General features: G+C 42.7%; 1 protein-coding gene across 1 annotated transcript; it reads left to right on the top strand.

Annotated features, from left to right (window-relative positions):
- Positions 1 to 17,276: 17,276 nt before the first annotated feature.
- Positions 17,277 to 119,115, top strand: TECTA (tectorin alpha). The gene is made up of 23 exons (XM_064268940.1): positions 17,277 to 18,355; positions 21,837 to 21,970; positions 24,564 to 24,851; positions 28,949 to 29,086; positions 29,432 to 29,597; positions 33,353 to 33,765; positions 40,435 to 41,005; positions 43,127 to 43,719; positions 45,066 to 45,639; positions 70,915 to 71,516; positions 79,089 to 79,650; positions 85,310 to 85,509; positions 96,647 to 97,030; positions 99,922 to 100,208; positions 101,717 to 102,012; positions 104,716 to 104,826; positions 106,082 to 106,284; positions 107,584 to 107,747; positions 108,190 to 108,438; positions 114,387 to 114,549; positions 117,021 to 117,108; positions 118,057 to 118,173; positions 118,740 to 119,115. Exons 1-23 carry the CDS (start codon positions 18,292 to 18,294, stop codon positions 118,838 to 118,840), a joined length of 6,468 nt encoding a protein of 2,155 aa, XP_064125010.1. The 5' UTR covers positions 17,277 to 18,291; the 3' UTR covers positions 118,841 to 119,115.
- The last annotated feature ends 10,427 nt before the right edge of the window (positions 119,116 to 129,542 follow it).

Here is a 129,542-nt window from a genome sequence, read left to right as displayed (position 1 = left end):
GCAAACTATGGCCACCACGGCCATAAATACATAATAAAGCAGCAGATATAATAACCTCTTGTTTTTTTAAAGACCTTTTAGTGAAAATTAAGCCCCAAACATAACTTGAGTTATGTGTGACAGGGATGAATGCTATGATACTGTGTTTTAAAAGGTTTACTTTAAAAAAGTGAAAGTCTGTTTCTAAATAGATGTTTCCTCTATATTGCTGAAAAGCAGTGTTATGAACAGAGAACACTTGTTGAGCAGGTTGCTTGCTGATCACCACCTGAGGCACACAGCCAATAGCTTTTCCCAGTGCATGTGCGAGTTGCAGCTTGCCACATGGGAAGTGCTAGGCTCCAGGGCATGTAAAACATGAATACAGGTAACTAGATTGTTCTAAGCAATGTCATTTCTGTTTATGAATTTGATTTTTCCCTTCATTTCATGTTAGATTGAAAATGCAAACTGCTTTCAAGACCACCCAGAAGCTATCTGTGTTACCAGACGTGTTTTGAACGCTCTACTGTTTTCATAGGTGCTTCCTTAAAATATATGTCCATTGTAGTGACGGAGAGGGACTGGACTCTCTCAGGCTCTTTACTTGCCAGTTGTCTCCTGCAGGTAATGGAAATATATATATTTTATTTTAGAATATAATTTAAACATGAAGGTCTATTCTTTGCACTTTTTATTAATATATATATATAGATAATCTTTAAAAAAATTAAAGATCCAAGTCCATTTTCTCTTTGTGTTCTGCTTTTTTTCCTGGGGTGGGAGTCAAGGTTTTATGTTTATTTTTATATAGCTTACTCAGCTGAAAGAGTATGACCATTTTAATAGAAATATTGCCAAAGTTAGAAATGAAAACGGCCAAAGAAAGATTCATAGGAAATGTGTTACTGTTTTCGGTTGGCAAAATGTTATACTTCTAACCTGCTCTCTGTATTAGGGTTCTCCAGAGGAACAGAACCAACAGGATGTGTATTAAATAGATTTATTTTAAAGAATTGGCTCTCATGATTGTGAGGGCTAACAAGCCCAAAACCCCTCAGTTAGGTGGCAGGCTGGAAACTCCAGCAGGATGTCCGTGTTGCAGTCTTGAGAAAGAATCTTTCTCCCTTAGGAAACCTCAGTGTTTTGCTCTTAAGGCCTTCAATTGACTGGATGAGGTCCACCCACACTATGGAGGGTAGTCTGTTTTATGATCAACTGATTTAAATGTTAATCACATGTAAATACCTTCATAGCAACACCTAGACTAGTGTTTAACCAAACAACTAGGTACCACACCTAGCCAAAAAAACCAAAACCAAACCTGTTACTGCCGAGCCAATTCTGACTCATAGTGACCCTATAGAACACAGTAGAACTGTCCCCTCGGGTGTCTAAGGAGCAGCTGGTGGATTGCAACAGCTGACCTTTTGATGAGCAGATGAGCTCTTAACTACTACACCACCAGGGCTCCATATAGCTAGCCAAGCTGACACATAAAATTAACCATCACATTCTCTGTACTACGTTTTAACTTTATTTTGAGATATTTGGCATTCCCTTTTTTGAGTAAGATTGAAAATTCCATTTTGGTGAAATAAAAATTTTCCAACTCTTACTCAAAGGATACTTTTTTCCTTTGAACTATAATTTTCTTTCGTAATTAGAGTTTTGGACATTTGAACCATACCTGCTTATCAATAACTTCTTAGTAAACAGTTAGGAACCAAGAATTAAGGTACAAGGATGGTATTTTTCTCTGTATTTAGGAGACAGAATCCATTAATTTCTTTCTCAGTGTTGCAGAAGTGCCTACATGTCATGATCTGTTTAAATTTCAGATGATTTCTACCTCTTATATAAATTTCAAAGAATTATAATTTTAGCTTCTTTGCTAAAATTCTATTTAATCACTATTCATTGAGAGTTTCTCTGAGTACTTGGAAGGTAGACATACATCAAGACATCCCATACCCATTCAACTGGAAAATATTGCAGTATCCACCAGTTATTAGAATGAATGTAGAATAAGAAGCTTGACCTTTGAAGTCACATTTCTTTCTCCATCTCTTCTCTGGAAGAGAAATTACCTGTGTCATCTAACTTAGGGTTAAAAAAAAAAATTAGAGCTTCAGAATTCAGATGTAACCAGGTAACTTTTAAAATATAGGTCACTGTGGATATTAACATGAGTTATTCCATCTACTTTTAGGTTTTACTGTAACCATGGTTTAAGAATTGAGTTAATAAATGAAGGGAATAATATCATCTTGGATCTCCTTAAAAATATAATGAATTTCTAATGTTGATGTCTTTTCTTCAAAATTTTGAGACTAACATTAGAAGTGTTTAGCTTTTTTTAAAAAAAAAAAACAAACTGCTCTATTGAAATATTCCAATGGTGGCCTATATATGAATGTGATATACATAAACATATTCCTATACTAGCTTCCCACCTTACTCTGGACCAAAGAAAACAGTAACACCATATTTGAGGTTTTTACTAATAAAGTTTTGGATAATTCTGCAGAGTCAGTGGCATTTTTATAGCTTTACTTCAAAACACTGAAACAGTGACCTGAATAATAATTGAGCCTAATACATACAGAGCAAACTAGAATAAAGAAAAATAAATTCTTTACTCTTAAAATAGGTAAAGTGAGTATTGCTCACTGTCTAATACTATCAATATGGTTTAGGCACCCAAACGATTTTACTACATTCTGTTTTAAGGCCCAAATACTAAGGGGGTAACAAGCACACTCGTAACCCAGGAGGAAAGAAAGACATAGCAGGTAGAGTTGCTGGCTATGCTAAGCAGTGCCAGGGACCCAGGATTACAATTTTTGGCTCTTGAGTTGTTTTTAAACACTTTATCACAAGCATTTATAAAGCATTTATTATCAGCAGGGAGGCCCCATTCTAGATGCTTTACATATATTAAACCTATTTTATCTTCATAATGACCCTGTGGGGTTACCACTGTTGTAATAAGGAAATTGAGGCACAGATAGGTTAAGTCACGTTGGTAAATGGCAGCAGAGCCAGGATTCAAACCCAAGCAATTTGGCTGCAGAGTCTATGTACTTGACGGCTCTACTGTAATACTTGGTGCTAAAGTTCTCCATATCCCCCAGTCCCACTCTCCCACACTCACCTTTGTGGTTAGTCTTTATGTTTCATTAAAACACCAAGGTGTTCTTCAGTATTCGTTTGCTAAATTGATTTGCTCCATAACAAAATCGCTGATGTGGGTGATGACTAAAAATGCAAATTGGAATTCCTCCCCATCCTATTTCTAGAGTTGTGAAACTGCAGTTTGTATCCATGTGAAATTTTGGTTGGTATATATCTATTGCCTTCCCTGCTCCTCTGCAATGCGGTATCAGATACTTGTGATGGGTGCCATTGGCAAGAATAAATGAGCCACTAATATGCAAGAAAACGGATAATTTGGTTTTTAACCTGAGTACATTCTAGAGCCTTAAAACTTGATTTCAGTAGGCAGCCAAAGGTCACTCAGTTCCAGCTTAGACTTTATCAGTGAGGTACCAGTGTTCAAATGAACTTAAAATTGGTGTTTGTAGAGGGGAAAAAAAACAAGTGTATAATCCAACGGAGCCTCTGTCCAAGGTTTTGTTATGGGAAAGAATGAGGCTGTCATTGCTATTGTTCCTCCTCAAAATTCAACAGAGAGACTGTTAAGAATATAAATATTGCAGGAGACAGGCTATCTATTATGGCCTGCAAGACCTCGAACTATGAAAAAATTACACTGCAATATCAGTTTGTCGAGTCTTCCACAAATTCTTCATCCTTGAATGCTTCTTAGTCATTATAAGTAATACATTAAGTTGTTAAATAAATAAGAGTGGGAATAAGGGGATCAGACATTAAAGAATACAGGCTAAAGAGGAAAAGAAATTTCCAAAAGAATCTGATACTTTTGAGGACTCATACAAACTTTGCCCCATTGTTAGGGAATACAGTTGCCTTCTCTGTGTTAAAATTTTGTTTGATTTAAATTTCAATTTGCTTACAAAAAGAAAGCTTTTAATAATATCCTTTACATTTAATTTTTAAATAGATAACATTCACATGGTTCAAAAACCCAGCCATATAAAGAAGGTATTATTGAAAAGTCTCACGGAACACCTGTCCTCCATCTTTCTTTAGTTTATTGTGTATCCCTCCAGAATTTGCACAAATAACAAATAACATAGACCTCTCTTCCCCCTTTTTATACAGTGAAGTTAGCATATTATGTACTATCACATGCCTTTATTTTTTTACTCAAAATGTATTTTTGAGAACTCTCTATTGCAGTACACAGTGAAGCAATCACCTTATCCTGTTTTATAGTATGACAGCTAATATTCCATTTATAGGTGTACCTTACTGTAGTTAGTCAGTGCCCTATTGATGAGCATTTGAATTTTTCTCTTCTCTTGCTCTCTTTTTTTTTTTTTTTAGTTAAAATAAAAAGAATGACCCATTTCTTCGGTAAACAGCATGTGTGCTTTTACACATGCAGACATGTAACTGTAGCATACATTCCCAGAAGTGGGATGGCTGGATCAAAAGGTCCAAGTGTTTGCAATTCTGGTAGGTATTGCCAAATTATTCTCCATTGGGGTTATATAAAAAGAGCTTTATTTATTTATTTATTTACTGGTTTTATTGTTTGTCACATCTCTGCAAAGGCAAAGACTTTACTGATTTGGGGCTTGCTATGTGATTCCTGGCTAATGCAACCAAGATACCATTCTTCCCAATCAGGCAAGCCAGTCTAGGCACTTGAATTCAACACATTCCATGTTTGGTGACCCATGCATATCTTCTACGTTAGGAGCCATCATGCCTCTGGAACCCGTAATTTTTAATCATCAGTGAGTGAGATTTCACCTCTACAGCAGAAGGTACATACACGATTTATCCTTAACAATATCTGAGCACTTGTTTCAGCTGAGTGCCCTTGAAAAATGATGGATTAATAGCCATAAAATGCTGTTTATTGTCTAGGGTGAGCTTTACTCAGAGCATGCTCTTGCCTACCAGTGAAATCTCTCCTAGAGAAACTATTCGGTGCTATTTGGTGAATAGGAAATACAGTGTGTCTGGTCTCTCTTCCTTTTTTTTTTTTTTTTTAAGGAGCTCTTTTTTTTTTTTTTTTGTAGTGGCTCAGCGGTTAAAGCACCTGGCAGCTAACTGAAAGGTTTGCAGTTTAAACCCAGTAGCGGTTCCACAGGAGACAGATACAGCAGTCTGCTTCCCTAAAGATTTACAGCCTTGGAAACCCTATGCGGCAGTTCTACTCTGTCCTGCATGAGTCAGAACCGATTGACTCAATGGCAACGGGGTTTTTTTTTTTGGTCTTTTTAACTTTATTGCTAACGTGCTAGATGTTAGAATAAGACCAATTGCAGGTTTTTTGGTAATATCAGCCTACATAGAGTTAGCTAATATAAATTCCTTGCCTGGAAATACTTCAGGTGCTTTCAGAAAGTATCTTTTAGTCCTTGTTTAAGTATCAGGTATGAGCATCTTTTATTATTGATTTCTTAGATCTAACCAATCTAGCAGGCTGGTTAATAAGCATTAATGTGTCATGGATATGTCAGTGTGGTTTTCAAAGAGCCAATACCATCATTCTCATAATTAAGCCATGTCTTTTACAAGGTATGCAAAATGAAATACAATATGGAACTGTATCTCAAAGGAAAAAACTTCCTTGAATAAGAACTAGAACATTTTTATTTCATCAAAATGAATTTTCAATCTTACTCAAAAAAGGGGATGTCAGCTGTCTCAAGGATAAAAAGATATAGAGTACGATGGTTAGTTTTATGTGTCAGCTTGGTTAGCTGAAATCCAACATCTAGAATAAGGCCAGTACAAAAAGAAATATAACTTAAAGGCAGGTAATAAAAAAAAAGATGGCTTGCAGCTTGCAGTATCATGATTACGGTGATATTAATAAAAATGAAGAATGTTAGAAACATTACAGATATTTAAAGAATCTATTTTTAAGAAAGAACAGATAACACACTGTATGAGAAACTCATTTTATGAAAGTTAACCCAGATGTCCAAGAACAAAGGTTCCAAGGCAGTAACAGAAGCAGGTTTCTAGATGAGGTGCTCCTGAGAATCCTTCTGTTGTTAAATATATTTATTGATTAGGAAAGGTCTTCAGGACCATAATTGCATTTTCAACATCATCTCATCAATTTCAAAGATCCTTCTATTCTTCTACATTACCATTTTCAGGGAGAATTTAAGTACAGCCTTACATGCTATCACCTTAGTGAGTTAGATCTAGGAAGTGGGACAGCATTCAATCCGTGGTAGAAGTACTGGATCTAGGAGGTTGGACAACATTCAATCAATTCAAGCAATTAATTGCACTACATAGAAATATCTAGAATCTCCAAGGTAGATTATACAATGAAGCAAAATGGTCAGTGGTAGAAGGCTTGTAAAATCATCCTAAACACCAGTTGTTACAGGTTGAATTCCTTGGGAATCAGAGGTAAGATGGAGCTAGAGTGCAAAAGGTTTACTGGGAAGTAACGCCTATGAAAGGACAGGGGAGGAAGTAAGATGGGGCAGGAAGGGCCATCAAGCTATGATGGCCTGACAAGATCTCTACCAGCCCAATAGGACACTCCAGAGCAAAGATTTTCTGTTAGAAGGAGAGTGCCGTCTTGGGAAGAAATGGCTAGGCCCTTTACCAAAGCTTTTCTCAGTTTTTGGCTGGGGTTGCAAAAAGAAGAATGCGACTTCAGCTTGAACACTAATGAAAATAATGAAGAAACCACCAACTGGAAAATGTTAACCATACTCCTTGCAGCTGGAAAGCAAGTCTTTTCTTGAAGGTGGTTCTGAACAGTACATTTCCATGTCCGCCACAGTCCAACCATTGCAATGTGTGGATCCAATCCTCCATCTATAATCAGGGAGCAGCTCCTTTAGGGCCCTGGTGACCTCTCTTCCTGAGGAGAAAATTAGAATAAGGGGCTTAGGGGGATGAACTACAACACCTGTCACTACAGTTGATTTAGGCCACAACTGGTACCCATTGTCTCCCTCTTCGCCCATCCAATCTAAATTCCCCTCACCCTTAACTATCACTTCTGCTGGTCTCAGGGCCTTACCTGGTGGTTTTGCCCAAATCTTAATTCCCGAATAATATAAGTCCCTCGTAGCCATATTTATGCTTCTCAGGCTGGGGTTGCTACACTTGTCCGCCACAGTCACAATTGGGCAAGAGAGTACCTGAGTTCCACATACATTATCCCTTGCACCCAGCTCTGTCTCTTCCTGCTGATCAATTACTTCTAAAAAATGGTGGCTCTTCTTCTTGCCTGCTGGTTTTTGGATACAAAGAGCCTAAAGTACCCAGGCAGCATCACAGCCATAGCTTGTAGTTCATTGAGGCTCTTGCTTTGTCCCCTGGTGAGAGTGTGTCCTCTTGGGGGCCAGGACTTCAAGTTCTGCACAACCCAGAGATGAGAGTTGTGCAGAACTTGAAGTTAAAAAGGAAGCACAAAGTCCCCCAGTAATCATTGGGAGTGATGGTGTCATGGACTGAATTATGTCCCCCCAAAATATCTGTCAACTTGAGGGAACACAACAGAGAACCCCTGAGAGAGCAGAACAGTGGGATGCAGACCCCCAGATTCTCATAAAAAGACCAGACTTAATGGTCTGACTGAGACTGGAAGGACCCTGGTGATCATGGCCTCCAGACCTTCTGTTGACCCACTACAGGAACCATCCCCAAAGCCAGCTTGTCAGACATGGATTGGACTGGACAATGGGTTGGAGAGGGATGCTGGTGAGGCGTGAGCTACTTGGTTCGGGTAGACACTTCAGACAACGTTGGCATCTCCTGCTTGGAGGGGAGATGCAAGGGTAGAGGGGCTTAGAAGCTGGCAAAATGGTCACAAAAAGAGAGAGTAGAAGGAGGGAGGGGCTGTCTCATGGGGGGGCGGGAGAAGTAATTGGGAGTATGTAGCAGGTTGTGTATGGGTTTTTGTGTGAGACACTGACTTGATTTGTAAACTTTCACTTAAAGCACAATAAAAATTACTTTAAAAAAAAAATCTGTCAAGTCGGTTGGGCCATGATTCCCAGTATTGTGGGGTTGTCCTCCATTTTGTGGTTGTAATTTTACATTAAAGAGGATTAGGGTGGCATTGTAACACCCTTACTAAGGTTACATCCCTGATCCAATGTAAAAGGAGTTTCCCTGGGGTGTGGCCTGCACCAGCTTTTATCTTACAAGAGATGAAAGGGAAGCAAGCAGAGAGAGGGGACCGCATACCACCAAGAAAGCAGTGCCGGGAGCAGAGAGCATCCTTTGGACCCGGGGCCCCTGCATGGAGAAGCTCCTAGTCCAGGGGAAGATTGATGAGAAGGCCTTCCCCTGGTGCTGATGCCCTGAATTTGGACTTTTAGCCTACTTTACTGTTAAGAAATAAACTTCTCTTTGTTAAAGCCATCCACTTGTGGTATTTCTGTTAAAGCAGCACTAGATGACTAAGACAGATGGTAAGTGGAGTCACTCCTGCTTTCACACATTGGTTACCAGACCCATGTTTTCTTCCTCTTGGGGACACTGCACCATACAAAGTTCTATGATAAGTGCATATACAATATCCTGGAGGGTAGCACCCAAGCCTTGCAGGGTATTGCTTTCCAGGTGGTGCTTCGCCCACTCCCTCAGCGTGTCATTTCAATGCCCTATCAGGCTAGCATCTTCTGCATCGTATTATTTGTGCTCCAAACAGTGGACCTTTTTTTCTGTAAAGTGGATTCCCTAGTGAGATGCTATTTTACATGTAATTCTATGCCTATGGATCAGACATTCAGTAACCCTCCCCTTAATGGTATTGACTGAGGCCCTGTGGGCAGGAAAGATATATACAGAATATGGGTCTATTCCCATGAGAAAGAACTTCTGGTCCTTCCAGGATGAAAGGGGCCCAATATAGTCAGTTTGCTACTGATTGACTTGTTGGTCTCGCTGAGGAACAGTGACATACTGGGGGCTCAACTTTGGTCTCTGTTGTTGCCAGGTGAGGCATTTAGAGGCAGTGACAGCGAGATTAGCCCTGGTAAGTGGGAGTTCAATCTGTTGGACCCATGCATAGCCTTTATCCTTGCTGCTGTGGCCACTTCATTCATGTGCTGTTGTTCTAAAAAAGGCTGCCTTACATCAACAGGCCAAGTCATTTTTTCTACTTGGTTTAGTCCCTTTTCTGTAGTGGATGCATTCTGATGGATATTAACGTGTAATACAAATACCTTCACACTTCATGCCCATTCACATGTCTCTACTCTAGACCTCCTCATCGATTTTCTTTTTTTTTTTTTAACCTTCAAAGCCCCAGCCTAGCTGGCCGTCTGATTCACCACTGCCTGTGAACCCGTACTTGTTCTAACCTTAAGACACTTCTCCTTTGACACAAAGTGATGACCAGATGTATCACCCAAAGGTCCACCCATTGGAAAGATGTTCCCTTGCCACTGTCTTTTAAAACCACCCCTGAATGATGTCATAATTTAGCCACCACCTGCTTGAAGCTTGTACCCACATACCAAATCAATCCATCTGTATACCAAGATTAGGCTTTTTCCTCCTCCTTCAGCTAGTGATATGTATGACCTTCCCCAATATGGCAATAGGTGTGATATGGGGGAGGGGTACTGTTGCAGCTGTGGTTGGTGACATGGAGGTTGGGCTGCCTGCTCAGGCAGCTTGCTCATGGGCAATCCCAGGTATACCATTTCTATCTCACAACTGATTGCTGCTGGACCCACCTGACCTCATGAATTGGTGGTCCAACAGGCCCCAGCTCATGATAGGAAGTTCGGGACACATGCTCATTTGTTGTCTATTGGTCAAATGTTCTACCTCTAGCAGAGCCTTATAACATGCCAGGAACTACTTTTCAGAAAGTGTGTAATTCTTTGCTAGTGATAACATGACCTTGCTCCAGAACTCCAGAGGCTTACATTGTGGTTTCACACTGGTGTTTGCAATAATTGCCACACATCATCTTTTACCATTCCCGACACCTCCAGTATCAGTGGGTCTGCTGAATCATATAGCCCATATGCTGCTTGCATCATAGTTTGGACCTTCTACAGAGTAATTTCATGTTGTCAGCCCAACTCAAAGCTGGCTAAATCCCATGTCACCTGAGCTGAAACAATTTTCCTAGATATGGAATGTATGCCTCCATTAACGGAAGGAACCTAGCAAGTGCTGTGCTTCCCTCTGTAGTAAAAAAAGAGGACAAAAATTCATAAATTTATTTTTCACTTTGGAGAGGATGTCCCAGCATGTTCCTGACCACTGGACCCCTAAAAATTTTACTGAAGTATCAGGTCTCCAAATCTTCATAGGATTTATCTACCACCTTCTGGAATATATGTGTCTTATCAAGGCCTCCAGCATGCTAGCCACCTCTGGCTTTTTCTGCCCAGTCAGCATGATGTCATTGATGTGATGAATCAATGCAGTGTTCTGTGGGATGTCCAGATGGTCCAGATTTCTTTGCATTATATTACAAAAGATGGTGGGAGAGTTATCATAGCCCTGGGGCAAAACTATAAATGCATATCGCTGTCTGTTTCATGTGAATGTGGACTATTTCTGAAACTTGTTCTTGATTCACACAGAAATAAAATAAATTTGCCAAATGAGTGGCCACGTATAATGTGCCTGAAGCTATGTTAGTCTGCTTTAGCAAAGATACCACGTCAGCACAGTAGCTGAAATTGGAGCTACTACCTGGTTCACAGTCCACAGCCATTCTTCAGCACCCATCTTGACCAGTTAAATGGAGCAATGATAGAGATCATCATTCTTGCTCTTTAGGAGTAGCGCTAATCTTTACCACCCTTCCCCGCCCAAGAAAACTCTTTTTTATTTACTACCTTGGCTGGTAGTAAAAAGACAGGAAAGAATGAAAAGACCAAAATGGAAGTCAGAGGAGACTCTGAAACTTGTTCTTGGATGTAGAGCAGCTAAGGCAAATGGAAGAAATGATGAAGTAAAAGAGATGAAAAGAAGATTTCAAAGTGCAGTTCAAGAAGGCAAAGTATTGTAATGAAATGTTCTAAAACTTGGAGTTAAAAAACCAAAAAGGAAGAACGCACTCAGCATTTCTCAAGCTGAAGGAAATGAGCAAAAAATTCAAGAACTGAGCTGAAATTTTGAAGGATTCTATTGGCAAAAATTGAATGACGCAGAAAGAATCAAAAGACGATGGAAGGAATACGCAGAGTCAGTGTACCAAAAAGAATTGGTTGACACTCAACCATTTCACGAGGTAGAATATGATCAAGAGCTGATGGTACTCGAGGAAGCCGTCCAAGCTGCACTGATGTCATTGGATAAAAACAAGGCTCTAGGAATTGACAGAATACTAATTGAGATGCTCCAACAAATGGATGTAATGTTGGAAGCGCTAACTCATCTATGCCAAGAAATTTGGAAGACAGCTACCTGGCCAACTGACTGGAAAAGATCTGTATTTGTACCCATTCCATAAAAAGGTGATCTAATGGAATGCAGAAATTATCAAACAATAAATACCATTAATATCAAATGTAAGCAAAATTTTGCTGAAGATAATCCAAAAACAGCTGAAGATGTACATGGACAGGGAGCTGCCAGAAATTCAAGCCAGATTCAGAAGAGGGTGTGAAATGAGGGATATCATTGCTGATGTCAGATGGATCTTGGCTGAAAACAGAGAATACCAGAAAGATATTTAAAAAAAAAAATCTTTTACTGACTATGCAAAGGCATTCAACTGTGTGGACCGTAGCAAATTATGGATAACAGTGTGAAGAATGGGAATTCCAGAACACTTGATTGTGCTCATGTGGAACCTGTACATAGACCAAAAGGCAGTTGTTTGAACAGAACAAAGGAATACTGCATGGTTTAAAGTTGGAAAAGGTGTGGTTCAGGGTTGTAAGCTTTCACCATACTTACTCAATCTGTATGCTGAGCAAATAATCCAAAAAGCTGGACTACATGAAGAACGGGGCATCAGGATTGGAAGAAGACTCATTAACAACCTGCCATATGCAGAAGATGCCATCTTTCTTATTGAAAGCAAAGAGGACTTGAAGCACTTACTGATGAAGATCAAAGACATTCAGTATGGATTGCATCTCAATATAAAGAAAACAAAAATCCTCACAACTGGATCAATAAGCAACATCATGATAAATGGAGAAAATGTTGAAGTTGTCAAAGGATTTCATTTTACTTGGTCAACAACCAATGCCCTTGGAAGCCCCCATTCCACCCCCTGTTTGCCGTTGAGTTGATTCCAACTCATAGCGACTCTATAGGACAGAGCAGAACTGCCCCATAGAGTTTCCCAGGAGTGCCTGGTGGATTTGAACTGCTGACCTTTTGGTTAACAGCCATAGCTCTTAACCACTGTGCCACCAGGATTTCCCCCATGGAAACAGCAGTTAAAAAATCAAATGGCGTTTTGCATTGGGTGAATCTGCTGCAAAAGACCTCTTTAAACTATTAAAAAGCAAAGATGTCATTTTGATGTCTAAGGTATGTCTGACCCAAGCCATGGTCTTTTCAATCATCTTATATGCAGTGAAAGCTGGACAATGAATAAGGAAGACCAAAGAAGAATTGATGTATTTGAATTATGGTGTTGGCAAAGAATATTGAATATACCATGGACTACCAGAAAAACAAATACGTCTTGGAAGAACTACAGCTGGAATGCTCCTTAGAAGTGAGGCTAGTGAGAGTTTCTCTCACTTACTTTTAACATGGTATCTGCAGGGACCAATACCTGGAGAAGGACATCATGGATGGTACAGTAGAGGGTCAGCAAAAAAAAGGAAGACCCTCAACAAGATGGATTGACACAATGGCTGCGCCATTGGCCTCAAACATACCAACTATTGTGAGGATGGCACCAGACGGAGCAAAGTTTCGTTCTATTATACATAGGGTCACTATGGGTCAAACTGACTTGATGGTATATAACAACAACACTACCTTCGCTAGAGTTGAGGGAGCAGTTTCAGAGGTTTTCACGTGCCTTCCTTGCTATGATAGCTCTTATCTCACAAGCCAAGGACCCGATATGCCAAGTATGTCAATTCCAATTACGTGTTTAGGACTGGGACAATGACATCCAAGTGGATCTGAAGACCCTGACTTTGGCCAGGATTGCTTTCATTACCTGGCTGCTATATTTTCCCCTCTAGCAGGACCTTTGAGTATCAGGGTCAACTCAGACACCTTGTCCAACAATCCTCAAAATGTCTAGGTATTCTCAGTCTACCATTCAAGTAAATGGCCATAAATCTTTTTTAGGGAAGGACTGAGAGAATCGTTACCATATATACTTGCCATGGTGTTGCAGGATGCTTCCATTTGGGAACGTGACCCCCTCTTCAGTATACAGGTTCCAGATTTGACAACTGTCTCAGATACAGAAACTGAGAAAGGGATTATGACTTTTTATTGGCACAGCTGCCCTCAGGCTCTTGCTCAACCATTCTTGCCCTTGTTATTATATATATTAAGCAATGGCTTTGCAGGATACTCCTCTACTTTTCCCCTAAGGGTGCCATGCTCTTTAGCCATCTCCATAACTCTCTATAGGCTGTGGCTGCCACTCTAACCTTGCTGGTCATCATGAAAATTACGGCCACCACCACCCTTTCTGGCAGTAGAGTGTTACCACCTGTCCTCTATTGCTTCAGTGGCCTCATCATTCTCACTGTTATCAGGGAGGCCAGTTCTGTGATGGCTGTCCTGCCATCAATCCTGGCCTGCAGGGGAGAGCCACCACTGAACTTCTCAATGATGCTCGTACTCTCATTCCTGTTAACCGTGGTGAATGGTGTGTCCTCTGGGCTTCCCATGGAACACAATCCTCTGGTGCATCTTCTTGACTCACATAATATATCTAGTCCATCATATTCACTTCCCTGAGTATTTTAATCCCATATTCTACCTTCTGCCACAATAATTCAGACATTTCAGCCTCACTCAGTGTGGGCCAGCATTTCTTCCAGGCTTCTGGGAGCTGCCCTAGCAGTGAGTATGCACCATCCCCTGGGGCCTTTGCCGCAACATTAAAAGCTTATCTCCCTAAAGAATGGCTCCAAATCAATAATTTCTCTTATTTGGTGTTATGTCCCTCCATCCTTGATTGAGCCCAATCAGAATCTAATCCCGTGGGTCCTCCTTCTTCTCCCATCCTGTACCAGCATGTGCCTGGTAGGCCTTTCAGCTCCTGTGGGGTATATATAGTCCCTCTTCTTTTTATTACATATCCCAGTATGTCCCTGGCTGGGTTGTGCTGCAATCTAACCTTGATTATAAACCTAGCAGTGAGAGAAGAGGTGGGGGGCAGCTTCTGAGGGGGGCAGCTGTTGCCACAAGGGGGAAAGCCCTCCCTATTGTCTTCCTGCTCGATAAAAAAAGTTTATCTCTTAATGGCGTAGAGTAGAGCATGTCTGAAGACTCACTTCAAGAAGTCTGCGGAGTCAAAATCTTAGAATGCATTGACCAAGATACCACCAACCATGTGTTAGGGTCCTTGGTTTTCCCCACTGGTCCCTGATTTTGGAATAGCAAAGCTGCCTTAGTTGAGCACCTGACAAAGTCTGTCAGCTCAATAGAGCTCTCCAGAGCAAAAACTACTCGGTAGAGGAGTCCTGCTTTGGGTGAAGATTACTAGGCCATTATGCCACCATCTTGCTCAGTCACTGGCTGGGGCTGCCCAAAGAAGAGTGTAACCTTGGCTCAAACGCTGAGGCTGGTCCTGAAGCAGATGACAGCTGGAGACCGTGAGCCAACTGCCCTTCTCACATCTGTCCTGAAGGGGATCTGGGTAGTGCATCTCCCTGTCTGCCACCACCAGTAACTGCACCCCTTCAAACTAGCTCAGATCTGATGATCTCTGTCACAGAGAGGGTGGAAGAAGTTAAGAATAAAAAACTTCCAGCCTATAAAGTCCATTCTACTTGTTTTTAGGAAATTATATTTTTGTTCTGTTTGGGGAGGGAATGTCTTTCTTTCCTCCTACCTAAAAAGCACTGTCATCTATGCTATCTTCATAAAGCACAGATATCTTGGATTACTAGCTCCAGGCTACCTCCTACACACCCCTGTCTAAATCTTGTCAGTAACCTTTGCTCACCTCACACCTTTAACAAAATAAACCCTCCCACCAGCAAGGTAGGACGAGAGAGTTGTGTTATTTGCCCATCTGTGATCACTGCATGTGCACCCAGAAGACACACTCACACACCGACTTCACAGCCCAGTCAGTGATAAGCTAGACCGGCCCTCCTCCAGCTCCTCGCCTGCCCGCACATTCATGTATGTCGCCATCTTGTGAATCTCGTTGTGCCCAGGTGGCATTTACCCCAGGAGCAGTCCAGCTCTGAGAAAGTTGCAGCATTTAATATGGATCAAAGGGCTGAAATTATATACTTGAATGCATAAAGAATGAAGACCAAAGCAATTACTATGCCACTAGTAGTTTTTTAAAAATAGAACCAATTATTTTGCTTCAAGACATTTAGGTTGACTGCTGAACAAAAACCTTAATAGACTGGGCAAAGAGAATGCTTCTCTGGGTGAGGCATTTTATTTTCAGTAGGCACTCAAATCTAGATTCTCTGCTATGTGAATATGTGCCTCTTTGTGGAAAGCAGTCACCTAACACCTGTAAATAGGTATTCGGGGAGGATTCGCAGTGCTACTGAGTGAGTAAAAATAACATGCAAACCTATTGCATTATCATAGATTTTCAAAGGGAATGAAAATCCTGAGCAACATAGGCTAAAAAATTAATTCCACAACCCTCTTGTCTCTCTTCAAAAATGGACAACTTGCTCAAAATTGGAATTACGTTTTTTTGTACAGTCAGCATTTAAAGCCTGGTCAGAGTCATTTTTAAATTCCCATTGATTTACAGAAGAGTTTGATTTTTCTGTCTGCTGCATTCAAATGATTTCTTTTAAAATGGATTTCCTTTTAAACATTTTGAATAGGAGATTTAGCTTCTATGCCTTCACCAATTTTTCTCATTCCACATCCAACGGCTGCCTGGAAGCATGGAACATAACAGAGTTTTACCTTATTCCCAATGTCTTTTAAAGGATTTACTTACTGCAGACTTTAGTCAGGGTGGTTCTTTCCCCCCTCGCGCTCTGAAGACCCTCCCTGAGCACACGGGGAGGTTTACAGGGCAAGAGTTGGTTTGTCCCTGATGAAAGAATCACCTTGGACTGGCTGCCTCCCTTGGTTTTGCCTGGAAAGTGCCCTGGCCTCTCGCATGTATCAGAGAGAGAGGGGAAGAAATAAACCTTAGAAAAGTTTGGGAATGTTTCTTTAAATACTTCATGCATACCTGTGAAAAAACAGAGTGAAGCCTGTCTGTGGCAACTGTTCAAAACCAGAGAAACAAAAAAAGACTTTCGAGAAAATCAGCTTCATTTAAATGTTGGAGGCAGCAGCTTTGTTTGGAGTTTTAATCCCAGGTGGGGGGATGCTAATTCTGTAACCTTAGACAGTTGCCTTTTTTGGGGAACAAAGGTAGAAGGGGGGTTTTCTTTTGTGTTTTTCAGTGCAAAGTGATTCTGATCAGAAAGGACCAAGGTTTCAGCTCCAAGTACCTGACATTTCCATCTGAATCTACTTTTTTTTTTTTAGGGGGAGAAGAAGGGTCTAGTTTTTCAGGAAAAGAACCTCTCTCTGCAATCCTGAAACTAATCTTTAGATTTACTTTTCCTTAATCAATAGAAAAAAAAAAAAAACTTGATTGCAACTCAACCCTTACCTGACTCTAGCACAGAACTAACCGAAATTTTGGTTTTAAGAGCAGGAGATTCAGACGTCATTTCAGGAATCAGAAATAATTGGCAGCCAGTGGGGGAGAACTGACATGAATTCTTGTTTTACCTAGTTTACCAAGATTTTGCTTAACATTTCTGACTCACTTCCTCCCGTCTCTGCAGAACAGGTTAGTAGCATTTTTTGTAAATACAAATATTTAAACGCATCCTCCTTACTTACTGCTGTCTGAACTGTTTCCCTGGGGCTCAAGGCTTAAACGCGTTCGGCATCTCCCTTTGCTAAAGCCGAGTGTGATCTCTGCTATAAAGCCTTGGTACCGTTTTCAGCAAAACGGCCTAATATTTAACATGTGCTTGAAATTTCAATGTGCCTGCTTGAAAACTGAAGCTTACAAGAAAACCCTCACGGGGTGAACTCACCGCTCTTCCACGGACGTTTGGCTAAAGAATTGTGATAACTCCAAATAACAGGAGGGTTTTCGTTTTTAAAAATGCTGCCAGGAGCAAACTTCATGGTTGAGCCCCACACTCTGAAGCACGCACTTTGGCTCTTCTGCAGGTGTATGTGTAATTCAGATCTTACGTATTTTGCACCTCCGCTCTCAGGAAACTAAGCGTCTATGACCCTAACAGACGGTCAAGCCACCCGTTCAATTGAATGTAAACCAAGATGAAAACCAGAGGGCTTCAGTTCGAGTATCATTTCATTTGGGGGCTGTTTATTCTCTGTAATTAATTTGCTGGGACTAGTTAGTTGCTTGTGCGTTGGATTCTATTTTTATTATAATTCCAATGAGCAATTCTGGTGTGTGATTTTTATAACCAATGTCTCTGTCATTCATTTCACTGTGAAAAGACAGCGGACAGGGTCTCATGCCACCCGTGAACCTGGTCGAGACGTCAGGATAATGGGTTGGCTCCAGAATATAAGGAAGGGGAGGACAAATGAAATCCTCCTGCCAGCAGAAACACTTTAATCAACTTTTCTTTGGCCTGTGATGGAAAGCTGTTGTGAAAATTAGGAGAGCCCGGTCCCTCAGAGGACGCAGCTTCTGTCGTAGAGACCCAACATGGGACACGCATCTACCGAGCCAGGTCCTAGTTTTCCGGACTTTCATAGTTGCAGAGTAGAAGCCTTTGCTCTACTCACTGCCACTCTGGCTGATTATACATAATTACATGACAATTTGAATGATCTCATTACCCTTTCCAACTGGCTTCTTATGGGGGACTAATTTGTTCCCAAAGTGTTGAACTTCAGAGGACCTGCCGGCTTTGGGGGAATTCTCACCCAACTCAGAACTGTTGATGTTATATGAATTTGTCCTGTGATGGTTGCGGTGTGTCTTGGGATTTGCCACCAAACACACCTGGTGTTCTATTTACTCTGGCAAGCTGGGGATTTTTTTCTTTTTCTTTTTAAAATTCCAGGATGAATTATTCATCATTACTTAGAATTTGGGTCTCTTTCATCTTCGCACTTGTACGGCACCAAGGTGAGTACTATAGAATTCCATGCAGCTCTTGATTAGCATGCTCTTGAATTTATAAAGAGACACTTTTGTTGGAACTATGGTTGTAAGCGCAGGTGTACATGTGTCTACAGATACAACAAAAAAAAAAAGTAAATTAAATCCTGTTGTCAAGGGCAAAATGCGTTAACTTTGGATGACGTTCACTTACATTCCTACTTCTCCTAACTTAAGTTTGAATACAATTTGTATATACCAGTTTTCCCTATTTTAATGAAGTAGTTCTTTAAAATAATGCGATTTATTTTCATTAAACGTATATAGGGTAAGCGTGTGTGCACTCATGCCTGTTAATAGATTCTCATTAAGGCATTTAACCTGTGGAAAAGAATTTTAAAAATGAACTTGTTTTAGCCAAAACTCAGGAAGTTACAAAGGCATTGATGTTTGAGACTTGTGTATCAGTGACCTTTTACACAGCCAAAAATTTTAAACTCCAAGTGAAATAAAAAAATTATTCCCCTCAGTAATTGTGTCTTTTTATCCGTGTAGCATTGCCCTGGGTAGGTGAAAGGCCACGTACAATTCTTTCTACTGTTTGTTGTTTTTATACTCATCTTTCTTTGGATTTTAGACGAGATGGGACATTCTGCATAGATCTTCAACTTTTTAAACTTTTATGGCTAATATTCTAAAGCATTTTTCTTTGTTTTGTCTGTTTTTTTTTTTTAGCTTAGCTCGTACATGATTATAAATTTGAGATGAAGAGATGTATAAGACCCGTTCCTGTCGAGTCAACTCTGACTTGTGGCGACCCTATAGGACAGAGTAGAACTGCTCCACAGGGTTTCCAAGGAGCGGGTGGTGGATTTGAACTGCTGAACTTTTGGTTTGCAGCCGAGCTTGTAACCACCGTACCGCCAGGGTTCCAAGACATGTATAGCCCTAATATTTTCTCAGGGTTGGAGAAATTTAACCAGTTGTAGCATGTAAACTCCATGCGTGTGAAACTCCACAATAGCGGAAGAGCCCCACTGGCTTCATGCTCCTAATTGTGCCCCATCACAAGTACAATTTTATTTGGTGGAAGGAAACATAGTTGTCTATTGTGAAATCACCAGCCTAAAGCCAGCATGGATAGGAATATTCTTTCTTTCACTAACTCTAACACTATTGACAGGCCATGCTGTTAACAAGTTATATTTTTATAATAGTAATGGTTTCTGAGGTGGAAATTATACTACCTTTTATGAAGCACCGTTTTCTCATTCATTTATTCATTGAACAAGCATTTATTGAGTATTTACTATACTAGATATCCTTATTATTTGTATTCTGCCTAGAACGGATCATTTTTAGGTGTCCGTTCTTTCCTGTTCAAAATCACGAACTAATTAGGATCACTTAGGAACAGAAGAATCTTGCACATTTGCCTCACCTTTGGAGCAGAGACAGAAGTTAGGAGAGGTTTCCATGCTTCTTTTTTTGTCTCCTCCTTGAGGGGTTGTGGACGGGGTTTCCATTTCCTAAGCAGGTTAGCCAATGCTGCCCAAAATACCAATGAATATTTCCATGAGCATGATTACAACTCACTGAGAACTTGAACCCTTATTCACACTTGTGCATGACTCTCAAAAAATTCCACAGAAAGGATAAATCCTTGACATGGCTTGATCTTTTATTATTAATTTGAAGAACTGCATCATCATACAAAAGTTAATAAGTACCTGTATATAATGCAGTGGTAGGGATTATAAAGAGATTTTTTAATTTCTAAGAATTTGGAATAGGTTGCTTTTGTGTTTAAATACAAATGTGAGAAAGCCCTTTCTCACCTAATGACAGTCATAGGAGATAAAGCACATCGGCTGAGTGCTCCTGTAATTAAACTTGATACAGCGCTTCCTAAAGGTTAAAATATGGTCAGGGTCCAGAACCTTCTGAGGTTGGGAGCATAATGATGAGTGGATGATTTTTCTCTGCTCTCCTCTGAAGTTAGCCCTTAAAACAGACTAGCTCTCCAGCCCAGCAGGTTTCCTCCTGTTCCGGAACTAGGGAAGCTGTGGTTTGGCCAGGCGCTGCTCCGAACTCTGCTTTCTCTTTTACGTGAGCTGTTGTCTGCTCCCTAAAAGGCTCCCAAAGGAGCAGGACGGTCCTGGGCCAGAGGCTCACTAGCCTATCTGCTCCATCAACACAAAAAAAAAAAAATTTTTTTTTTTTTTAAAGCAGGGACTTTTCCAAGGAGAGGCCCCCACAACATGAGAATGGGTGTTAGCGTCTGGAGTGCAGCAAGCAGGTCCCTGGAGAACTGTGACCGGAAGTCCAAAAGGGATTGGCCAGGGCCCTTGAACACTTTTTTCCTTTTTTTGATATTCTATTTTCATTCAAGAGGACAGAGAAAAGAGAAAGTGCCACGAAAATGTAGATTATTTCATAGGTGCCCACTGGACCTGAAAATCAGTGAGGAAGACCCTGGGGAAGTTGTCTAATTTCTCTGTCCAAACTGGGCCACACTTTACAAGAGTTTGAATGGAAAACTTCTGAGAATCAGCTGCGTTGCCAGCAGAGGTGATGACGCTGTTACAAGAGGGTGCTGTGTTTGTTTGTGTGATGACTCTCACCTTTTGACTAGGATGATGAGTAAGAACCCTGTGCCTTCTCTCCAGAGAGTTCTCAAGGGCCCAGCCTCCCTCAGCCCCAGAGGATCCACCTCTGTCTTTGTAAACAAGAGTTGGGCAGAAAGCCTTCTTGAAGGGCCAGCGCTCAATCGAGGTCATTCTCCGGCCGGCTACTGCAAACCCTCTTCTCCCACTTTTGTCCTGGTTCCAAGTGTTATTTCCTTCTGTGATCTGGTGTCTTTTCCAATTGTGCAGCAGAAGGGAGGGGACTCTTTTCAGGAAAGGACAAGATAGACGAATTCTTGAGCTGGTAGGAACAGCCATTTTCTCTACCCCTTGCCTTCTGATCCAGCCTCCTAGGCCACTGCTGACTGACAGGCACTTCTCAGGGCCCTGATTGCTCCGGGCAGCGGTGATCTCATGACTTTCCAGCCAGTGTTCACCCCTGCTCTCCTCAAAAAGCATGGAAGCAGAGAAATTAAGCATGAACTGATTTTTCTTAAGAAGACATGGCATCACTCTTAACCCCCCTTTCCCGGAGGCAGGAAATAATGTGCTTGTGTGACTTAGGATTCCAAACTAAAACTAAACCCATTGCCGTCGAGTCGATTCTGACTCATAGTGACACTATAGTACAGGATAGAACTGCCCTATAGAGTTTCCAAGGAGTGTCTGGTGGATTCGAACTGCCAGCCTTTTGGTTAGCAGCCCTAGCTCTTAACTGCTATGCCACCAGGGCTTAGGGTTAGGATACATAAAAAGGCAATCTGATTTGCATTTAGTTTGCAAGACTTCCTGAAAGAAGCTGGCTTTAGAGGTGGGAGGGCGGTAGCTTGCCATGTGGAAGAGGGAGTTGCTGCCTATCTAACCACTCTCTCTCTTGACAGCCCAGCCCAGGGAGCTCATGTATCCATTCTGGCAGAATGACACCAAAACCCCCAAAGTAGACGATGGAAGCTCCTCGGAAATTAAGTTGGCCATCCCTGTTTTCTTCTTTGGCATTCCTTACCGAACTGTCTATGTAAGTGGGGGAGCAGCCCAGCTATTGCTCTGGGACTCTTTGTTTTGTTTGTCATTAAGGAAAAAAAAAAGCATCTTAAATACCCTCTTCCAAGGCTCTGGGAATGGAGGATTTATTGGCAGCCAAAACAAGAAGTTCTGAGATTTCATGAGCTGATGCGTTTTATGATTAAGAAAGTCAAAGGTATATTTAATGGCTAATGTTCATAGCAAAGGTATATAAAATATGGCTCTTGTGGATGATTAAACACTGAAGTGAGGCAGAGGCCCCAGTGCTATAGACATTATTTCTGCTACCCGACAAGATAAAAAGATAAAATGAACCACAATAGGAACAATTTTATTTTTCTTTTCCTTCCGTGAGTGTGAAAAGTTTAGGCATCTGCTGTTCACGGGCTTGCTACCAATTTGGTGCAGAGTCACGGCACAGTTGAGGGCTAAGCCACTATCGTACAAAAGTTGTTTGCAGAATTTGCCACTCTTATTGGGTCTGTAAAAATGCCAGAGGGTCTCATTATCAAGCGTGTGCTAAGAGATGATAACCATTTTCTGTCAAAGGCCTCCTGGGCAGCTGTGTTCTCAAATTATTTGTTTGGATCATCGGATTGGCAGCTCGTGAGACTGCTGCATGTGGAGAGGATGGTTCAGAGCAACTGAAGCTGTTTTCCTCTTTGGCCTTAAAGGATTGTGAGAGGCATGCATAGACTATACCCTATCTTATCCTGCCCTGTGCCCTGCACTGGAGAAAGAAACAGAACTCCAAGTCGCTCTACCTCTGGCTATCTCCATATCTGGGACCTCTATCTTCCCCAACTTTTGACTTATAGCTCAGGGCTGATTCCCATTAGAAAACTGTTCCCTCTTCCATTATCTAGGAGTTCCGGGTAGTGTGAATGGTTAACATGCTTGGCTGCTAACCAAAAGGTTGGAGGTTCAATTCCACCCAGTGGACCTTTAAAAAAAAAGAAAAAGACAGGCCTGGCGATCTACTTCCGAAAACTCAGCTATAGAGCACTGTTCTACTTGGATACACATGGGTTGCCGTAAGTCAGAACTGACTTGGCAGCGACTGATTTGGTTTGGTCCATTATCTAACTAGCGGTTCTCAAAGTGTTGTCCCTGAGCCTGGAGCATCAGCATCACCTGGGAACTGGGTATAAATGTAACTTCATAGGCCCCACCCCAGAATGACTGAATCAGAAAATCTCGGGGCGGGGGGGCGGTGGGAACCAGTAATCGGTGTCTACCAAAACCTCCAGGTGATTCCGGTGTCCATGAAAGTTTGAGAACCACTGATGTTATCTATAGAATGTAATTAAAACACCTGTGAGCCATTGCCATTCCCTTTGCTAGCCATGTGTTTTAATTACATCTATTACTTCCTAGGAAACACATGGCCCTGGTACCCTGAGCTTAATATACTCTACTCACGGAAGACCCTCTCTAGTCTGTACCTGCTGATTGTAAGTTTAGGAATGTGTCAACCTGACTTTAGGGAGGAGAGGGGAGTACGGGACTTCCATTCTAGAAGCTTTTGTCTCCTAGGCCTTTAGAATAAATGTATTTTGTTAAACTCCTCTTTCTCCCCTATCACCCAATGTGACATGGAGTCTAACAAGTTCTTGCCTTTGCAAAAAGAGGATCCTTAGTTTGAGGCAAACTTATTTGCCCTCAAATCAGCCTTATTTGCTGATGTATACAGCTACAGATGCTGGCAGAAACTTGATTGTTTACAGGTTCTATGTAATCCGAGTGTATATATTGACTTGGGATTTGCAGTAAGGTTTACTAATTTGATAAACTTACCAAGTTATTCACAAATCATGAAGAAACTGCCATTAGATTGTCATTTACATATACCATGTAAAGTATCCATGTCTCGATTTTTATGCAGTGATTGTACAAAGAGCTCATCAAACGGCAAGAGCAATAATGGAATTGGGCATCTGTAGGTCTTAACCTTGTCCTTGTTCTGAGTACAGAAGTGGTTGTGACATCAATACAAATCTTTTAAATACTTCATCCAGAGCAGGATTTGGTTTCCTGAGATTTGAGATTGATGATGGATGGAGTATTTGATTTATCTTAGGCATATAATAGGGATCAATCTTGAATGTAGAATTTCTCAATTTTTTTTTTTTAATTTAGCTTTATGCTTCCCTGTTGTTTTATTTCTGATGATTTTGCATCTGTGACACTGGGTCTGTCTTTATTACCCACTTTACTCCCTTCATAGCCCCCAATACACACCCACACACGAGTATACACACACACAAACACACACACTGTCACACACAACTCAGTAGCATTTGATAAGTGTAAATAAAGATAGGATAGAGAACATGAAAATCAGACTGATTATTAATAAGAAATGGAGCCGACAACAAATTGAAAGTGAAAGAAAACCAATGAGTTTGTCTGGAAGTAAATGAACCTCCTAATCTGAGCAATGGAAGCTGGTGTTTGGGAGTTCTAATTCAATAGTTTAAAAGTTGTCTTCATTCGTGTGACTACATGAATGTCTGTCTCGGTTTGTGAGTCTGAAGTTGTCACAGTTTCAGATCCACTGTGCAAACCCTCTCTTCTTTTGGCAGGTCAATAACAACGGAGTTGTTTCCTTCAATGTGCTAGTAAGCCAGTTCACGCCAGAATCCTTTCCCCTGACAGATGGGAGGGCCTTCATTGCCCCATTTTGGGCAGATGTGCACAATGGAATTCGAGGCGAGATCTATTACAGAGAGACCATGGATCCTGCCATCTTGAAAAGAGCTACCAAGGACATCAGGAAGTACTTCAAAGACATGGGAACCTTCTCTGCCACTTGGGTTTTCATTGTGACATGGGAGGAAGTCACGTTTTATGGAGGGAGCAGCACCACACCTGTAATAATTCAAATTTCCCTTTTCCACTTCATATTCTGACATCTAATTCTTGTCCATTTTCACTACCGCCAAGGAGTCTAATTGTTAGAGCAGAGGGGAGTCGGTTCCCTTGAGTTAAACTAATGAGCCTTGCCACCTACTTTCCAGGAAATAGCGGGAAATATCACAACTAACCAGTCGAATCAGCTGTGATATTTCAGAAGTGTCACCCTATCACAAATCATGACCGATATCTAGAAAGACCCCAACAATTTTCTTGCAGGGGGCAGCGTTCCTATTTGGCTGAAGAGTGATTGGAGCACCGAGACCTGTTCCAGGCCTCATGAGTAGGGACTCATCCAGAAATCCAAAGGTCTTTTCTTCTTGACAGGGATACAAATGCCTCTCTCCATCACTGATTTCCATTTTTTCCCAAAACCTGGTAGGAAGAGGAAAGCAGGGTGCTGGATTTGGGCATAAATGACCTGGCTCATTGTATTATGTTATGGCTTTTTTTTTTTTTTTTTATTGTGATCAGGCTGAAATTATTCATATTTGATGTTAATGAGAGTGGGCAGTTAGAACGTTTCATGAATAAAGTTTCAACATCTGCTCTGAAATCCCAAATGAGCAGTCAAATAAAAGTCACATAAGAAAGATTATCACTGGCATTATGGTAGAGATAATCAACTGTCTGCGTAAAGGGACAGAACCCAGTTTTCATGAGACACTGCAGCTTGCTCGGGTGACATTGGCAGTGGAGATGTTTGAAGTTAGCAGGCGCATCTTCACCTGGGTAATTGCACTCAAAAATCTGCCTTTCACTTTCTTAGGATTATTTTAAATTCCTTCTGTTTTCCAATTTCCTTGGCAAGGAGTCAGTTGTTTAGGGGTGGAGCAGAAGCTACTGAGTGACAGGCAGAAGTAGAGAAGTGCTGGGCTTGCAGCTCAAAGCTACAACACAGTAAGCACATTGCGTTTTAGCACCTTCTGGCCAGAGCATCAAGAAGCACTTTATTGCTAAGAGGTTTTGTAGAACAGAAAGACACAAGTTTTAAGAGTGGATGCATGGGCTGGAAATAACCTCTAAAGAAGCATACATTTCCCTCTGTCATGTTATGGATTGCTAACGACTCCTTGGGTGATGTTTTATGTCCTTTAAGCCTCATGCCTTACGGAGTTAGAATGCGGGATGCCAGCAATCGATAAATTTTAGTGTCAAGTGGGAAAAAAAGAGAAGAAATGCCCATCAAATGCTGACCACCATTTTTTCAAAAAAAAAAAAAAAACTTCCATTGGCAATAAAAATCGACAAGGTAATTTAGGTACTTTCTGGTTTGTACTTTGGAGTGAATTTCTCGGCTAGGTGAGAACTCTTTCTATGAGGATGAATGAAGTAACATCTAAGTGCTCTGAGCTCCTTGGAGAAAAAGGTGTTACCATCCTCTGTAGCTGCAAAGTGTCCATCAGTCTCTAATCTTTAAGTTGGCCCCACCTCTTTCATCTCCCACTATGCCAGCTTTCCCCATTTATTAAAAAAAACTAGACCAAACCCGTTGCTGTCAAGTCAATTCCGACTCAAAGCAACCATGTAGGACAGAGTAGAACTGCCCCATAGATTTTCCAAGGAGCACCTGGTGGATTCAAACTGCCGACCATTTGGTTAGCAGCCGAAGCACTTAACCACTCTACCACCAGGGTTTCCAAACTCCCCTTTCATATATCATCAGGCAGACTAAACACGGTGCTTGAGAGATTGATGTTGTCAGCTGCTGTCTGTTTGGCCCACAGCTCACGAAAACCCAAGCACAATGGGATCAGACCCTTGTGATCCACGGTGTTTTCAGTGGCTGATTTTCGGAAGTAGATCGTCAGGCTTTTCTTCTTTGGTCCGTCTTAGTCTGGAAGCTCCACTAAAACCTGTTCAGCATCAGAGCAACGTGCAAGCTTCCACTGACAGATAGGTGGTGGCTGTGCCTGAGGTGCACTGGCCAGGAATCAAACCCGGGACTCCCTCATGGAAGGCAATAGTTCTACCACTGAGCCACTACTGCCCCTTGACAGATCATTAAAGGCAGAAAATCTCCCGGAAGCCCGATAGAAAGGGAAGGGGAAGGGGAAGGAGACATATTTACTTCAAGGAAGAAAAACAAATATTGAGGGCTTACTACGTGTGAGCACTGTGATAGGCTTTTTTGTGTGTCATTCAACCCTCACAAAAATGTTTCATGATAAATGTTATCTCCACTTGAAAGATGAGGAGACAGGCCCAGAGAGGGTAAGCACCTTGCTCAGGTGGTAAGAATAGGGATTCGAACCTCGTAACAGGCAGTGCAGTGGTTTAAGCCAGCTTCCTAATTTGCAATCTTGAACTTCTTCCTCTGCTGCCTCCTCTGAGTCACATCAGACTTCCTCAGAAGTATATAACAGGGCTTTCAAGAGATGAAAAAATGGCTTCTGGAAAGCAGATTCAGAGGAATCTTAAAACTGGTATAGAAGAAATCTGTTCTGTGTAGGGGCATGTGTGAGAGAGAGAGTAGGACTGCAGGAGGGCTAGTGAGTGCGGGGTTGACAACAGTCAGCCTCTAGAATGTTATGAGGATGGCCGGCTTGGCTTCGGGTGACTTCTGGGATCAGAACTGGGTTGTTCTCAAGACCTGCTTGGACCAAAGATGTTTCTAACTTCAGGAAGCAATTCACTCCCTGAAGAGGAATCCTGGTCTGAAGGAGGGTCCCGATTTAGCCCTTGTTTTATGACCTGGACTTTGCAACTGTCTCTTGGACCTGACCCTGCTCCTGACCTTCTAGTAATCCAGAGCTCTCTCATCTCTGTGTCCCACTTCACGCTTTTGTTGAATGGGACCAGAGAATGAAGGCATATACCTGGGTGACTTTATCGTAAACACCATCAGCTGTGGCAAGAACAGAGCTTGAGAATGTTGTCCTGTACAAAAAGGGCTTTTCTTTACTTGCACCTTGTCTCCCTGCCCAGGACTGTCCAGGATGGGAAGATTTGGGGCTTCCAAGATACTCTACCCCAGTTTGATTGCACAAGATAAGGATTTGGGTCTTCCTCTGGGCCTGGTAGAATGTTCACCAGGATGGTATCAGGCAGCTGGGAAAAGTGCTGGGTTTGAATGGGAAAAGGTCAATGGAGCCTCTCCTTTTAACTCTATTTTTAATTTCCTGTAAACACGTGTCAAAAGGTAAGGATCGGCAAAGGGAAGTAGTAAAGGATGGGGTTTGCTACAGCTTATTTCTGAAAATTGCACGCAAAGTCTTTTGAATTTAAATAGCATCCTAGTCCTAAAAAGTTAAAAATTAAGACAGCATGTGATGCCCATGCACCTAGCCCTGGCCTGGGAGCTCTAGTGTGGGTCCCAGTCACTGTTGCTGGGTCACTGTGGAGTCCTCAGTTTTCTTAGCTCTAAGATGGGAATGGGCCAAAAAATCGCGTAAGGGTTGAGTGAAGGTACAGATGAGTGTTGAGGATTTTGAAGATATAAAGTGACGCATAAATGCTCAATTAGAGGCTCAGTTTCTCCCCACAAAGTGCTTTTAAAAAATCACTTTCCAACTTGCATTTTAAAAAGGGGAGACATCTCATCAAGATTAGCTGCGTCGTCCAGGAGGAGAGAGAAGGCAGGCGCTATCATCACTTTAGTCACATCAGCTAGCATTTGTTTGCTCTTCTCCCTCCACCCCAGCCAGCTTTGGGAACAGAGCTGGGCTGCCCACAGCTCTGCCAACAGGTGCTTGCCTCCTTTTCCCTGGCTTGCTGTTTTCTGTAGTTTATTCTCATGCTGCCATCTATAGGTGCTCTCTTATTAGCACAAGCTTAGCTGGGCCTCTGAGTTTTCTGTCTCCTAGAAGTCAGGGATGTAAGAGAGGCGCTGAGTCAGACTCTAGGTTTTTCGCAGGCAGTTTCTCCTTTAGATGCACAATCCCTCAGGTCTTTCTTTTCTCACTGGAGTCGAGAACAGATTTGGAGGGAAGGCAGATCCGAGGGTCAGGCTGATCAGTTCTGAGCTGCTTGGGAGCAGGCTAAGGGCAGCCGCTGTTGAAGATAGGACCTCCTGGAAGTGTGAGTCATGAGAACATCCATTCCCACCCTGTAGGTGAACACCTTCCAGGCTGTCCTGGTGTCTGATGGCTCCTATACATTCACGCTCTTCAATTATTACGAAATTAACTGGACCACTGGAACTGCGAGTGGTGGGGATCCCCTGACGGGTCTTGGTGGAGTGATGGCACAGGTAGGTCGTTCTCCATTTCATCCTCCTGCCTCTTTCTAAATCACTGAACTCTAAGCTGATGTTCCTCAGTGTCCTGTAAGGAATGCCAACAGCTTTTAACTAGAGAAGCGTGTCTGATCTGTAAGTGGGGCAAAAGGCTAGCCTTGCCCATTTTGGATACCTTGACTTGGGTGTAGGATGGACCAGGCAGGTTTTTCTCACCTGGAATGGTGTCCTCCAGGGACCTCAGGAAAAGGGGTCTCTGGCCTTCAGGTGTACGAGATGCTGAAAATAAAGTATTTGGGCAAGTTAACTCATGGGGGAGGTATATGTGCTCAGAAGTCTTGTCTTGCTTTTATGCTCCAGGCAGGATTTAATGGTGGAAACCTCACCAATTTCTTCAGCCTCCCGGGGTCCAGAACCCCTGACATTGTGAATATTCAAGAGACCACAAACGTCAACGTTCCAGGCCGCTGGGCGTTTAAAGTTGATGGGAAGGAAATTGACCCAGCCAATGGCTGCACCTCCAGAGGTAAAGGCTTTTCCTCTCCTTTCTGGCAAAGCAGAGTTTGCTTAGTTGAGATTGACAGGCAGGCTTTCAAGCCATGGGGGCGGCTTGTTCCTGATGCCTTGCTCTTTTGACATCTCTCAGCTGGGTAATGGAGATCAAGGTAATCTTAACATGCACATTCATCACTCCGGGAGCTGAAACCCTGCATTTGCTACACTGTGGATTTAAAAGTCCTTGCTTGCGTTGTGAGCACTGCTCCCTGTTCTGAACATCCCCAAATTCAGCCAGGATCTTGAGTGATTTCTTAGCCAAAGGGACAGAAGGAAGCCCTCCTGTTTAACATTATTTTTGTTGTTGTTGTTGTTGCCATTTCCCCTTTAAGTTTCTCTTCTCATCTTTACTCTCACTCTGCCATCTGCACTTTGTAAATCCACAGGAGTGGGCGAATTTGGAGTGTCACCAAGTCCCTATGAGGGTAAATCAGTACTTCCAAGTACAACTAGAAAGACAGATAGAAAAAGTATCATAGTCTTTGGGGGTAGCTTCTGTCCTAAAATCCTCCCAGCAGCCTCAAAACATTCAGGAAGTTGGGGAGAATCAAAGCTAGCTTTAGGTCTCTGTGAGCAAGCTATCGTTGGACCTCAGTGGGTTTCCTTTAGACTGGCATCAAAAGTTTGGAGCCTCCTCTGAACTATCAAAACCTGTTTGTATGTGCTAAGCAGCCCACGACTCTCACAGGAACATCCTGGTTTATGAAATTGCTGCTTCTTAAGAGTCTAAAGGCATTCAGAAAAAACAATTTCTGTTAATATTTCTTCTTCCAGTAGTGGAAGTAAATAGAAACAGGAAATCATCCACCCATCCACCCATCCACCCTTCCACCCATCCACCCATCCACCCATCCACCCACCCACCCACCCACCCATCCATCCATCCATCCATCCATCCATCCATCCATCCATCCATCCATCCATCCATCCATCCATCCATCCATCCCAACTTTCCAGTGAACATTCTGAGAGCCCCAACTAGGTGCCAGCCACTCTGTTAGGTGCTGGAGATGAAGGTGTTTCAGTCTCCAAAGCCACTACTGTTGTAAGGGACAACTACAGGAACAACAATGTCACAGCATAAGACATATTATGATAGACATGAGTCCAGGGTGCTGTGGAAGCACAGAGGAAGACCCTGAGGAAAGGAAATTGACTTGGTGTTTTCAGATCTCTAAGAAAATCTTGGGTTGGGATACGGGTTTCAGGGAGTCCTTTCCCCTCATCTGATAGAAAGCATGGCATGTCTTGGCAGCCCTAGGAGGCCCCCGTTTCTCTCTTGGCTCAGCTTCAATTTGTTTCATATACAGAAAAGCTGTATTCACATGGTCTGAAGTGCCTAAACCTTCTGCCACCATGCCCTGCCCTGTGGTCAGTCTTATCAAACCTCTGCCTCTGCTCACAGAAGAGGTCATTTGTGGAGATGGCCTTCCTTGATATCCTCGCATCTGTGGACCCTGCAAAGTCCATCATGTTCAGAATAGCAAATAAATGTTTTGGAGCTAAGCTGGTATTAAACTGGAGAGGAAAGAATCCAGTTCAAAGCACACCAGGATTTCAGTGATTGTGCCCTCCTCCTTTGTAGAGTTTAAACACAGTATCACTTAAGTGTGTGAAAGATACCAACCAATGCCATATTATCTTTCTCCCTGCTATGGCCCAGACTAGGGGGCTGATAAGTTACAGACTCTTACCCAGATGTCTCTCCCCCTTTGTCTGGGCATCACAGAGCTGACTGGCTGTGGCTATGCAGTACAAGTGCCCAGTGAGGGCCTTTCACCTGAGTCCTGGGAATGAAGTGCTGTGATAATGGGAAACATTGGCTTGGAGAGCTGTGCAGTTGGCCAGGTGCCCGCTGTGTACAAAGTCCCCACTTTGACTTCATTCTTTTCCTCTTGAGTTATGGGTTTGGATTTCATAGACAGGACAAATTCAATATCCTTATACAGATGGCTGTGCATTTTTATGTGCCACTGGGCATATATCAATCTAATGAGACTGGGAGTTGGCCTAGGTTATAGCAGGGGAAGTGTTGCAGAGAGCTGGTTTATTATATCATGATTTCACAAACAAAATTATCTCAGAGAGTCTATCTTTTTGTCCAAACCTCCCCTATTCAAAGGCATTTTCCTCTCATTTATTGGAAACCTGGAAAAGCAGAGGCTGGAAATCACACCAAGTAGAGGCTGTTACAATATATGTAGCCCTGGACTAGTGCCAAAGAGTGCTGGGGCCTGCTTTAAGGATCAATGCGTATGACCTACTAGGGACCTGGATAAATCTATTATCCCATTTTGGAACCCTATTCTCAACAGATAGGAAACAATTGCTTGTTGAAATATAATTGTTCCTGTTGGACAGATGTAGATAGGACAGTTACAGGAGCACCCATGACTTCTGCTTAGGTTAACCTGTAGCCTGGTGCTATTCACTAGGTATTTGACTTTGTAAAAACTTGAGAAACCTTAGCCAACCCTTTCCAAACTACCGTTATTCTAGGTGCATGACATTACTTACATTTCTTACTGTTGTGTTTGTAATATCTTCCTCTTCAGACTGCCTTAATTTACAGATGCTTCTATCTCTATCAACCTCTGCCAGCTTTTTATAGCATCACTGTTCTACATGAGACAGGGATGAGAAAATAGTGTTATCACAATTTTATAAGGAAAGAAAACTGAGGCATGTGGAAATGAAGTCGATTGCCTTGGAGGTTGGTTGCAGAGTTTTAATTTGCCCAGTTCTCTTGGCCCTCAACCCCAGCCAAGGTCTAGAACACAGCCCGCAGCCCAGAAATGCTCCTATTTCAATTGAAGGTTGATGTTGTCAACTAGCAAATTTCAACTTTTTTGGGGGGAGAAAATCATTTATTTAGGAAAACAGTCTTAAAGACTGAATGTCTATGAAATAAATAACAGTGCATATTTTAAAAATTAGCACCACCTTTAAAACCATTTTCCCCTCTTCTTCAATCTCCTACTGTCCTGTACTTGTCAAATAGTTCTTTCTAGTGGTTAAAGAGAGAAGAACTGGACTTGGACAGGGCCTAAGGTGAGGGAGAAGACAGCCTGCACAGGTGCCTAGGCAGCGTCTTCACAAGACCTTGGAGGGAGGGGCTCAGTGCAGAGGCTAAAGGTGTTTCTGAAGGTGCCAACCCAGAGGTCAACTCTTTCCAGGGTCTTCCCAGGGAGCCTGAAATTTACACTTGTGCATCTGACTCCTGATTCATGCTATTGACATTTTCTGGCACATAGTGGGCCTTCAACAAATGTTTGTTGAATGAATAAATGAATGAACAAACAATTGAGCAAATGAATATGCAGACAGTTTTGCTGAGTTACTTGGGTGAGCTTGGTCTTCTTTCTGAATTCCTTTCCTCCTATTCCTGAAAGGGAGGAAAATACTCCTTTCCTATGGATTAAAGACAATGTGTCTTTCCTTGAATGAGGGTTCGTTCACCAGCCATGGAGGTGAAAGTGCAAGAGGCTTAGACTTTGCGTTCAGATACCCCCAGCTTTGAATCCCGGCCTCACCACTGAGTTACAGAGTGATCTTAGATAAATTACTCAACTTCTTTTAAGCCTTGGCTCCCTCACTTGTAAAATGGGGGTGGCAATACCTACCTAATAGGATTAAATGGTACAGTGCAAATTCAGCATGTAGCCCTATGCCTGGCATAGAGAGTAAGTGCTCAATAAATGTTGGCTTAATGTCATTATTCCCCAGGACAGTTCCTTCGTCGAGGAGAGGTATTCTGGGATGACCTGAACTGCACCATCAAGTGCCGCTGTCTGGATTTCAACAATGAGATCTACTGCCAGGAGGCCTCTTGTAGCCCCTATGAGATGTGTGAACCCAAAGGGAAATTCTTCTACTGCAGCCCTGTGGAGACCAGCACATGTGTGGTGTTTGGGGAACCGCACTACCACACTTTTGATGGCTTCCTCTTCCACTTCCAAGGCTCCTGTGCCTACCTGTTGGCCCGACAGTGCTTACAGACTTCTAGCCTCCCCTTCTTTAGCGTGGAGGCCAAGAATGAACACCGGAGTGGCTCGGCTGTCTCCTGGGTAAAGGAGCTCTCTGTGGAGGTGAATGGCTACAAGGTTCTCATCCCCAAAGGAAGCTATGGGAAAGTCAAGGTGAGCCCCTCTGCATCTTTCATGGGGAGATGGAGAAGCTGGAGACTCTTCAGCCTGGGGAAGATGAAGTTTCCCAGGTCTCCTGGTTCTGCTGTTTGGCTCTCCACAGTACCAAAGAGATGTGCGGCTCTTCCTGCCTTACAAATAGCTTATAAACTTTTTTTTCTAGGCCAGATTTTATGTATACAAGAACTAACCTAAGCTCTCTCCTTGACATGTCTATCTCCTTTTTAACTTGAAGTCCATTTAAATGTTTTGTTCCCTCACTAATACTGGGGTGCACACACATGCACAGACATACTCATACACAGGCATACTCATAGACACACACAGAGACACACAAACACACTCACATATACATGCACAGCTCTGAAGTACAGTAGTCCACTCTTATCCGTGGTTTCGTTTTCCACGGTTTCAGTTATCCACAGTCAAGTGTGGTCTGAAAACATTAAATGAGTGGCACGATGAAGTCTCATGCCATACCACTCCATCCCACCCAGGAACCATATTCACATAAGTTTTATTACAGTATATTGTTATATTTGCTCTATTTTATTATTATTGTTGTTAATCTCTTCCTGTGCCTAATTTGTAAATTAAACTTTATCATAGGTATGTATGTATAGGAGAAAACATAGTATCTATAGGGTTTGGTACTATCCACAGTTTGAGGCCTCCATGGGCGGTCTTGGAATGTATTCCCTGTGGATAAGGGGGGACTACTGTAGCTGAAAAGAGAGGTAAGTTTAATTTCCCATGGACCAGGCTTGTGTAGTTGTAGACATGTGACCATTCCCTGGAGATGATGCAAACATAAAACGTTGTAAGCTGTCATCAAGTTAGCCCCCGTATTATGGTGACCCCATGCCCAACAAAATGAAATGCTACCTGGGCCTGTGCCATTCCTGTGATCCATGATAGCACCTTCGTGACCCATAGGGTTTTCACTGGCTGATTTTTGGAAGTAGATCTCTCCTCCCTCATGGCAGGTGAAAAGTCTATCAGTGGACCATCAATGCCCCCAAACACAAAAGTACTAACCCAAAATTCAGTATGGTCCTTGATTAACCATCATAGACCTACCTCAGCCCCTCCTCCCATCCTGTTTTCCCAAAAGCTACTGTTTCAGTCTCAGAGAAACCTCTAAATGATTGATGTTTCCAGAGGCAACAGCTATGCAGGCATTTGGAGTGGGCTTGGTGGCTTTTTTAGTGAGGCCTGAGTGGGATGGTTCCATAAAAGCTTTGTCTAAACACCCCTCGAGCGGAATTCCCCACTCTGCCTAGAATCCACGAGAACACAGGTCTCTGTTGGCCTGTTTAGCATATGCAAATGATTCCTGTCACTGTCACCTGGATTTCAAACAGGGGCACAAACAAAAGAGGGAGAGCAAAAAGCCACTAGCAATTACTAAATTTGTGGAGGCCCCAATTTTCATAATACTAATGAAGGCTTTGTTGCAACCATGTGTTTATTCAAGAAATAATAACCAAGACCACAGGGACTGATTGCTGCAGCGCCCTGCCATGCTTAATCCCCAGGCATGGAGGTCGTTATGGAGCTTACAAACCAGAACTGATGCCAGTGCAGGGATTTCTTTCTTTCTTTTTTAATATGTGTTGTAGTTTTAATTGAAGTAGCATGTCCAACAAAAGGCAGAACTGAGGACCTCATTCCACTTTTTCTGGCTCTGCCTTCCCTAGGTCTGTGCAGCTTATCAGTCTCATAATTAGAAAAGTAAGCTATTAGTGGGGTTGACTTGCCAATTTGCCTGTTATTTGGTTAGCCTGTCTAGAGACACCTCTGCATATTAAGTCAAAGCTCATGGTTGGGGTGCAGACCTTGGGAGTTTTTCCCTTCTAAATTTCCATTGTGCTGTTGAGCACTGTACTCATCCTTGCAGATAAAAAGCAAACCAGTTGCTGTCAGGTCAATTCTAACTCGTGGCGACCCCATGTGTGTCAGAGTAGAACTGTGCTCCTTAGGGTTTTCCGTGCCTATGATTTTGGAAGCAGATTGCCAGATCTTTCTTCCAAGGTACCTCAGGGTGGATTTGAACCCCTAACATTTTGTTAGAAGCCGAGTGCATTAATCATTTGCACAACCCAGGTGGCCTCCTTGTAGACAGAGGCTAACATTTCAAGCCAGAAAGACTTTAACTAGCTTTCCCCTACTTGCTGGTACTGTGGGATCATGTGTCTGATAACTGTAGTTGAAAAAGAAAGCTTCGTGCTTTATTCCTACTTTCCATTTGATAACAATTATTTTTCACTCGCAGTCAGACTTTTTTTTTTCCTCCCAAGCCAGGAAGGGGCACCTTCATTTCTTGCAGGCCCAGCAGCCCTGCTAATTTTTCAAGGCTCTGTTCCATCGTCCGGGCATAGGGCACGAATTCCTCAATTTTCTGTAGCAACACAGAGATGTGGATGTGATGTGAATGTAAATGTTCCAGGAAGAAAAGGGTTTGTGACTCCAACTGCAAGCTAAATGGCTTCCAGGGATCTCTGAATACACCTGCTCCCTGGTAGGAAGAGGCATGGCAGAGGCAGAGTGCTGGTCCAGGATGAAGTGGGGACGGGGGCAGCAGGACAGGGCCCAGGAAGGAACTGGTTAGACCTTTGAGGCAGCTGACTTCTTTAGAGATGTCAGGCTGGGAACGGCCACTAAGATCTGTTCTTCCAAACTATACATACCCTTTCTCCAACCCTTTCTCCGTATGCTGGGGTTAGGAACTGGGTTCTGTAGGTGGGTTTTCCCCTCTGAAATGTTCTCAAGTAATACATAATTTAGGATTGTATATGCTAATGGGGGCCAGCCAGGATAACTAAAATCCATTTACAGTAAACGTTTCCTTCTAGCTGATATTGGTTTTCATAGTTCTCCCCCATTCAACCAGGGTAGTTTCGGGTGCTCCGGTGGAAGGGATGCGAACCTGTATAGCACATGGTGATGGACAGCTCAGACTCTGGTCAGATCTGTCCACTTCCTGTACCACTGTTGCCAGTTGAGTGGCTTCTTTAACATCACTTCATCTGTAGAACGGGGGTGATAGTGTCAAAGAGGCAGCGTACTTCAGATGTAGTCTGGACTTGGGCCTGGAAGGGCAGTGTCAGGGAGCAATAGAGAGAGAGAGAGCATGGCTGGAGCCCAACGAATGGAGTCATGCAAATCATGAAAGGTGCGGGCTCAATTTCATCATCTCTAAAAGGGAAGATGATAAGGACCTGGGGAGGTTGTTGTGAGGATTTAATAGGATAACCACATGCACAGTGCCTGGGATAATGCCTGGCACATGGCAGGCACTCAGTCCACACTGGCTCCACACTGCCATTCCCACCCACAGTCTCCTTCAGGTCTAAGACCTATGCTTCTGTGATGCTCCTTCTCTCTCTTAACCTTGCCCCTGCCCACATCCCGGGAGAGACATTACTGGAGAGGGAAATGACTAGAAAACAGGGAGAAGAAGGGAAAGCAAAGAGGTGAAGCCAATCAACTGTTGGCTAATCAAGGACTGATTGTACTGTTGAAGGAATGGAGGAATGAAATAAGAAATCGTGTGTTGGAGTCAAAGTCCACCTGGAGCTCCTACTCTGAGCACATAAGGACTGTGACTGGATAATTCGTGGCTCAAATGGAGATGCTTGTGAGAGCGAAGGGGTGCACAATTGTTAACAGTTATGTCAGGGAGAAAGTTGTGAACTGGGACATACCAGCCCCTGGTCAGCCTAGGTGTAAGGTGTTTGGTTGGTCAGTATGAGTGGGACCAGACCTGTTGTAGGGAAACCAGGTGGGGCTGTTGAAACATTCAGACACGTTCTACCCAGTAGCTTCTGCTTGAAGACATGTAAGACCTTGCCCCTGGTTAGCTGGAGCTTAAGTTTGAGTTGGGGAGGACACTCAGCAATTGATGTATTTGGCATTTAAAATTATACCAACCTTTGGGATGATTTCACTTCTACATCTCAGCACAGAACAATACATAATAATCATCTAACATTCTTGCTAGCTTGCTAATCTCCCTAAGGGTATGGCTTTTCTCACCCTTGTTAGATAACCCTCTACCTAGGAGATGAGGACAAACTGATCAACCCCTAGGCTTTTCCTTTCTCATTCTAGCTCTCTGCAGAACAATTTATTTCCCCAGCCTTTTTTCCTTGTTCTTGTCCCTACCAAGTCTTACTAATCTCAGAGACAGAGATTAGTCTGCTATGATGATTCTTGGGAGAGATGCTTGGACAATCTATTGTCTCACCTTCTAGACAATTTAGAAAGTTGTAACAATGGTGACAACTAGGACCCTTGTCCTTCTCATGTTCCGTAGAGCAGTTTGTGCCCAGGGGAGCTTGGAATATGTATGTGTACTTAACAGTCAAGTCCAGCTGGGACTGTTCTAGACTAGCCATTCCATCCCAGCCCACAAATGTGAGTGTCTATTGGTGGTAGGTATGTGAAGTGCAAAAAAAAGAACATTAACTCCCTCTGTTGGAGGCTTATCAAGCCACCTGTTCACATGAGCTAGACCACCTGGGACTTATCCTGGATTCTCCTCCCTTCTCTTACTCCCCGCAGCAAAAATCACTAGGTCCTGCTGAGTTTACGCTGTAAATTTTTCCCTCCCTTTTCAACTCTTCATGTCTGCATCTACTTTAGTTCCTCATCTTTGTTTGCCCATCTGGACTCTTGCAGCAACAAACTGTCTGGTATCTCTGCTTCTAATCTTGACATATTTCAATACATTCTCATGCTGGCCAGAATGGGCTTACTGAAATGCAAATGTGACCATGCCATGGCCTTACATAAAACCCTTCAAAGGTTCTCCCTACAGAAGAGAAATCCAAGTTTTGTTTTTTAACATGGCATGAAAGGCCCTCTGAGATCTATTCTCAACACTGAAGCCAGAGCAATTCTTTTAAAACAGAAGTCAGATCATGTCAATCCTTTGCTCTAAACACTCTTTGGCTCTCTGTCTCACTCCTAGTCAAAGCCAAAGTCTTGACAATGGCCAACAAGGCTCTGCCTGTTCTGGCTGCTGTTATCTTTCTGACATCATCTACTATTGCCCTCTCCTTGCTCTGTCTGCTCCAGCCTCACTGGCCTTCCTGGTGTCCCAGGAATATCCAGGCACACTCCCACCTCAAGCCTGGCTGTTCCCTCTATGCGATACTCTCGCACTACGTAAATGGATGACCATCTGCCTCACCTAAATGTCCCTTTCCTGGTGAGGTCTCCCCTCACCATGCTAGTTAAAATTAGGAACCCTCTTCCCCAGCACTCCTATTCATCCTCCCTGCTTTATTGTTCTCCATAACACTGATATGATATAAAAAGCCAGTTCCTGTCAAGCTGATTCCAGCTCATGGTGGCCCTATGTGTGTCAGAGTAGAGTTGCATTCCATAGGGTTTTCAATGGCTGATTGTTCAGAAGTAGATTGCCAGGTCTGCCAATGTGCTTCCAGGTGGACTCGAACCTTCAACTGCCCAGGGACTCCAAGATATAATTTTACTTGATATGTTTTATGTATTTATTTTGTTTATTACTGGTCTCTCCAACTAGAATATAAGCTCCATGAAAGGGAATTTTGTCTGTTTTGTTTATGGTTGATCCCCAACTCCTAGAACAGTGCTTGGCACACAGAAGAGGCGAAATGAGTATTTGTTGACCTTGCCCATGTCTCCAGCTTTATCTCTGGCCACCTTCCCCCTGCAGCACAGTGACACCCTGATGACTTCCCCACCCACATGCAGCTATTTCTATCCACCTTGCCCTTATTCCCATCATGGAATTCTGTCTCCCCCACTCTTCCTTTGGCCCTTTCCTTCAAGACTCAGGTCAGACTAACCTCCTCTAAAAAGTATTATTTGACTTCCCCCATCTGGGCTTGGTGTTCATTCGCTGGTCTCCCCCTGCAGCATCCATTAATTCATCTGTAAAACAGCATATGATAAATACCTATTTGTGTCCCTCTTCCTCAACAGACCTAAAACTCCTTGAAAGGCAGAGGCATTTTTTTAATTCCTTAGTTCTCAGCACCTAACATAGTGCTTGGTACCCAGTAGGTATTCAACTTTTTTTTTTTGTGGTTGAATGAATGATTAAATGACATAGTCCTGTTATCAAGGAAATTACAGGGTGAAATGCTCAAAGAATAACACCAGGGCAGCTCCAGAAGCTAAACTGTGTCCAACAGTCTATATCGACATTTCAGCTGGGAGGAATGGTCAGTGAGTGTTAACGGGAGGGAAGGGGTCATGAAAAATATGTGACGTAAGCTGGGACATAAGGAATGGATTTAGAGGAACACACAGGGAAAAACTCGATGACTAGCCTTTCAAGAAAAGACTTGGAGCTGACCCTAGAGCCATACAAGAAGGGTTGACAACCACCTGATCACAGAGGACTCTCTGGGCTGGGGTGTTGGATGGTGGCCCTAGAAATGCTATGCCTATCATGGCTCAAATGCACACTGCCCAGGTGGCCCCAGCCAGCCTGGTCTCTAAGGCTTTTCCCCAAGCCTTTGTCTTAGTAGAAGGTTGCCCACTGGAGCAGACACTTGGGGGCCGTTGTCTCGGCAGCACTGAGTTGCTTTGCCTCCTCTCCTGACCTCTGCTGGAAACTGTTGCCCTGGTACCTGCTCACCTGCCTTTTACTGTTACTGTTGTTGGCAGGTTAATGACCTAGTGACTTCTCTGCCCGTCACCTTAGAATTGGGGGCGGTGAAAATCTACCAGAGTGGCATGTCTACTGCTGTGGAAACGGATTTTGGGCTCTTAGTGACGTTTGACGGCCAGCACTATGCCTCCATTTCCATCCCAGGCTCCTATATAAACTCCACTTGTGGGCTCTGTGGAAACTACAATAAAAACCCACTGGATGACTTCCTCCGCCCCGATGGCAGGCCAGCCATGTCTGTGCTGGACCTCGGAGAGAGCTGGCGTGTCTACCACCCCGACTGGAAGTGCGACTCCGGCTGTGTGGACAACTGCACCCAGTGTGATGCTGCCACCGAGGCCGTCTACTTCGGCTCCGACTACTGTGGCTTCCTCAACAAGACGGATAGCCCCCTGTGGGAGTGCGGTACCGTGGTGGACCCCACAGCCTTCATCCACAGCTGTGTGTATGACCTGTGCAGTGTGCAGGACAATGGCACCCTCCTCTGTCAAGCCATCCAGGCCTACGCCCTGGTGTGCCAAGCCCTCGGCATTGCAATTGGAGACTGGCGAATCCAGACTGGGTGTGGTAAGCTGGCGTCCCATCCAAATGAAAGGCCTGGCTTGTGTAGGCGGGCAGGGATAGGGCTTCTGGGCTCTTCAGAGATGCCCTTGTTATGACAAATTGCCCAAGGTGGAGGCTAAGGCTGAAATATGACAAGTTACAAAGAATGAACTGTACGAGGATCTTTACTTCCTCTCCCTACCCCTCCCCACACACCCAATATCATAGCCAGAAAACAAGAAACTGCTGATTGATGTGAATGATCTGGAAATGTGGAGTGCCTGGAAGGACCTTCATGGCTGGGGTCAGGCCCTGTAGCAAGGAATGGCCGTCCCAGAGCTGAGTGAAGAGGTGTTGTTTTCAGAGATGGAGGTGGCTAGGCCTGGGTAATCATGACGGCCTGTCGGAAAACATCTCACCTCCCAACTGGAACCTGCAGCATTTGTTCCTTGGGGTTTTTTCCCCCCCACTTTCAGGTACTTTAGGGTTTGTGCCCTTGTGTTGGCGCATTCTGCTGATCTGTCGCTGGTAGAAGGTCTGCAGAGAGGGAGTATACCAAAACCAAACCAAACCTGCTGACGTGGAGTTCATACCGACTCATAGTGACCCTAGAGGGCAGAGGAGAACTGCCCCATAGGGTTTCCCAGGAGTGGCTGGTGGATTCGAACTGCCGACCTTTTGGTTAGCAGCTATAGCTCTTAACCACTGTGCCATAGTCCACAAATAAAGCAGCCCTTCTGAAATGCTAAACGGCTAAGAAAAGCCCCAACGGTATAGGGAAACCCAGTTTCTTTTGAGTTACACTTTTGGGTTAAGCATTTTATACTATTTAGTCATCTCATTCTTTTTTCCTTCTATCTCACTTAAATCTCTCTTTCTTTTTTAGCTTTAGAAACTTTGGAGACAAGCAAACAACAAATAGCTTCTCTGAATTTTGTTTCCTTCCCGGTCCTTGGCTTTCTCCATCAGTTAATAGGTGATTACAGCCCAGGCATACGACAGTGCAACGGAGATGAGACGACTGAACAGTTTCTTTACATTCCAAGGCCAGGGGGAGGTTTTTCCCCATCAGTAGGAGTTAGTTTTACATAAATCATCCTGTATCAGGTTTATGCTAATTCTTAGCTTATTGTTCAGACTATGATGAGACCATGTATTTTCCTTGCTCTGTGACTGGCAGCCTCTTCTGCCCAGAGCACCCCCATCTCTGAGCCTGACCAAATATGGCTTGTCCTTAATTCTTGTACAATCCAACAGCATCCACATTGCCCAACTACATTTTTATCTATAATGTCTCTATTCTTTTTTTCCTAGTTGTACTACTTTGCCATTTCCCACATTTTCTCCCAGCTCTGCTTCTCTCTTTCTCTGATGTTTGTTTTGGTAGGATGAATTTTATTTAACTCAAAGAGCTAGTTTGCTAGGCCACTGAGCCCCTGCATATTCTATTCAACCAGACTGAGACATTTATTTAGATTCAGATGTTCTTAAAAGCAGAGCCGAAGGTTTCTAAAGCAAGAAGTCCCTCCAGAAGGCATCTGGCTCAGATCAGGTTTCCTGGCGCAGGAAGCACACACATCGTTTCAGATAGTCAAGGCGACTTCTTAATTTCAATACCCCAGGGAATTCACTTCCACAGTGTTCCTTGGTGACATTTAGGTATTTTAAGACTCTCCTTGCTAGAAATTTCATGTTTTCAACTTTTTTTTCGTTTCTCCTGAAAGCTGCATTTCATTTCCTTCAAAGAATGGGCCATGCTCTTAAAAATCAGATCAACTGATAAAAGTCTATCAGTTTAAGATTTTAAAACTTCTCGATAGTTGTAGCTCACCAAACATTGACTATAGCCTAGTCTAATTAGGACAGCAACCTTAAGTGTACTGTCAGCCTAGATGATCAAATTAGAGTTCACACTTCAATGATACTGCACAGTAGTTTGATGAGAGTAATTGAGCTCACTTCTATAGATGCAACTTAAGTCTCTCCTTCCTGAATGAAGGGTCTTTTTGCCCTCCCCGAGGAGCTAAATGATAGAGAAGAAGAGTTATTTTCTCTTGGTCCCTGTGCTTGTTGGACTCTGGACGTTGGCACACGGGGTCCCTCACCTTGTGGTCACATTCTCTTTCTTCCTTTTCCCCACGTCAGTGTCCACCGTGCAGTGCCCAAGCTTCAGCCACTATTCCGTGTGCACCAGCAGCTGCCCCAACACGTGCTCGGATCTGACGGCCTCTCAGAACTGCCCAACCCCCTGCACTGAGGGCTGTGAGTGCAACGAAGGCTTTGTCCTCAGCACCAGCCAGTGCGTCCCCCTGCACAAGTGCGGCTGCGACTTCGACGGCCACTACTACACCATGGGGGAGTTCTTCTGGGCCACGGCCAACTGCACCGTGCAGTGCCTGTGCGAGGAGGGCGGAGACGTCTACTGCTTCAACAAGACCTGCCGCAGCGGCGAGGTGTGCGCGGTGGAGGATGGCTACCAGGGCTGCTTCCCCTCGCGGGAGACCGTGTGCCTGCTCAGCCAGAACCAGGTGCTGCACACCTTCGATGGCGTTGCCTACTCCTTCCCCTCGGAGTTCTCCTACACCCTCCTGAAGACCTGCCCCGACCGGCCAGAGTACTTAGAAATCGACATCAACAAAAAGAAGCCTGACGCAGGGCTTGCTTGGCTACGAGGCCTTCGGATCCTCGTGGCTGACCAGGAGGTCAAGATAGGCGGAGTCGGGGCTTCAGAAGTCAAGGTAAGATTCCTTGCTACCTTTGAAGGTTTTTTGATGACTCTCACCAAGTAAATGGGCTTCCATTCTCTTCAGTTTGCCTTTCTGCCTTTGACCAGGAGTGGATTCTAGAAGGAGATGGCTACTACCAGCATCAGCTAAGAGTCTGTCAAGCGGAGAATGGAGTGAAGCTGGAATTTCTCTAATTTGATGGGTATCACAGGCCTAGTTCTCTATAATAGCAAATATTTATGGACTGCTTACTGTGTGCCAAGCACTATCCTAAGCACTTTATAAGCAGGGTTGTATTGAATTTGATGAGGTAGATAATACTATTATCTTCATTTTACAGTTGAGAAAACTGAGGCATAGAGAGGTTAGGTAACTTCCCAAGGGACATATAAGGTAGAATTTAAGCCCAGGCAATCTGGCCCCAGAGTCTGTGCTTTGTACTATATATATATATATACACACACACTCTCCTATCCATAGATGGGGACATGTCAGGTAATATAAGGGATTTTTGCCATGGTGACTTCCACCCCTCTGATCTGGTCTAAAATATCCATCATTAGGCATCAAGACTCATAGATCATTAGCTATAGAAAGAATCTTGTAACTCATCTAGTACAACGCCTTGTTTTCATATGAAGATCCCAAAGGGCCAAGTGAGGGGTCCCACTGCTCAGTAGTGGCAGAGCTGGGATGAGGTGGGGGACTTCTCTCTCCCAATCCAACAGGCATTTCATCATATCACATACATTCTAATTTAGAATGTAAAAGTCAGTACACTACTGTACAAAGAGATAACAAAATACATATCCACAAACTGAAAGGACTGGGTTTTTGTTCCCATTTGATGCATTGGCAGAGATTAACGTACTGAAAGAATAGTGAGAGGTGGATAGGTAGATGGATAGTGAGATAATTAGATACACACTATATGCCTCCGGGGGGCTGGGGCATAGGGAAGGTAAGATCTGAAGGGAAAAGGAGAAACCAGAAGGATTGGGAAGGTGAGGATCTGTTTCCGAAAGGTACCAAAATGGAGGATCCAGGCAGCAGGAGAAAGCCACATACCTATCGCAGTTTTTCTCACATTTCAGTTTTGTTTTGGGCTCACTTTAGGTCTTGGGCACACACAAATAAACAGCAAATGTGTTGAATCAGGGGGCTCTGGAAAGAAAGAAACAAAGATGCCCATGAAGAAACAGTTGGTGTTTATCTGTGTGGTTTGCACAGACCATCAGCTTCTTGGCTGTTCTCTAAGAGATAATCATGGAGCAGAACCAGGTCCTTATTCCATAGCCTGGAAAGGTGTGGGTACTCTGTGTGTATCTGGAATTGATGATAGTGATTTGGTTTTTCAGTTGAATAGTCAGGAGGTGGAATTACCTTTTTTCCATCCTTCGGGGAAGCTGGAAATTTATCGAAACAAAAACAGCACCACGGTGGAGTCCAAGGGCGTTGTGACGGTGCAGTACGCAGACACAGGCCTGTTGTACATCCGGCTGTCCACTACCTACTTCGATTGCACTGGAGGGCTGTGCGGCTTCTTCAACGCAAATGCCAGTGATGAGTTCTGTCTCCCCAACGGCAAGTGCACAGACAACCTAGCAGCGTTCCTGGAAAGCTGGACAACCTTCGAGGAGATCTGCAACGGGGAGTGCGGGGACCTGCTGAAGGCTTGCAGCAACGACTCAGAGCTGCTCAAGTTTTATCGGAGCCGTTCCAGGTGCGGCATCATCAACGACCCCTCCAACAGCTCCTTCCTGGAATGCCACGGTGTGGTCAATGTCACTGCCTACTATCGCACCTGCCTCTTCCGCCTGTGCCAAAGTGGGGGCAACGAGTCGGAACTCTGTGACTCTGTGGCTCGCTATGCCGGTGCTTGCAAGAATGCTGATGTGGAGGTGGGCCCCTGGCGAACCTATGACTTCTGCCGTAAGTTGGGGTTATGTTCTGGGGAAGGCTAAGTAGGGAAGTGGGAGGAGATGAGGCTCTGGTTCTCTTACTCAGGACTCCTCTTTCTGGTGGAACTGGGTTTAAGGGTGATGTATTTACTGTGATATCTTCCCTAATCTGACATGTCCTCTGGAAGGCCGATCACCCCAAACCAGATGGTTTCTCACCTTTATTTTTGTTTTTCATTCCACAGTGCCTCTTTTTGTAGAAAAATTAACCATCCTATTGACTTGTGGTTTCATCTGGCATAGGGAAGAGACCTTGCCATGTCAAAGCAGTAGGGGCACTCAGGCCCCAAGGATGTATAGAAATCCTTACAGTGGCTCCATATGTGCCCTTCTCTTGGCAAAAGAAGGGCCCCATTCATTTAGATGCAAGGTGATCAGTTCAGGGTGCCTCTCACTGCAAAGATTAGCACCGCTCCCCAGGGCAAAACTGGCCATGCTGTTCAGAGGGTCCCAGGTTGCTGTTCTTTCATTTCGTCCCCAGAGTATCTGACCCCTCTCGGCAAGGCAGTGGAAGTACTAGCAGTAATTAGAATAATTGCTTGGAAGAACAATATATGACGCCTTTGAATATCAGGGAGGCCACAGGGAGGAGTAACATGGAGATTAGAAGAAGCTCACTGGCTGAGAGGGTGGGATCCATGCCTAGACTCCAGCACACATTCCTCTCGCACCAAAAGATAGGTCCAAGACAGAAACCAATGCCACCATTCAGATTCTATCCTCTACATCTGTTTATCTGTCTCCCATTGCATTTTTCCTGTTGATGTTTTTCTTTTTAACTTTTTATTTGAAATAATTCAAAGTGACAGAAGAGTTCCAAGAACACCTGTATACCCTTTACCCAGATTAACCTATTGTTAACATTTGGCACCTTTTGCTTTATCATTTGCTTTCTGTCCCTGTATGTCCTTCTGTCTGTCTCTTTCTCCCTCTGGGTACGTCTCTGTCTGTCTAAATATATGTATGAAGAGAGACATATTTATGTGAACCATTTGAGAGTAAGTCATAGACATCATATCCCTTTACCCCTAAATATTTCAGCGTGTATGAACTTAGAATGACATGCACATACATAACCATGGTACAGATACCTACCTTAGGAAATTTCACATTGATACAGTAATTTTTTTTATCCTAATTTTTTCAATTGACTCAGTAATGTCCCTTATAGCATTTTTTTTTTTTTTTGTCCCAGTATAGGATCTCGTCTGGGATCACATGTTATATTTAATTGTCATGTCTCTTTAGTCTCCTGTAATCTGAAACAGTTCTTTAGCTTTTTTGTCTTTTATGGCTTTGACATTTTTGAAGAATACATCCCTCCCCTACCCCATCTGCTTTTGTTCCCCTCAGTTAATTTTTTTTCTAATTTTTATTTATTTTGTTGCTGTTGTTGAGAATATACACAGCAAAATGTACACCAATTCAGCAGTTTCTACACGTACTTTTTAGTGACATTGATCACATTCTTTGAGTTAGTTGCACAGCCATTCTCACCCTCCTTTGCTGAGTTATTTCTCCCCATTAACATAAACTCACTACCTCCGAAGGTTCCTGTCTAATCTTTCGAGTTACTGTTGTCAATGTGATCCCATATAGATAGTTCTTAAGAGCATAATGCTCAAGGCAGATCTTTTTTACTAGCTAAGCTAAACCATTGCTTGGTTTTAAGAAGACTTCAGGGGATATTTTTGGTTTAAGATTTAAAGATTCTCTCAGGCCAATAGTTTCAGGGATTCATCTAGCCTCCATAGCTTCAGAAAGTCTAGAGTCTGTGAGAATTTGAAATTCTGTTCTGCATTTTCCCCCTTTTGATCAGGAATCTTCAATGGAATGATCAGTAAGGGTACCCAGGCACCATTCAGTTCTTCTGGTCTCATGGCAAAGGAGGCAGTAGTTCATGGAGGCTATTAGCCACACATTCCGTCTCCTCCTTCTGTTCCTGACTCTCCTTCTTCTTCTGTTGCTCCAGGTGAATAGATACTAATTGTTGTACCTTGGATGGACACTTGCAAGCTTTTAAGACCTCAGGCATTATGCAATGGACTAGGAAGTAGGACAGAAGCACTGAACACATTATTAGGCCAATTAACTGGGATGTCTCATGAAACCATGACCCTAAACCTCCAAATCAAGGAACCAAATTCCATGAGATGTTAGTACGTGAGCAGCATTAGCAGCTACTCTTTTTTTTTTTTTTTGGTCATTGTTGTAAATATATCTATCACACAACTTTTGGCAATGCGACTTTTTACAGGTGTACAACTTATTGACAGCAATTGCGATAATAATTGGCTGTGCAAGCCTACTCTTAATCAATGTGATTTTTCCATTACTGTTAACCCCTTTTCCCCCTCTCACTGCCCTTGGTAAATAAACTTTGGTCTGTATACATTTGCTTTTTCTTGTCTTTTTATATAAGTGAGGTCATACAGTATTTGTCCTTTAGTGACTAGCTTATTTTGCTCAGCATAATGTCTTCAAGCTCCATCCATACTGTAGCATGTATCAAGACTTCATTTCTCCTACTAAAAAAAAAAAAAAAAAATTTTTTTTTTTTTTCCTACTAGCTAAATAGTATTCCATTGTTTTGTGTATCACATTTTGTTGGGTATTTGGATCATTTCCACTTTTGGCTGTTGTGAATACTGTTGCGATGAACATTGGTGTAGAACTCTTTTTGAGTTTCTGCTTTCAAGTCTTTTGGACATATACCTATGAGTGGAATTGCTGGGTCAAATGGTAGTTTTGCAGAAACCCTGGTGACGTAGTGGTTAAGTGCTACAGCTGCTAACCAAAGGGTCGGCAGTTCAAATCCGCCAGGCGCTCCTTGGAAACTCTATGGGGCAGTTCTACTCTGTCATATAGGGTCGCTATGAGTTGAAATCGACTCAACGGCACTGGGTTTTTTTGGGTTACAGTTGTTTTATTTTCAGTTTTTTGAGGAACCACCGCACTTTTTTCCACAATGGCTTTACCATTTTGGATTCCCACCAGCAATGGATAAAGGTTCCAATTTCCTGACATCCTCCAATATTTGTTATTTTCTGTCTTCTTCTTTTTTTTAATCTTAGCCGTAGTAAAAAATTGATCTCATTTGGTTTATATTTGTATCTCTCTGATGGCTAATGATGTTGAGCATCTTTTTTTTTTTCTTCCATTTGTGCCACCCGGGGACATTCATGTGGGCCATGATTTTGTGTGTGTGTGTGTGTGTGTGCTTTAGATTAAGGTTTATGGAGAAAATTAGTTTCTCATTAAACAATTAATACACATATTGTTTTGTGACATTGGTTGCCAAACCTACGACTCTCCCCTTCTCAACCTTGGGTTCCCCATTACCAGCTTTCCTGTCTCCTCCTGTCTTCTCGTACTTGCCTGTGGGCTGCTGTGCCCTTTAGTCTCATTTTGTTTTATGGGCCTGTCTAATCTTTGGCTGAAGGGTGAACCTTAGGAGTGACCTCATTACCGAGCCAAAAGAGTGTCTGGGGGCCATACTCTCTGGGTTTCTCCAGTCTCTGTCACCAGTAAGTCTGGTTTTTGTGTGTGTGTGTGTGTGTGTGTGAGTTAGAATTTTGTTCTACATTTTTCTCCAGCTGTCTGGGACCCTCTATTGTGATCCCTATCAGAGCAGTCCATAGTGGTAGCTGGGCACCATCTAGTTGTGCTGGACTCAGTCTGGTGGAGGCTGAGGTAGTTGTGGTCCATTAGTCCTTTGGACTAATTTTTCCCATTTGTCTTTTGTCTTCTTCATTCTCCCTTGCTCCAGATGGGGTGAGACAAGTGGTGTATCTTAGATGGCTACTAACAAGCTTTTAAGACCCCAGACACTTTTCTCCAAAGTAGGATGTAGAATTTTTTCTTTATAAACTATATTATGTCAATTGAGCTAGATGTCTCCAGAGACCATGGGCCCCAGCCCGATGGTGAGCATCTTTTCAGGTATTTGGTGGCCATTTAAATATCCTCTTTGGTGAAATATCTATTCAAGTCCCTTCCCCATTTTATGATTGGGTTATTTATCTTTTTGTCCTTAAGTTGTTGAAGTTTTATATATATTTTTGGTTATTAGATTTTTTTTTTTTTTTTATATGGTCTCTGAAGATATCCTCCCAGTCAATAGTTTGTATTTTCACTTTTTTGGTAAAGGCTTTCACGAACAAAAGTTTTTAATTTTTATGAAGTCCCATTTATTTATTTTGTCTTTTTCTGTTTGTGCTTTTGTTATCATAGTCGATAATCCATTGTTGAAAGCTAGGCCTGACAGTGTTGCCCCTGCTTGTTCTTCTAAGAATTTTATGGTTTTAGTTTGCACATTTAGATCCTTAATCCATTTTGAATTTGCTTTTGTGTGTGGTACGAGACATAGATCCTGTTTCATTTTTTGGCATGTGGAAATTCCAGCACCATTTATTGAAAAGATTCTTCTTTCCTCATTGAATAGACTTAGCACCCTTGTAAAAAATCTGTTGGCCATGGATGTGTGGGTTTACTTCTGGACTCTCAATTCTATTCCATTGGTCTGTCTGTTGTCATATCAGTACCAGGCTGTTTTGATTACTGTACCTGTATAGTATGTTTTTTTTTTTTTAGTCATGTTATTCTAATTTTTTTTTAATTAACTTTTATTGAGCTTCAAGTGAACGTTTACAAATTAAGTCAGACTGTCACATATAAGTTTATATACACCTTACTCCGTTCTCCCACTTGCTCTCCCCCTAATGAGTCAACCCTTCCAGTCTCTCCTTTTGTGACAATTTTGCCAGCTTCCAACTCTCTCTATCCTCCCATCCCCCCTCCAGACAGGAGATGCCAACACAGTCTCAAGTGTCCACCTGATATCATTAGCTCACTCTTCATCAGCATCTCTCTCCTACCCACTGTCCAGTCCCTTTCATGACTGCTGAGTTGTCTTCGGGAATGGTTCCTGTCCTGAGCCAACAGAAGTTTTGGGGACCATAACCGCCGGGATTCCTCTAGTCTCATTCAGACCATTAAGTATGGTCTTTTTGTGAGAATTTGGGGTCTGCATCACACTGATCTCCTGCTCCCTCAGGGGTTCTCTGATGTGCTCCCTGCCAGGGCAGTCATCAGTTGTAGCCGGGCACCATCTAGTTCTTCTAGTCTCAGGATGATGTAAGTCTCTATTTCATGAGGCTCTTTCTGTCTCTTGGGCTCTTAGTTATCGTGTGACCTTGGTGTTCTTCATTCTCCTTTGATCCAGGTGAGTTGAGACCAATTGATGCATCTTAGATGGCCGCTTGTTAGCATTTAAGACCCCAGATGCCACATTTCAAAGTGGGATGCAGAATGTTTTCATAATAGAATTATTTTGCCCATTGACTTAGAAGTCCCCTTAAGCCATAGTCCCCAACCCCCCGCCCTTGCTCCACTGACCTTTGAAGCATTCAGTTTATCCTGGAAACTTCTTTGCTTTTGGTCCAGTCCAGTTGAGCTGACCTTCCATGTATTGAGTGTTGTCCTTCCCTTCACCTAAAGCAGTTCTTATCTACTAATTAATCAGTAAAAAACCCTCTCCCACCCTCCCTCCCTCCCCGCCTCGTAACCACAAAAGTATGTGTTCTTCTCAGTTTATACCATTTCTCAAGATCTTATAATAGTGGTCTTATACAATATTTGTCCTTTTGCCTCTGACTAATATCGCTCAGCATAATGCCTTCCAGGTTCCTCCATGTTATGAAATGTTTCACAGATTCCTTACTGTTCTTTATCGATGCGTAGTATTCCATTGTGTGAATGTACCACAATTTATTTAACCATTCATCCATTGATGGACACCTTGGTTGCTTCCAGCTTTTTGCTATTGTAAACAGAGCTGCAATAAACATGGGTGTGCATATATCTGTTTGTGTGAAGGCTCTTGTATCTCTAGGGTATATTCCGAGGAGTGGGATTTCTGGGTTGTATGGTAGTTCTATTTCTAACTGTTTAAGGTAACGCCAGATAGATTTCCAAAGTGGTTGTACCATTTTACATTCCCACCAGCAGTGTATAGGAGTTCCAATCTCTCCGCAGCCTCTCCAACATTAATTATTTTGTGTTTTTTGGATTAATGCCAGCCTTGTTGGAGTGAGACGGAATCTCATCGTGGTTTTAATTTGCATTTCTCTAATGGCTAATGATCGAGAGCATTTTCTCATGTATCTGTTAGCTGCCTGAATATCTTCTTTAGTGAAGTGTGTGTTCATATCCTTTGCCTACTTCTTGATTGGGTTGTTTGTCTTTTTGTGGTTGAGTTTTGACAGAATCATATAGATTTTAGAGATCAAGTGCTGGTCGGAGATGTCATAGCTGAAAATTCTTTCCCAGTCTGTAGGTGTTCTTTTTACTCTTTTGATGAAGTCTTTAGATGAGCATAGGTGGTTGATTTTTAGGAGCTCCCAGTTATCTGGTTTCTCTTCGTCATTTTTGGTAATGTTTTGTATTCTGTTTATGCCTTGTATTAGGGCTCCTAAGGTTGTCCCTATTTTTTCTTCCATGATCTTTATCGTTTTAGTCTTTATGTTTAGGTCTTTGATCCACTTGGAGTTAGTTTTTGTGCATGGTGTGAGGTATGGGTCCTGTTTCATTTTTTTGCAAATGGATATCCAGTTATGCCAGCACCATTTGTTAAAAAGATTATCTTTTCCCCAACTAACTGACACTGGGCCTTTGTCAAATATCAGCTGCTCATATGTGGATGGATTTGTATCTGGGTTCTCAATTCTGTTCCACTGGTCTGTGTGTCTGTTGTTGTACCAGTACCAGGCTGTTTTGACTACTGTGGCTGTATAATAGGTTCTGAAATCAGGTAGAGTGAGGCCTCCCACTTTCTTCTTCTTTTTCAGTAATGCTTTGCTTATCCGAGGCTTCTTTCCCTTCCATATGAAGTTGGTGATTTGTTTCTCTATCACCTTAAAAAATGACATTGGAATTTGGATCGGAAGTGCATTGTATGTATAGATGGCTTTTGGTAGAATAGACATTTTTACTATGTTAAGTCTTCCTATCCATGAGCAAAGTATGTTTTTCCACTTAAGTATGTCCTTTTTAATTTCTTGTAGTAGTGCTTTGTAGTTTTCTTTGTATAGGTCTTTTACATCTTTGGTAAGATTTATTCCTAAGTATTTTATCTTCTTGGGGGCTACTGTGAATGGTATTGATTTGGTGATTTCCTCTTTGATGTTCTTTTTGTTGATGTAGAGGAATCCAAGTGATTTTTGTATGTTTATCTTATAACCTGAGACTCTGCCAAACTCTTCTATTAGTTTCAGTAGTTTTCTGGAGGATTCCTTGGGGTTTTCTGTGTATAAGATCATGTCAACTGCAAATAGAGATAATTTTACTTCCTCCTTGCCAATCTGGAAGCCCTTTATTTCTTTGTCTAGCCTAATTGCTCTGGCTAGGACTTCTAGCGTAATGTTGAATAAGAGTGGTGATAAAGGGCATCCTTGTCTGGTTCCTGTTCTCAAGGGAAATGCTTTCAGGTTCTCTCCATTTAGAGTGATGTTGGCTGTTGGCTTTGTATAAAAAAAACTAAAAAGTTTTTTTTTTTTTTTAGTAGATGCCCTTTATTATGTTGAGGAATTTTCCTTCAATTCCTATTTTGGTGAGAGTTTTTATCATAAATGAGTGTTGGAGTTTGTCAAATGCCTTTTCTGCATCAATTGATAAGATCATGTGGTTTTTGTCTTTTGTTTTATTTACATGGTGGATTACATTAATGGTTTTTCTAATATTAAACCAGCCTTGCATACCTGGTATAAATCCCACTTGGTTGTGGTGAATTATTTTTTTGATATGTTGTTGAATTCTATTGGCTAGAATTTTGTTGAGGATTTTTGCATCTATGTTCATGAGGGATATAGGTCTGTAATTTTCTTTTTTTGTGATGTCTTTACCTGGTTTTGGTATCAGGGATATGGTGGCTTCATAGAATGAGTTAGGTAGTATTCCGTCATTTTCTATGCTTTGAAATACCTTTAGTAGTAGTGGTGTTAACTCTTCTCTGAAAGTTTGGTAGAACTCTGCAGTATAGCCATCAGGGCCAGGGGTTTTTTTTGTTGGGAGTTTTTGGATTACCGTTTCAATCTCTTTTTTTGTTATGGGTCTATTTAGTTGTCCTACTTCTGATTGTGTTAGTTTAGGTAGGTCGTGTTTTTCCAGGAATTCATCCATTTCTTCTAGGTTTGCAAATTTGTTAGAATACAATTTTTCATAATAATCTGTATTGATTCTTTTAATTTCAGTTGGGTCTGTTGTGATGTGGCCCTTCTCGTTTCTTATTCAGGTTATTTGTTTCTTTTCCTGTATTTCTTTAGTCAGTCTAGCCAATGGTTTATCAATTTTGTTAATTTTTTCGAAGAACCAGCTTTTGGCTTTGTTAATTCTTTCAAGTGTTTTTCTGTTCTCTAATTCATTTAGTTCAGCTCTAATTTTTATTATTTGTTTTCTTCTGGTGCCTGATGGATTCTTTTGTTGCTCACTTTCTATTTGTTCAAGTTGTAGGGACAGTTCTCTGATTTTAGCTCTTTCTTCTTTTTGTATGTCTGCATTTATCGATATAAATTGGCCTCTGAGCACTGCTTTTGCTGTGTCCCAGAGGTTTTGATAGGAAGTATTTTCATTCTCGTTGCATTCTATGAATTTCCTTATTCCCTCCTTAATGTCTTCTATAACCCAATCTTTTTTCAGGAGGGTATTGTTCATTTTCCAAGTATTTGATTTCTTTTCCCTAATTTTTCTGTTATTGCTTTCCACTTATGGCCTTGTGGTCTGAGAAGATGCTTTGTAATATTTTGATGTTTTGGATTCTGCAAAGGTTTGTTTTATGACCTAATATGTGGTCTATTCTAGAGAATGTTCCATGTGTGCTAGAAAAAAAAGTATACTTTGCAGCGGTTGGGTGGAGAGTTCTGTATAAGTCAATGAGGTCAAGTTGGTTGATTGTTGTAATTAGGTCTTCCGTGTCTCTGTTGAGCTTCTTAATGGATGTCGTGTCCTTTTCCGAGAGTGGTGTGTTGAAGTCTCCTACTATAATTATGGAGGTGTCTATCTCACTTTTCAGTTCTGTTAAAATTTGATTTATGTATCTTGCAGCCCTGTCATTGGGTGCATAAATATTTAATATGGTTATATCTTCCTGATCAATTGTCCCTTTTATCATTATGTAGTGTCCTTCTTTATCCTTTGTGGTGGATTTAAGTTTAAAGTCTATTTTGTCAGAAATTAATATTGCTATGCCTCTTCTTTTTTGCTTATTGTTTGCTTGATATATTTTTTTCCATCCTTTGAGTTTTAGTTTGTTTGTGTCTCTAAGTCTAAGGTGTGTCTCTTGTAGGCAGCATATAGACGGATCGTGTTTCTTTATCCAGTCTGAGACTCTCTGTCTCTTTATTGGTGCATTTAGTCCATTTACATTCAGCGTAATTATAGATCAGTAAGTGTTTAGTGTTGTCATTTTGATGCCTTTTTATGTGTGTTGTTGACAGTTTCATTTTTCCACTTACTGTTTTGTGCTGAGACGTTTTTCTTTGTAAATTGTGAGATCCTCATTTTCATAGTATTTGACTTTATGTTTGCTGAGTCGTTACATTTTTCTTGGTTTTTATTTTGAGTTATGGAGTTGTTATACCTCTTTGTGGTTACCTTAATATTTACCCCTATTTTTCTAAGTAAAAACCTAACTTGTGTTGTCCTATATTGCCTTGCATCCCTCTCCATATGGCAGTTCTATGCCACCTGTATTTAGTCCCTCTTTTTGATTATTGTGATCTTTTACATATTGACTTCAATGATTCCCTGTTTTGAGCATTTTTTTTTTAATTAATCTTAATTTGTTTTTGCGATTTCCCTATTTGAGTTGATATCAGGATGTTCTGTTCTGTGACCTTGTGTTGTGGTGGTATCTGATATTATTGGTTTTCTGACCAAACAATTTCCTTTAGTATTTCTTGTAGCTTTGGTTTGGTTTTTGCAAATTCTCTAAGCTTGTGTTTATCTGTAAATATCTTAATTTCGCCTTCATATTTCAGAGAGAGTTTTGCTGGATGTATGATCCTTGGCTGGCAGTTTTTCTCCTTCAGTGCTCTGTATATGTCATCCCATTGCCTTCCTGCCTGCATGGTTTCTGCTGAGTAGTCTGAACTTATTCTTATTGATTCTCCCTTGAAGGAGACCTTTCTTTTCTCCCTGGCTGCTTTTAAAATTTTCTCTTTATGTTTGGTTTTGGCAAGTTTGATGATAATATGTCTTTGTGTTTTTCTTTTTGGATCAATCTTAAATGGGGTTCGATGAGCATCTTGGGTAGATATCCTTTCGTCTTTCATGATGTCAGGGAAGTTTTCTGTCAGCAGATCTTCAACTATTCTCTCTGTGTTTTCTGTCCTCCCTCCCTGTTCTGGGACTCCAATCACACGCAAATTATCCTTCTTGATAGAGTCCCACATGATTCTTAGGGTTTCTTCATTTTTTTAAATTCTTTTATCTGATTTTTTTTTCAGCTATGTTGGTGTTAATTCCCTGGTCCTCCAGATTTCCCAGTCTACATTCTAATTGCTCGAGTCTGCTCCTCTGACTTCCTATTGCGTTGTCTAATTCTGTAATTTTATTGTTAATCTTTTGGATTTCTGCATGCTGTCTCTCTATGGATTCTTGCAACTTATTAATTTTTCCACTATGTTCTTGAATAATCTTTTTGAGTTCTTCAGCTGTTTTATCAGTGTGTTCCTTGTCTTTTTCTGCAGTTTGCCTTATTTCATTTCTGAGGTCATCCCTGATGTCTTGAAGCATTCTGTAAATTAGTTTTTTATATTCTGTGTCTGATAATTCCAGGATTGTATTTTCATTTGGGAAAGATTTTGATTCTTTTGTTTGGGGGGTTGTAGAAGCTGTCATGGTCTGCTTCTTTATGTGGTTTGATATCGATTGCTGTCTGCGAGCCATCACTAAGATATTGTAGTGATTTATTCTATATTAGCTCACTGAGTCTTATCTTGTTTTGTTTTCTTTCAATATACGTGGATGGGCTACTAGATTGTGCTGTCTTGATTGTTGTAGTCCTTGACTTACTTATGACCTATTACCAGCTGGTTTGGGCTGTTGCCAGATATATATGCCTGAGTCTATTCACTATTCTTGTGTGGAATCTGATTTTGGATCATCAAGTGTGTGCTGCACCCTAACACCTATCCACCTTGAGAAGTAGTGGTGATAGTTGTGTGCACCAGATTCTATTAGCAGCTAGGGTTCACACTCCAGGGGGGGCAGGATGCTGACAGGCTTCCCCCAAGTGTCAGTGAGGTAGGTGTGTCTCTATTCCTAAAGCACCTTGGTGGGAGGGCTCTGCAGCTGTACCTTAGGCCCCCAATGCAAGTACCTCTACAGATTGGTTGGTGTCACCCTACTTAGACCCCTAAGGCAAGAGGCTAGGTGGTCTGGGGGGAGCTTCAGCCCTCAGTTCCCTGTTGTGGGTCAGTTAGGGCTCTGTTAAATAAGCAGAGATATCAGACCTGGGAAACTTGTTTTTCCAGTAAATCCGCTAAAAAAAATGCAGTCAGATCCCTATCAGAAATGCCTTTGCATTATAATAGCCACCTTGTTCCCTGTAGGGATGAAAGCCCGAAATATGGATCATATATGCTTGGCTGGAGCTAGTTCTGTGTTTTCAGTCCAATTAGGGAAGGATTTTTGGTCCCTGGGTTTTTTGTGGTTGCTTCTCTCAGGCCGGAAGAATGGGTTAGGAAAAGACCAAAAAAAAAAAAAAAGGGGGGGGGGGAAGAAAAGCTGTGGAGCTGGAGCCGTTCTCCCTCTGGCTCAGGAAATTCCAATGTTAATGAAGCTGCCTGGGAAGGGGAGGGGAGGGTTCAGGAAAACAGGAGAGAGTAGCACCCCAGGATATAGCCAAAGTTGCTTATCTTGCTTGGGATGACTATTTTATCTGAGACTCCCGAGGGGCCTGTCGCCTATGTGTGCTGGCTGGGTAGAGATTGCCCCCGAGGGTCTGGCCCGCAGAAGCCGCGGTCAGTTCCTCCGTTGCCAGTCCACAGCCCAGCATCAAGGTTCCCCTGCTGGGACGCTGCACTCCCGGTGTTTTTAGTCCAATTAGGGAAGGATTTTTGGTCTCTGGGTTTTTTGTGGTTGCTTCTCTCAGGCCGGAAGAATGGGTTAGGAAAAGACCAAAAAAAAAGGGAAAAGAAAAGCCGCGGAGCCGGAGCCATTCTCCCTCTGGCTCAGGAAATTCCAATGTTAATGAAGCCACCTGGGAAGGGGAGTGGAGGGTTCAGAAAAACAGGAGAGAGTAGCACCCCGGGATATAGCCAAAGTTGCTTATCTTGCTTGGGATGACTATTTTATCTGAGATTCCCGAGGGGCGTGTCGCCTAGGTGTGCTGGCTGGGTAGAGATTGCCCCCGAGGGTCTGGCCCGCAGAAGCCGCGGTCAGTTCCTCCGTTGCCAGTCCACAGCCCAGCGTCAAGGTTCACCTGCTGGGACGCTGCACTCCCGGCTCCAAAACCAGTCACTGCCTCCCGGCGACTTCTCCTCCTGGAAGCCTCATTGCTGCGCCGCCTGTGCGGACTGGCTGGGCCCCCTCCCCGGGTCAGTTCAGGAGGGTAGGGCTGCACCCCGTGTTTGCGCCGTGAGAGGATGCCGTGCTCAGCTCTCCCCTGCGCCCAGTCCTAAGCCTGGCGCCAAGGTTACCTGACTGGGACACTGGCTCCAGGCTCCGAAAACAGTCACTGCTTCCCCGTAGTTGTTCGTTCTCCGTCTCTGTCACTCAGGTCAACTCTTTAAATCTGTGTTTGTTGTTCAGGGTTCGTAGATTGTCCTGTATGTGATCGATTCACTTGTTTTTCCAAGTCTTTGTTGCAAGAGGGATCCGAGGTAGCATCTACCTAGTCAGCCATCTTGGCCCCCCAGTCTATAGTATGTTTTAAAATTAGGAAGTGTGAGCCCTCCTACTTCATTCTTCTCTTTCAACTTTGTTTTAGCTATTCGAGGCCTCTTTCCATTCCACGTAAAGCTTAGGATTGGTTTTTCTGTTTTTCTAAAGAAGGCTGCTGGAATTTTGACCAGGATTTCATTCAATCTATAGACTGCTGTAGGTAGTATTGACATCTTAAAGGTGTTAAATCTTCCAGTGCATGAACATGGAACATCTTTCCATTTATTTAAGCCCTCCTTAATCTCTTTCAGCGATATTTTACAGTTTTCATTGTATAAGTCCTTCACATCCCTGGTTAGATTTATTCCTAGGTATTTTATCATCTTCGACAATATTGTAAATGGAATTGTTCCACTAATTTCCCTTTCAAACTTCACATTGCTGGTGTATAGAAATGTAACTGATTTTTGTTTGTTGATCTTGTACCTTGCAACTTTGCTAAATTCCTCTATTAGCTCTAGAAGTTTTCCTGTGGACTCCTTGGGATTTTCTATAGATAGATAGTATCCACAAATAGAGATAATTTTACTTCTTCTTTTCCATTCTGGATACTTTCCATTTATTTATTTATTTTGTCTTTTTGCTCTGGATAGTGCTTCTAAAACAATGTTGAATAGAAGTGGTGAGAGCAGCCACCCTTGTCATGTTCCTGATTTCAAGTGGAAAACTCTCAATCTTTCTCCATTAAGTATAATGTTGGCTGTTGGGATTTTGATATATGCCCTGAATTACATCGAGGAATTTCACTTCTCTTCTAATTTTCTTTCGGGTTTTCATCAATAAAGGGTGTTGAACTTTATCAAATGCTTCTGCACCTGTAGAGATGATCCTGTGGTTTTTTTTCCTTTGTTCTATTGGTATATAAAGTTGATCGATTTTCTAATTCATTCTTGGCATAAATCCCACTTGGTTGTGGTGTATGACTCTTTTAATGTGCTGTTGGATTCTGTTCTCTAGTATTCGTTGAGGATTTTTGCATCTATATTCATAAGAGATATTGGCTAGTTGTTTTCTTTTCTTGTAGTGTTTTTGTCTGGCTTGGGTATCAGTGTTATGTTTGCTTCATAGAATGAATTGAGGAGTATTCCTTCTTTCTCTATCTTTTGGAAGAGTTTAAATAGTATTGGCTTCAATTCTTCTCTAAATGTTTAATAGAATTCCTCAGTGAAGCCACCTGGTCCAAGTCTGTTTTTTTTGTTGTTGTCGTTGAGAGGTTTTTGATCACTGATTTGATCTCTTCACTTGTTATGGGTCTGTCGAGATGTTCTTTTTCCTCTTGAGTCAATTTGGATAGGTTGTGTGCTTCTAAGAGTTTGTCTGTTTCATCTAGATTATCCAGTTTGTGGCTGTTCAATTGTTCATAATATAGTGTCCTAATTCTCTTTATTTCTGTTGGGTCAGTTGTAATGTCCTCTCTTTCATTTTTTATTTGATTGTTTGCATCTTTTCTTTGTCAATGTGGCTAAAGGTTTATCAATCTTATTGATCTTTCCAAAGAACCAACTTCTGGTATTTCTGCTCCAATCTTTGTTATTTCCTTTCTTTTGGTAGGTTTAGGCTTAGCTCTTCTCTTTCTAGTACCTGGAGTTGTTGAGTTAGATTGTTAAGTTGAGATCTTTCTTCCTTTTTTATGTAGGAATTCATTGCTGTATGTTTCCTTCTGAATACTGCCTTTGCTGCATCCATAAGTTTTGGTATGTTGTGCTTGCATTTTCATTTTACTCGTGATTCCTCTTTTGATTTCTTCCTTGGCCCATTGGTTTTTTAAAAGCATGTTGTTTAATTTCCATATGTTTGGGTATTTTCCAAGTTCTTCTTCTTTTTTTTTTAATTGACTTCTAGCTTCACTCTATGGTGGTCAGAAAAGATACTTTGTATGATTTTAATCTTCTTAAATTTATCAAGACTTGCTTTGTAACCTAAAATGTGGTCTATCCTGGAGACTGATTCATGTGCAGTAAAGTAGACTGTATACTGTGGTGCTTTTGGGTGGAGTATTCTGTATATATGTCTGTTAAGTCTCGTTGGTTTATAGTGTCATTCAGGTCATCTGCTTCCTTGTTGATCTTCTTTCTGGATGTTCTGCCCAATATTGAAAATGTATGTTTAAGTCTCCAACTAGTATTGTACTACTATCTATTTCTTCCTTCAATTCTATCAGTGTTTGCTTTATATATTTAGGTACCCTGATGTTGGGTGCATATATATTTATGATCATTAAATTTCATGGATTAGCTGACCATTTTATCACTTTAACTCTTCTTACAGATTTTATCTTAAATTGTACTTTGTCTGATATTAAGATTTCCACCCACCTCTATTTGGTTATTATTTGCATGGAATATTTTTTCCATCCTTTCACTTTCAACCTATTTATATCCTTCATGTCTTTTGTAAACAGCATGTAATTGGATCACTTTTTTTAAATCCATTTTTCCACTTTCTGCCTTTTGGTTGGAGCATTTATATTCACTGTAGTTACTGGTAAGAAGTGACCTACTTCTGCCATTTTGTTATTTGTTTTTTGTGTCTTAAGCCTTCTTTGTCTTCGTCCTTTAGTACTTCTTGCTTTTGTATTTTGCTGGTTTATTGTAGTGAGTCTTTTTGGTTCCCTTCCCTTTCTTTTTGTGTATGTTTTTAGTATCTTTTCTTAGTGGTTGCCATGAACATTATATTTAAGAGCTTGTATTTATAATATTCTAGGGAAAGTTGGTACCAACTTAAGTTCAGTAACATACAAGAAATTCTATATCATTCCTCTGTCCCCCTTTTGTCATTATCACTAATTATGTCTTTATATTTCATGTGCCCTATAACATAATTTTATCCTTACCTTTGATATATTTGCTATTAAAAATATGAAGGACAAAACATTTAGAATTATCAAGCATTGATAACTTATTACTGGCCCTTGTATATACTTGTCCATTTATACCCTCATACCCTCGTATACTCATCCATGCATTTCCCTTTATTAAGGATCTTTCTTTTTATGCATAGCTTTGAATTCCTTTCTAGCATCTTTTCCCTTCCATCTACAGAACTCCCATTAGTATTTTTCATATTTATGGTCTGGTGGATATAGACTCTCTTAGCTTCAATTTATCTGGGAATGTTTTAATTTCACCCCCATTCTTGAAGGATAGTTTTGCTGGGTACAATATTCTTGGTTGACAGTTTTTTTGTTTTTTTCCTTTCACACTTTAAATATATCATTCCATTGCCTTTTGGCTTCCAATGTTTCTGAGGAAAGATCAGCACTTAATTTTTTTTTTTACTAGGGATCCTTTGTATGTGACTCTTTGCTTATCTTTAACTGCTTTCAGGATTCTCTCTTTATCTTTAATTTTTGAGAGCCTGACTATGATGTGTCTTGGTGTAGATCTCTTTGAGTTTACCTTGCTTGGAGTTCTTTGAACTTCTTGGATTTGTAGATTCATGCCCTATGTTAGATTGGGCACATTTTCTGTCATTATTTCTTCAAACATTCTTTCTGTTCCTTTCTCATCTTCTGGAATTTCCATGATGTGTATATTAGGTGTCTTGTCATTGATCCATGATTGCATTAAACTGTGCTCAGGCTTCTTGAGCCTCTGTTCCTCTTCAATGTCTATAATATTAACTGTCTTATCCTCTAATTTGCTGGTTCTTTCTTCTGTCTGATTAAGTCTGTTGGAAAGTCCTTCTGTTATGTTTCTCATTTCACTTATTGTTCCTTTCAGTTGCAATATCTCTTTTTTTAGATCTTCATTTTGTTCTTGAATTCTTTGTTTGTTTTAGCTCTTTGTTTTCTCTTAGTTCTTCGATTATGTTTAACATTGCTGTATTATATTCCTCCTTTTTTTTTTCCTTATTTGGTCATCCCTATATGCACTTTTGGAGACCTGGTGGCACAATGGCTAAGAGCTACAGTGAGCTACAGCTGCTGACCAAAAGGTTGGCAGTTCGGATCCACTAATCACTCCTTAGAAATCATACGGGACAGTCCTACTGCATCCTATAGGGTAGCTATGAGTCAGAATCAACTCAACAGCAATGGGTATGTGCACTTTCACTCCCTTTGTCATGCTCATTTTTATGGACCATTGCTTCTCTGTTCTTTGCATGTCTTGTGATTTTTTTGTTGAGGCATTGGAATTTTCAAGAGTGTTAACTTTCTCAGGTTTCCCCAGTAGTTGGTGTTTTTGCCAGCAATCATTTCTGCAAGAAAGTCTTAGGTAGGCAGAGGCTTCAGTTTTTACTTACCTGTTTCACCCTCTGCTTTTTAAATAGAATGCCTCTCAATATGGGGTTGATGTTTCCTCATGATTAGAATCAGGTTATGCATCCCCAGTCAGAATCCTACATAAGTGTTGTATGTTTTTCTCATGTTGTCCTATCACATGCAGAAGCACTCTTTGTCCATCTTTCCCTCATTGGTGATGTTCATTTTCATCCCCTGCTCAAGAATTTATTGACTATCTCTACTATGTAGTTGCTGTGTTTCTTCCTTGTAACTAATAAACAACCTGTAGGAAGATATGCAAATATCCTGCTCCTCATCAAAATTCTCTTCTCGGGTTTAGTGCGCATTGGTGATTTTTGCCTGTATTAATCTTTACTATATGATTGCAAAATAGTGGTTTCCAACTCCAGTACTCCCTCTGTTTTTACCAGCCAGCAGTTGCCATTCTGCTGTAAGCACGAACCCTCTCTTCTCTTTCTCTGTTTCTCTCTCCCATCATTCCTTTCACCCTCTATCTGTCTACAGGCAGAACCAGGTTACAAACGAGTTCCTTCCTAAGTCTGTCTTTAAGTTGAATTTCTACACGAGTTGGGACAGTTAGGTATGATTCATATCTAACGTCAGTCAAATGTTTGTCTTAGTATATGTCGTTGTTGCTAGGTGCCGTCGAGTTGGTTCCGACTCATAGCGACTCTATGCACAACAGAATGAAACACTGCCTAATCCTGAGCCATCCTTACAATCATTGTTACGCTTGAGCTCATTGTTGCAGCCACTGTGTCAATCCACCTCATTGAGGGTCTTCCCCTTTTCCATTGACCCTGTACTCTGCCAAGCATGATGTCCTTCTCCAGGAACTGATCCCTCCTGACAACATGTCCAAAGTATGTAAGATGCAGCCTTACCATCCTTGCTTCTAAGGAGCATTCTGGTTGTACTTCTTCTAAGACAGATTTTTTCATTCTTTTGGCAGTCCATGGTATATTCAATATTCTTTGCCAACACCACAATTTAAAGGCGTTAATTCTTCTTTGGTCTTCCTTATTCATTGTCCAGCTTTCCAATGCATATGATGCAATTGAAAATATCATGGCTTGGGTCAGGCACACCTTAGTCTTCAAGGTGATGTTTCTGCTTTTTAACACTTTAAAGAGGCCTTTTGTAGCAGATTTGCCCAGTGCAATGAGTCTTTTGATTTCTTGACTGCTGCTTCCATGGCTGTTGATTGTGCATCCAAGTACAATGAAATCCTTGACAACTTCAATCTTTTCTCCGTTTATCATGATGTTGCCCATTGGTCCAGTTGTGAGGACTTTTGTTTTCTTTATGTTGAGGTGCAATCTATACTGAAGGCTGTGGTCTTTGATCTTCATTAGTAAGTGCTTCAAGTCCTCTTCACTTTTGGCAAGCAAGGTTATGTCATCTGCATAACGCAGGTTGTTAATGAGTCTTCCTCCAATCCTGATGCCATTCTTCTTCATATAGTCCAGCTTCTCGTATTATTTGGTTTTATGTTGAGGTGCAATCTATACTGAAGGCTGTGGTCTTTGATCTTCATTAGTAAGTGCTTCAAGTCCTCTTTACTTTCGGCAAGCAAGGTTGTGTCATCTGCATAACGCAGGTAGTTAATGAGTCTTCCTCCAGTCCTGATGCTGTTCTTCTTCATATAGTCCAGCTTCTCATATTATTTGGTTTTATGTTGAGGTGTAATCTACACTGAAGGCTGTGGTCTTTGATCTTCATTAATAAGTGCTTCAAGTCCTCTTCACTTTCAGCAAGCAAGGTTATGTCATCTGCATAATGAAGGTAGTTCATGAGTCTTCCTCTAATCCTGATGCCCTGTTCTTCTTCATATAGTCCAGCTTCTTGAATTATTTGCTCAGCATACGGATTGAATAGGTATGGTGAAAGAATACAACCCTGATGCATGCCTTTCCTGACTTTAAACCAATCAGTGTGCCCTTGTTTTGTCTGAACAACTGCCTCTTGATCTATGTAAAGGTTCCTCATGAGCACAATTAAGTCTTCTGGAATTCCCATTTTTTGCAACGTTGTCCATAATTTGTCATGATCCACACAGTTGAATGCCTTTGCATAGTCAATAAAACACAGGTAAACATCCTTCTGGTATTCTCTGCTTTCAGCCAGGATCCATCTGACATCAGCAATGATACCCCTGGTTCCACATCCTCTTCTGAAACCAGCCTGAATTCCTGGCAGTTCCCTGTCAATATACTGCTGCAGCCGTTTTTGAATGATCTTCAGCAAAATTTTGCTTGCATGTGATATTAATGATAAAAACCTGTTCTATAATTTCCAAGTTCGGTTGGATCACCTTTCTTGGAAATAGGCATACATATGGATCTCTTCCAGTCAGTTGGCCAGGAAGCTGTCTTCCATATTTCTTGGCGTAGATGAGTGAGCACCTCCAGCACTACATCTGTTTGTTGAAATATCTCAATTGATATTCCATCAATTCCTGGGGACTTGTTTTTCGCCAATCCCTTCAGAGCAGCTTGGACTTCTTTCTTCAGTACCATCGGTTCCTGATCATATGCCACCTCTTGAAATGGTTGAACATTGACTAATTCTTTTTGGTATAATGACTCTGTATATTCCTTCCATCTTCTTTTGATGCTTCCTGTGCTGTTTAATATTTTCCCCACAGAATCCTTCACGTTCGTCAGTTCTTTCACTTGAGAAACACTGAGCGTGTTCTTCCCTTTTGGTTTTCCATCTCCAGCTCTTTGCACATGTCATTATAATACTTTACTTTGTCTTCTCGAGATGCCCTTTGAAATCTTCAGTTCTTTTACTTCATCAATTCTTCCTTTTGCTCTAGCTGCTCGACGTTCGAGAGCAAGTTTCAGAGTCTCCTCTGACATCCATCTTGGTCTTTGCTTTCTTTCCTGTCTTTTCAATGACCTCTTGCTTTCTTCATGTATGATGTCCTTGATGTCATTCCACAACTTGCCTGGTCTTTGGTCACAAGTGTTCAATGCGTCAAATCTATTCTTGAGATGGTCTCTAAATTCAGGTGCGATAGACTCAAGGTCGTATTTTGGCTCTCGTGGACTTGCTCTGATTTTCTTCAGCTTCAGCTTGAACTTGCATATGAGCAATTGATGCCCTGTTCCAGAGTCGGCCCCTGGTCTTGTTCTGACTGATAATATTGAGCTTTTCCATCGTCTCTTTCCACAGATGTAGTCAGTTTGATGTCTGTGCATTCCCTCTGGCAAGGTCTATGTGTCTAGTTGCTGTTTATGTTGGTGAAAGAAGGTATTTGCAAAGAAGAAGTCATTGGCCTTGCAAAATTCTATCATTCGATCTCTGGCATTGTTTCTATCACCAAGGCTACATTTTCCAACTACTGATCCTCCTTCTTTGTTTCCAACTTTTGCATTCCAGTCACCAGTAATTATCAATGCATCTTGATTGCATGTTCGATCAATTTCAGACTGCAGCAGCTGAAAAAAATCTTCTATTTCTTCATCTTTGGCCCTAGTGGTTGGTGCGTATATTTGAATAATAGCCGTATTAACTGATCTTCCTTGTAAGTGTATGGATATTATCCTATCACTGATAGCATTGTACTTCAGGATGGATCTTGGAACGTTCGTTTTGACGATGAATGCAACACCATTCCTCTTCAAGTTGTCATTTCCAGCGTAGTAGACTATATGGTTGTCCGATTCACAATGGCTAATACCAGTCCATTTCAGATCACTAATGCCTAGGATATCGATGTTTATGTGTTCCAATTCATTTTTGATGATTTCCAATTTTCCTAGACTCATACTTTGTACATTCTAGGTTCTGATCATTAATGGATGTTTGCAGCTGTTTCTTCTCATTTTGAGTCGTGCCACATCAGCAAATGAAGGTTCTGAAAGCTTTACTCCATCCATGTCATTAAGGTCAACTCTACTTTGAGGAGGCAGCTCTTCCCCAGTCATCTTTTGAGTGCCCTCCAACCTGGGGGCTCATCTTCCAGCACTGTATCAGACAATGTTCCTCTGCTATTCATAAGGTTTTCACTGGCTAATGCTTTTCAGAAGTAGACTGCCAGGTCCTTCTTCCTAGTCTGTCTTAGTCTGGAAGCTCAGCTGAAACCTGTCCTCCATGGGTGACCCTGCTGGTATCTGAATACTGGTGGCATAGCTTCCAGCATCACAGCAACACGCATGCCCCCACAGTATGACAAACTGACAGACATATGGGGGTTTTCTATGTTCTTCTTCATTTATTTCTGCTCTGATCTTTATTATTTCCTTTCTTCTGGTGGTTGTGGGCTTCTTTTGCTGTTCTCTTTGTATTTGGTCAAGTTGCATAACTAATATTTTGATTTTGTCCCTCTCTTCTTTTTTGATGTGTGCATCTAGTGCTACAAATTGACATCTGTATGTTTTTATGCATAAAAAATTAAAGAAACATTTCCAGATACATGAAAACTTCTTTAACATAATAATACAGAAATAATAATAATGTTTTGATGAACATTGCAAAGTAGCACTTGTTTTTTATTGCAAACCATTGTACATACCTCAAATTTTTAATATAGTAGGTTTTACAGGGGTTGGTTTATTACTACAGTTGTACATAAGTCAGACATTCTTAACCTGGGGACTGCCTGTGTCTATCTTCTTTTCATCATCATCATCATCTTATTAATATGGATTTATGAATTCCTATTTTTATCATGGTTTATATTTCATATTACATTTGTTAATTATTTTAAAATTGTTCCAGTAGGCTTTTCTGTCCTTTTGCCATGCCTTTATCATTTTTTGAACACTTTCTTACTTTCTGGAATAACGAGGTGCTCCACACTCATTGCTTACCTTCTTTGTCCTGGAGTAGAATCAGCCATGTCTCCAAGGAGCTCTGATTCTTTTTGTGGGGAATATTATTAGAAACCAAGGTCTGGGTGAGGTGTGCTCATTGCTATGAGAGTGCCTTTGCTTTGCTTCTAGGCCCTTTCAATGGACAGCGCTAAGGGCTACACACACACACACACACACAACACACACACACATCTTCTATTGTTTTGTTCGTTCTCTTTTAGTTTAAAAATTCTTTTAATAGACTTTTTTTTTAAGAGCAATTGTAGCTTTATAGGAAATTTGTGGAAAAAGTACATAGAATTCCCATATACCCTCCTCCCCTGCACAACATTTCTCCTATTGTTAACACCTGCATACATGTGATACACTTGTTACAATTGAGAAACCAATGTTATTACATTAGTATTCACTAAAATCTAGAGTTTACATTAGAGTTCACAACTTGGGTTGTACAGTCCTATGGATTTTGACAAATACACAGTGTGTCATGCATCCACCGTTACAGTGTCATACAGAGTAATTTCCCTGCCCTAAATATGCCTCATGTTCCACTCTATTTTTTAAAACTCAGATTTCTACACTTGAGAAAGTCAAAGAAGTACATGGAGGGTTGGTTGTTGTCATCTCAGAGAAGGGTGGTTATGTGCCTGGCAAGTGTTAACCATCCTGCAAAAAACCAAAAACCAAACTCATTACTTGATTCCGACTCATAGTGACCCTGTAGGACAGAGAAGAACTGCTCCATAGGGTTTCCAAGGGCAGCTGGTGGATTCAAACTGCTGACCTTTTGGTTAGCAGACGAGCTCTTAACCACTGTGCCACCAGCAGATGGTGTTAAATCTTAAAGCTGGAATTCTGGGAGCACACAGGAGGGGAGAGGCCCCAAGATTTCTCTTGATCGCCACATCTAGTAGGACCTTCTTTTCCCAAAGCCTTCTTTTAATCCATCTCCCTGCATCCTCTTCTGCCCTATCTCCACCTTATTGAACATGATTTCTGTCCCTGCTCACACACCCAGCTTCTTTCTAGATGTATTTAAATCACAGCGTGGACTGCCAGAGTCTCCCCCAGACTAAATCCATTTTGTTGCCAGGCTGTCAGTGCCATCCTTTTTGACCGCTAACTCCTAACCAGCAGGCAGTGTTTCTGGGTTGTTTTTGTACCATGCCAAGCACAATATGGTGGCTTTGTGCATGCCAAGCACAGCAGTGTGATGGGGATGATTCTTCTTTCCCTGTGTGCAATGGCTGCTGAAAAGACCTTCTTGCCATCCCTCATCTGGGCCAACAGAGCTGGAGAGAGCTTTCATAAGTAACTTTTCTTAGAGAGAGATATGGGTAGAAGCAGCCACGTGGAACATGGCATCCTCAGGCAAAGAGCCAGGGCTCCAACTTGAAACATCCCCCAGGATGTCTCATGTAGACCTTTAGTACGTGGATCTGGAGAGAAGGACCTGAAACATGCACACTTGGTTAATCAAGTGTCCGGGTACTAAGGGGTTAATCTGGTTGGGGTCTTGCAGAGTGGGGATTGAATGGACAGCAGCTGCAAATCAGGAACACAATCTTCTGTGAACCTAGAGAGAGAGGACCACTGCTTCTGTATTCAGATATTTTTAACCAGCTCTCTTGCTGGCCGAGCCAGGCTGCCAAATTAAGCAATTTCACAGAGGCATCGAGGGAAGTTTTATTACTGCACGTCTGTATGTTCCAGACTTTCAGACAAATTCAGACAACACAGTAAGTCATAAAGCGAGAGCCATTTAAATAAGTCATGTTATTTCTATCGCCATAAACCTGCAGTCAGTGTTATAACATTCATAATTTCGAGACCAATGTGAAAATCCCTCTATGCAGACATATTTAATTAGTGCTGAACTAGCCTTTAACTCCAAAGCTGTATGGTATTGTAGTTGATGGGGAGGGCAATGGGGAGTGGAGACAGTCCTTTAGCCTAGAAAAAAGATTTGCTTCCAGGACACACTGCGGAACAATTGAGTTGGTACTTTTGGGCAAAACTATTATTGCCATGCAATTTATTTCTTTGTAATGTCTTTTATGTCCTTGGATTGTATTAAGGAGTGAGTGTCTGTATAAGAGCCAAAGGAAATTTTAAAGGCAAGATCTTATTCTCCCCGGAGATGGTGGGCACCTTCACGGATCTCTAGATTTCACGGACTTGTTGGTAGATTTCTTCTGGGATCCTAGATTCTGTCCATGACTATGTCGAGTTCTGACAAACCAAAGTAACAGAGAAAGGGAAAGGTTACCCAAAACTCAACAGTGAACAGCACATGAAGTTTGTGTGCTGTGCTTTTTGACTGAGAGACTTCCCTGCCAAGGAAGGCTTCTTGGTGGAAGTGCAATTTGAAATGAAACTTGAAGGATTGATGAGATTTGGCTTGTGGGAAGACAGTCCAGGCAGAGGAAAAAGACTAGGTGGGAGTGAGCATGGTACAGAGGGTCAGGAGAAGGCGGAGGCAACCAGAGGACATCAGTAGCAGGAAAGTGAAAGACAAAAGAAAAGACATGGAACTAATTTCTAGAACAAAAAATACCTACATAAAGCCTAACTGTATACTAGAGTATAAAGAGAGGAAGACATAACATTTATTTAGACTTTACTTTGGGCTCAATATATGAGGCTATTAATCCTCAGAACAACCCTGCCAGGTAAGTATTGTCCTTATTTTGAAAAAGAAGAAACTGAAGCTCAAAGACATCCCCAGGCCTCTGTGGCCCCCAAACACGTGTTCTTTCCAGTACAACACACTGCCTCTCCACAACTCTAGACTTACAGTCAGGAGATATGGGTTCATATCCCAACTCTGGTACTTAATAGCTAGCTGGGTTGAGTCACTGAACTGCAGGTTCTTCATCTATAAGATAGGGATAATAAGATTTACCTTACTTTGCAGGTTGTTGAGATAAAGTACACAAAGATGCTCAAGACAGCACCTGGCATGTAGCAGGTGATCAATACATGCTCATGGAATCAGAATCCTGTACATGGCACGTGAGTGAGGGGTTCACTGAACCTTTGATCACCCCGACTGAGGATGACAGTGGTGCTGCTCATGTGGCATTTATCAAGCTCACTGAGCTGTACAAATGAGTACACATACACTTGCATGCACGCACCTGCGTGCACGTATGCATGCATGCACACACACACACATTCCCACCTCTGACTGCTGTTCCTTTCTCAAGCCTGTCTTCTCCTTGACCACCCTCAGCTCTGGAGTGCCCGGAGAACAGCCATTTTGAGGAGTGCATGACGTGTACGGAGACCTGTGAAACCCTGGCCCTGGGCCCCATCTGTGTGGATAGCTGCTCTGAGGGCTGTCAGTGTGACGAGGGCTATGCCCTGCAGGGCAGCCAGTGTGTTACCCGGAGCGAGTGTGGCTGCAACTTCGAGGGGCACCAACTCGCCACCAATGAGACCTTCTGGGTGGACCTGGATTGCCAGATCTTCTGCTATTGCAATGGTACAGACAACAGCGTCCACTGTGAGACCATCCCCTGCAGGGCTGATGAGTACTGCACGGAGGAGGGCGGCCTGTACTACTGCCAGGCCCGCACTGATGCCTCCTGCATTGTCTCAGGCTATGGCCACTATCTGACCTTTGATGGCTACCCCTTTGACTTCCAGACCAGCTGCCCATTCATCCTGTGCACCACAGGAAACAGGCCTAGCTCAGACACTATCCCCAAGTTCATCGTCACAGCCAAGAATGAGGACCGGGACCCATCGCTGGCCTTGTGGGTCAAGCAGGTGGACGTGACTCTGTTTGGCTACAGCATTGTGATTCACCGGGCCTACAAACACACTGTGCTGGTGAGTAGTCACAGGCTGGATCTCAAGAGTTAGTCACGGGGATGCTGGGACAGGGGTCACAGGTAGGCTGGAGCTGAATCAGGCTAGTCTAGAATCCAAGGGTTAGAGCGGGGGAGGGTCCTGGAGATTTTCTGTCACTTAATCTTACAGATAAGGAAACCAAGGCACAGAGAGAAAAATGATTTTCCCAAGTCACGGAAAACTAATTAAGAGCAGACGCAACTCTAGAAATGGAGCCTTTTACATTGCAGCATAGTCTATCACACAGACTTGGGAGTCACCAGACCTAGATTTGAATTCCACTGTGGCTACTGCCCTGGGCAGTCACTTCCCCTCCTGGCTCAGTCACTTCATCTGTAAAAGAGAACACATGCCTAGCACAGATTAGGCGTCTATAAGAGGTGCCATTGTCATAACTCATCTCCTTCTGTCTTTTAAGATCAGAATTTCACTTACCTGCTTCTGGCCTCCTTCTATGGAGTCCCTGGATGGTACAAATGGTTAAGCACTGGGCTACTAACCGAAAGGTTGGGGGTTCAAATCCACCCAGATGCACATCAGAAGAAAGGCCTGGTGATCTACATCTGAAAAACCACAGCCATTGAAAACCTTGTAGAGTTCTACTCTGACACACGTGAGGTTGCTGTGAGTCAGAGCAGTCTCGATGGCAACAGGTTTTGTTTTGGTTTTTGGCTTTTTTTTTTTTTTTTGGTCTCCCTCTAGTTCTTCCATCTCCACAGTTGGTTTCCACCGGATCCCAGGAGTTCAGGAGCTTTGAACTCATTCGGAGCATTCAGGGGATGTCCTACAATCTCTTTATTCACCTGTGGCTTTAGTTTTACCGTTTTCTACCCTTACCACCCAAAGAGCATTCCCTTTGACCATGAAGACAGATGAAAAGTAGGGATTGAGAAATTCCATGTACTCCTTGTCATCTAGCCTGACAAGATCAAACCAGAAACAGGCCCAGTCACTCCTTGGCCAGTGTCTTCCTCTGAACATAACTGAAAACACTAACAAGCAAGCCAACAGCCTCTGTCCTTAGCATTCTGGATGAGCTGATTTAGGATGTGGGCTCTTAACGTTATTATTGTAGGTCCTTGTCATAATTTATCCACCCCTACTGTGGTGGCATGGCAGTTAAGAACTACAGCTGCTAACCAAAAGGTCGGCAGTTCAAATCCACCAGGCGCTCCTTGGAAATCCTATGGGGCAGTTCTACTCTGTCTTATAGGGTCACTGTGAGTTGGAATTGACTTGATAGCAACGGGCTTTTTGGAAGGGGACCCTGGACCCTGGTGGCCTAGTGGTTAAGAGTTCGGCTGCTAACCAAAATATTGGCAGTTCAGATCCACCAGCTGCTCCTTGGAAACCCTATGGGGCAGTTTTACTCTCTCCTTTAGGGTCACTATGATTCAGCATTGACACAATGACAACGAGTTGGTTTTTCTGTAAGGAGGCTTCTTTTCATCTTGTATATTCTCTTTAAAATTCTGAGTCATTATTAGAGTTACCTGAGCAACTACACTGATTTCTTTTCTTCCTTGAGATTTTCCTAAACCCATCTGCTCCTTTAAAGATCACAGTCCAGAAAACCTATGGGGTAGTTCTATTCTGTCACATGGGGTCATTATGAGTTGAAAATCAACTTGATGGCACCGAACAGCAACAACAACTTCTCTGACAATGAGAGGTTCCCAAGCCTCTTGAACTGTGTTCCCTTTCACATCTATTGGAAATCTACCTTCTTAGTCTCTAAGGTAGAGATCTTACCATGCCCATTCTTTGCGTTTTTGGATAATATGAATCTAAACTCCTGGTTGTTTCCCTCTATGCTTTCGTAACAGTGTGTTCCTGTATCCATTACTGCATTTATCACATTGTCTCTTACCGTGGTGGTTGCCTAACTCACTCAATATTAATCGTAGGCTTCTTGAGAGGTGGGCCCACACCTAATTTATCTTTATGTTGAATGAATGTGCAGTGATTTGCAGATAGTGACACTCAAAACATTTTGCCAACTGGATGAATGAGATGACATAATAACCTCATTCTTCCAAGGTTCCTGTCACTTTCGTTTTGCTACTGGTCACTTCTTCAGCAATTGGGGGGATTAAATGGCCATTGAGACGAGTCAGGAATGTATCAGATGCTTTGCTTTTAGCCACATAAGATTCCCAGCAGACATCTGGGTAGCTGTAGTTGCCCGTTACAATAACTTTCCTCTGTTGCATTTGCATCGCGTCAAAACGAACGTATCAATCATTTTGTCCATGTCGCCTACGTCATTTTTGTCTTTTTCTTCTTTTCTCCTCATCTGATATATTTCCAGCCTTAGATTTGCAAATTTTCATGCAGTTACCTATTTCCTTGTCATTCAACACTCTTCCACCTTTCTAACTTACAGGCTTTTTTCTTTTAAAATATAATCTGTTCATAGATCCTGTCCTAACCTAGCTTATTATGAAATAATATTTTATGCTTTGGGTTGCGTGCACTTGGCATTGAGGTACATGGATATCTGAGGCCACACGTGTGGTTTTCTGACCTCTCCCCAGTTATTTTCGCAGCTAGACCACTGGATCCTTACCAGGGTTTCCCTCCCCCTCCACATTCGGGCTAAGTCCCTAGAAGGTCAGCTCACCTTCCAGGCATGTGTCCTACCCAATCTCATGAGATGTGTTCATGGCTAAAGTCAAGGTACATGAACCACACAGCTGGCTTCTTCCTCACACAAAGAGATGAGGAGCGGGCTGGATAATGGGGGGGAAGTGGGTAAAGAGAGAATAACGAGCATCGAGGAGGAACTAATTAAAAAGTTGGGAGACCCTTTGCCAGGACCCTTCTTTCTAAGCCACCCAAATGTCCTGAGTGCCCAAACTGGGAACAGGATATGCAGCCTTCAAATCCCTGACAAGAAAACGAAGTTCAGGATTCATTGAAATGTTCTTTTCTTTTGGGGCCTGGGGGATAGATTTAGCAGTTACTTTGAATTATTAATATGCATCAGAGGATCTGCTTATTCAATGATTTGCATTTGTTTTTCCCATGATGTTATTATTAGTCACCAGCTCTCCCTGAGCCTGAAGAATAATGGCCATCATAATGACAGCGTGAAATGAAGTGCGGGCAAAACACAGCCCAGAGCCCCCGGTCACTGCCAGTGCTCTCAGCAATGGAGGCTGACAGGAAAGTGACTTCTTGGGACATGGGATCCCCTATGACTCTGCCCTTTTCCTGCATTGAGCAGCACTGCAGGGTGTGGGAAAATGCACAGAGCCAAGGGAAAATAGAGATAAACATGCTCTCCCTCTACCAGGCAGGGATGTGGGGGTGAGCAAGAGAAGGGGAGACACCCCTAGGTGCACCATGGTGCCCACAGCTGCACTGTCCTCAATTAGAGCCCAGCAGAGGCAGCATCTCTCCTGCCATCTCCCCTGAGGCTTCAACACAGCCAAGAACTTCATGGCCCAGGCCAAGGGGAAGGTTTTCAGGATGCCCACACCAGTCTCCTGTGTCTTTATGGCCTATTGCCAGTGCTGTGGCCATCAGAGAAGAGTGTTTGAGTATCACTCTAGCTCAGTCTAGTTCAACAAGCCTGTATTAACTTCTATTCTGTACCAAGCCCTGGGGCACAAAAACAAATCAAACATGGCTTCTGTCTGAAGAGTGCTCAGAGTGCAGTGGGAGAGAAGGACACATTAACAGATAATGTAACATGAGGGGCTGCAAGGATGTCTCCCACAGAGGACAGTGACAGCACAGCAAAGGGGCTGCCTAAGCCAGCCTGGGGGCTTCAGGAAAGGCTTCCTGGAAGAGATGACCCAGAGCTGAGCCCTGAAGGGGTACATTAGCCAGGCAGAGAATGAAGTAAAGGCATTCTAGGAAAAAGAAACATCAGTGAAGTCCCAGAGGTATAACACAGCTTGGGGTAGGTGGGACCTCAGAACAGTTCCTCTAGGGAGCATGAGGTGGGGAACAGAGAGCTGGCAGAAGAGGCTGTAGAAGTAGGTTAGGGTCAGTTGTTTAAAGCAAAGCTCTCTACTGAAATCTAATACATGGTCTTAGTACCAGTACTTAAAAATGTTGACTACATTTGCCCATGTGCACTCCCATTTGTCTGTCTTCTTCTCTTCCGCCTCTGCAGCTTCCTCCTCCATCCATCCATCTATCTCTGTTTCCATACCAACCACTTCTTTTTCTCTGACCTCCTCTCCCATAGGTCCCTCTGCATTTCTCACTCACAAAGAGAGAGAGGGCAGCGACGTTGGGATGGAGGTCAATTCATGGGGCTTCAGAGACAAAGCCAAGACAGCCCTGTGAGAGGGAGGGTATTCTTTCTCAGGCTTCTCTTTGGCAATGGCAGACTTTGCAAGCTTTTTAGCTTTAATCCAATTATGTTGCTTCCCTGAGGTATTGCTTCCTGCCTGAAACCAGTTGCCAAGAATATAAAATGTGGAACGCTTAGGAAGAAAACCAAACGGACACACACAGGCTTTTGAGTGCAGTGCTTTCAGTTTATTAGTTGTAAGCCTACGAGGCAAGGCAGAGTCCCCACAGGCTCCACTTCTCTTAGCAACCTGCCACATGTGGGTTCTGTGTTTACAGAAGTGTCTACATCGCTCACCAGACACCCTCTCGCTGCTCTGCCCACCCTCCACATACCTGCCGCCTAGATGATGGGCCATCAACATCCTCTTCTCTTCCTCCTTTCTAACCCACTCTCCCCTGTGCCTGACTCCATTTCATCTTCCTACTTACGCATCTTGTCCGTCTGTCATCCCCTCTGCCTATTGGGTTTCCAACCTGTCCTTTCCTATGAGGTCCACCAACACACTCATTCTAAAGCATTTTTAGAAGCCTTGACCTCGATTTTCAACAAGCTGCTGTCCACTCTGTCTCCTCTCCCTTATATCGAAATTTCCTGATGGTCGGCTCTGCTTCCTTATCGCCTATTTCCCATGTGACCTCTACAATCTGACTTCTGGCCTCATCATTCTACTGAAATCTCTTACTGAAGTCATTGATGAATCTTCGGTTTTTTTTTTTTTTGCAAAACGAACGGGGATTTTTCAGGCTTTATCTCTCAGAGACTCTCTGCCCTGTGTGACGTTGCATACAAGGCCCTCCTCTGTGGTCCAGCCCTGCCCACCTCTCCATCTTCGTCTCCCACATCTCCTAAGTCCACACTTTATGCTCTAGCAGCACTGAATTGCTGGGAATCTTTGTGTTTCTCATGCTTCTTCTCCCCTTCGGGTCTTTCCTCATGAGGTGCTGTCTTCTGGGAACTCCCTTTCTTTACTCCCATTCCGCTTTGATTGGCCAACACCAACTCATCCTTTAAGACCAGGTGTGGGCGTCATCTTCTTCAGGAATCCCTGGGTCTGTCCCCAGGATGACTCAGGTACCTGTGCATCTGTTTATCTCTAGTGCTGCTTTTCTCAGATGACATTGTTATTTTCTGTTTATGTACCTGGCTCTCCCATTTGCCTGTGATCTCCTAGACAGAGGCCCTGTGCCTTATCCCAGCATTTAGTACAGTGCCTGGTAGGCAGTAGTGTCAAATTCCTGTCTACTGGATGGATGGATGAATGAGTTCTGCCTAGAAGAACGTTCATAGAAGAAGAAATAGTTGAATTGAGTTGAGTTTTGAAGGGTGAGTATTGCCCAGTGGGCATCCTTGCTGTCTTAGGTCAGGTTCCCAGAGGCAGAGTCGAGAAGGGGGTTTTTAGAGAAGTGAGGGAAACAGTGTAGGGCAGGGGGTGAGACCTTAGTATGTGGTCTAAGCAGGAGTCCAGCTTCAGCTTGATCCACTGACAGCTCTGGAGCATGGATTATACCCCAAAGTTAGTCTCACCTTAGGCAAAGGGGCAGTCCTTTGTACTCCTGTGTCAGTCAGTCATTGGTTGAGGGCTGCATTTGAGGTGGTTGGGTTGGGGTTGGGAGTCATAATGTCCTGGGCAAGGTGGCTTCCATTTGGCCAATGCGAGCAGTGAGTTATTACTAGCCCACAGACACAGTGGCTGAAAAAAAGAGGACCTGGGTGGGACACCCAAAGCATCCACCACATGTGCGAAGAGAACAGTCTAGGAAATGGCAGGGTAGAATGATGCCACTTGGTCCATTCGGGGGACTGCAAACTGTTGGGAATGGCTGGAGAAGAGGAAGCAAGTAGGCTGGGACTGAGAGGTGGGGCTGGTTCCTGGAGAGCCCTGTGTGATGGGCTAAGGCTGTCAGACATTTTACTTAAGCCTGGGAGAGGGTTTTCAGTAGTGAATGAACTGCTTTCAATCCCCTTTTAAAATATCGATATGGCAGCAGTGAGTGAATGGAGGATGGGGACAGTTCTGCTGCCAGGAGGACAAGTTAGGGGATTATTCAGTTGTCACGGTGAAGGTTGATGAGTCTGAACTAAGGCAGTAGCAGTGCGGTGAAGGAAGGTGTCAGACAGGAGAGTGAAGCTGGAGCTCAGGAGAAAAGGAGAAAAGGCAACATTAAAACACCCCAAGAAGCAGCCACCTACCTGTCCCCCAAGGAAGCCCAGCTCGCATCTTAGGCCTGGTGCCCATTCTTGCAGTGGGGAAGCAGGCAGCCTCTATTTTCCACCATGGACTACCCACGCCAAGAACTATAGGATTCAGCTCATCTGAATCAAAATAGTTCAAGGGCAGTGCAGTTCTGGAGTTTAATGTTAACACATATCTCTGTTGACTGAATTAAAAATGTATAGTAAGACATATGTTCAAATGCGTTCTCTGTGTGAGGCATTGTGCTGGGCTGGAGAGGAGGGAAGGAAGTAAGGGGAAAGTGGATATATATATCAGTAGTATGTGGCTCCTGCCCTGAAGTTGCTCAAAATCTTGTAGGCAAGACAGAAACGTACGCAGCCAATCATAATATAAGGCAGATTGTCACATGTGCTTCAAAAGCATTGTACACATGCTTGATCTTGGCCAGAGGTGGAGATGGCTACAAAAGAAGTATAAATAATATGCCCTGGTTGCTCATAGAACTGAGTGATTAATTCTGACCACAGGCTTGGAAAGTCTTGCTTTGCATAAGAGGGGACGTTTGAACAGGATCTGGAGGATGAGAGGGATCTTGATGGGTGAAGAGTGGGATCCTAAGCAGAAGGAACGGCAAAGTCAAGTCATGCTTTCAGGGTATAAAAAGTCCCAAAAGGATTAATAAATTGGGACTTGCCTAAAATAAATCCACCATCAAGCTGGAAATAGAAGCTCAGGAGTTCTAGGTTGTGGTATTTTAGTCTGAACCTTAATTGAAATCTTATTACCCTTTCATTACCTTGGAGAAAACGATTTGAACTCCTGGGGGAAATAATGCTATGTAAACAGAAGGTACTGAAATAAATAGGTGTATTTGTGTACAAAAGTCTGTTGAAATCCTAATAATAATTGTTGACTGACATATACAACACCAAGTGCAAAGCATTGCATTCAGCCCGCTTAAACCCCCTCTGGGACTCCTCTCTTGCGACTGTTCGTGAGGAGAATTGCTGAAAAATCTCTGGGCCAACTGTATTTCTCCATCTCAACCTTCTTTCTCTTGCAGGTCAACAATGAACGGCTCTATCTACCTCTGAAATTGGGACAAGGTAAAATAAACATCTTTTCCTTTGGCTTCCATGTGGTCGTGGAAACTGATTTTGGCCTGAAGATCGTGTATGACTGGAAGACCTTCCTGTCAATCACAGTCCCCCGGAGCATGCAGAATAGCACCTATGGCCTATGTGGCCGCTATAACGGCAACGCTGACGATGACCTGGAGATGCCCATGGGGCTGCTTGCATCTAGTGTCAGTGAGTTTGGGCAGAGCTGGGTGAAGAGGGACATCTTCTGCCAGGTTGGCTGTGGGGACCGCTGTCTTTCCTGTGCCAAGGTTGAAGGGTTCTCCAAGGTCCAGCAGCTGTGTAGCCTGATCCCCAACCAGAACGCTGGCTTCGCCAAGTGTCACAGCAAAGTCAACCCCACCTTCTTCTACAAGAACTGCCTTTTTGACTCTTGCATCGATGCGGGTGCGGTGCAGACTGCCTGTAGCTGGCTACAGAACTACGCCAGCACCTGCCAGACTCAGGGGATCGCAGTGACCGGCTGGCGGAATTACACGTCCTGCTGTGAGTTCTTCCGGTTATCTCTCCTTATTCTTCATTGGTGAGGGAGGCCAGGCTTTCAACTCCAAGGAAGTCAGAGCAGTTGGGAGAGTAGTTTAAGGATATGCACTTTGAAACTGGGTTTGCTATCCGATACAAGAAATTTAAACTCCCAGAGCCTCTATTTCCTTGTCTATAAAATGGGCTAATATCAGTTATTTCATATGTTACTCTGCGGATGAAATAAGATCCTGTGTATAAAGCATGAGACATTGATGGTTCAGTGATAAAAATCTTGCCTTCCACGTGGGAGACCAGGTTTCTGTTCCCAGCCAGTGCACGTCACGCATGGCCACAGCCTACCAGGGGTGGCTTGTGTGCTGCTGTTATGCCAAACAGGTTTCAGAGGAACTTCTAGACTAAGACAGACCAGGAAGAATGGCCTGGTGATATACTTCTGAAAATCTGCCAGTGAAAGCCCTATGGATCACAACCAAGCAGTGCTTTGTTCGGTTGTGCATGGGGTCGCCAACTTGATGGCGGCTAACAACAAAAACGACATGTAAAGCACAGAGCACTGTACATGGCATTTGAACTCAGCTAGTGCACAATCGGAAACCCTGGTGGCATAGCGGTTAAGAGTTCAGCTGCCAACCAAAAGGTTAGCAGTTCCAATCTACCGGGCACTCCTTGGAAACCCTATGGGGGCAGTTCTACTCTGTCCCATAGGGTTGCTATGAGTCAGAAGCGACGGCAACGAGTTTGGCTTTTGAGGTTTTAGTGCACAATAAAATGTTAACAAGAGACTAATGAAGGAAGAGTATGTTAGTTACTTAGTTCTGGACTCTCATGGGCCCATCGTTGTGCTGATATTATATGCTTTCCCCACGTGTGTTGTTCAATTTGATTCATATATTATATATATATAATGCATCAGTCTTTGTGCTTATGGGAAAACAGAATGTTAAGAGCTTTAGAAAAGGAGTCAGAGCTCCTGCACTCTAGCCTGGGCTCTGTCTTAAGGGTCTGTGTGACCTTGGACTGATCCACTTTTCCTCCCCGGTTCTCAGTTTCCCCCTCCGGAGAGAAGCGATAATGCTGCCTACACCATTTATGTTACAGAAACTTTAGGAGGATCGAATTAGGTAATTGAAAGCCTAGCACACTCTATGCATGCTAAGTGGTATTGTTGTTACATAAATGGCTTGCTCTGAGCCAAGGCCCGTGCTAAACACTTTATCAAAATTATCACATTTATTCTTCTCAAGAACCCAATTAGTCAGGGAGAAACAGACTCATTGGAGCTAAGTAACTTGCCTAAGGTCTCAGAGGCAAAGTCAGTATTGGACCTTCTAACCTCAAAGCCCGTGTTGTTAACCCATAACTACACTGGTGTCCTGGAATATATTGGAATAATTTGCCCCCATTTAGCACATCAGAATAGGAAAGTTTCAGAGAGAAACCACTGCTGGTCTTTGGCCAACCTGCCTTGGTCTATTTTCCCGTCTCCATTTCATTAACTATAGCAGATTTCTTTTCGAAGGCCTGTTTTTATAAAAAGGCTACAAATTGATGCTGAATGCACAGAGCTCTAAATAAGTGATTCAGCAGGGCTCCCGGAGAATAAACTCCCTTTTCATCCTGGAAAGGGAGCTTTCGGTAAAAAACCAGAAAGCGTGTTATGGTTTAATGCTCACAGTTAGTTCACGTTCTACATGATTGGATTCAGGTAGATTGGCGGGGAGGGTGTTGCGGGAGGGGCGGGGGAGAGATACCAACACTGGTTCATCCAGTCCCAGTCTCTGAGCCAGGGGCTGGGAGGGTGATGCCAGCAGGGGTGACTGTCCAGATTCATTGGCCTCTGCTGATTTCAGTAAAATAAACAAGCCCATACAGAAGTCGGAATCGACTTGGTGGCAATGGGTTGGATACAAAAGTCAGGGCCTGGATAAAGCCCCAGAGCCTCTCTGGATTCATTGGGGTCAGCACAGCAGGGCTAGAAAGCATGCCTTACTCTAAATCAGAAACCCAGGCCCTGTACCCAGAGGCCTAAAAATGGTGCAGGATGGGGAAACAGCTTTGTAAAGGGAGACTTGAGCCCTACTACAGGGACTTCATTCTTTTTACCTATAACCATGGGGCTGTACTGCTCTCACAGGTGGCTGGGATTGGGGGGTGGGGGTGGGGCAGACCTCGGGTACGCCAAAACCATTGCTTCTATCTGCAGTGTACAGAGAAGCGCATAGGTGAGAATCATTTTGTAGAGGGGGCTGGTGAGAGACCAGAAGGAGCTCTTACCTCAAATCATGGGTCTCAACTTTGGTCACTCATGGAAAAGAAAGGGAATGAGTTAGCAGGCCCCATAGCCTGACCTCTGAGGAAAAAGGTCCTCCCACATCTATAGAACTTGGATAGGAAGAAGGGATATGAAGACATTTTTTCCTGTCTTACTGTCCCCTTTACCAGAAACCCTTCTCCCCGCCACCTCAAATTTCTATTCAGACGTTGGTCCCCCCCGCCCCCCAGTCTACATGGACTACACTAGTAATGGACAGCTCTGTCCATTGCTCTCAGAGCCCAGCCATCCTCCCTCATCCTCCGCCTTGGTTTCCTGTCTGTCATAGACCAGATGCATCCCACAAGTCCTAGGCTGATGCATCACAGCGAGTAGGTGATCTAGAATTGTTTCCTTCCCGAGGAGGTTTAGACCTTCCCCTACCTTGGCATTTCAGGACAGGGCCAAAGATACAAAAGAGACAGCACCTGAGGAAATGGTAGTCATGACTGGAAAAAAGTAAAGGTAAAATAACCAAAAAGTACATACGCTTTAAAGACGGCATGTGAGTGAGGATGGGTGACGGGACACAGTTGGAGGCGGCTTAGTTTTCCATCTTGGAGTTTAGAAGCAGAAAAGAGCTGTGGGAGACTGAGTCCTAGTCCAGCCATTCAGCTGGAAAGATTGGTGAACACAGAAAGCCTGACTTTGAATATGGTTGTCTGTAATTGTACCTGATGTGACTTTAACCTCTGAGAATTGAGGGCAAGACTAACAGCCTCTCTCCTATTCTCTCAAGAACTAATGCAATTTAACATTCACAGGTCCAAATATAAAAAAATGGTCCTTTTGGGAGAAAGGGGGTTAAACCAGATTTGCCCTTTAAATTTGTGCTTTACTGGTAACAAGGTAGAATGCTGATGCTTTTCAATGATATTGGCTGTTCCTATCAGTGGGATAATTTATTACTCAATTACCTTATTTGTAAATGCATCAGAAATCCTCTTAACCCAAGTTGAATAAATAGGCTTAGAGGAGGAAGGGGAAGCAAATTGTCTTAATTACTGACTCTGCCTTAAGACTCATTCAGCTGAGTCCGTCATTCTTCCAGTCCCTTAATGGGGGACTTGAAGTACTAGATGGTGAGAGTGCAGTAAGTGGAAATAATAAATAAATAGCAGGCATTTCCCTCTTACTATGTGCTAGGCACTATTGTAGTGTGGTAAATAGGCCATCTCATTTATTCCTCACCGTGACCCTGTAAAGCAGATATTATTTATAGTCCCATTTTATAGATGAGGAAACTGAAGTTCAGAGAACTTAAGTGGCTTTCCCAGCGACACTCAATTGGTAAATAGCCCCAGAAACAGATGCTGCCCCAATGGGCAATACTGCCTCCCTAGCCTTGGTCAGGCCAGGGGGCCCCAGGGAGCTGGGGAGCCCCATCCTGATGCCGCAGAGGGGATACGGCTCTGAGGATCAGTCTTGGGAGGTGTCTTCCAGCCTAGTAGGGCCACTTGAGAATTGAAATGTGGCAATGTTTCATAAACCAGGCCACCCAGAGCCCGACCTGTGGTAAGTGGGCAGTCAAGGTCGGTCATTGTGGTCGTTGTCCCATTTCTTTTTATCAGAGGCAGCTTTTGCTACTTCAGAGTCCTGGGTCCAAAGTCCGGTAATTAAGGTTTTTCTTACCAGTTTCTCTGAAACTCCAAAAATGTTTGTTGGATAACTTAAACTAAATTTAGACTACTACTACAACTACTACTATTATTAGTAGAAAAACCATCATGGGAGTACCAAGCACTGTACTGGAAAATTTACACATTGCATCTTATTGTATCCTAACAACTACTTGATTAGGGAGATACTGTTAGCCCCATTGTATAGATGAGGAAACTGAGGTTTACAGAGGGTAAGTAACCTGTCCAGGGTGATAACTGCTGCCAGGGCTCAAACCCAGGGCAGTGTAAGTCCAAAGCTCTTGTCCATTCTATTGCAGTACGTTACTCTTCAAGGCGACTCATTCACCTCCTCTCTGCGTGGGGCACAAGTGTTCTCAGTCCACTGGCCACAGCAAGATTCTCATTGGTGACCACAGGAGAAATGCAGGGTGGAGCCCTATCACCACGCCACAGCTCTCTGTACTTCACCTGGGAGATGAGCAGGCAGAAAACCAGTATCAGGGATTTAAAGTTTGCATGATTCAAGTGTTTATTTACCAACTGCCGTGTTCTCAGTACTGTGTTGGCTGCCGTGGACGCCATGAAAGGATCAGAAGTGGAAAAATAGTTTTACTCTAGTCCAGGAAATAGGGGCAACATACCTGAAACCACAACTAACCCAAAACCAAATCTTGCGCGTTGTGAGGTGAGCATCACGCACACATAAAAATGAATGATCCAACAGTACAAAAGCAATAATTTGGAGCTAAATGGAAGAAACATTGTCATGAAAAATCCATGGGCAGAAAAGTGTGTATATTATGCTGCCATTTATGTAAAAAAAAAGTGGAGAATGAGATACACGTCACATGTGCCAGTACCTTAAGCTCACCCCACAACATGCATGTCCACGTCAGTTAGGCATTTCACTTGACAGTCTCCCGGCGCCCACCCCGCTCATCCCTGCCTTTAGGTCCTCACTCGTATTGTTCTTCTTCATTCCTCCCTTCTGAATCCTCTAAGCCTATCCAATTCCCCATTCTTCAACCCCAGCTAGAGTCTCACCTTACCCTTAAAACTTTCCCTCTATGCCAGTGCCAGCTCATCTTTACCCCAGAACTTCTACAGGACCTTTTTGTAAACCACTCATTTATGATCAGTGGGCCCCTGAGCCCCATGGCTTCTGAGGATCTCAACAAACAAGGCTGAGAAGAAGGCAAATGTTATGTGAGGAGCCTCCAGCAAACTCCATCTGCTCATCGGTCCATTGTTTAAGCAGTCATAAGTCAGACACAGGCTTTCCATAAACAGAAAAAAAAAAAAAAGTTGCAGTCAAGTGGATTATGACTCATGTGTATCAGAGTGTGACCCCATGTGTGTCAGAGTAGGACTGCTCCACAGGGTTTGCAATGGCTGATTTTAGAAGTAGATTGCCAGGCTTTTCTTCCAAGATATCTCTGGGTGAACTCCAACCACCAACTTTTAGGTTTGAAGCCAAGCTTGTTAACCTTGCAATATCTAGGGACTCGTCTATCACAAGCAGGGAGGGTAGTAATTAGGAAAGGTGGGAGATACCCCTACACACACACACAGGTGAGCGCATGTGCGCGCGCGCACACACACACACACACACACACACACACACACACACCCCTGTATCTCCCTAAGTGGGCCAGCAGTGGCCAGGAGAAAATCGTTTACAGTGACTTGTGACTGTGCAAGTCTTGATTTGTCTCTTCTGTTCCAGCTGTCACCTGCCCTCCCAACAGCCATTACGAGAGCTGTGTGAGTGTCTGTCAGCCCCGCTGTGCCGCCATCCGCCTGAAGAGCGACTGCAACCATTACTGTGTGGAGGGCTGTCAGTGTGACGTGGGCTACGTCCTGAACGGCAAGAGCTGCATCCTGCCCCACAACTGCGGCTGCTACTCAGACGGCAAATACTATGAGGTACGCGAGGCAAGCCCTACCTCTCCTCCTTGCCAATCACCATGTTTCTCTCCAATGCAGAGAGGTGGGCAGGGGCAAGGAAGACAAGTCAGATTGGATGAGGTGCTTGCTCACCGCATACCAGATTTGGAAAAGCCTGGGCCTGGCCTTCCTCCCTCCCCGGCATCTGCAAGGTCTCAAGACACCTGCCTGTCCTCATTCACATTGTGCCATCTCTCTGCCATGCCTTTCTCTAGGGTCTTTGTTGTTAGCTGCTGTCGAGTTGGCTCCCAACTCATGGCAACCCCATGCACATGGGGATGAAACACTGCCCATTCCTGTGCCATCCTCAAGATCGGTTGCAGATCAAATGGTTGTGATCCATAGCATTTTCATTGGCTGATTGCCAGGCATTTCTTCCTAGTCCATCTTAGTCTGGAAGCTCCACTGGAACCTGTGCAGCGTCATAGCAACATGCAAGCCTCCACTGACAGACGGGTGGTGCTGTGCATGAGGTGCGTTGGGTGGGAATCAACAGGGTCTCCCACATTGAAGGTGAGAACTCTAACAATGAACCACAACTGCCCTCTTCTGGAGTCTGGGCCCTTCCAATTTCTCCTATGATAAATCCTAGTTGGAAAGCCCCTGATGTGGCTGTAGTTTGGAAATATGGTGGCTGTGAATCTGACATTTTTAGCTGTCTTAGCTGAGGACATTCTTTTCTCTCTCTCGCTCTCTTTTTTATATTTTTATTGTGCTTTAAGCGAAAATTTACAAATCAGGCCAGTCTCTCGTACAAAAATTTACATACACCTTGCTATACACTCCTAATTCTCCTCCCCCTAATGAGATAGCACAATCCTTCTCTCCACTCTCTCTCCTCATGTCCACTCGGGCAGCTTCTGGCCCCCTCTGCCCTCTCGTCTCATCTCCAGACAGGAGATGCCAACATAGTCTCATGTGTTTACTTGACCCAAGAAGCTCAGTCTTCACCAGTATCATTTTCCATCCCATATTCCAATACAATCCCTGTCTGAAGAGTTGGCTTTGGGAATGGTTCCTGTCTTGGGCTAACAGAAGGTCTGGGGACCATGGCCCCCAGGGTCCTTCTAATCCCAGCCTGATCATTAAGTCTGGTCTTTTTACGAGAATTTGGGGTCTGTACCCCACTGCTCTCCTGCTCCCTCAGGGGTTCTCTGTTGTGTTGCTAAGGACATTTTAAAATAATTTTTATTGTGCTTTAAGTGAAAGTTTACAAAGCAAGTCAGTCTCTCATATAAAAACTTATACACCTTGCTACATACTCCCAATTACTCTCCCCTCAATGAGACAGTCTGCTCCCTCCTTCCAATCTCTCTTTTCATGTCCATTTCACCAGCTTCTAACCCCCTCTACCCTCTCATCTCCCCTCCAGACAGGAGATGCCAACATAGTCTCAAGTGTCCACCTGATCCAAGTAGCTCACTCCTCACCAGCATCCCTCTCCAAACCATTGTCCAGCCCAATCCATGTCGGCTTCGGGAATGGTCCCTGTCCTAGGCCAACAGTAGGTCTGGGGGCCATGACCACTGGGGTCCTTCTAGTCTCAGTCAGACCACTAAGTCTGGTCTTTTTAGGAGAATTTGGGGTCTGCATTCCACTGTTCTCCTCCTCCCTCAGGGGTTCTCTGTTGTGTTCCCTGTCAGGTCAGTCATCGGTTGTAGCCGGGCACCATCTAGTTCTTCTGGTTTCAGGATGATGAAGTCTCTGGTTCATGTGGCCCTTTCTGTCTTTTGGGCTCTTAATCACCTTGTGTCCTTGGTGTTCTTCATTCTCCTTTGATCCAGGTGGGTTGAGACTCATTGATGCATCTTCGATGGCCGCTTGCTGGCGTTTAAGACCCCAGACACCACTCTTCAAAGTGGGATGCAGAATGTTTTCTTAATAGATTTTATTATGCCAGTTGACTTAGATGTCCCCTGAAACCATGGTCCCCAAACCCCTGCCCCTGCTACACTGACATCTGAAGCATTCAGTTTATTGAGGAAACTTCTTTGCTTTTGGTTTAGTCCAGTTGTGCTGATCTCCCCTGTATTGAGGGTTGTCCTTCCCTTCACCTAAAGTAGTTCTTATCTACTATCTAATAAGCAAATACCGCTCTCCCACCCTCTCTCCCCCCTCATAACCACAAAAGAATGTGTTCTTCTCAGTTTAAACTATTTCTCAAGATCTTATAATAGTAGTCTTATACAATATTTGTCCTTTTGCAACTGACTAATTTCACTCAGCATAATGCCTTCCAGGTTCCTCCATGTTATGAAATGTTTCACAGATGCCTCACTGTTCTTTATCGATGCATAGTATTCCATTGTGTGAATATACCACAATTTATTTAACCATTCATCCGTTGATGGACACCTTGGTCGCTTCCATCTTTTTGCTATTGTAAACAGTGCTGCAATAAACATGGGTGTGCATATATCCGTGTAAAGGCTCTTATTTCTCTAGGATATATTCCAAGGAGTGGGATTGCTGGATCGTATGGTAGTTCTATTTCTAACTTTTTAAGGACGCACCAAATTGATTTCCAAAGTAGTTGTACCATTTTGCATTCCCACCAGCAGTGTATAAGTGTTTCAATCTCTCCACATCCGCTCCAACATGTATTATTTTGTGTTTTTTGGATTAATGCCAGCCTTGTTGGAGTAAGATGGAATCTCGTAGTTTTGATTTGCATTTCTCTAATGGCTAATGATCAAGAGCATTTCCTTATGTATCTGTTAGCTGCCTGAATGTCTTCTTTAGTGAAGTGTTTCTTCATATCCTTTGCCCATTTTTTAATTGGGTTGTTTGTCTTTTTGGGGTTGAGTTTTAGCAGAATCATGTAGATTTTAGAGATCAAGTGCTGGTCAGAGATGCCGTAGCTGAAATTTTTTTCCCAATCTGTAAATAGTCTTTTTACCCTTTTGGTGAAGTCTTGGAAATCCTGGTGGCATAGTGGTTAAGTGCTACGGCTGCTTACCAAAAGTTCAGCAGTCCGAATCCGCCAGGCGCTCCTTGGAAACTCTATGGGGCAGTCCTACTCTGTCCTACAGGGTCGCTATGAGTCGGAATCGACTTGATGGCAGTGGGTTTGGTTTGGTTTTGATTTGGTGAAGTCTTTAGATGAGCATAGGTGGTTGATTTTTAGGAGCTCCCAGTTATCTGGTTTCTCTTTGGCATTTTTACTAATGTTTTGTATTCTGTTTATGCCATGTATTAGGGCTCCTAACGTTGTCCCTATTTTTTCTTCCGTGATATTTATCGTTTTAGACTTTACGTTTAGGTCTTTGATCCATCCGGAGTTAGTTATTGTGCATGGTGCGAGGTATGGGTCCTGTTTCATTTTTTTGCAGATGGCTATCCAGTTATGCCCACACCATTTGTTAAAAAGGCTATCTTTTCCCCAATTAACTGACACTGGGGCTTTGTCAAATATCAGCTGCTCATATGTAGATGGATTTATATCTGGATTCTCAATTCTGTTCCATTGGTCTATGTGTCTGTTGTTGTACCAGTACCAGGCTGTTTTGACTACTACGGCGGTATAATAGGTTCTGAAATCAGGTAGAGTGAGGACTCCCACTTTGTTCTTCTTTTTCAGTAATGCTTTACTTATCTGGGGCTTCTTTCCCTTCCATATGAAGTTGGTGATTTGTTTCTCCATCTCATTAAAAAATGTTGTTGGAATTTAGATTGGAAGTGCATTGTATCTATAGATGGCTTTTGGTAGAAGAGACATTTTTACAATGCTAAGTCTTCCTATCCATGAGCAAGGTATGTTTTTCTACTTATGTAGGTCCCTTTTGATTTCTTGCAGTAGTGCCTCATAGTTTTCTTTGTATAGGTCTTTTACGTCTCTGGTTAGATTTATTCCTAAGTATTTGATCTTCTTGGGAGCTACTGTGAATGGTATTGATTTGGTGATTTCTTCTTTGATGTTCTTTTTGTTGCTGTAGAGGAATACAACTGATTTTTGTATGTTTATCTTGTAACCTGATACTCTGCTGAACTCTTCTATTAGTTTTAGTAGTTTTCTTGAGGACTTCTTAGGGTTTTCTGTGTATAAGATGATGTCATCTGCAAATAGAGATAATTTTACTTCTTCCTTGCCAATCTGGAAGCCCTTTATTTCTTTGTCTAGCCTAATTGCTCTGGCTAGGACCTCTAGCACAATGTTGAATAAGAGTGGTGATAAAGGCCATCCTTGTCTGGTTCCTGTTCTTAAGGGAAATGCTTTCAGGCTCTCTCCATTTAGAGTGATGTTGGCTGTTGGCTTTGTATAAATGCCCTTTATTATGTTGAGGAATTTTCCTTCTATTCCTATTTTGCTGAGAGTTTTTATCCTGAATGGGTGTTGGACTTTGTCAAATGCCTTTTCTACATCAATTGATAAAATCACGTGGTTCTTGTCTCTTGTTTTCCTTATATGGTGGATTACATTAATTGTTTTTCTAACATTAAACCAACCTTGCATACCTGGCGTAAATCCCACTGATTCATGGTGGATTATTTTTTTTGATATGTTGTTGAATTCTATTGGCTAGAATTTTGTTGAGGATTTTTGCATCTATGTTCATAAGGATATAGGTCTGTAATTTTATTTTTTTTGTGCTGTCTTTAGCTGGTTTTGGTATCAGGGATATGCTGGCTTCATAGAATGTGTTTGGGAGTATTCCGTCCTTTTCTATACTCTGAAATACCTTTAGTAGTAGAGGTGTTAACTCTTCTCTGAAAGTTTGTTAGAACTCTGCAGTGAAGCCATCCGGGCCAGGGATTTTTTTTGTTGGGAGTTTTTTTATTTCCTTTTCAATCTCTTCTTTTGTTATGGGTCTATTTAGTTGTTCTACCTCTGTTTGTGTTAGTTTAGGTAGGTAGTGTGTTTCTAGGAATTCATCCATTTCTCCTAGGTTTTCAAATTTGTTGGAGTACAATTTTTCGTAGTAATCTGATATGACTCTTTTAATTTCAGTTGGGTGTGTTGTGATATGGTCCCTCTCATTTCTTATTTGGGTTATTTGTTTCCTTTCCTGTATTTCTTTAGTCAGTCTGGCCAATGTTTTATCCATTTTGTTAATTTTTTTCAGAGAACCAGCTGTTGGCCTTGTTAACTCTTTCAATTGTTTTTCTGTTCTCTAATTCATTTAATTCTGCTCTAATTTGTATTATTTGTTTTCTTCTGGTGCTTTTGTTTCTTTTGTTACTCTGTTTCTATTTGTTCAAGTTGTAGGGACACTTCTTTGATTTTGGCTCTTTCTTCTTTATGTATGTATGCATTTATTGATATAAATTGACCTCTGAGCACTGCTTTCACTGTGTCTCAAAGGTTTTGATAGGAAGTGTTTTCATTCTCGTTGCATTCTATGAGTTTCTTTATTCCCTCCTTAATGTCTTCTATAACCCCATCCTTTTTGAGCAGGGTATTGTTCAGTTTCCAAGTATTGGATTTCTTTTCCCTGGTTTTTCTGTTATTGATTTCCACTTTTATGGCCTTATGGTCTGAGAAGATGCTTTGTAATATTTCAATGTTTTGGACTCTGCAAAGGCTTGTTTTATGACCTAATATGTGATGTATTATAGAGAATGTTCCGTGTGCACTAGAAAAGAAATACTTTGCAGCTGTTGGGTGGAGTGTTCTATAATAGTCTATGAGGTCAAGTTTGTTGATTGTAGAGATTAGATCTTCTGTGTCTCTGTTGAACTTCTTACTGGATGCCCTATCCTTCACTGAAAGTGGTGTGTTGAAGTCTCCTACTATGATTGTGGAGGTGTCTATGTCACTTTTCAATTCTGTAAAAGTTTGTTTTATGTATCTTGCAGCTCTGTCATTGGGTGCATAAATATTTAATATGGTTATATCTTCCTGGTAAATTGTCCCTTTAATCATTATGTAGTGTCCTTCTTTATCCTTTGTGATGGATTTAACTTTAAAGTCTATTTTGTCAGAAATTGATATTGCCACTCCTGCTCTTTTTTGATTGTTGTTTGCTTGGTATATTTTTTTCCATCCTTTGAGTTTTAGTTTGTGTCTCTAAGATGTGTCTCTTGTAGGCAGCATATAGGTGGGTCGTGTTTTTTAATCCAATCTGCAACTCTCTGTCTGTTTATTGGTGCATTTAGTCCATTTACATTCAGCGTAATTATAGATAAGTTATGAGTTTAGTGCTGTCATTTTGATGCCTTTTTTTTGTGTTGTTGACAATTTCATTTTTCCACTTACTTTTTTGTACTGAGATGTTTTTCTTTGTAAATTGTGTAGTCCTCATTTTCATAGTAGTTGAATTTATTTTTGCTGAGTCTTTATGTTTACCTTGGTTTTTATTTTGAAGTATGGAATTGTTAGACCTCTTTGCAGTTACCTTAATATTTACCCCTATTTTTCTAAGTAAAAACCTAACTTGTATTGCCCTATGTTGCCTTGGTTTCCTCTCCATATGGAAGATCTATGCCTCCTGTATTTAGTCCCTCTTTTTTGATTACTGTAATCTTTTACATAATGACATCAATGATTCTCTGTTTTGAGTGTTTTCTTTTTAAATTAACCTTATTTTGCTTTTGTGATTTCCCTATCAGAGTTGATATCAGGATATTCTGTTCTGTGAACTTCCGTTTTGTTGCTCTTTGATATTATTGATTTTCTGGCCAAAGAATTTCCTTTAGTAATTCTTGTTACTTTGGTCTGGTTTTTGGAAATTCCCTAAGCTTGTGTTTTTCTATAAACGTCTTAATTTCACCTTTATATTTGAGAGAAAGTTTTGCTGGATATATGATTCTTGGCTGGCAGTTTTTCTCCTTCAGTGCTCTATATATGTCATCCCTTTGCCTTCTTGCCTGCATGGTTTCTGCCGAGTAGTCTGAACTTATTCTTATTGATTCTCCTTTGTAGGTGACTTTTCTTTTATCCCTGGCTGCTTTTAAAATTTTCTCTTTATCTTTGGCTTGGGCAAGTTTGGTGATATATGTCTTGGTGATTTTCTTTTGGTATCTATCTTGTATGGGGTTCGATGAGCATCTTGGATAGATATCCTTTCATCTTTCACGATGCCAGGGAAGTTTCCTGCCAACAGTTCTTCAACTATTCTCTCTGTATTTTCTGTTACTCCTCCCTGTTCTGGAACTTCAATAACACGCAAGTTATTCTTCTTGATAGAGGCTAAGGACATTCTTAACCAGAAAACATGGAGCTCGAGGCTGGGAAAAGCAGCCTTTCCTCTCTTGGCTGTTGAAGTGAAAGTCAGCTAAGGCTGCCATCTCTGCATCTGCCATTTGTCACTTGGCATTGTCCCCAGAGTTCTGTCTGGATAGCTTAGTGATGTGCCCTCCTATCCTGCACTTTGGTTCCCACACTAGGGGGGCTCAAACTCAGCTGGTGAAGACACCCTTTGTAGATGCCTCTCCAATAAAACATATTCGCTCACTGTATCATTTCACTTTTGGACTTTGTAATGTTTATGTGCCATGCTAAACTAGAAAAGGTCTTTCTAGAAAAGGTATTTAGTCCGTGGTTCTGACTCAAGCCCATTGTCTGTTTAAATGACATCAAAGCCCGATGTTGCTGAGTAGACAGCTAACAACCACGATATTAAGCATCTATTATTTGCAAATCACTGTGCTGGTGGTATTGAGGGGGAATGAAAGAGCAGTTTTCCTGCCTTAAGGAACTTAAAAATCTATTCAGGAGAGAGGAAACAAACAAACAAACAACACATGCAGTTCAAAGAACAAGAGAACATTTACAAAATAACATATCAACAAGTGAAAAAAATGCCCTACGGAACGAATCGATTTTAAATGAAAGAAGAATGGAAGTATTTCAAAAGTCTAATTGAAATATCTGAAATGGAAATAAACTAGGCAAAAATAAATATATTTTTTTGTAAAGATTCATTGACTTGTTCAGGAACAACAAAGTTGCCTTTACTTGAAGGATAAATAAAAGAAAATGAATGTGGAAGTTACCCTCAATTTCATTTTCAGTGGAAAGTGTATTTAAATTTTATAAGAAAGACAGGGAGGAAGCAGAGTAAAATAGTGGAACTAATCAAAGAAGACTTCTTGGAAGAGGTGGGTTTTGGAGTCAGCTCTTAATCATTGATCATTTGAGAGGAAAGGCAGAGCACGTAGGAAAAAGTAAGTTCAGTGTTCTCACAACCTGGGAGAAGAGATAACCAGGCTCAAAAATGAAAAAGCACTCATTTTGACTCAGCTCTCCTGCCCTGAGACTTATCAAAATGTATCCATCTATCAAATGTGACATCCACCCCCCATCAAGAATCCTGCGTGTCAGTGTGGTACAAACCCATAATGAGACCTGAGTTTGATCCTGGCTGTACATCCTTTTCTTTGAAATATAGGTAATAATACCACTTGGTAGGGTTGTTGTATAAATTATCTATGCCAAGTACCCACCTTAGTAGCCAGCGCTTAGTAGTTCCGCAATAATGGATAGCTGCTATCGTTCTGAAAATGGTTTGTGCTGAACTACTAACCTAAAGGTTCATGGTTTGAACTCACTGAGTGGCGCTGCGGAAGAAAGGCCTGGAGATGTGCTTCTGAAAATATTACAGCCAAGAAAACCTCATGGAATTGACTCAGTGGCAATGTTATTTTTTTTTTATTATTGTTGTTTGTAGTTGTTATTCTATTGAGAAACATTTGGTTAAAAAACAAATCCAGGCGTGTTAATGAAATGATGCATATAAAGGCCCTTGGAACTCTCAGGAAAGGCACTCTCAGCAGCTATTAGTACTGTAAACATTGTTATTCTGTTTTCATCAGAAAGTCAGTGGGGTCTGACAACAGCTTATATCTGCAAAGCAGGAAACTCACAGAACAAATAACCCACATCTACTTGCCACAGTTTAAACAAGCTTGGGGCCTTGTTTACACAACAAATTTCTTTGAAAAGAAAGAGAGAAGTATCTAGCCATTAGCACATAGGGTAATCACCCAGCTGCCAGTGTTACATCTAATTAAGGTAAAGAAAGCAGCATCGGGCCATTCACTTTACTATGAAGCTAGTTTCATGATCAAGTTCTCCTGTGAGGTGAGTCATTTATCCTTGATCATATCCACATCTGCCAGGTTATTTTTCTCTTTCCACCAATGTAATGTCTGACTTCTTATCAGAGAAAGACCAGACCATCCACTCAATTATTCTGTAAATCTGATAAGAGGAATGAAGTCAATTTGTAAGGCTGCTGGCACCCAAAATATTTTATAGGTCTAGAAAGAGAGAAGCCTTGGTTCCAGGAACCACTTCACTTTGGGAAGAAGGAATCAGCCATGGCATCTGGAAGTGAAATGGGCTAAGGAAACTTCTTCTGGAAGATCTTATCTCTTTACCCTTATATATGAGTCATATCTGTATTTGATATCCAGGGTTTTGAAAAGGCTGTAGTTAAAACAGACAACAGTGACCAGATGGGAGCAATAAACTTTTTTTGTGCCATTAAAACACCTTTTCCAGATAGCGGGTTTTGGTAAACTGAATTAATGCAGTGAATGTTCACATCCCTAAAACACAGTATCCTTGATAGGACTGCACCCCAGCTGGACCATCGTGGCCAATTTCCAACATTTGCCTGAAATGTTTGGTCTAGAGCAAGTGAAAGATCAAGAGAATAAAATAAGCTCCACCAAGTAGAACTGTGTCTACGGTTTATTGTCCACCTGAGAAGGTATAGAAAATACAGCTTCCACTAATTGAGGATAGGTGTCCCTGGGTAGTGCTAATGGTTACGGTCCTGGACTGCTAACTGGAAATCTGGCAGTTCTGGTACACCCAGAGGCACCTTGGAAGAAAGTCCTGGCAATCTACTTCCAAAAAAATCAGCAATTGAAAAGCCTATGGAGCACAGTTCTACTTTGACACACATGGGGTCACTATGAACCAGAAATCAACTTGACAGCAACTGAAATTGAGGATATAATATGTTCTAAGTATTTTTTATTGTTACTCCACCATATGAAAGAGGACAAAAGGTTATTCTTCTATAATAATGAGAGCAGCTGGGGGCATTGGTGGCTCAGTGGTAGAATTCTCACCTTCCACGCGGGAGACCTGTGTTCGATTCCTGGCCAATGCACCTTAAGCGCAGCCTCTGCCGATCTGTCAGTGGAGGCTTGCATGCTGCTATGATGCTGAACAGGTTTCAGCGGAGCTTCCAGACTAAGATGGTTTAGGAAGAAAGGCTTGGCAACCTACTTCTGAAAATCAGCCAGTGAAAATCCTATGAATTGCAAGGATCCGATCCCACTGCATGGGATCCCCCAGAAGTTGGGGGCCTACTTGATGGTAGCTAACAACGACAATTTATCGAGTGCCTACACTATTCCAGGAAATGTGCTTTATACATTTTATTTAAATTAATCTCCGCGACTGCCCTGAAAGACATTATTAATCTCCAATTTATAGATGGGGAAACTGACACTCTGGGAGGTTAAGTAACACTCCTTAAGATCACCCCATTTGGGTGGCAGGGCTGGGATTGAAACCCGGCGGGTCGGCTGCCCCTAAAGCTTCCCTTTAGGAGAACCTCACCACTCTCCAGACCTCTTGCACTCAGGACATAGAGAAATGAATGTATTTACAACAGAAGTAAATAAGATGTAGATTTGATACAAGGAAAAATTTGGAATGGTGAGTATTGTGAGATGTCAAAATGGTTCATTATTAGAGTTAGGCTATCACTTTGTTTGGAAAAACTTAAGATCTGAGGTGCCCGTTTGTCTTCATGAGGGAATTTAAATTTAATCCTTGAAGTGGAGCTGGTACTTGGAGCTGGTATGAGTCCTTGGTAAAAATGCCCCACCAAATGTTTTTCTTCTTTACCTGGTTCCTCTACCAGCTCACGTTCAGGTTGGCTGTGATTAGCTCTACAACCCAGCCATGAAGATTCCCGAGTCCTTCCTTGACTGAAACCAGTAAGTCGAAATTGTTTATTGTTTGGCACCCGAGCTGCACGTAACTGATGTCACTTCTGCACGGAAGCGGCCTCCCTACCGCTCCCTGTTGCAGATTCCAGCCTCATTAAAGATAAGCTAGCCCAGCCTAGCAAAGGGTCCAGATGGACTGGGCTTTGGGCCCCCAGCCCTGACCACGGCCTGAGTTTAACGCAAACCGGCGCCTCTCTTCCAGCCCAAGCAGCTGTTCTGGAACAGCGACTGCACGCGGCGCTGCCGCTGTTTCCGCCGCAACCTGATCCAGTGCGACCCGCGCCAGTGCAAGTCGGAGGAGGAGTGCGCCCTGCGCAACGGCGTGCGCGGCTGCTTCAGCACCAAGGCCTCCTACTGCTTGGCGGCCGGCGGCGGCGTCTTCCGCACCTTCGATGGCGCCTTCCTCCGCTTTCCCGCCAACTGCGCCTTCGTGCTGTCCACCATCTGCCAGAAACTGCCCGACATCTCTTTTCAGCTCATCATCAACTTCGACAAGTGGTCGTCCCCCAACCTCACCATCATTTCTCCCGTCTACTTCTACATTAACGAGGAGCAGATCCTCATCAACGACCGGAACACGGTCAAGGTAACGAGCCTGGGGTTGATTCTGCCCCTACCAGGCCTGAGGCTGAAGACAGTGCCCAGATCGAGGGCTGGTTAGCAGACTGCATCGCGACTCTCCCAGATAACCACGTTTATTGTAACAGGCTGTTTCGTCAGATGTACCACACACCAAACCAAAAGCCAAATCCGTTGCTGTCCCATCAATTCTGACTCATAGCGACCCTATAGGACAGAGCAGAATTGTCCCGTAGGATTTCCAAGGTGTGGCTGTTGGATTCGAACTGCTGATCTTTTGGTTAGCAGCTGAGATCTTAACCAGTGTGCCACCAGGGCTCTGTACCGTACACAAGTGATCATGTTTTAAAGAAGGAAAGTATAAAAATTCTACAAGAGTAGGAATGGCCCCGTTTAGCCCTTGGTGATGGTCTGGAATGCCTTGCAGGGAACTTGGGAAGTGTCAGGCTGTAATTAGAAGGGAGCCCTGGTGGCGCGCTGGTTGACAGTTTGGCCGCTAACCAAAAGGTTGGCATTTTGAATTCACCAGCCACTCCTTGGAAACCCTATGGGGCAGTTCTACTCTGCCCTGTAGGGTCGCTATGAGTCAGAATTGATTTGATGGCAAAGGGTGTGGTTTTATTTGGGTTTTTCATGGTAAAAATGGTAAAGAAGCTTTTACTCTGGGTTCATTTCCAAAAAGCATCTCCTTTGTCCATGTTTTTAAGAACCTTTAAAATTATTCCCAGTTCTCCCCACATGTATCAAAGGCCTCCCCCTTCATACTCTGCCATCCTGTCTTACTGTGTTTACCTTTCTGTCAGGTAAGAGAACACAAGAATTTGCCTGTAAATGAAGGCCCCATAATATCATACCAAGTGAAAGAAAATGAGAGGTTGAATATGGTGACTTTCTCTTAGATCTGCTGTTCCATAGGTCTGTTGCCTGGCTTCTTGTGAATCTTGTTGCTGTTGTTAGTTGCCGTCAAGTTGGGTCTGACTCATGGTGACCCCACGTACAACAGAATGAAATGTCGCTCAGTCCTGCACCATTTCCACCATTTTTGGTGTGCTCAAGTCTGCTGTTGGAGCCACTGGGTATTTTGAGCGCCTTCCAACTTTTTTTTCCAACTTAGGGCTCATCTTCTAGTGCTATATTGGGCAATATTCTGTTGTGATCCCAGGGTTTAGTTGGCTTATTTTTGGAAGTAGATCACCAGGTGCCTTTCTTCCTAGTTTGTCTTAGTCTGGAGGCTCCACTGAAACGTGTCCACCATGGGTGACCCTGCTGGTATTTAAAATACTGGTGGCCTAGCTTCCAGCGTCACAGCAACACAGAAGCCACCACAGTCCATCAAACTGACAGATGGGTGGTGGTTGTGCATCTTAGAGTTGTACATAAAAAAGGTGAATCCCCACTCCCACTTCACCACTGCCCATAACTAATATGGCTCTTGGACTTGGGTTCCTTCCACCCCTTCCATTTAAGAAGATCATCTGCTCTGCAGTGCTATGGGCAGTGACTCCGAGCTCTTGAGCTAAAGCAGGCCGCTCAGAGCAGGTAGGATGGAACCTGGCCCCAGTGCTGTGAGCACAGCTAGGGAGGGCCGGGAGAATACGGACATACCCATAAACATTTTTGGGGATTGAATATTTTTGTGTATGGCTGTTTTCTGCCATTGGCTCAGATAATCAGGCACTGAATGTGTGCTTGAAGAATCATCAAATAGCTTAGTGTCCAGTGTTAGGCAACAGATTGGCAGAATTTTGCAAATTTAAAAGGAAGAGTCTGGATTTCAATACTGATTTTCTAATTTCAGTGAAAGCTGCTGTTATTTTTGACATTACACTTCCTTTTCAATTGGCCCACATAGACACAACCCAACGGGCCTGGGATACAGGAAGGAGCTCGACCGTGAAATGCCCGCTTGGGAGGGCAAAGCCGACATTGTTGCTGAATTACATACCCTAAGCGAACCAAAACAGTAAACAAAATTGTATTTTTCCCCAAAAAGCCTTCTCCTTTTTTTGAAGAAACAGAAGTTACTAATAACCTGAAAAAAAAAATCTATTTTCGAAGTATTAGGGAAACCACATTATATTCGTTCCCAAGAGCTAAGGAAAAAAAAATGTTATAAAGCAGGAAAATGACAAATGCAGAAAATACTGTGTCTATAGGACCTCGGGGGGAGGGGACTCTGGTTTGAACATTTTAAGCAAGAAAGCAGTAAACTCGGCATGGATCCCGAGATTCATCTTAACTGTGCTAGACTCCTTAGTGCAGGATTGGGGGTTCATTTTTGGTAATTGGTTTATGTTGGGGAAGGTTTTACCCAGAAATCCTGTCATTCATTATGGGTTATACTTTTCTACTGTTAACTCTCAAGCTTCTGGCACCCATCCTCCCTCCATATTTTGCTTCCTTTGGGGGAACTGGAACCCCTGGTGGCATAGTGGTTAAGTGCTATGACCACTAACCAAGAGGGCAGCAGTTCGAATCCACCAGGCACTTCTTGGGAACTCTGTGGGGCAGTTCTACTCTGTCCTATAGGGTCACATGAGTCAGAACCTACTCGACGGCAGTGGGTTTTTTTTTTTTTTTTGGTTTTGGGGGCACTGTGGACAGAAAGACAAGTGAATACCCTTACACGTAGGGCAAGGGTCAACAGACCACAGCCTACAGCCAGGCTTGCTGGCTGCCTGTTGTTGTATGTAAAGCTTTACGGGAGGACAGCCACACTCGTTTATTTTCATATTATCTGTGGCTGTTTTTACAAGGACAGAGTTGAGTAGTAGGCGCAGAGATCAAACGGCCCGCAAAGCCTAAAATATCTACTTGGGACCTTCACAGAAAAAAGTTCACTGACCCCCTCCTCTAGAGTAATTTACTTGCTGTTTTTCTTTCTTCCCCCTCCAATAGGTGAATGGCACACAAGTGAATGTGCCTTTTATAACTGGCTTGGCAACCAAAATCTACAGCAGCGAGGGGTTTCTGGTGATTGACACCAGCCCTGACATCCAGATCTATTACAATGGCTTCAATGTCATTAAAATCAGCATTAGTGAGAGGCTGCAGAACAAAGTGTGTGGCCTCTGTGGCAACTTCAACGGGGACTTGACTGATGACTACGTGACCTTGCGGGGGAAGCCAGTGGTGAGCAGCGTGGTGCTGGCCCAGAGCTGGAAAACCAATGGCATGCAGAAGAGGTGAGGGTGTCCACGTCGTTGACGCCACTAGGCTGGGTGGCCCAAATCGTACCAGTGTGTGGGAGGTGTTAATGAGTAATGCACCCTTCCTCCCCACAAAGAGCTGAGCCAAAGGTCTTCGGAGTTTTGATGATACAAATCGGTACATCAGAGGCTCCAGTAATTTCTTAAATTGCAGAGGAAGGAACTGGGCTTGGACGACATGACTCTAAACCTTCATGTTACCCAGCCCTCAGCAAAACAGAAGCCTGTGCCCAGGGTTAGAATGCTGAAGCCTTGACCAGCTGCCCCCCCCCGGAACGTAGGCTCCCCTGCTGGGAGTAGGATGAAGAATTAACTCAGGAGAAGAAGGGCTACCCTTTACTCCTTAGTACTGGGTCTATTTGGGTGTCCTTTGCTCTTACTGAAGGCTTGACTGTGGTTGTGGAGGTAGACATTGGTGGAAATTGGGGGAAGCCTTTTTAAACACAGAAGTCGTGGAGGTTATTATCAGGCCCATCTTTGGCCAGTGATGAGAGAATAAACTAAATCAGTTATCCCAAAGGTTTTTAATTTAGTGCCCTTCTAGGCCTAGGAATTTACGTTAATACTTTTCTGGCTCTGTGGTTTTGCTTCTCCTTCCTGGTATTCCTTTGTTTGTACAGTGAGTCGATCCCCTTGTACGTCAACAGGCCAAACGTCAGCCGAATACCCAGATGTGGAAATGATGCTCTAAACCTCCTTTGACCCTTCTGCAAGTGTACACTGAATAAATTCGACACCCTGTGAATTATGGGACCCGGAGCTGGAAAGAACCTTGGGCAATATCAAGTCCAAATCTTCCTTTTTAGAGATAAAACTAAGCCAGAGCAGTGAACTGTTTCCATGAGGAGGTCCAGCAAGTGGCAAAGCCAGGACTAAATTCCAGGGCTCATAATATGATGCTTTCTCCAAAATGCCGCTCGTTTAGGCTCATAGTTCAAAAAAAGACAACTTTGGATACTTAAACTGTTCTAGGGTTTGCAAAGATAAGCAAGGTTCGGGTCCTTCTGAGGAACTGTCAGTCCATCTGAATGTCCTTCCTCTCTCTCGCTCTCTTCCTCCCTTCTTCCTTCCTTCCTTCTTTCTTCCCCTCCTCTCCCCCTCCCTTTCTTCCTTCCTAAACTGTCAGCAGCTTTACTTCAGTTTTCTTGTGAATGTTTTATTTTTGGTTTCAGCTAAACTGGAACTAGTTTGGAAGACTTCTGGGCTTCCTTACAGATCTTGCATTGTGCCAATTATCACTATTATTATGAATGGAGATTATGTCAGTATCTGCCTTTTGTATGGCACTTTGGCTGTTGTTGTTGTCAGTCAATGATATTAACGACAGAGTAACTCTTTTTAAATGGATAGATTGAGTCCAATAGTACCTAGTTTTCTTAAGGTTACATAGCTATTAGCCTTGGGATCAAGATACCTAACTTCTGGGTATCCAAACAGTAACAGCAAATCTCGGCAGATTGTCTTGCTCCACTTAGTCTGACCAGACCTCTTGTCCCCAGCTGCAACGAGCTGCAGTTTTCGCAGTACGCAGCCATGTGTGACAATGTGCACATCCAGAAGATGCAGGGTGACGGCTACTGCCTGAAGCTCACGGACATGAAGGGCTTCTTCCAGCCCTGCTACGGGCTTCTCGACCCACTCCCGTTCTATGAGTCCTGCTACCTAGACGGCTGCTACAACCTCAAGAAGTTCCAGCTGTGCGGTTCCCTGGCTGCCTATGGGGAGGCCTGTCGCTCTTTTGGGATCCTCAGCACTGAGTGGATTGAGAAGGAGAATTGCTGTAAGAGAATTCTTTTATTTCTGAGGGTTCTTCCACAGTTAAAAGAACGGCTCTGCAGGTAACGAACCACAACAGAGATGTTGGTGAGGAGCGTTTCCAGTGTGCCCTAGCCTACCTGTATTTTCTATCCACTTACGAGGTTTGGAAAACAAACTTGGGAAGATTAAGTTCTCTGGGTTGGAGGAGCGCCAGCCGAGAGACTTACAAGGTAGAGAGACACAGTGTGGGACCCCTGAATGGTTTCAAATCCCAGACCCACCTCCTTTAGCATGGTCAGAGCACACACCAGAAAGGCAGAGAGCGTGGGAAGTGGCCAGTTGAGTTGGAATTTAGCTGGCTATATCTGCTTGGGTTGAAAGGACGCTATACTGGATTTATAAAGTGATTGCCGTTGTCATTGTTCACTGATGTTGAGTGGGCCCCCAACTAATGGCGACCCCATGCACAACGGAATGAGATGCTGCCCAGTCCTACGCCATCCCTGTGACTGGTATCAGATCATACTATTGTGACCCATACGGGTTTCACCAGCTGATTTCTGACTTTTTGGAAGTAGATTGCCAGGCCATTCTTCCTAGTCCATCTTAGTCTGGAAGCTCCACTGAAAGCTCTTTAGGATCATCAATTACATAAAGTAATCACACACACGAAAATTAGGTGGTGAAATAAGGATCTATAGATGCTTGTATTTTTTCTGTGGTAAGAAAACCATTTTGATGTGTGTTTCCATTACTCTAGTTGTTCATTTTCTCACTGTTAATCAAACATACGAGAAAATATACCATATTTTATGAAAATAATGAGCACCTTCTACGTTTGTTTGCTAACCATGCCCTCTGCGAGGTATTTTCATAAGCGCTGCTATGCCAAGTTTTTACATGTTGCTGTAAAAAAATTAGCATAGTGTGCTTATGAAAATATCCCAAGGTGCCCGTTATTTCCGTAAAAATACGGTAAATGTATATAAACAAATATAAATTTATCATATATGTATATGCATGTTGTCCGTACACATAAATGGTCCGTCTGTTCCATTAATGCAGTGTGACACTGTGACCACCAGAACGTGTATGTTCCATATACACAACTGCAACCCCGTATGCTTACAGGTACCACTGTGAAAACAGGCCCCTTCCGACACTGTCAACCCTGACGTTTGTAGGAATATATTTAATCCAGAACCTACAAAAATGTGTTGAGTAAAATAAGCATTCAGTGAGTTCAGGAACCGTTAAAAAGCAAATTACTCATCTCTGTTGGAAATTAACAGAAGTATTTTAGTTGGTAACTTTAATATTTTAGCTTGCTGTGTTAATAAGCAATATTTTAAATAACTTTAAAATTAACTCTTTTGAACTTTAAAAGCTGTCTGGAATTAAAAAAAATTTTTTTTTTTTTTACCTATGTATAAATCAGTTTTATCGATGTTCTCAACTTCAAAGGTTCCCTCTGTATAAAGGCAAGTCTTGTTTGCCAATTGGCAGATAGACCCACACATTTGTAAATGAGTTTTTTTCTTCGTGTGAGTTGTAAGCTCGGCAGTTTATTTCTGTAAGTCTTTGTTGTTAGCTGCTGTTGACTCAGCCCCTGGCTTATGGCAACCCCCGTGCACAACAGAACAAAACATTGCCAGGTCCTGTGCCATCCTCATGATCAACTGTGGGTCTGATGGTTGTGATCCATACGGTTTTCACTGGCTGATTTCCGGAAGTAGATTACCCGGCCTTTTTTCCTAGCCTGCCTTAGTCTGTAAGCTCTGCTGAAACCTGTTCAGCGCCGTAGCAAGACACAAGCTTCCACTGACAGACAAGTGGCTGTGCGTGAGCTGCGTTGGCTGGGAATTGATTAGCATAAGTGTGAAAAGCACCAAAGAGAATAACGTGAGGTATTGGTGGTTCACTGGTAGGATTCTTGCCTTCCATAAGGACACACCCAGGTTTCATTCCCAGCCAATGCACCTCAGTGAAGCCACCACCCATCTGTCTGTCGATGGAGGCTTGTATGTTGCTATGATGCTGAATAGGTTTTAGCAGAGCTTTCAGACTAAGATGGACTAGGAAGAAAGACCTGTTGTTCTACTTCCAAAAATCCGCCAATGAAAACTGAATGAGTTGCAATGGTCCAATCTGCAACCAATCATGGGGATGGTGCAGGATTGGGCAGCGTTCTGTTCTGTTGTGCATAGAGTCACCATGAGTCAGTCGGGGGCCAACCTAATGGCAGCTAACAACAACAACATACAATGACTGGGTGCTGGGAATATAGAGATAAATAACTTGGATCTTACTCTTTCTCTAAATATAAAGATTTAAATGCAAAGAATTAGTGTAGTAAGCACAGTAATTCTGGTTCCTCTTGGCAGTTAAGAGTATCTGGGTATCCTGTCCTCACCACATCTTCACCTGTAACCTTGGACAAATTTCAGCTATGAAATGGGGGATTATAATACTTACCCCATGGAGTATCTGTGTAGGCTAAACGAGATAATACAGCCAAAGTATGAAGCACAGTGCCTGGCCCATAGCAAGTACCCAATTACTAGCTTTTGTCATTATTCTTTGGAAGGCTGCCCTGTCAATTTGTGGCTGCAATCCTGACCATTTCCAATTTGATTCAAGTGGCAAGTCCAGACTGTAAGCAACTGCTACCACGCGTTGGTGTGAAAATCAAGTTGTGTGTGTTTCTGTGTGTTTTCTTTTTTAGCAGGAGTGGTTGAAGATCCCTGTGTGGGGGTGGACTGTCCCAACCGAACCTGTGAGCTGGAGAACGGAGGGGAGCTGTGTGGGTGCATCGAGCCCCCTCCCTATGGAAACAGTGAGTGAGGACTACCACTTCCCACCCTGAATGGCCCAATGCGAGAGGCCAGCTGGGCATGAGAGGGTGCCAGGAAGGCCCACAACACATTCTACACGGTAGTGTAGAAACCCAAATACTAGGCTTTCACAAACATTTAAGTAGAACAAGGAAGCAATCCAACCCCTTCAAAGTAGGCTAATGTTCATTTCCTTGTAACTACATCCTTTTCTTCAGTAAGTTATAACACGCACATTTGTACATGAATGGAATCAGCCAGTTCCATCTGAGGCCACATTCAACATCAGAGAGATCCCAGTTGATCTTTTGGATTCACTGCGAAGCAAGGTGATTTCATACGAGCATGAAAAAAATGGGAGGAAAGAGCCAAGTGCCTTCTTCAGACTCATTTAAAGCCAACTGTACCTGGTCCAAAGGTTTTGGCCCTGAAAATACAACTGGATTGTTTGAAACAAGCAGTAAGTAATGGGGACTCCAGGCCATGCTCCCAATTGTAGCTCCCTTATGGTACCAACGGCCTTGGCTGCTGGACCAGCCCGCTGGTGATGGTCAGTCAGAAAGGGAATTGCTTGGTCTCGCAGCGCCACAGGTTGCCCTTATGAACCAAGTAACTCAGAAGCAGGTGCTGAATTTAACCATCTTTAGAGAATGAAAGCCTAATTGACTAAAAGATTCCATACGCAGGAATGTCGTGTGCTGTTCAAGAGCTTCACCTAAGCAGATAAAAGTATTTCTCTTTGTTTCTATGGTGCTTATTAACTTGTGTTTATATGCTTAGAAAATGTCCATTGGGCATCACCATGTAAAAAGCAAGAGTTCTTGGTGCTCTTCTGCGAATCGCTTGGGTTCTTGCTGAGCTGGGTTCAGCAGGGCTTTGAGTGTGGTCTCACCTGGGGACATGTTCTTTAGCCACAATGTGCAAGGTTAGGTTGGTAGCTTACAGAAGTAGCCACTTTGGGTGGTACTACCACCAAAGTGTATGTAGGAGGGGAGGCCTGGGTTTATGAAGAAAGACAAAAAGACCATTTGCTAGCATTTCATCCTTGTGAAAGGCTCTCCCAATGTCCACATCATTTCTTTTACTAAATTCACATACTCATTCAATGTGATCCGAGCTTCATTAGAAATGCTGTAGCCTTTGGGTGAAGACCATTAGCCTCTTCTAAAGGAGCGTGGTCATGGGCTGTCTTGCCCCCATCCCCACAGCAAGACGGGCTCCCACTGATATGACTTTCCTCATGACTGCTCCCCACAGACTCACGTGACATTATCGATGTAGAGGTGACCTGCAAGGCAGCCCAGATGGAAGTGTCCATATCTAAGTGCAGACTCTTCCAGCTTGGCTTTGAGAGGGAGGGCGTGAGGATCAATGACAGACGGTGCACCGGCATTGAGGGAGAAGATTTCATCTCCTTCCAGATCAACAACACCAAAGAGAGTTGTGGAAACATTGTGCAGGTGAGGACGCGGGACAGGAAAGGTGGTGAGAAGTGGTGAGAGAGTAAGACAGGCAGTGAGAGCTCCTGGTGTTTGCACGTTTGCTGTCTGGAATGCTGCCTTCGGAGTCATCTACTTGGAAACAAGCTCTTTGGAGCAGGGCTTCCTTCCCTTTCGAACCCCTGCTGAGAATTTGCATCTCTAACAAGTTCCCAGGGGATGCTCATGCTGCTGGTTGGGGACCAATTCTGAGAACCACTAGTAAAGCAGTGGTTCTCAAAATTTATTATACATAAGGATCACCTGGGGATCTTGTTAAAATGTAGATTCTGATTCAGTATATCTAGGGATGGAAATGGAAATTCCAAACCAGAACGAACCGGTTTGAAGCCCTGCTGTGGGACAAAGCAAGGCATGCGTGAAATGAAAGCAAGAGGATTGATGACCGGGCGCTAAGTGATTGGTCGAACTGGAAGCACGTTTTAAGTGAAGTGTTTCTTTCCTTGATGGCTTTGTCTGCTGTCACTCTTTGCCCTACATAATCTCTGTGTACATATTTTCTTCTTCAGACTACTTTAAGACAGCTCTAAACTTGGTTTTTGAAATGTCTTGTCCCAGGTCCAGGTCAGTTTGACAAAATTTTTGTTACCCCTTTTACATTTCTATTGTTCCTCCAGATAAATACAGCTGGATTCAGGTCTCTTGGCGGGGAGGTGGGGAGAGTGTCCCAGATACCACGGAACAGTTGGCTACGGAAATACAGCAAGGCCACAACTATTAGTATCTGATTATCCAGGTTATAGGGTAGCAAACATCTTGCTTCTCTATTCTTCCTGCCCCTTCCTGCTGTCCATCATTTGTTCACATTTATCAGAGGGTGAAAGTAGTTAGGAGGTGAAACTCGCACTTTTTCATTTGGTACTCGTAGGCACAGCTGGTACCATTCCGGTGGGGGAGTAATTTTGAATTAAGGATTGAAAACCTCTGTTCACTTATGATGGCAGTACGTCGTGCTGTGCCCCAGTTTGTGTTCCCACAGATGATGGGGGGCTGGCTCTAGTTAGAATTCAGTGGTACATGAAATCACCCTCCGTGAACATTCCAGGTTATCAGACTGAAGGGTGCTGTTGACATCTGTTTTTTTAATCCCCAATAAGTGCTGAGACTAGCTCCATACTGATTTATTTTTTATTTATTTATTTTTTTCTGGGTTACATATGGAATGAAGCCATTTCTTCTCTTTCAGGGCTGTGGACTTGAAATGCCAGCCACATACTCACTCCCAGATTTAATGATTTCTGATCTTCCTTTGCTCCACAGTCCAATGGCACTCATATCATCTACAAAAACACAATCTGGATTGAAAGCGCGAACAACACTGGCAACATCATCACCAGGGACCGGACAATCAGTGTGGAGTTTTCATGTGCTTACGAACTGGATATCAAGATCTCCTTAGATTCTGTTGTGAAACCTATGCTAAGGTGAAGTACCTCGTAGGGTTTATACATTACTTTGCCTTTTCCTTGACAGGTAAGGTTAGCATAATCAAGATTGCTAGCATTTGTCTTTGAGGCACTAGGCAAAAAATAATTCGTATTTCATGAACCATAATGCCTTAGACAAACACTTCCATAGCACTTTCTATGATGATAAGAAACTCTCTGTAGATGCACTATCCAATACAGTAGCTGCGTGTGGCTATTGAGCACTCGAAATGTGGATACTGGGGCTGAAGAATTGAATTTTTAATATTTAATTTACTTTAAAGCATGTGGCTAATGACTATCTTATCGGACAGGGCAGCCTTAGATTTTACTACTTCCTGCTTTGCCTTCCCTCTGCAGTTTCAACATAAAAAATGGTAGGCAATTGACTAAATACATTTGTTTGGGGTTCCCTGACTTATAATTATTTCCTTTTTAGTGTCATTAACCTGACAGTTCCAACCCAAGAAGGCAGCTTCACTACCAAGATGGCGCTCTACAAAAATGCCTCCTATAAACATCCTTACCGCCAGGGGGAAGTAGTTTTGACGACTCGAGATGTGTTGTATGTAGGGGTCTTTGTGGTTGGAGCTGACGCTACACATTTGATCCTAACGCTGAACAAATGCTACGCCACCCCTTCCCGTGACCCCAATGATAAGCTGCGATACTTCATCATTGAAGGAGGGTGAGTAGCCTCCTATTAGAAGACAGCCTCAGGCATCTTAGTATAATATTTGACTGCATCAATTTTTAGGGAAGGAGATGGGAACTAATATTTGTCAACAATCTAAAATGCCAGCATTCTGCATCCATTTATGCATCTAATTCTCATAATGACATATGAGGCAGATATTATAAGCCCCATTTTACAGATGAGAAGGCTGAGTATTTGTGAGACCAAGAAGCTTACAACATAGTGGTAGGTCCCCAAGTCCGGGTGGTGGTAACTACGAGATGCTTCGTTCTTAATGTAATCAAGGAAGGGGTTCTGTCCTGCCTACTTTGAATTTCAATTGACAGGAATGTGGAGCATATGCAAATGAAAGAATGCAATGAGAATAACTAAAAGTTGGCGAATAGGACACTTATCAATATGAAAAAAAGAAATTAGAATAATAACCTGTGAGTTCCATGAGCACTGTTGGCTATATGCCCAGCAGAGTCCCTGGGTGGTACAAATGGTTAAAATGCTGGACTGCTAACTGAAAAATTTGAAGTTTAAGTCCACCCAGAGGCATCTCGGAAGAAAGGCCTGGAGACTGACTTCTAAAAAATCAGCCATTGTTGTGGAGTGACTGGAACACTTACACACTGCTGGTGGGAATGTAAAATGGTGCAACCACTTTGGAAATTGATTTGGCGCTTCCTTAAGAAACTGGAAATAGAGCTACCATACGATCCAGCAATCCCACTCCTTGGCGTATATCCTAGAGAAATAAGAGCCCTCATAGGAATAGATATATGCACACCCATGTTCATTGCAGCACTGTTTACAATAACAAAAAGATGGAAACAACCTAGGTGCCCATCAGTGACTGAATGGATAAACAAATTATGGTATATTCACACAATGGAATACTATGCAACAATAAAGAATGATGACTCTGTGAAATATCTGATAACATAGAGGAACCTGGAAGGCATTATGCTGAGTGAAATTAGTCAGTCGCAAAAGGACAAACATTGTATGAGACCACTATCATAAGAACTCAAGAAAAGGTTTAAACACAGAAGAAAACACATTCTGATGGTTACAAGGGTGGGGTGGGAGAGGGGGTATTCACTAACTAGATAATAGACAAGAATTAGGTGAAGGGAATGAAAACGCACAATACAGGAGAAGTCAGCACAACTGGACTAAACCAAAAGCTAAGAAGTCTCCTAAATGGAACCAAACATTTCAAGGGACAGAGTAGCAGGGGTGGGGATCTGGGGACCATGGTTTCAGGGGACATCTAGGTCAATTGACATAACAAAGTTTATTAAGAAAATGTGCTGCATCCCACTTTGGTGGGTGGTGTCTGGGGTCTTAAAAGGTAGCAAGCGGCCATCTAAGATATATCAATTGGTCTTAACCTACCTGGAGCAAAGGAGAATGAAGAACACCAAAGACACAAGGAAAATATGAGCCCAAGAGACAGAAAGGGCCACATCAACCAGAGACTTCATCAGCCTAAGACCAGAAGAACTAGATGGTGCCTAGCTACCACCAATGACTGCCCTGACAGGGAACACAACAGAGTCCCTGATGGAGCAGGAGAAAAGTGGGGTGCAGAACTCAAATTCTAGTAAAAAGACAAGACTTAATGGTCTGACTGAGACTGGAGGGACCCCAGAGGACATGGCCCCTAGACTCTCTTGTTAGCCCAAAACTAAAACCATTTCCAAAGCCAACTCTTCAGACAAAGATTAGACTGGATTATAAGACATAAAAGGATACTGGTGAGGAGTGTGTTTCTTAGCTCAAGTAGACACATGAGACAAAGTGGGCAGCTCCTGTCCAGAGGTGAGATGAGAAGGCGGGGGGGACAGGAGCTGGTTGAATGGACATGGGGTATACAAGGTGGAAAGGAGGAGTGTGCTGTCACATTATAGGGAGAGCAACTAGGGTCACATAACAATGTGTATATAAGTTTTCGTATGAGAAACTGATGTGAGTTGTAAACTTTCACTTAAACCACAGTAATATGTATATATGCTTCCCCCCCGACCAATGAAAGTTTTTTAATGGAAAAAAAAAACAAACAGCCATTGAAAACCCTATGGAGCACAAGTCTACCCTGACACACATGGAGTCACCGTGAGTCGGAGTCAACTGTACGGCAACTGTTTTTTATGTGCTCAGCACCTAGTGTTCCTGAAACATGGCAATTACTCTGTGAAAATTACTGAATGAATGAATGAAAGAGAAGAAAAGACTATAGAACAAACAACAATAATAATTTATTTTCTTTTCTTTGAACATTTACTGATTATGTCAAGCAGAATTTATTACAGAATTTACAATAATTGTTTTAAGAGCTTTAGTGGGATAAAATTTACATAACATAAAATTCACTTGTTTTAAGTATAAAATTCAGTGATTTTTGTAAATTTACAGAGGAATGCAATAGCACCATAATCTAATTTCAGAACATGTCCATCACCCCAATACAATAATTCCTAAAGCAGCTGGCTATATTAATCAGAATTCTATTATCAGTGGTACAGACCAAGCCAGAATAACTTAAGCAAAAACAAGGCATTTCATGGTTACAGACTAAATCACAGGAGTGCATGTGCCCACTGCTCCAGTGGGTAGGAAGTGCCATAGATACTGAAATTAGCAGCCTCCACCTGGTGGCACAGTAGTTAAAGTGCTCGGCTGTTAACCTAAAGGTCTGCAGTTTGAATTCACTAGCCACTCTGAGGGAGAAAGATATGACAGTCTGTTCCCATAAAGATTTATAGCCTTGGAAACCCTCTGGGGCAGTCCTGTAGGGTTGCTATGAGTCAGAATCAACTTGATGGCAATGGATTTTTGTCCTGAGCTTTTGGAGTGAGTCCCTGGGTGGCAGAAATGGTCAAGTGCTGAACTACTAACCAAAAGGTTGGAGGTTCAAACCCACCCAGAGGTGCCTTAGATGTAAGGCCTGGTGATCTGCTTCTGAAATTTCACGACCTTGAAAACCCTATTTAATGCGGTTCTACCCTACACACCTGGGGTCGCCATGAGTTGGAAGCAACTCATGGCGACTAACAACAACAACACCTGAGCTTTATGGCTGGGAAGAAGAGGAATGGATCTCCAAATGAGGAAGGGTGTAGTTCTGGGCAGACAAACCATAGACATCCACTATTTTGGAGATGAAACAGGCACAGAGAGGTTAGGTACACAACTCACCGAAGACCACCCAACTAGCAAGGGACAGAGAAAGAGTCCATTATAGGTGTTGGGACACACTGGCTGCCTGAATGACTAGGCATGGCCCACGTAGCTGAGGTGTGTTATGGAGTCTTCTTCCAAAGAGCATTGACTTCTCTGAATTGGTAAAGCGAAGGGCCTAAAGACTGCTTAGGTGATTTACCAGCCTAGAGGGTTGGGTTAAAGTCACAGTTCCCCTTTTTTCCCATGTGTCTTCCCATCTTATCATATTCATTTCCCAGGGTAAAAGGGCTAAGTAAGATAGGGGCCACTATACAAATGCAAACCCAGATTATAGGGCTTAGGATTCCTTTGAAGGACACCATGGCATTTAGCATTTTTTAAGTGGCATTTAATAGACTTGACCCAGAGAAAGAGGGCAAGTTAGCGAGCATGTTCATAAATCTCAGCTCACCCCAGGGTCTGAATAAATTCCTGTAAATTAAGCTATTGTTGGGTGTGAAGTGATTTCGTTTTGTGGGAGAATTCTAATTCATCGGTCTTCCTGACCTTTCATGGAGGGACATGGTTATTGTTTTTCCAGTGAGTTTATGGGAAAATTGATGCTCAATGCAGTGAGACCCTCTGTGAGAGCCCTGAAGGAATGAGCTGCAAAATGTGCCACTTCAGCGTTTTGGGGGGTCAGTTGCTCCTCCCCAGCAATGGGAGGGCAGAAATGGCACCAGCTTCCACAGTGGTTCAGAAGTCTGGGGACATGCACGTCACTTCTCGTTTTTCTCCATGGGCCTAGACCAGAGGAAAGGACAGGTGTTCCTGTGTTAGTGGGCAAAGGGCTCAAGTGCTTGGCTTGTTTGCTGTCTGTAAGGCTGGTATCCAGGCAGCCTGTGTTCCCTGAGACCTGCTCCTCCCTTTCTCCCTCCCTTCTGCTTTTCTAATGCCTAAACCTCAAATCATCTCTCTGCAAGAGAGCTGGTGGTCTGATTAAGAGGGAAGGGCTGTGAAGGTTGAAGAACCGGTGGACCAATTTAGATTACCCAAGTGAATGGCAATGACAAGGAAATGTATGGCATGTAGGTTCTTGTTTCAAAGCATTTAAGAGCAACTTGTATTTTGCCTAGAAGACTAATTACAAAACTTAATAAGTGTGAGAGTGCTGAAGGATAACTTGGGTTTTTAATATTCCTTATCACTAAGCTATTTAATCCTGTGGATTAGGGAAATAAGAAAAAGAGACACCCTTTTTGTATTTATCATTTTAAAGAGCTTTTTAGCTCTAATGGGCCATCCATTGGCCAAGGACAATTAATTCATTTATCCACCCAACAAAGATTTTTAAATACCTACTACAAAGCCCTGGTGGTGCAGTGGTTAAGAGCTGCCACTGCTAACCAAAAGGTTGGCAGTTCGAATACACCAGCCTCTCCTTGAAAACCTATCAGGCAGTTCTGCTCTGTCCTATAGGGTCACTATGAGACAGAATCGACTCAATGGCAATGTGTTTATGTGGCATGTAGCATACCGGAGACACAGTGGGGATTACAACTTCGCTCCTGCTCTCAAGGAGCTCAACAAGGTGCTGTTGGCAAATCCAGGAAAAACCACCTGGTCCAGCCTGGTCAGGGCATCTTGTTATTGTTGTCAGTTGTCATCAAGTTGGCTCCCACTCATGGCGACCTTATGTCTAACAGAACGAAACGTTGCCCAGTCCTGCGTCGTGTCCACGATCGTTGGTATGCTTGAGTACATTGTTTTGGCTATTGTGTCAATCCATCTCATTGAGGGTTTCTACCACCCACCTGTCAGTTTTGTCATATTGTGGTGGCTTGTGCATTGCTATGATGCCAGAAGCTATGCCAACAGTATTTCACAGATCAGCAGGGTCACGCATGGTGGACAGGTTTCAGCACAGCTTCCGGACTGTGAAGACTATGAAGAAAGGCCTGGTGATCTATTTCTGAAAATTAGTCAATCTTATGAAAACCTTATGGTTCGGGCATGACTAGGGGACATTTATAAAGGAGGAGGACCCATAGCCAGATGCTGAAGAAAGAGCAGGATTTACACATAAGAAGAACAGCAGAAAGGCCTGCTAGGTGGGAGATGTAGTACATGCAAGGACAGCGGGCATGAGACTGTGACACATTTGGGGAGCTGTAAGCAGCTGAGGCAAGATATCTGTGCTTGAGGAAGCGCCGCCATTACCAGTTGGCTCAATGCCACAAGGATGAGAGGGAGTTGAGAGAAGAGGCGATCAGCTCCATCAGAACAAGTCCACAGCTCCTCCTTGGCCGCTCCTTCCGCTCCACCTCCTACCTATTTTAACGCGTGGGAAGACCTCCCAATAGGCCTTGAATCAGAGGCCCCTCCCAAAATTAGTAATTAACTGAAGAAAGTACTGAAGAAGTGGGCACTAATCTTTTGTTTGTTAAATTGATATCAGGAAAACACAGCATGATGAGGGGGTGGAATGAGAAACTAAGGTGTTGGGAAATTGAGAGTGGTCCCTGCAGTCATTTTGTTTTGGGGTTGCAGGTAGGATACTAATTTGCGACTGTATGTGGTGCTTTCAAAACAAACTCTGATAATACAAAGGAGTGATAATAACTGACAATGCCATACTGTCCAGCAGTTATTTTCAAACGCAGAGGCATTTGAAATACAAGGACGTTTATGATGGTTTTATATGAAATTTTGAAATGAAGATGAGGATTAAAGTGTAAAAGGAAAAAAATGTGAAGCAAATATTACACTTTTTTTTTTCTGAATAGGTGTCAGAATATTAAAGATAACACCATTGTCATCGAAGAGAACGGTGTCTCCCTAACCTGTCGTTTTCACGTCACTGTCTTCAAGTTCATCGGGGATTATGATGAAGTTCACCTTCACTGTGCAGTGTCACTCTGCGACACAGAAAAACAGTCCTGCAAAATAGTAAGTGAGAGTGTAAAAATCAAGCTCTAACCTTAGTTCTCACTGCTCCAGTTTTCCCAGCATGGGGGTCATGAATGCCAGAGTGCATATGGCTTTAAAGGCCTTTAAGCAGGGAATGGACTCGACAGGAATGGGTTTGGTTTTTGTTTAAGCACCTGGAAGTGGTTGGATTGGAATCATTCTCAGATCCTTAGGAGTGGGAAGTCATCTTTTGTGGGACGATAAGGAGAGAATGGGGACATGTGGGAGACTGGAGTTCAATTCCAGGCCAGTGCATCTCAGGCACACCACCACCCACCTGTCAGTTTTTTTTTTTTATTGTGCTGAACAGGTTTCAGTGGCACTTCCAGACTAAGATGGACTAGGAGGAAAGGCCTGGAGATCTACTTCCGAAAATCCACCAGTGAAAATCCTATAGATCACAACAGTCCAATCCACAACCAATCATGGGGATGGCAAAATGGCAGCCTTTTGTTCTATTGTGCATAGGGTCACCACGAGTTGGGGGCCATCTTGATGGCGGCTAACAACAGTAACAACAATAAGAGAGTGAGAACATGTTGGAACGATGTCCATTTACTCCCTTTCTACATCCCTGAAATGTCACTTGGTCATTGGCTTGACCCTAGACCAGGGTTCCTCAAATCTCAGCACTATTCACATTTTGGACCAAATAATTCTTTGTTGTGGGGGCTGTTCTGTGCATTGTAGGATGTTTAGCAGCATCTCTGGCCTGTACCTACTAGATGCCTATAAAAATAAATGGGGCCAACTGTAAAAATGGCATGATGGGGATGTTGGACCACCTCGTCTAACTTCACTAGGAGGGGAGGAGAATCAGCATCAGCCCAAAGCTGATTCCTAGAAGGTGGAGGTCAGACACGCCTTCTCTCTCGTTTTTGCCAATTCTGACACCAGCCATCTCTCCCACGGCACTCTCTCCTCCTCAGCTGAGTTCGATAATTCATTGCAGTGGCCACACAGAACTCACAGACCATACTCACAGTTATGAGATTTTTATTAGGGAAGTAATAGGGCACTGGGTTTTTGGGTAATAGGTTATATGGAAACCCTGGTGGTGTAGTGGCTAAGTGCTACAGCTGCTCACTAAAGGGTCAGCAGTTCAAATCTGCCAGCTGCTCCTTGGAAACTCTATGGGGCAGTTCTACTCTGTCCTGTAGGGTCACTCTGAATCAGAATTGACTCGACTGCAATGGGTTTTTTGTTCTTTTTTTTTTTAATACGTTATACTTCAGGATGAGGAATGAGTCAGAGTACTTTTTTTTGATCAGGACAGCCTCTTCTCCCACAGGCAGGCCCCTCCCTGGCCCTTGGTCCCCCAGCCTCTTGGCCCCTCGGCCTGGCCTCTGCCCTGCTCAGGAAAGTGTTACAAAGCTCTTTAGCTCCACCAATAAGTGTGCAGAGGCACCCCACTCCGTCAGCAAGTTTCCTGCCCAAAGGCTTCTCCAATTTTCATCTCTGGGATGGCTCATTTTAAGCCTAGCAGGATGGCAAAACTGACAAATACCGTTAGGATTCCATACACCTTATTTGCCTGGTCCCAAACCCAGAAGGGGGTGCCATGCACCTTATTTGTATTATTAGCAAAGCACCTTATTTGCACAGTCCCACCCAGTCTTTTGGTGGGAGTTATAAGAGCATGGCTAGAAAAGCCATATAGAAGTGATCCATCATACCACAATGACAGTAGCACCTCCTGCCTCAGTCACAACCCTGAAAAATGGTTCCAGATTGCCAAACGTTCCCTGCGGGTGGGGGGTAGGGGAGGGGGTAAACTACCCCAATTGAGAACCATTGCACTAGAGTCTAAAGGAGCATCCTGAGCCAGGCACCCTGACTCTGAACTGACCATTTGGGCCAAACCCTACTTCACAATAGAGCCAAACTCCTGGGCTCTGGATATAGTTTATCCAAGTGTCCTTTAGACAGGGGCTATCCTACAGCTCAACCAGATCTATACCAGAGCCTAAGGGTTTGCAGGGGCTGTGGGACTAGGGGACAAACCAGCCGTCTCTTCCATGGCAGGCTTACATCACCGCCATGCCTGGCTCTGCCCTTAAGATTTGATTCCACTGGTACCTGGTGTCTAAGTTTAACATTTCAGCTTTATGGTTACCCTATGTCTGCAAAATCAAGATGTGAATTATGGTCAGAGCTACTTACAGATAATGCTGCATACATCGTGTCTGATGAGATCAAACAATCCTCATTGCTGGGCAGAAAGCCCCTTTGAATCTAATTCTAGCGTGGAGAATATATTTAATTCTGTTCAACATAAAGCCTCAAGTCCCAGTGGGCTCGGGGATCAAGAATGCATTGGTTCTAATTAATCTGAGCAGCAATAGCGTTTGAGACTGGAGGCACTGCCTCTTCTGGAGATGGAAATATGGTGAAGAATAAGATATCAGCTTAATTGTGTGAAATTTTCCCTCTGGTGTTCTGTCTTTCAGAGTTGTCCACAAAATTCCAGGATTGCCACAGATTATAGGAAAGAACCCAAAGAGCAAATCATTTCAGTGGGACCTATTAGGAGGAAAAGTATGTATGTTCCTCAAACACGCTATAAATTATTAATGCAATGAGATTTGAAGGTGCAAGCCAACTTTTGGGTGTGTTTCACCTATCCTGTGAATCTGGTCAATGAGGAGGTTGGTGTTGAGGATACTAGTCTGGGACTGCCCTCTTCCTTAAGGAAAACTTTCACTGGCTTTTTTTTTTTGGCACTATTATTGCCTAGAGTTCACACTTTTTTCTGTCTTCCCTTTTTTTAGTTGTTTTATCGTGGTAAAAATATACATAACAAAACATTTGCCAGTTCAACATGTTTATGTGTACACTTCAATGACGTTAATTACATTCAGCATGTTGTGCAACCATCCCCAGTGTCTATTTCCAAATTATTCCACCACCATTGGCAGAAACTCAGTGATCCTTAAATAATAATGCCCCTTTTCCTCCTCCTTCCCACCCCTGATAATCACTAATGCATTTGCCTGTTTCAAATAAGTGGGATCACACAGTATTTGTCCTTTTGTGACTGACTTGTTTCACTCAGCAGAATGTTTTCAAGGTTCGTCCACGTATCAGAACTTCATTTCTCTTCGTGACTGAGTACCATTCCATTGTACATATATACCGCATTTTGTTGTCCGCTTTGGCTATTGTGAATAGTGCTGCAGTGAACATTGGTGTACAAGTTTGCATACAACTGTTTGCATTCATGTTTTCACTTCTTCTGGGTGTACACCTAGGAGTGGGCTTGCTGGGTCATATGGCAGTGTCTGTCTAACTTTGTGAGGAGCTCCAGACTGTTTTCCACAGCACTTCACCATTTTGCATTCCCACCAGCAACGGATGAGGGTTCCTTTCATTGACTTTTAAAAACTCGCCACAGCACTGGGCTTTTCTTCCTCTCCTCTCCGCCCTTAGATGTGAGGTGAAGCGTTGAGCTGCCTGTAGTTGATCTGACCACCTGCTCTTTCTCAGGGCTGGACTGGTGTGAGGACAACGGAGGCTGTGAGCAGATCTGTACCAGCCGAGTGGATGGAGCTCTGTGCAGCTGTGTGACAGGAACTCTGCAGGAGGATGGCAAGAGCTGCCGAGGTAGCTGCCCCTCTGCCCCAGAGAGGCCCCTTCCTGAGCAGACACTGGGGCATAAGGATGCTTTTTACCCAGAGAAAGAGAACTTGCAGAAATTAAGAAGGAAAGGTGGAGAAAATGTCCCAGTAACTCAAGCACCATTTTAATTTTTCTCCTTTGGGTCCCTGCTCTTTTATATAAAAGATGAAGGATGAATTAAAAAAAATAAGTTATTCAGCCATTTACAGATCATATGTCGGCCTTCATCTGGCCAGCCCAGTCTACTTGGGCTGTGGTTGGGGCTCGGATGACACGGCTCCAGCAAATAGCATTTTCTGCAGTGCCTGTTGCACATGATTTCCGGGGTGCTGTCTGAGGTTTTTTTTTTTTTTTGTCTGAGGTTAGTAGGACTCTTGTAGAGGTTGGGTTAATTCTGCTCCTTTGCTGCTTTAGTCAGGGCCTTCTGGGTAAAGTGGTTCTTAGCCCTTTATGAAGTTTCCTTTATTTAGTTGAATACTGCAAAGGTGTCTGATTCCTCTCAAACAGGTATTTTTTTTTATAAGACTTACTATTTTCCTCTCTGTTCACAGCCTCTAATTCTTCCGTTGAACTTCAAGTTTGGATGATTCTTCTCATCATGACCCAGATTTCATTATGGCATTTTGTCTATACAACAGGCATAACCTCATAAATAACTCAAGGTTGCTATCTAAAGTACTGTAATTTACTTACTTCAGCTCCCCGTAGGATAAAAAGTGTGTGCCCTTAAGTCGGAACCTATTTGAAAGTGTGCAGCACCGCAAAGTGATGCCACCTGCCTCAAACAGTCAGAGATCTGGAAATGGGTGAGAGTCCATGCTACTCTTTCAAAGTACACAGTTGGGCTTCTAAAAAGCCAGTTGTGAAAAGCGTATATCTTGTCTAAAGTTTCCAAACAGTTATCACTAGGAACTTTGGTTCATGTGAAAAACCGGTAAAGAATATAATTCTGGTTAGAGCAATCTGTCCGGCCAGTGCTGTTTCTGGATCACAGTTTTTGCAGAAAGAGGGCCCGTGGGAACCATACAAAGAGCAACAACAGGAAGGCTTGACTCCCTCTGAGCAACCTTTATGGTGTTTGCAAGTGTCTGATCTACAATATGCGCGTGTTGCCCCCTTCTGCTCATGATGACCTAGTCCCCATTCGCTGTGCCCTTCCACCTTGCAGGGGCAGCTCTGGCCATTCTCTATGTTGTTTGCAGACCTGGGGACCCCCTCCCCACTCCATCCCCTCAAGCCCAATCCCTCCTCTTTTATAAATCAACCAAATAATTTTTAATGTGTTTCATGCTTAAATAAACTTTGTATTCACCTATTCTCATTACTTGTGGCTGGAATCATTCTTATTCATGCTAAGCTTTGTGCACTAAGTAAATGCCATGATTAAAGAAGAAGAAGAGAAACAGCAGCAAGGGGACTAGGTAGGCACTGGGGGCCAGAGCTCTGATGCATTTTGCTGTATTACCTTTGCTGTGGACTTGCAGAACATTACCAAGGCGTTAAGGTGCTGTGTAGAGAAAAGGCAGGCAGCATCCTCTTCTGTTAGTACACACACACACACACACACACATTTACTACAATTAATAGCAAAATACAGGCTTTGCTAAGTATATTCATTCTTTGAGTGCTTCTGTTTTTAAGGTTGAAAACAAAGCAAGATCCGCTTCATGTTTATTTTGAAGTTGTTTTGGATTTAAGCTTACGGTGTTTTTGTATTTTTCCGGGAACTCGTGCAAAGCTGAGCAGAAACCCACAGCACCCTTGAATGTGGGGTGGATGTAATCACTGTAGTCTTCTGTGTAAATGGCACCAGCATCACACCGTTGTGGGACTGAAGATGCACAGCTGAAGACTGAGGCTGTGGCCAGCTCCCAGCTCTTTGGGTTCTGCCCCTGTGAGGGTCAACAGTCTAGTCACACACGCTTTGTGGCTAAGAGGACAATTGGGGTAGAGGGTGAAAACCAGGCATCTGCTTCTGCTTGGACATCTTAAGATCTTTGGGGAAAAGTGCTGAGCATTGAGGTGAATGACGGAATCAGACCATCTATTCTGTATGACTATGAGGTCAAGTTGGTTGTTTGTGGCACTTAGATCTTCCGTGTCTTTATTTCGAGCTTCTTTCTGCATGTTCTTTCCTTCACTGAAAGTGGTGTGTTGAAGTCTACTATTATTGTGGAGCTATTTATCTCTTTTCAATGCTGTTAGAGTTTATGTATTTTGGAGCCCTGTCGTTGGGCGTGTAAATATTTATTATGGTTTTGTCCTCTTGTATTGACCCTTTAATCATTATATAGTGTCCTTCCTTATCCTTTGTGGTGGATTTAACTTTAAAGTCTATTTTGTCAGAAATTAATATTGCTACTCCTGCTGTGTTTTGATTGTTGTTTGCTTGGTATATTTTTTTCCATACTTTAAGTTTTTTTGTGTCTCTAAGTCTAAGCTGTGTCTCTTGTAGGCAGCATATTGACAGATCATGTTTTTTGTTTTTTTTTTAAATCCATTCTGCCACTCTCTGGCTCTTTATTGGTGCGTTTAGTCCATTCAGTGTAATTATTGATAGATACGAGTTTAGTGCTGTCATTTTAATGTCTTTGTGTGTTGCTGACAGTTTTTTTGTTCCACTTAATTTTCTGTGCTGAGTCATTTTTCTCTATTTTCTTTTCCTCTTTTTCATTGTTGTTGATTTTGTATTTGCTAAGTCTTTATGTTTTTCTTGTTTTTTATTTTGCTATGTAGGATTGTTATTTTCCTTTGTGTTTACCTTAAACATTTACCCCTATTTTTCTAAATTTAAACCAATCTTTTATTTCTTGATATTGCCTTGACTTCCTCTCCATATGAAAGATCTATGAATACATTTTTTAGTCTCTCTTTTTTGTTTTAATGTTGTCATCTTTTACATACTGACGTTTCTGTTTCCCTATTTTTATTTTTGTGACATCCCTATCTGGCTTGATACCTGGTTGCTCTGTCCCGTGTTCTAGTTTTGGGTTATTATGTGATGTTATTGATTTTCTAACCAGAGGACTCCCTTTAGTATTTCTTGTAATTTTGGTTTGCTTTTTGCAAATTCCCTAAACTTCTGTTTATCTGGAAATGCCCTAATTTCACCATCGTATTTGAGAGACAGTTTTGCTGGGTATATAATTCTTGGTTGGCAATTTTTTTCCCTTCAAGGTTTTTATATATGTCATCCATTGCCTTCCTGCCTGCATGGTTTCTGCTGAGTAGTCAGAGCTTATTCTTACTGAATCTCCTTTGTAGATGACTTTTCATTTATCCTTAGTCGCTCTTAAAATTCTCTCTTATCTTTGGTTTTGGTGAGTTTGATTATGTCTTAGTGACTTTCTTTGGGGGTCTACCTTGTGTGGGGCTTGATAAGCACCTGGGATAGATATCTTTTCATCTTTCACAATATCAGGGACATTTTCTGTCAACAAATTTTCAACAATTGTCTCTGTATTTTCTGTTATCCCCCCGTTCAGGCACTCCTGTCACTCGTAGGTTATTTCTCTTGATAGAGTCTCACATAATTCTTAAGGTTTCTTCATTTTTAAAAAATTCTTTTATCTGATTTTTCCTCAGATAAGTTGGTGACAAATGCTTTATCTTCAATCTCACTAATCCTGACTTCCATTGCCTCAATTCCACTCCTCTGACTTTCTGTTGAGTTGTCTAATTCTGAAATTTTATTGTTAATCTTCTGGATTTCTGTTTGCTGTCTCTCTATGGATTCTTACAGCCTGTTAAATTTGTCATTATGTTTTTCTATAATCTTCTTACGTTCCTTCCTCTATTGCTTTGTGTGTTCCTTGACTTGTTCTGCATTTTGCTGATCTCCTTCCTGATCTCTTGAAGAGTTCTGTATATTAATCTTTTGTATTCTACCTCTGGTAATTCCAAGAAGTTATCTTCCTCTGGAAGATTTCTTGATTCTTTGTTTTGGGAGCTTGCTGAAGCCATCGTGGTCTGCCTCTTTATGTGATTTGATATTGACTATTGTCTCCTAGCCATCTATAAGTTACTATATGTATTTATTTTATGTTTGCTTCCTGTGTCCTAGTTTCTTGTTTTGTTTTGATATGCCCAAATAGGCTGCTTGTGTGAGCTAGTTTGACTATTGGTGCCTTTGAAGTTCTCACATCCTGTCACCAGGTGGTTAGAACTGTTACTAGGTATGTGAGCCCAGGAGTCCATTTACTTTTCTTGTATGGATTCAGCTCAAGTGTCCAGGTAGTCAGTCACTAAGTGTGTGGTGCAGGCTCTCACCTACAGTCCTGGACAGGGGTGACTGGTGTAGGCACAGGTATCTGACTGCAGTAGAGGGTCAAGTGCTGAGCAAGGTAGGGGACTGATGGCTGCCCCTGAGTGTCTGGGGAGAAAGCATGTTCCTGTTCCCTAGAGCATGTAGGTGGGTGGGTTTTGGAGCCAGACTATGGGTACCCAATGCTGTTGGCTGTAAGGACTGGGAAGTCCCACTTATTCTTGGACCCCTGTTTGGGTGGCTAGGTGGTGTAGGTGGAGCCACCAATCCTCAGGCCCCTGATGTGGGTAGGTGAGGATGGTCCCTGCTTAATGGGCACAGTGGTGTCAAATGTCATGAACCTGCCACTGCACGATATAGCTGATAGAGCTGAAGTTAGGCTTTAAGTATATATCCTGTTATACTGTGCTAATGAGAGCTGTTGAAATGGGCCCACACAGGTCTATGCAGGGGTGAAGGGCATTCAAAGTCCATGAACCCCTTATGCCTGTGCCTAGGCAAAGGGGCTGTGCCTGCCCTGAATTCCTGGCTTGGGGGAGCTGGTAGATTATTTTTTCCCTGTTTGTTAATTTGTTCCCTCTCTGTACTTCTGGCCCAGACAATGCAGCAATCTCTAAAGCTGGCCCAGGACCTGGTGCAGAGTGGGGAGGGGGCAGGTAAATGGGAGAGAGGTTTTACCCAAAAGGGTGTTTTTCGATCTGTGTGGTAGCTTAGACGCATGTACTTATCATTTGCCAATTGAGCTCCACTTTTCACTGGTTCTGGAGGGTTGAGCAGACCCTCTGCCACGTGGTCTCTCCTGATGTGGAAAATACATCCTGAGTATCACTGTCTGCCTCACCACTAGTGCCAGCCGATACGGCCTGCAGGATGCTGGTTCTCACTGGGTCAGGTCTGGCAACTCCTCGCTGCTTCTGAACTGTCTCTTGCTCCCCCTGCTACTCAGTCTGACTCCTTGACTTTGCCTTTGATATTCAGAGCTCCTAGATTGTCATATATAATTGATTTACTTGTTTTTTCTGGTCTTTGTTGTAAGAGGGACTGTGGGAAGTGTCTGACTACTCTGCCATTTTGGCTCCACCTCAGACCATCTATTCTAGGTGAGACACATCTTTCTTCTTCCTCAACAGGACAGAAGTTGATGTGATGCACGTGTTTTTCTCTTCTATGAAAACCGCCTCAATCCCAGAGTATACCATGCTTCCAGATCAGCAGATTCACATAAGCTAATATACTATTTCCATTTACATGGTTTAAGGGTTAGGTTTCTAAAAATCAGATTATGAGTTGATCACAATAATGTCTCACCTATCTTTTTACTCGATCTCCTTAGATGAATTTTAACTAAAAACATACAAGGAAGAAATGATATTTTACCTACTTAATAACTCCTTTCGACAGCACTGGGGTATGGTATATGGTAATAACTCCTTTTTATTGAGTCCCGTGTCAAGGTCATTAAACATTACTAAATTAAAAACTATAGTTAAAAAAATGTAGCTTTTAAATTAAATGCTTTCTTACTGCAATTTTGTTCTTAGCCTTTGGTTTTCTAACAAGGTTGACATTCTTAAATTGTCTGTCATCAGGATATGCTAGGTTATGGTGCCGGAGCAGAAAAGCCCATTCTCTCAGTGGATAAATAACAAAGGCTTCTTTCTTGCTCACTCAAGGGCTCTCTGCTCCTCACGGTCTCCCTGGGATGGAGGCTGATGGAGGCTTCATTATCTTTCAATGCTGCTGGCCTGACATGAGGCTTGGGTTTCACAACAGCGAGGGATGAGAGCATGAAGACTCACACCCAGCTCTTACATGCTTCTGCCAGAAGTAGACATATCCTTCCATTGGCCGAAGCAGGTCACAAGGCTGTAACTAACTTTTAGAAAGCAGGAAGTGTGAACTTCCCATGTGCCCAGAAAGGAAGCTGAAATTTTGGTGAGCAGGTGGTGACTATCACATTGTCTTTTAGTACCGGGCAACATTTTGTTCTGTTATGCATAAGGTTGCCATGAGTCAGTGCCAACTCAAGAGCAACTAATGATAACAACAACATCTGTGTTAAGGAGAAGTATTTCCACAGAACTAAACACAAACAGACCCCTTAGTTCATTACCTAGAAGGCAAAAGAATTAGAAGATGATCCTGACCCTTCTACGAATTCACTGCTTCAAACATACATCACTCGATGTCTCAATACCTTAATTTTCCTATTTGTAAAATGAGAACATTGCACTTCTATGCAAATATTCTTAGGTTCAGTGTAAGTTCGCTCCCCTGAAACCCGTCTACCATCAGTAAGCCTCTGGTATTTGAAATACTGGTGGCATAGCTTCCAGCATCATAGCAACACGCAAGCCACCGCAACATGACAAACTGAGAGATGGGTGATGGAAACCATATGATATTATAAATTAAAATAACTCCAGGGCATTGCTTTTTTCTGCTGCTCAGGGAGGGGGAGGGGAAGGCAAATGCTTAGCAAAGGTTAGAAAGAAAGTTAATTGGAAATCTTGTTGACTTGGTATTTGTCTGATATCAAAAGAAACAACATCTTGGGGTCTGGCATTTCTGACAATTGGGAATTCAATAATTAGTTTTTTAACAAGTAGTAGGTATGTGCTGTCCTCAAAATCCTAACGGTAAAACTTGAGAGTGCTAACTGTTTAACATTATCTAATATTCTACCTATTTTTAGAACCATTTGACATTTAGTGAGAGCTTGAAATCTAATAAAGCATCTTTCAAACAAAGGAATTAAGCAATTATCTAAAGATCCTGCAGAACTAGAATCATACAGAATTACTTCTTAACTAACTCTGAATTGATCAAGCATCTACCTGATTCTGAACCCTCCAGCCTCTCTCGCAGAGCTCGGGGGAGTTCTACAACGTGTTTCATTGCAATTTGGTCCTGGTTAGAACAGGCTGGTATTTTTCAGTGCCCTGACGCACTGACATCTGCGGCACAGCCCAGTGAAAAAGAAAAGCAAACAGCACCATCTAGTGTCCGCTTTCTAGTCTTGCCTGAAACCAAAATATATATTGAACCACACCAATCAAAATACGACACCCCCCTCCCCGAAACCTTAGCTGCAGAACATTACCAGAATATAGCTTTAGAGAACACATCAAATGCCAAGGACTTTCTGGAGAACAGTGTGAGATTTATTTTTATGCACACAGTAAGCATCCTTCCAGGAAAATACCAGCTCTTGGCATCCCATGCAAATTTTGCCCTTAATATATATTTCTCTAACATGTTGGCAAAAATAGCTGTCGAGAAAAATTAAGTATCGCTTTAAAATTTCGAGAAATAAACAATCTGATCAAGAAAAACCCGTGAAATATCTAGTGGTCTCCCCCCCCCATCTCCCCCCGCAGCCAAATGTGAAATGCTTGGCGTCTAAAACACCAGGAATAGCTCTGGTCTGACTAAGGGAGGCTTTCTTTGTGACGGTTTAATTATGTTTGCTGAAATACGACTCTCATAGATAGTATCGCCACGGCAGAAGGACAGGTCTCTGTTTCTACAGATAGAAATAAAACACGGAAGACTCATCGTTCCATGAAGCACTCGGCAATCGAATTCTATTTGCTAAGGAAACAAATGGAGGAAGGACGTTCAACGTACATTCTGTGGTGCGTTTCTGTTCGCGTACAGCCTCTAGCTTAGCTATTACTTTATTCGTTAGCATAATACCCTGATAGTAAAATATTGTTGGAACTGACATATTCACCCTTTAGGTGAAATAATGCCGTATGCTAATGTAGCAGCTGTCTTAACGGATGCTTTACTACCTGTATTTAATGTTGTTCAACCCTAAATCACGCTGCAGTTTTGACAGAGAGATTAGAGGAAAGTGTTAAGCTCAGTTTATATCATAAAGGGCATAAAGTACCAAAGAAAGAAAAGCACAGAGGCACCCACATATGTGTGTGCCCATGTGTGTAGCTTTATTTAATAATTTTCAATTTCTAAAGACACATATTCGAATGATAACCAGTTGCTGTCAAGTCTGTTCCAAATCATAGCGACCCCATGTGGGTCAGAGTAGAATTGTGCTCCACAGGGTTCAATGACTGATTTTTTGGAAGTAGATTGCCAGGCCTTTCTTCCAGGGTGCTTCTGGGTGGACTTGAACCTCCAATCTTCTGGCTAACCTTGTACACCACTCAGGGACTCCATTAGAATGATAAAAACCAAACCCAGTGCCGTCAAGTCGATTCCGACTCATAGCGACCCTACACGACAGAGTAGAACTGCCCCTTAGAGTTTCCAAAGACCGCCTGGCGGATTCAAACCGCTGACCCTTTGGTTTGCAGCCGTAGCACTTAACCACTACGCCACCAAGGTTTCCATTGGAAGGATAGCAGCCTGCTATTTAAGAACCAAAAAAACCTTCAGGCAGAATTTTGACTTATTTCCCCCAACGCTTGAATTTGTTTGTGGAATAAATTTAGGGCATAAAATTCCACTGATATTGCCCTAATTTAGTTGGGTAAAAATATATTATTTTACTGAAAAAGACAACATATTTAATTATTTTGAAGTCTTGAAAGTTTTTGCATTGTATCTACCCAGAATTAATAGATTTTTTTTTTTTAAAGATAATTCACAGAAAAATTTGCTCCTAAGTTAATTACTGTTAACCAAAGGCAGAAAATGTGTGGGTCTGTAGTATATTTTCATTTTCCCTGTCTTGAACATTCTTAATGCAACAGGTCACCTGGTCCTTAGATGTAGTTTACTTAACTACATGGATCATTCAAATCAAGGAGTTGCCAAGTGTATATACAATCGCTCTTTCCATGAGTCTTTGCCCTGATGACTGCAAAACGCTGTTAAGGAATATTTGCATCTGTATAGAGAAGGGAGTCTGCTCTCCGGAATAGACCCCATCAGAAAGCAATTTGGCAAACTAATTTGACAAGGGGAAAGTGATTTATCATATAATGTAAAAGCTTCTAGGTACATATCAGAATACTCAGGGCAGAAAATGAAAAGACCTGTGGATAGCACATAGCACAATTTTTTGCTCTTAAAACAAGGGCTCACATTCTAAATGCTTACTTTGAACCTCTAAGGGAGAAGAGGAGTGGAAATATTCTGAATATTCCTTCAATAGCAGAAATGTAGGGAGTTGGAGGTGCTTGATGTCCGGAGATTATAGTCAAGTCTCCCAAGTGTTAGCATTTTCAAAGTGCACTTTCGACCTATTTTTTTCCCATAAAAAATTACTTTCACTAGTTAACGTTAAGCGGAACCCAAGAACTAAGGGAGAGAGATCTCACCACCATTGTCTTAAACCTCAGTCCCTGGGTGGGGCAAACGATGGATGCCCTTGGCTGCTAACCAAAAGGTTAAAGGTTCAAGTCCACCCAGAGGTGCCAGGGAAGAAAGGCCTGGTAATCTACTTCCAAAAAAATCAGTCGTTGAAAACCCTACGGAGTATAGTTCTACTCTAACACACACGGGGTTGCCATGAGTCAGAATCGGCTCCGCGTCCATTTTTTTGTGTGTGTCTTAAACAACCCCCAGAAACACACTGAACAATTTACCCAACAGCAGCCAATTTAAATACACACTATTTAAGCAAATTGCCCTGAAATCATTGACTATCTAAATCATAGGGAAACAAGCATCTATCAAATAGCCCTGAATAGTCAATGTTTTAGGAAAAACAGTTTCCCACAGTTACAACACATGAAGACTTCATTGTATTTTCAGGCATTGTACCCTGGAAACACAAATTCAGCAACAGCTCATCTTCCTGATAGGCCCTATGTAGGCACGAGGCCCTGGCTCACACGAAACGAGAGACCTCACAACTACATCAGCACCAACTGGCTCTACTTTCTTTCCCCTAGAGTTTTCCATACTTTGTTGGGAGGATGAAACTATAAAACTTCCAAGTATGTAGTGATTTGAAAAATTTCATAATAAGATGTTGTAAAATGTATGGATGCATTTCTAAGTCTTCTATCAAGAGGTATGTATCGTTCTGGGCGGCGGGGGGCTCTAACGTTACAGAAACGACAACCACCACCACAAAATTCCCATCTTTGGGTCTAATCTTAGAAGCGACTTCTTTAAACGTCCCCAGGCAAAACGTGAACTTCAGTTAGCTATCACTGGCCAAGTCTGCTCCTATGGCTGTCTTATTTGTATAGACAATTTCAAATGCAAGCATTTTCACCAATTCCTACACTATTTATTCCAACCCTATTCTGGGCTTTCCTCTCTCACAGGAAGAGTGTAAAACATACGAGTTGGAAAAATGAGAATGCCTGAATCTTTTAGTTTTGTGGAACTGAGACAAAAACATTTACATTAAATCAAACACGTAAGAAGGTGAAGATGGTGGAGATAACGCAGGAGTTGAGTCTGTCGGTGAGCCCCTGCCCTAGCCCTCGCTTCTCCTGGGACCTTGAGTGAGCCACCCTCCCTGGGGTGTTACCGGCTGTCCTCTAAGGTATCTTCCTCCCCCAAAATGTTAAGTGAAGAAGAGTTCATGTCTAGTAAAACCCCTAAGCAGATTTTTGTTAAAAGGTACGAAAAATTATCTTAATTCTCATTCCGAGATATTTTTAAATACGATAAGAAGGAACACAACGGCGCCTTCAAATTTAAAACAGTGAATAAAAATCTGCTGGAACCAAGAATCAAGAAATGAAATTAAAAAACAGGATTACCCTGAGGAAGGAAGATTGAATTTAATAAAACAATTCTTTGTAGACACTACACTAATGTAAAGGAAAGAACAAAAGATCTTAGTATTATTGCTTTTGGAATAAATGCATGATTTCATAAATGGAAAAAAAAACTAAACTGATTACCTTGAACATGGAGTAAATAAACGTTAAAGCTTCAACATTATCCGTAAGATACATAATAAACACCAATACTTTACCCCTAGGATGCTGAAAGTTATTTCAGTGCCCATTCCCACTCAATAAGGGCGCTAAGGTTCCACTGTATTTCTACAGGTGTGTGTGTACTTGTATGTATAATTTGACGGTCTCAGGGTGAGTTGCAAGGAAAAAATCTCATATGATTACTCTTAAAATCTGTAATATTTAGCTTTAAGCTT

Source organism: Loxodonta africana, chromosome 15, assembly GCF_030014295.1.
Source record: "Loxodonta africana isolate mLoxAfr1 chromosome 15, mLoxAfr1.hap2, whole genome shotgun sequence".
In the NCBI taxonomy this organism is placed as follows: domain Eukaryota; kingdom Metazoa; phylum Chordata; class Mammalia; order Proboscidea; family Elephantidae; genus Loxodonta; species Loxodonta africana.
This window is presented reverse-complemented; position numbering and strand designations above follow the sequence as displayed.

What these genes read in the sequence shown, in the direction of transcription:
- TECTA (XM_064268940.1), top strand. Translation starts at nt 18,292, where the DNA reads ATGAATTATTCATCATTACTTAGAATTTGGGTCTCTTTCATCTTCGCA. An exon ending in GAAGCTATGGGAAAGTCAAG is followed by an intron (nt 33,766 to 40,434) that starts GTGAGCCCCTCT and finishes TGTTGTTGGCAG; the next exon opens with GTTAATGACCTAGTGACTTC. An exon ending in GTTGTGAAACCTATGCTAAG is followed by an intron (nt 107,748 to 108,189) that starts GTGAAGTACCTC and finishes TTTCCTTTTTAG; the next exon opens with TGTCATTAACCTGACAGTTC.